Source organism: Corella eumyota, chromosome 6 (genome assembly GCF_963082875.1).
Source record: "Corella eumyota chromosome 6, kaCorEumy4.1, whole genome shotgun sequence".
NCBI lineage: Eukaryota > Metazoa > Chordata > Ascidiacea > Phlebobranchia > Corellidae > Corella > Corella eumyota.
The window spans coordinates 1,984,537-2,128,715 of record NC_137495.1 but is presented as its reverse complement, the minus strand read 5'-3'; the positions used below and the strand labels follow the sequence as shown (position 1 = coordinate 2,128,715).

At 29.4% G+C, this 144,179-nt stretch overlaps 11 protein-coding genes, 1 long non-coding RNA gene, 2 other non-coding genes and 1 pseudogene across 17 annotated transcripts; 6 read left to right on the top strand and 9 right to left on the bottom strand.

Moving 5' to 3' along the window:
- Window positions 1-25,033: 25,033 nt before the first annotated feature.
- On the bottom strand, window positions 25,034-35,050 carry LOC145754886 (trichoplein keratin filament-binding protein-like). Of its 2 annotated transcripts, none has more exons than XM_082571047.1 (12): window positions 34,822-35,050; window positions 34,174-34,341; window positions 33,889-33,931; window positions 33,465-33,590; window positions 32,924-33,073; window positions 32,480-32,619; window positions 31,867-32,041; window positions 29,992-30,135; window positions 29,605-29,768; window positions 29,079-29,244; window positions 28,423-28,465; window positions 25,034-25,512 (listed from the first exon to the last, which is right to left on the bottom strand). In XM_082571047.1, the coding sequence occupies exons 1-11, from the start codon at window positions 35,010-35,012 to the stop codon at window positions 28,430-28,432; spliced, it is 1,503 nt and encodes a 500-aa protein (XP_082427173.1). In that variant the 5' UTR covers window positions 35,013-35,050; the 3' UTR covers window positions 25,034-25,512; window positions 28,423-28,429. The 2 variants fall into 2 exon arrangements, with proteins under 2 accessions (XP_082427173.1, XP_082427174.1); XM_082571048.1 differs by lacking the exon at window positions 25,034-25,512 and adding an exon at window positions 27,815-27,919.
- A 551-nt stretch (window positions 35,051-35,601) lies between these two features.
- Window positions 35,602-37,147, top strand: LOC145754890 (uncharacterized). Its single transcript, XM_082571051.1, has 5 exons — window positions 35,602-35,786; window positions 35,877-35,987; window positions 36,202-36,333; window positions 36,493-36,631; window positions 37,006-37,147. Coding segments are annotated over exons 1-5 (480 nt in total). The 5' UTR covers window positions 35,602-35,689; the 3' UTR covers window positions 37,007-37,147.
- A 1,226-nt stretch (window positions 37,148-38,373) lies between these two features.
- Window positions 38,374-40,903, top strand: LOC145755349 (alpha-(1,6)-fucosyltransferase-like). Its single transcript, XM_082571573.1, has 6 exons — window positions 38,374-38,490; window positions 39,183-39,423; window positions 39,506-39,764; window positions 39,862-40,035; window positions 40,245-40,395; window positions 40,586-40,903. Exons 1-6 carry the CDS (start codon window positions 38,374-38,376, stop codon window positions 40,901-40,903), a joined length of 1,260 nt encoding a protein of 419 aa, XP_082427699.1.
- Window positions 40,904-41,119: 216 nt separating this feature from the next.
- LOC145754884 (twitchin-like) lies at window positions 41,120-62,553 on the bottom strand. Of its 2 annotated transcripts, XR_014284169.1 has the most exons (36): window positions 62,396-62,553; window positions 61,846-61,994; window positions 60,593-60,741; window positions 60,213-60,338; window positions 59,541-59,705; window positions 59,104-59,276; window positions 58,547-58,730; window positions 58,264-58,355; window positions 57,702-57,843; window positions 56,877-57,001; window positions 56,399-56,535; window positions 55,753-55,888; window positions 54,096-54,210; window positions 51,377-51,558; window positions 50,973-51,098; window positions 50,686-50,879; window positions 49,844-49,978; window positions 49,128-49,272; window positions 48,646-48,800; window positions 48,326-48,473; window positions 47,867-48,019; window positions 47,375-47,524; window positions 46,765-46,920; window positions 46,519-46,665; window positions 46,197-46,273; window positions 45,705-45,821; window positions 45,021-45,263; window positions 44,332-44,506; window positions 43,855-43,955; window positions 43,596-43,788; window positions 43,162-43,300; window positions 42,708-42,868; window positions 42,296-42,446; window positions 41,808-41,925; window positions 41,583-41,701; window positions 41,120-41,281 (listed from the first exon to the last, which is right to left on the bottom strand). XR_014284169.1 is itself a non-coding variant. In XM_082571045.1 (35 exons), exons 1-35 carry the CDS (start codon window positions 62,493-62,495, stop codon window positions 41,639-41,641), a joined length of 5,022 nt encoding a protein of 1,673 aa, XP_082427171.1. In that variant the 5' UTR covers window positions 62,496-62,553; the 3' UTR covers window positions 41,120-41,638. The 2 variants fall into 2 exon arrangements, 1 of the variants encoding a protein (XP_082427171.1); XM_082571045.1 differs by having other exon boundaries at window positions 41,120-41,701.
- Window positions 52,284-53,120, top strand: LOC145755202 (alpha-tocopherol transfer protein-like). The gene has a single exon (XM_082571430.1). The coding sequence runs from the start codon at window positions 52,284-52,286 to the stop codon at window positions 53,118-53,120; it is 837 nt and encodes a 278-aa protein (XP_082427556.1).
- Trnag-ucc (transfer RNA glycine (anticodon UCC)) lies at window positions 55,007-55,078 on the top strand. Its single transcript has one exon. It is a non-coding gene; the product is annotated as a tRNA-Gly (tRNA).
- Trnag-ucc (transfer RNA glycine (anticodon UCC)) lies at window positions 55,241-55,312 on the bottom strand. Its single transcript has one exon. It is a non-coding gene; the product is annotated as a tRNA-Gly (tRNA).
- A 1,293-nt stretch (window positions 62,554-63,846) lies between the features above and the next one.
- Window positions 63,847-70,025, bottom strand: LOC145755348 (uncharacterized). Its single transcript, XM_082571572.1, has 11 exons — window positions 70,003-70,025; window positions 69,874-69,917; window positions 69,672-69,750; window positions 69,386-69,484; window positions 68,960-69,141; window positions 68,609-68,761; window positions 68,148-68,379; window positions 67,705-67,888; window positions 64,732-64,832; window positions 64,383-64,542; window positions 63,847-64,059 (listed from the first exon to the last, which is right to left on the bottom strand). Exons 1-11 carry the CDS (start codon window positions 70,023-70,025, stop codon window positions 63,847-63,849), a joined length of 1,470 nt encoding a protein of 489 aa, XP_082427698.1.
- A 932-nt stretch (window positions 70,026-70,957) lies between these two features.
- Window positions 70,958-72,233, top strand: LOC145754889 (uncharacterized). The gene is made up of 3 exons (XM_082571049.1): window positions 70,958-71,294; window positions 71,632-71,870; window positions 72,100-72,233. Exons 1-3 carry the CDS (start codon window positions 71,100-71,102, stop codon window positions 72,146-72,148), a joined length of 483 nt encoding a protein of 160 aa, XP_082427175.1. The 5' UTR covers window positions 70,958-71,099; the 3' UTR covers window positions 72,149-72,233.
- A 130-nt stretch (window positions 72,234-72,363) lies between these two features.
- Window positions 72,364-78,796, bottom strand: LOC145754885 (E3 ubiquitin-protein ligase synoviolin-like). The gene is made up of 14 exons (XM_082571046.1): window positions 78,543-78,796; window positions 78,178-78,270; window positions 77,773-77,925; window positions 77,326-77,374; window positions 76,823-76,926; window positions 76,234-76,360; window positions 75,687-75,852; window positions 75,283-75,398; window positions 74,745-74,872; window positions 74,326-74,419; window positions 74,038-74,239; window positions 73,759-73,917; window positions 73,106-73,323; window positions 72,364-72,980 (listed from the first exon to the last, which is right to left on the bottom strand). Exons 1-14 carry the CDS (start codon window positions 78,675-78,677, stop codon window positions 72,883-72,885), a joined length of 1,842 nt encoding a protein of 613 aa, XP_082427172.1. The 5' UTR covers window positions 78,678-78,796; the 3' UTR covers window positions 72,364-72,882.
- On the bottom strand, window positions 78,753-80,683 carry LOC145754888 (beta-1,3-N-acetylglucosaminyltransferase lunatic fringe pseudogene; annotated as a pseudogene).
- A 404-nt stretch (window positions 80,684-81,087) lies between these two features.
- On the bottom strand, window positions 81,088-93,011 carry LOC145755346 (mucin-like protein). Its single transcript, XM_082571571.1, has 29 exons — window positions 92,939-93,011; window positions 92,447-92,611; window positions 92,036-92,155; window positions 91,689-91,828; window positions 91,336-91,474; window positions 91,026-91,073; window positions 90,821-90,937; window positions 90,146-90,289; window positions 89,775-89,932; window positions 89,336-89,533; window positions 88,815-88,997; window positions 88,200-88,445; window positions 87,864-88,122; window positions 87,247-87,471; window positions 86,953-87,087; window positions 86,713-86,895; window positions 86,333-86,506; window positions 85,962-86,156; window positions 85,517-85,676; window positions 85,162-85,389; window positions 84,470-84,765; window positions 83,987-84,096; window positions 83,459-83,603; window positions 83,044-83,207; window positions 82,745-82,844; window positions 82,570-82,649; window positions 81,935-82,349; window positions 81,371-81,539; window positions 81,088-81,199 (listed from the first exon to the last, which is right to left on the bottom strand). Exons 1-29 carry the CDS (start codon window positions 93,009-93,011, stop codon window positions 81,088-81,090), a joined length of 4,881 nt encoding a protein of 1,626 aa, XP_082427697.1.
- A 1,041-nt stretch (window positions 93,012-94,052) lies between these two features.
- Window positions 94,053-105,106, bottom strand: LOC145755345 (dipeptidyl peptidase 4-like). The gene is made up of 19 exons (XM_082571570.1): window positions 104,986-105,106; window positions 104,796-104,894; window positions 104,320-104,414; window positions 104,069-104,146; window positions 103,803-103,855; window positions 103,421-103,532; window positions 102,863-103,020; window positions 102,353-102,533; window positions 101,253-101,397; window positions 100,476-100,657; window positions 99,797-99,935; window positions 99,440-99,577; window positions 98,770-98,871; window positions 98,572-98,706; window positions 95,740-95,879; window positions 95,432-95,553; window positions 94,701-94,839; window positions 94,523-94,624; window positions 94,053-94,211 (listed from the first exon to the last, which is right to left on the bottom strand). Exons 1-19 carry the CDS (start codon window positions 105,104-105,106, stop codon window positions 94,053-94,055), a joined length of 2,400 nt encoding a protein of 799 aa, XP_082427696.1.
- Window positions 105,107-109,734: 4,628 nt separating this feature from the next.
- Window positions 109,735-123,167, top strand: LOC145756076 (homeobox protein SIX6-like). 2 transcript variants are annotated; one of them, XM_082572315.1, is made up of 4 exons: window positions 109,735-109,843; window positions 120,113-120,652; window positions 121,058-121,221; window positions 122,030-123,167. In XM_082572315.1, exons 2-4 carry the CDS (start codon window positions 120,203-120,205, stop codon window positions 122,565-122,567), a joined length of 1,152 nt encoding a protein of 383 aa, XP_082428441.1. In that variant the 5' UTR covers window positions 109,735-109,843; window positions 120,113-120,202; the 3' UTR covers window positions 122,568-123,167. The 2 variants fall into 2 exon arrangements, with proteins under 2 accessions (XP_082428441.1, XP_082428439.1); XM_082572313.1 differs by lacking the exon at window positions 109,735-109,843 and having other exon boundaries at window positions 119,361-120,652.
- Window positions 123,168-138,540: 15,373 nt separating this feature from the next.
- LOC145755532 (uncharacterized) lies at window positions 138,541-139,634 on the bottom strand. The gene is made up of 3 exons (XR_014284218.1): window positions 139,319-139,634; window positions 139,118-139,225; window positions 138,541-138,606 (listed from the first exon to the last, which is right to left on the bottom strand). It is a non-coding gene; the product is annotated as an uncharacterized LOC145755532 (long non-coding RNA).
- Window positions 139,635-144,179: the final 4,545 nt, after the last annotated feature.

Below are 144,179 nucleotides of genomic sequence, written 5' to 3'. Positions count from 1 at the left end.
TTTACGAAAATTCAGTAAATATGTCATAACTTTATTAATATTAAATATTTTTTCATAATTTTTTTGAAATAGGATATTTAGACCAGTGCGGTTCTATTGGTTTTGTTTAAATTCGATTTAAATTTTTCAATTTTTTGAAATTTTTATTGGCCCACTTTATATAGTACCAATTTATGGGGGGGTGGGCAAAAATTTTTTTGCCCTAACTTTTTTATTTTTGGATTTTTTTGCAAATTTCTTTATATCTTATGTTAGTTAGGGCAATGCGCACCAAATAAGATGTTCAATTTCGGGATTTGAAATTTTATGAAAATTTAGTAAATATGTCATAACTTTATTAATATTACATATTTTTTTATAGTTTTTTTGAAATAGGATATTTAGACCAGTGCGGTTCTATTGGTTTTGTTTAAATTCGATTTAAATTTATCAATTTTTTTGAAATTTTTATTGCCTCACTTTATATAGTACCAATTTATGGGGGGGGGGGCAAAAATATTTTTGCCCTAACTTTTTTATTTTTGGATTTTTTCGCAAATTTCTTTATCTCTTATGTTAATTAGGGCAATGCGCATCAAATAAGATGTTCAATTTCGGGATTTGAAATTTTACGAAAATTTAGTAAATATGTCATAACTTTATTAATATTAAATATTTTTTCATAATTTTTTTGAAATAGGATATTTAGACCAGTGCGGTTCTATTGGTTTTGTTTAAATTCGATTTAAATTTTTCAATTTTTTGAAATTTTTATTGGCCCACTTTATATAGTACCAATTTATGGGGGGGGGCAAAAATTTTTTGGCCTAACTTTTTTATTTTTGGATTTTTTTGCAAATTTCTTTATCTCTTATGTTAGTTAGGGCAATGCGCACCAAATAAGATGTTCAATTTCGGGATTTGAAATTTTACGAAAATTTAGTAAATATGTCATAACTTTATTAATATTACATATTTTTTTATAGTTTTTTTGAAATAGGATATTTAGACCAGTGCGGTTCTATTGGTTTTGTTTAAATTCGATTTAAATTTATCAATTTTTTTAAAATTTTTATTGGCCCACTTTATATAGTACCAATTTATGGGGGGGGGGGGCAAAAATTTTTTGCTCTAATTTTTTTATTTTTGGATTTTTTCGCAAATTTCTTTATCTCTTATGTTAGTTAGGGCAATGCGCATCAAATAAGATGTTTAATTTCGGGATTTGAAATTTTACGAAAATTTAGTAAATATGTCATAACTTTATTAATATTAAATATTTTTTCATAATTTTTTTGAAATAGGATATTTAGACCAGTGCGATTCTATTAATTTTGTTTAAATTCGATTTAAAATTTTTAATTTTTTTGGTAGGTTAGTACACGTCGAAAATTTTCGGCCCAAATTTCCAAAATTTATTTACCCAAAATTGGCCCAAACATTGGCAGAATGTGAAATAGGGTGCGCTGAATTGTATAAACATAGTCACATCGCTCTTTCTTATGTAGTTTTTAAGTAATTCAACAATTTGTGCAAAAAAATCGAAAAAATTTCCAAATTTGCCGATTTTTAGCGATTTCTGGCCATTTTTTCGAAATTTTCATAAAAATCGCGATTTTTGAAAATCGATTTTTAAAAAAGATTTTTTTTTGTATTTCTGATTTAATTTTTATATCTTTAGTGTTTCTGATATATCTGACTAACTAACTAATTTTACTTCGGCCCAGATTCGAACCTGACAATCACAAGACTACAACTACCGCAACATAACCACTCGGCCACTAGAGATCTTGGAAATATTCTGCGAAAACTTCAATGTAAGTGCGCAACTCGAAATACTTACAAAAAAAATTAAATTTTTTATTTTTTTAAATTTTTTTGCAAATTTCTTTATCTCTTATGTTAGTTAAGGCAATGCGCACCAAATAAGATGTTCAATTTCGGGATTTGAAATTTTACGAAAATTTAGTAAATATGTCATAACTTTATTAATATTACATATTTTTTCATAATTTTTTTGAAATAGGATATTTAGACCAGTGCGGTTCTATTGGTTTTGTTTAAATTCGATTTAAATTTTTCAATTTTTTGAAATTTTTATTGGCCCACTTTATGTAGTACCAATTTATGGGGGGGTGGGCAAAAATTTGTTTGCCCTAACTTTTTTATTTTTGGATTTTTTCGCAAATTTCTTTATATCGTATGTTAATTAGGGCAATGCGCACCAAATAAGATGTTCAATTTCGGGATTTGAAATTTTACGAAAATTTAGTAAATATGTCATAACTTTATTAATATTAAATATTTTTTCATAATTTTTTTGAAATAGGATATTTAGACCAGTGCGGTTCTATTGGTTTTGTTTAAATTCGATTTAAATTTTTCAATTTTTTGAAATTTTTATTGGCCCACTTTATATAGTACCAATTTATGGGGGGGGGCAAAAATTTTTTGGCCTAACTTTTTTATTTTTGGATTTTTTTGCAAATTTCTTTATCTCTTATGTTAGTTAGGGCAATGCGCACCAAATAAGATGTTCAATTTCGGGATTTGAAATTTTACGAAAATTTAGTAAATATGTCATAACTTTATTAATATTACATATTTTTTTATAGTTTTTTTGAAATAGGATATTTAGACCAGTGCGGTTCTATTGGTTTTGTTTAAATTCGATTTAAATTTATCAATTTTTTTAAAATTTTTATTGGCCCACTTTATATAGTACCAATTTATGGGGGGGGGGGGCAAAAATTTTTTGCTCTAATTTTTTTATTTTTGGATTTTTTCGCAAATTTCTTTATCTCTTATGTTAGTTAGGGCAATGCGCATCAAATAAGATGTTTAATTTCGGGATTTGAAATTTTACGAAAATTTAGTAAATATGTCATAACTTTATTAATATTAAATATTTTTTCATAATTTTTTTGAAATAGGATATTCAGACCAGTGCGGTTCTATTGGCTTGGTTTAAATTCGATTTAAATTTTTCAATTTTTTTGAAATTTTTATTGGCCCACTTTATATAGTACCAATTTATGGGGGGGGGAGGGCAAAAATATTTTTGCCCTAACTTTTTTATTTTTGGATTTTTTCGCAAATTTCTTTATCTCTTATGTTAATTAGGGCAATGCGCATCAAATAAGATGTTCAAATTCGGGATTTGAAATTTTACGAAAATTTAGTAAATATGTCATAACTTTATTAATATTAAATATTTTTTCATAATTTTTTTGAAATAGGATATTTAGACCAGTGCGGTTCTATTGGTTTGGTTTAAATTCGATTTAAATTTTTGAATTTTTTTGAAATTTTTATTGGCCCACTTTATATAGTACCTATTTATGGGGGGGGGGCAAAAATTTTTTGCTCTAACTTTTTTATTTTTGGATTTTTTCGCAAATTTCTTTATCTCTTATGTTAGTTAGGGCAATGCGCATCAAATAAGATATTTAATTTCGAGATTTGAAATTTTACGAAAATTTAGTAAATATGTCATAACTTTATTAATATTACATATTTTTTCATAATTTTTTTGAAATAGGATATTCAGACCAGTGCGGTTCTATTGGCTTGGTTTAAATTCGATTTAAATTTTTCAATTTTTTTGAAATTTTTATTGGCCCACTTTATATAGTACCAATTTATGGGGGGGGGGGGGCAAAAATTTTTTGCTCTAACTTTTTTATTTTTGGATTTTTTTGCAAATTTCTTTATCTCTTATGTTAGTTAGGGCAATGCGCATCAAATAAGATATTTAATTTCGGGATTTGAAATTTTACGAAAATTTAGTAAATATGTCATAACTTTATTAATATTAAATATTTTTTCATAATTTTTTTGAAATAGGATATTTAGACCAGTGCGGTTCTATTGGTTTTGTTTAAATTCGATTTAAATTTTTCAATTTTTTTGAAATTTTTATTGGCCCACTTTATATAGTACCAATTTATGGGGGGTGGGGGCAAAAATTTTTTGGCCTAACTTTTTTATTTTTGGATTTTTTTGCAAATTTCTTTATCTCTTATGTTAGTTAGGGCAATGCGCACCAAATAAGATGTTCAATTTCGGGATTTGAAATTTTACGAAAATTTAGTAAATATGTCATAACTTTATTAATATTACATATTTTTTTATAGTTTTTTTGAAATAGGATATTTAGACCAGTGCGGTTCTATTGGCTTGGTTTAAATTCGATTTAAATTTTTCAATTTTTTTGAAATTTTTATTGGCCCACTTTATATAGTACCAATTTATGGGGGGGGGGGGGCAAAAATTTTTTGCTCTAACTTTTTTATTTTTGGATTTTTTTGCAAATTTCTTTATCTCTTATGTTAGTTAGGGCAATGCGCATCAAATAAGATATTTAATTTCGGGATTTGAAATTTTACGAAAATTTAGTAAATATGTCATAACTTTATTAATATTAAATATTTTTTTATAATTTTTTTGAAAAAGAATATTTAAACCAGTGCGGTTCTATTGGTTTTGTTTAAATTTGATTTAAATTTTTCAATTTTTTTGAAATTTTTATTGCCTCACTTTATATAGTACCAATTTATGGGGGGGGGGGGCAAAAATATTTTTGCCCTAACTTTTTTATTTTTGGATTTTTTCGCAAATTTCTTTATCTCTTATGTTAATTAGGGCAATGCGCATCAAATAAGATGTTCAATTTCGGGATTTGAAATTTTACGAAAATTTAGTAAATATGTCATAACTTTATTAATATTAAATATTTTTTCATAATTTTTTTGAAATAGGATATTTAGACCAGTGCGGTTCTATTGGTTTTGTTTAAATTCGATTTAAATTTTTCAATTTTTTGAAATTTTTATTGGCCCACTTTATATAGTACCAATTTATGGGGGGGTGGGCAAAAATTTTTTTGCCCTAACTTTTTTATTTTTGGATTTTTTTGCAAATTTCTTTATATCTTATGTTAGTTAGGGCAATGCGCACCAAATAAGATGTTCAATTTCGGGATTTGAAATTTTATGAAAATTTAGTAAATATGTCATAACTTTATTAATATTACATATTTTTTTATAGTTTTTTTGAAATAGGATATTTAGACCAGTGCGGTTCTATTGGTTTTGTTTAAATTCGATTTAAATTTATCAATTTTTTTGAAATTTTTATTGCCTCACTTTATATAGTACCAATTTATGGGGGGGGGGGCAAAAATATTTTTGCCCTAACTTTTTTATTTTTGGATTTTTTCGCAAATTTCTTTATCTCTTATGTTAATTAGGGCAATGCGCATCAAATAAGATGTTCAATTTCGGGATTTGAAATTTTACGAAAATTCAGTAAATATGTCATAACTTTATTAATATTAAATATTTTTTCATAATTTTTTTGAAATAGGATATTTAGACCAGTGCGGTTCTATTGGTTTTGTTTAAATTCGATTTAAATTTTTCAATTTTTTGAAATTTTTATTGGCCCACTTTATATAGTACCAATTTATGGGGGGGTGGGCAAAAATTTTTTTGCCCTAACTTTTTTATTTTTGGATTTTTTTGCAAATTTCTTTATATCTTATGTTAGTTAGGGCAATGCGCACCAAATAAGATGTTCAATTTCGGGATTTGAAATTTTATGAAAATTTAGTAAATATGTCATAACTTTATTAATATTACATATTTTTTTATAGTTTTTTTGAAATAGGATATTTAGACCAGTGCGGTTCTATTGGTTTTGTTTAAATTCGATTTAAATTTATCAATTTTTTTGAAATTTTTATTGCCTCACTTTATATAGTACCAATTTATGGGGGGGGGGGCAAAAATATTTTTGCCCTAACTTTTTTATTTTTGGATTTTTTCGCAAATTTCTTTATCTCTTATGTTAATTAGGGCAATGCGCATCAAATAAGATGTTCAATTTCGGGATTTGAAATTTTACGAAAATTTAGTAAATATGTCATAACTTTATTAATATTAAATATTTTTTCATAATTTTTTTGAAATAGGATATTTAGACCAGTGCGGTTCTATTGGTTTTGTTTAAATTCGATTTAAATTTTTCAATTTTTTGAAATTTTTATTGGCCCACTTTATATAGTACCAATTTATGGGGGGGGGCAAAAATTTTTTGGCCTAACTTTTTTATTTTTGGATTTTTTTGCAAATTTCTTTATCTCTTATGTTAGTTAGGGCAATGCGCACCAAATAAGATGTTCAATTTCGGGATTTGAAATTTTACGAAAATTTAGTAAATATGTCATAACTTTATTAATATTACATATTTTTTTATAGTTTTTTTGAAATAGGATATTTAGACCAGTGCGGTTCTATTGGTTTTGTTTAAATTCGATTTAAATTTATCAATTTTTTTAAAATTTTTATTGGCCCACTTTATATAGTACCAATTTATGGGGGGGGGGGGCAAAAATTTTTTGCTCTAATTTTTTTATTTTTGGATTTTTTCGCAAATTTCTTTATCTCTTATGTTAGTTAGGGCAATGCGCATCAAATAAGATGTTTAATTTCGGGATTTGAAATTTTACGAAAATTTAGTAAATATGTCATAACTTTATTAATATTAAATATTTTTTCATAATTTTTTTGAAATAGGATATTCAGACCAGTGCGGTTCTATTGGCTTGGTTTAAATTCGATTTAAATTTTTCAATTTTTTTGAAATTTTTATTGGCCCACTTTATATAGTACCAATTTATGGGGGGGGGAGGGCAAAAATATTTTTGCCCTAACTTTTTTATTTTTGGATTTTTTCGCAAATTTCTTTATCTCTTATGTTAATTAGGGCAATGCGCATCAAATAAGATGTTCAAATTCGGGATTTGAAATTTTACGAAAATTTAGTAAATATGTCATAACTTTATTAATATTAAATATTTTTTCATAATTTTTTTGAAATAGGATATTTAGACCAGTGCGGTTCTATTGGTTTGGTTTAAATTCGATTTAAATTTTTGAATTTTTTTGAAATTTTTATTGGCCCACTTTATATAGTACCTATTTATGGGGGGGGGGCAAAAATTTTTTGCTCTAACTTTTTTATTTTTGGATTTTTTCGCAAATTTCTTTATCTCTTATGTTAGTTAGGGCAATGCGCATCAAATAAGATATTTAATTTCGAGATTTGAAATTTTACGAAAATTTAGTAAATATGTCATAACTTTATTAATATTACATATTTTTTCATAATTTTTTTGAAATAGGATATTCAGACCAGTGCGGTTCTATTGGCTTGGTTTAAATTCGATTTAAATTTTTCAATTTTTTTGAAATTTTTATTGGCCCACTTTATATAGTACCAATTTATGGGGGGGGGGGGGCAAAAATTTTTTGCTCTAACTTTTTTATTTTTGGATTTTTTTGCAAATTTCTTTATCTCTTATGTTAGTTAGGGCAATGCGCATCAAATAAGATATTTAATTTCGGGATTTGAAATTTTACGAAAATTTAGTAAATATGTCATAACTTTATTAATATTAAATATTTTTTCATAATTTTTTTGAAATAGGATATTTAGACCAGTGCGGTTCTATTGGTTTTGTTTAAATTCGATTTAAATTTTTCAATTTTTTTGAAATTTTTATTGGCCCACTTTATATAGTACCAATTTATGGGGGGTGGGGGCAAAAATTTTTTGGCCTAACTTTTTTATTTTTGGATTTTTTTGCAAATTTCTTTATCTCTTATGTTAGTTAGGGCAATGCGCACCAAATAAGATGTTCAATTTCGGGATTTGAAATTTTACGAAAATTTAGTAAATATGTCATAACTTTATTAATATTACATATTTTTTTATAGTTTTTTTGAAATAGGATATTTAGACCAGTGCGGTTCTATTGGTTTTGTTTAAATTCGATTTAAATTTATCAATTTTTTTAAAATTTTTATTGGCCCACTTTATATAGTACCAATTTATGGGGGGGTGGGCAAAAATATTTTTGCCCTAACTTTTTTATTTTTGGATTTTTTCGCAAATTTCTTTATCTCTTATGTTAATTAGGGCAATGCGCATCAAATAAGATGTTCAATTTCGGGATTCGAAATTTTACGAAAATTTAGTAAATATGTCATAACTTTATTAATATTAAATATTTTTTCATAATTTTTTTGAAATAGGATATTTAGACCAGTGCGGTTCTATTGGTTTTGTTTAAATTCGATTTAAATTTTTCAATTTTTTTGAAATTTTTATTGGCCCACTTTATATAGTACCAATTTATGGGGGGGGGAGGGCAAAAATATTTTTGCCCTAACTTTTTTATTTTTGGATTTTTTCGCAAATTTCTTTATCTCTTATGTTAATTAGGGCAATGCGCATCAAATAAGATGTTCAATTTCGGGATTTGAAATTTTACGAAAATTTAGTAAATATGTCATAACTTTATTAATATTAAATATTTTTTCATAATTTTTTTGAAATAGGATATTTAGACCAGTGCGGTTCTATTGGTTTGGTTTAAATTCGATTTAAATTTTTGAATTTTTTTGAAATTTTTATTGGCCCACTTTATATAGTACCTATTTATGGGGGGGGGCAAAAATTTTTTGCTCTAACTTTTTTATTTTTGGATTTTTTCGCAAATTTCTTTATCTCTTATGTTAGTTAGGGCAATGCGCATCAAATAAGATATTTAATTTCGAGATTTGAAATTTTACGAAAATTTAGTAAATATGTCATAACTTTATTAATATTACATATTTTTTCATAATTTTTTTGAAATAGGATATTCAGACCAGTGCGGTTCTATTGGCTTGGTTTAAATTCGATTTAAATTTTTCAATTTTTTTGAAATTTTTATTGGTCCACTTTATATAGTACCAATTTATGGGGGGGGGCGGGCAAAAATTTTTTGCTCTAACTTTTTTATTTTTGGATTTTTTTGCAAATTTCTTTATCTCTTATGTTAGTTAGGGCAATGCGCATCAAATAAGATATTTAATTTCGGGATTTGAAATTTTACGAAAATTTAGTAAATATGTCATAACTTTATTAATATTAAATATTTTTTCATAATTTTTTTGAAATAGGATATTTAGACCAGTGCGGTTCTATTGGTTTTGTTTAAATTCGATTTAAATTTTTCAATTTTTTTGAAATTTTTATTGGCCCACTTTATATAGTACCAATTTATGGGGGGTGGGGGCAAAAATTTTTTGGCCTAACTTTTTTATTTTTGGATTTTTTTGCAAATTTCTTTATCTCTTATGTTAGTTAGGGCAATGCGCACCAAATAAGATGTTCAATTTCGGGATTTGAAATTTTACGAAAATTTAGTAAATATGTCATAACTTTATTAATATTACATATTTTTTCATAGTTTTTTTGAAATAGGATATTAAGACCAGTGCGGTTCTATTGGTTTTGTTTAAATTCGATTTAAATTTTTTTAATTTTTTTAAAATTTTTATTGGCCCACTTTATATAGTACCAATTTATTGGGGGGGGGCAAAAATTTTTTGCTCTAATTTTTTTATTTTTGGATTTTTTCGCAAATTTCTTCATCTCTTATGTTAGTTAGGGCAATGCGCATCAAATAAGATATTTAATTTCGGGATTTGAAATTTTACGAAAATTTAGTAAATATGTCATAACTTTATTAATATTAAATATTTTTTCATAATTTTTTTGAAATAGGATATTCAGACCAGTGCGGTTCTATTGGTTTTGTTTAAATTCGATTTAAATTTTTCAATTTTTTTGAAATTTTTATTGGCCCACTTTATATAGTACCAATTTATGGGGGGTGGGGGCAAAAATTTTTTGGCCTAACTTTTTTATTTTTGGATTTTTTTGCAAATTTCTTCATCTCTTATGTTAGTTAGGGCAATGCGCACCAAATAAGATGTTCAATTTCGGGATTTGAAATTTTACGAAAATTTAGTAAATATGTCATAACTTTATTAATATTACATATTTTTTCATAATTTTTTTGAAATAGGATATTTAGACCAGTGCAGTTCTATTGGTTTTGTTTAAATTCGATTTAAATTTTTCAATTTTTTGAAATTTTTATTGGCCCACTTTATATAGTACTAATTTATGGGGGGGTGGGCAAAAATTTTTTTGCCCTAACTTTTTTATTTTTGGATTTTTTCGCAAATTTCTTTATATCGTATGTTAATTAGGGCAATGCGCACCAAATAAGATGTTCAATTTCGGGATTTGAAATTTTACGAAAATTTAGTAAATATGTCATAACTTTATTAATATTAAATATTTTTTCATAATTTTTTTGAAATAGGATATTCAGACCAGTGCGGTTCTATTGGCTTGGTTTAAATTCGATTTAAATTTTTCAATTTTTTTGAAATTTTTATTGGCCCACTTTATATAGTACCAATTTATGGGGGGGGGGGGGGCAAAATTTTTTTGCTCTAACTTTTTTATTTTTGAATTTTTTCGCAAATTTCTTTATCTCTTATGTTAGTTAGGGCAATGCGCATCAAATAAGATATTTAATTTCGGGAATTGAAATTTTACGAAAATTTAGTAAATATGTCATAACTTTATTAATATTAAATATTTTTTTATAATTTTTTTGAAAAAGAATATTTAAACCAGTGCGGTTCTATTGGTTTTGTTTAAATTTGATTTAAATTTTTCAATTTTTTTGAAATTTTTATTGCCTCACTTTATATAGTACCAATTTATGGGGGGGGGGGGCAAAAATATTTTTGCCCTAACTTTTTTATTTTTGGATTTTTTCGCAAATTTCTTTATCTCTTATGTTAATTAGGGCAATGCGCATCAAATAAGATGTTCAATTTCGGGATTTGAAATTTTACGAAAATTTAGTAAATATGTCATAACTTTATTAATATTAAATATTTTTTCATAATTTTTTTGAAATAGGATATTTAGACCAGTGCGGTTCTATTGGTTTTGTTTAAATTCGATTTAAATTTTTCAATTTTTTGAAATTTTTATTGGCCCACTTTATATAGTACCAATTTATGGGGGGGTGGGCAAAAATTTTTTTGCCCTAACTTTTTTATTTTTGGATTTTTTTGCAAATTTCTTTATATCTTATGTTAGTTAGGGCAATGCGCACCAAATAAGATGTTCAATTTCGGGATTTGAAATTTTATGAAAATTTAGTAAATATGTCATAACTTTATTAATATTACATATTTTTTTATAGTTTTTTTGAAATAGGATATTTAGACCAGTGCGGTTCTATTGGTTTTGTTTAAATTCGATTTAAATTTATCAATTTTTTTAAAATTTTTATTGGCCCACTTTATATAGTACCAATTTATGGGGGGGGTCAAAAATTTTTTACTCTAATTTTTTTATTTTTGGATTTTTTCGCAAATTTCTTTATCTCTTATGTTAGTTAGGGCAATGCGCATCAAATAAGATGTTTAATTTCGGGATTTGAAATTTTACGAAAATTTAGTAAATATGTCATAACTTTATTAATATTAAATATTTTTTCATAATTTTTTTGAAATAGGATATTCAGACCAGTGCGGTTCTATTGGCTTGGTTTAAATTCGATTTAAATTTTTCAATTTTTTTGAAATTTTTATTGGCCCACTTTATATAGTACCAATTTATGGGGGGGGGGGGGGGCAAAAATTTTTTGCCCTAACTTTTTTATTTTTGAATTTTTTCGCAAATTTCTTTATCTCTTATGTTAGTTAGGGCAATGCGCATCAAATAAGATATTTAATTTCGGGATTTGAAATTTTACGAAAATTTAGTAAATATGTCATAACTTTATTAATATTAAATATTTTTTTATAATTTTTTTGAAAAAGAATATTTAAATCAGTGCGGTTCTATTGGTTTTGTTTAAATTTGATTTAAATTTTTCAATTTTTTTGAAATTTTTATTGCCTCACTTTATATAGTACCAATTTATGGGGGGGGGAGGGCAAAAATATTTTTGCCCTAACTTTTTTATTTTTGGATTTTTTCGCAAATTTCTTTATCTCTTATGTTAATTAGGGCAATGCGCATCAAATAAGATGTTCAATTTCGGGATTTGAAATTTTACGAAAATTTAGTAAATATGTCATAACTTTATTAATATTAAATATTTTTTCATAATTTTTTTGAAATAGGATATTTAGACCAGTGCGGTTCTATTGGTTTTGTTTAAATTCGATTTAAATTTTTCAATTTTTTGAAATTTTTATTGGCCCACTTTATGTAGTACCAATTTATGGGGGGGTGGGCAAAAATTTGTTTGCCCTAACTTTTTTATTTTTGGATTTTTTCGCAAATTTCTTTATATCGTATGTTAATTAGGGCAATGCGCACCAAATAAGATGTTCAATTTCGGGATTTGAAATTTTACGAAAATTTAGTAAATATGTCATAACTTTATTAATATTAAATATTTTTTCATAATTTTTTTGAAATAGGATATTTAGACCAGTGCGATTCTATTAATTTTGTTTAAATTCGATTTAAAATTTTTAATTTTTTTGGTAGGTTAGTACACGTCGAAAATTTTCGGCCCAAATTTCCAAAATTTATTTACCCAAAATTGGCCCAAACATTGGCAGAATGTGAAATAGGGTGCGCTGAATTGTATAAACATAGTCACATCGCTCTTTCTTATGTAGTTTTTAAGTAATTCAACAATTTGTGCAAAAAAATCGAAAAAATTTCCAAATTTGCCGATTTTTAGCGATTTCTGGCCATTTTTTCGAAATTTTCATAAAAATCGCGATTTTTGAAAATCGATTTTTAAAAAAGATTTTTTTTTGTATTTCTGATTTAATTTTTATATCTTTAGTGTTTCTGATATATCTGACTAACTAACTAATTTTACTTCGGCCCAGATTCGAACCTGACAATCACAAGACTACAACTACCGCAACATAACCACTCGGCCACTAGAGATCTTGGAAATATTCTGCGAAAACTTCAATGTAAGTGCGCAACTCGAAATACTTACAAAAAAAATTAAATTTTTTATTTTTTTAAATTTTTTTGCAAATTTCTTTATCTCTTATGTTAGTTAAGGCAATGCGCACCAAATAAGATGTTCAATTTCGGGATTTGAAATTTTACGAAAATTTAGTAAATATGTCATAACTTTATTAATATTACATATTTTTTCATAATTTTTTTGAAATAGGATATTTAGACCAGTGCGGTTCTATTGGTTTTGTTTAAATTCGATTTAAATTTTTCAATTTTTTGAAATTTTTATTGGCCCACTTTATGTAGTACCAATTTATGGGGGGGTGGGCAAAAATTTGTTTGCCCTAACTTTTTTATTTTTGGATTTTTTCGCAAATTTCTTTATATCGTATGTTAATTAGGGCAATGCGCACCAAATAAGATGTTCAATTTCGGGATTTGAAATTTTACGAAAATTTAGTAAATATGTCATAACTTTATTAATATTAAATATTTTTTCATAATTTTTTTGAAATAGGATATTTAGACCAGTGCGGTTCTATTGGTTTTGTTTAAATTCGATTTAAATTTTTCAATTTTTTGAAATTTTTATTGGCCCACTTTATATAGTACCAATTTATGGGGGGGGGCAAAAATTTTTTGGCCTAACTTTTTTATTTTTGGATTTTTTTGCAAATTTCTTTATCTCTTATGTTAGTTAGGGCAATGCGCACCAAATAAGATGTTCAATTTCGGGATTTGAAATTTTACGAAAATTTAGTAAATATGTCATAACTTTATTAATATTACATATTTTTTTATAGTTTTTTTGAAATAGGATATTTAGACCAGTGCGGTTCTATTGGTTTTGTTTAAATTCGATTTAAATTTATCAATTTTTTTAAAATTTTTATTGGCCCACTTTATATAGTACCAATTTATGGGGGGGGGGGGGGCAAAAATTTTTTGCTCTAATTTTTTTATTTTTGGATTTTTTCGCAAATTTCTTTATCTCTTATGTTAGTTAGGGCAATGCGCATCAAATAAGATGTTTAATTTCGGGATTTGAAATTTTACGAAAATTTAGTAAATATGTCATAACTTTATTAATATTAAATATTTTTTCATAATTTTTTTGAAATAGGATATTCAGACCAGTGCGGTTCTATTGGCTTGGTTTAAATTCGATTTAAATTTTTCAATTTTTTTGAAATTTTTATTGGCCCACTTTATATAGTACCAATTTATGGGGGGGGGAGGGCAAAAATATTTTTGCCCTAACTTTTTTATTTTTGGATTTTTTCGCAAATTTCTTTATCTCTTATGTTAATTAGGGCAATGCGCATCAAATAAGATGTTCAAATTCGGGATTTGAAATTTTACGAAAATTTAGTAAATATGTCATAACTTTATTAATATTAAATATTTTTTCATAATTTTTTTGAAATAGGATATTTAGACCAGTGCGGTTCTATTGGTTTGGTTTAAATTCGATTTAAATTTTTGAATTTTTTTGAAATTTTTATTGGCCCACTTTATATAGTACCTATTTATGGGGGGGGGGCAAAAATTTTTTGCTCTAACTTTTTTATTTTTGGATTTTTTCGCAAATTTCTTTATCTCTTATGTTAGTTAGGGCAATGCGCATCAAATAAGATATTTAATTTCGAGATTTGAAATTTTACGAAAATTTAGTAAATATGTCATAACTTTATTAATATTACATATTTTTTCATAATTTTTTTGAAATAGGATATTCAGACCAGTGCGGTTCTATTGGCTTGGTTTAAATTCGATTTAAATTTTTCAATTTTTTTGAAATTTTTATTGGCCCACTTTATATAGTACCAATTTATGGGGGGGGGGGGGCAAAAATTTTTTGCTCTAACTTTTTTATTTTTGGATTTTTTTGCAAATTTCTTTATCTCTTATGTTAGTTAGGGCAATGCGCATCAAATAAGATATTTAATTTCGGGATTTGAAATTTTACGAAAATTTAGTAAATATGTCATAACTTTATTAATATTAAATATTTTTTCATAATTTTTTTGAAATAGGATATTTAGACCAGTGCGGTTCTATTGGTTTTGTTTAAATTCGATTTAAATTTTTCAATTTTTTTGAAATTTTTATTGGCCCACTTTATATAGTACCAATTTATGGGGGGTGGGGGCAAAAATTTTTTGGCCTAACTTTTTTATTTTTGGATTTTTTTGCAAATTTCTTTATCTCTTATGTTAGTTAGGGCAATGCGCACCAAATAAGATGTTCAATTTCGGGATTTGAAATTTTACGAAAATTTAGTAAATATGTCATAACTTTATTAATATTACATATTTTTTTATAGTTTTTTTGAAATAGGATATTTAGACCAGTGCGGTTCTATTGGCTTGGTTTAAATTCGATTTAAATTTTTCAATTTTTTTGAAATTTTTATTGGCCCACTTTATATAGTACCAATTTATGGGGGGGGGGGGGGCAAAAATTTTTTGCTCTAACTTTTTTATTTTTGGATTTTTTTGCAAATTTCTTTATCTCTTATGTTAGTTAGGGCAATGCGCATCAAATAAGATATTTAATTTCGGGATTTGAAATTTTACGAAAATTTAGTAAATATGTCATAACTTTATTAATATTAAATATTTTTTTATAATTTTTTTGAAAAAGAATATTTAAACCAGTGCGGTTCTATTGGTTTTGTTTAAATTTGATTTAAATTTTTCAATTTTTTTGAAATTTTTATTGCCTCACTTTATATAGTACCAATTTATGGGGGGGGGGGGCAAAAATATTTTTGCCCTAACTTTTTTATTTTTGGATTTTTTCGCAAATTTCTTTATCTCTTATGTTAATTAGGGCAATGCGCATCAAATAAGATGTTCAATTTCGGGATTTGAAATTTTACGAAAATTTAGTAAATATGTCATAACTTTATTAATATTAAATATTTTTTCATAATTTTTTTGAAATAGGATATTTAGACCAGTGCGGTTCTATTGGTTTTGTTTAAATTCGATTTAAATTTTTCAATTTTTTGAAATTTTTATTGGCCCACTTTATATAGTACCAATTTATGGGGGGGTGGGCAAAAATTTTTTTGCCCTAACTTTTTTATTTTTGGATTTTTTTGCAAATTTCTTTATATCTTATGTTAGTTAGGGCAATGCGCACCAAATAAGATGTTCAATTTCGGGATTTGAAATTTTATGAAAATTTAGTAAATATGTCATAACTTTATTAATATTACATATTTTTTTATAGTTTTTTTGAAATAGGATATTTAGACCAGTGCGGTTCTATTGGTTTTGTTTAAATTCGATTTAAATTTATCAATTTTTTTGAAATTTTTATTGCCTCACTTTATATAGTACCAATTTATGGGGGGGGGGGCAAAAATATTTTTGCCCTAACTTTTTTATTTTTGGATTTTTTCGCAAATTTCTTTATCTCTTATGTTAATTAGGGCAATGCGCATCAAATAAGATGTTCAATTTCGGGATTTGAAATTTTACGAAAATTCAGTAAATATGTCATAACTTTATTAATATTAAATATTTTTTCATAATTTTTTTGAAATAGGATATTTAGACCAGTGCGGTTCTATTGGTTTTGTTTAAATTCGATTTAAATTTTTCAATTTTTTGAAATTTTTATTGGCCCACTTTATATAGTACCAATTTATGGGGGGGTGGGCAAAAATTTTTTTGCCCTAACTTTTTTATTTTTGGATTTTTTTGCAAATTTCTTTATATCTTATGTTAGTTAGGGCAATGCGCACCAAATAAGATGTTCAATTTCGGGATTTGAAATTTTATGAAAATTTAGTAAATATGTCATAACTTTATTAATATTACATATTTTTTTATAGTTTTTTTGAAATAGGATATTTAGACCAGTGCGGTTCTATTGGTTTTGTTTAAATTCGATTTAAATTTATCAATTTTTTTGAAATTTTTATTGCCTCACTTTATATAGTACCAATTTATGGGGGGGGGGGCAAAAATATTTTTGCCCTAACTTTTTTATTTTTGGATTTTTTCGCAAATTTCTTTATCTCTTATGTTAATTAGGGCAATGCGCATCAAATAAGATGTTCAATTTCGGGATTTGAAATTTTACGAAAATTTAGTAAATATGTCATAACTTTATTAATATTAAATATTTTTTCATAATTTTTTTGAAATAGGATATTTAGACCAGTGCGGTTCTATTGGTTTTGTTTAAATTCGATTTAAATTTTTCAATTTTTTGAAATTTTTATTGGCCCACTTTATATAGTACCAATTTATGGGGGGGGGCAAAAATTTTTTGGCCTAACTTTTTTATTTTTGGATTTTTTTGCAAATTTCTTTATCTCTTATGTTAGTTAGGGCAATGCGCACCAAATAAGATGTTCAATTTCGGGATTTGAAATTTTACGAAAATTTAGTAAATATGTCATAACTTTATTAATATTACATATTTTTTTATAGTTTTTTTGAAATAGGATATTTAGACCAGTGCGGTTCTATTGGTTTTGTTTAAATTCGATTTAAATTTATCAATTTTTTTAAAATTTTTATTGGCCCACTTTATATAGTACCAATTTATGGGGGGGGGGGGGGCAAAAATTTTTTGCTCTAATTTTTTTATTTTTGGATTTTTTCGCAAATTTCTTTATCTCTTATGTTAGTTAGGGCAATGCGCATCAAATAAGATGTTTAATTTCGGGATTTGAAATTTTACGAAAATTTAGTAAATATGTCATAACTTTATTAATATTAAATATTTTTTCATAATTTTTTTGAAATAGGATATTCAGACCAGTGCGGTTCTATTGGCTTGGTTTAAATTCGATTTAAATTTTTCAATTTTTTTGAAATTTTTATTGGCCCACTTTATATAGTACCAATTTATGGGGGGGGGAGGGCAAAAATATTTTTGCCCTAACTTTTTTATTTTTGGATTTTTTCGCAAATTTCTTTATCTCTTATGTTAATTAGGGCAATGCGCATCAAATAAGATGTTCAAATTCGGGATTTGAAATTTTACGAAAATTTAGTAAATATGTCATAACTTTATTAATATTAAATATTTTTTCATAATTTTTTTGAAATAGGATATTTAGACCAGTGCGGTTCTATTGGTTTGGTTTAAATTCGATTTAAATTTTTGAATTTTTTTGAAATTTTTATTGGCCCACTTTATATAGTACCTATTTATGGGGGGGGGGCAAAAATTTTTTGCTCTAACTTTTTTATTTTTGGATTTTTTCGCAAATTTCTTTATCTCTTATGTTAGTTAGGGCAATGCGCATCAAATAAGATATTTAATTTCGAGATTTGAAATTTTACGAAAATTTAGTAAATATGTCATAACTTTATTAATATTACATATTTTTTCATAATTTTTTTGAAATAGGATATTCAGACCAGTGCGGTTCTATTGGCTTGGTTTAAATTCGATTTAAATTTTTCAATTTTTTTGAAATTTTTATTGGCCCACTTTATATAGTACCAATTTATGGGGGGGGGGGGGGCAAAAATTTTTTGCTCTAACTTTTTTATTTTTGGATTTTTTCGCAAATTTCTTTATCTCTTATGTTAGTTAGGGCAATGCGCATCAAATAAGATATTTAATTTCGGGATTTGAAATTTTACGAAAATTTAGTAAATATGTCATAACTTTATTAATATTAAATATTTTTTCATAATTTTTTTGAAATAGGATATTTAGACCAGTGCGGTTCTATTGGTTTTGTTTAAATTCGATTTAAATTTTTCAATTTTTTTGAAATTTTTATTGGCCCACTTTATATAGTACCAATTTATGGGGGGTGGGGGCAAAAATTTTTTGGCCTAACTTTTTTATTTTTGGATTTTTTTGCAAATTTCTTTATCTCTTATGTTAGTTAGGGCAATGCGCACCAAATAAGATGTTCAATTTCGGGATTTGAAATTTTACGAAAATTTAGTAAATATGTCATAACTTTATTAATATTACATATTTTTTTATAGTTTTTTTGAAATAGGATATTTAGACCAGTGCGGTTCTATTGGTTTTGTTTAAATTCGATTTAAATTTATCAATTTTTTTAAAATTTTTATTGGCCCACTTTATATAGTACCAATTTATGGGGGGGTGGGCAAAAATATTTTTGCCCTAACTTTTTTATTTTTGGATTTTTTCGCAAATTTCTTTATCTCTTATGTTAATTAGGGCAATGCGCATCAAATAAGATGTTCAATTTCGGGATTCGAAATTTTACGAAAATTTAGTAAATATGTCATAACTTTATTAATATTAAATATTTTTTCATAATTTTTTTGAAATAGGATATTTAGACCAGTGCGGTTCTATTGGTTTTGTTTAAATTCGATTTAAATTTTTCAATTTTTTTGAAATTTTTATTGGCCCACTTTATATAGTACCAATTTATGGGGGGGGGAGGGCAAAAATATTTTTGCCCTAACTTTTTTATTTTTGGATTTTTTCGCAAATTTCTTTATCTCTTATGTTAATTAGGGCAATGCGCATCAAATAAGATGTTCAATTTCGGGATTTGAAATTTTACGAAAATTTAGTAAATATGTCATAACTTTATTAATATTAAATATTTTTTCATAATTTTTTTGAAATAGGATATTTAGACCAGTGCGGTTCTATTGGTTTGGTTTAAATTCGATTTAAATTTTTGAATTTTTTTGAAATTTTTATTGGCCCACTTTATATAGTACCTATTTATGGGGGGGGGCAAAAATTTTTTGCTCTAACTTTTTTATTTTTGGATTTTTTCGCAAATTTCTTTATCTCTTATGTTAGTTAGGGCAATGCGCATCAAATAAGATATTTAATTTCGAGATTTGAAATTTTACGAAAATTTAGTAAATATGTCATAACTTTATTAATATTACATATTTTTTCATAATTTTTTTGAAATAGGATATTCAGACCAGTGCGGTTCTATTGGCTTGGTTTAAATTCGATTTAAATTTTTCAATTTTTTTGAAATTTTTATTGGTCCACTTTATATAGTACCAATTTATGGGGGGGGGCGGGCAAAAATTTTTTGCTCTAACTTTTTTATTTTTGGATTTTTTTGCAAATTTCTTTATCTCTTATGTTAGTTAGGGCAATGCGCATCAAATAAGATATTTAATTTCGGGATTTGAAATTTTACGAAAATTTAGTAAATATGTCATAACTTTATTAATATTAAATATTTTTTCATAATTTTTTTGAAATAGGATATTTAGACCAGTGCGGTTCTATTGGTTTTGTTTAAATTCGATTTAAATTTTTCAATTTTTTTGAAATTTTTATTGGCCCACTTTATATAGTACCAATTTATGGGGGGTGGGGGCAAAAATTTTTTGGCCTAACTTTTTTATTTTTGGATTTTTTTGCAAATTTCTTTATCTCTTATGTTAGTTAGGGCAATGCGCACCAAATAAGATGTTCAATTTCGGGATTTGAAATTTTACGAAAATTTAGTAAATATGTCATAACTTTATTAATATTACATATTTTTTCATAGTTTTTTTGAAATAGGATATTAAGACCAGTGCGGTTCTATTGGTTTTGTTTAAATTCGATTTAAATTTTTTTAATTTTTTTAAAATTTTTATTGGCCCACTTTATATAGTACCAATTTATTGGGGGGGGGCAAAAATTTTTTGCTCTAATTTTTTTATTTTTGGATTTTTTCGCAAATTTCTTCATCTCTTATGTTAGTTAGGGCAATGCGCATCAAATAAGATATTTAATTTCGGGATTTGAAATTTTACGAAAATTTAGTAAATATGTCATAACTTTATTAATATTAAATATTTTTTCATAATTTTTTTGAAATAGGATATTCAGACCAGTGCGGTTCTATTGGTTTTGTTTAAATTCGATTTAAATTTTTCAATTTTTTTGAAATTTTTATTGGCCCACTTTATATAGTACCAATTTATGGGGGGTGGGGGCAAAAATTTTTTGGCCTAACTTTTTTATTTTTGGATTTTTTTGCAAATTTCTTCATCTCTTATGTTAGTTAGGGCAATGCGCACCAAATAAGATGTTCAATTTCGGGATTTGAAATTTTACGAAAATTTAGTAAATATGTCATAACTTTATTAATATTACATATTTTTTCATAATTTTTTTGAAATAGGATATTTAGACCAGTGCAGTTCTATTGGTTTTGTTTAAATTCGATTTAAATTTTTCAATTTTTTGAAATTTTTATTGGCCCACTTTATATAGTACTAATTTATGGGGGGGTGGGCAAAAATTTTTTTGCCCTAACTTTTTTATTTTTGGATTTTTTCGCAAATTTCTTTATATCGTATGTTAATTAGGGCAATGCGCACCAAATAAGATGTTCAATTTCGGGATTTGAAATTTTACGAAAATTTAGTAAATATGTCATAACTTTATTAATATTAAATATTTTTTCATAATTTTTTTGAAATAGGATATTCAGACCAGTGCGGTTCTATTGGCTTGGTTTAAATTCGATTTAAATTTTTCAATTTTTTTGAAATTTTTATTGGCCCACTTTATATAGTACCAATTTATGGGGGGGGGGGGGGGCAAAATTTTTTTGCTCTAACTTTTTTATTTTTGAATTTTTTCGCAAATTTCTTTATCTCTTATGTTAGTTAGGGCAATGCGCATCAAATAAGATATTTAATTTCGGGAATTGAAATTTTACGAAAATTTAGTAAATATGTCATAACTTTATTAATATTAAATATTTTTTTATAATTTTTTTGAAAAAGAATATTTAAACCAGTGCGGTTCTATTGGTTTTGTTTAAATTTGATTTAAATTTTTCAATTTTTTTGAAATTTTTATTGCCTCACTTTATATAGTACCAATTTATGGGGGGGGGGGCAAAAATATTTTTGCCCTAACTTTTTTATTTTTGGATTTTTTCGCAAATTTCTTTATCTCTTATGTTAATTAGGGCAATGCGCATCAAATAAGATGTTCAATTTCGGGATTTGAAATTTTACGAAAATTTAGTAAATATGTCATAACTTTATTAATATTAAATATTTTTTCATAATTTTTTTGAAATAGGATATTTAGACCAGTGCGGTTCTATTGGTTTTGTTTAAATTCGATTTAAATTTTTCAATTTTTTGAAATTTTTATTGGCCCACTTTATATAGTACCAATTTATGGGGGGGTGGGCAAAAATTTTTTTGCCCTAACTTTTTTATTTTTGGATTTTTTTGCAAATTTCTTTATATCTTATGTTAGTTAGGGCAATGCGCACCAAATAAGATGTTCAATTTCGGGATTTGAAATTTTATGAAAATTTAGTAAATATGTCATAACTTTATTAATATTACATATTTTTTTATAGTTTTTTTGAAATAGGATATTTAGACCAGTGCGGTTCTATTGGTTTTGTTTAAATTCGATTTAAATTTATCAATTTTTTTAAAATTTTTATTGGCCCACTTTATATAGTACCAATTTATGGGGGGGGTCAAAAATTTTTTACTCTAATTTTTTTATTTTTGGATTTTTTCGCAAATTTCTTTATCTCTTATGTTAGTTAGGGCAATGCGCATCAAATAAGATGTTTAATTTCGGGATTTGAAATTTTACGAAAATTTAGTAAATATGTCATAACTTTATTAATATTAAATATTTTTTCATAATTTTTTTGAAATAGGATATTCAGACCAGTGCGGTTCTATTGGCTTGGTTTAAATTCGATTTAAATTTTTCAATTTTTTTGAAATTTTTATTGGCCCACTTTATATAGTACCAATTTATGGGGGGGGGGGGGGGCAAAAATTTTTTGCCCTAACTTTTTTATTTTTGAATTTTTTCGCAAATTTCTTTATCTCTTATGTTAGTTAGGGCAATGCGCATCAAATAAGATATTTAATTTCGGGATTTGAAATTTTACGAAAATTTAGTAAATATGTCATAACTTTATTAATATTAAATATTTTTTTATAATTTTTTTGAAAAAGAATATTTAAATCAGTGCGGTTCTATTGGTTTTGTTTAAATTTGATTTAAATTTTTCAATTTTTTTGAAATTTTTATTGCCTCACTTTATATAGTACCAATTTATGGGGGGGGGAGGGCAAAAATATTTTTGCCCTAACTTTTTTATTTTTGGATTTTTTCGCAAATTTCTTTATCTCTTATGTTAATTAGGGCAATGCGCATCAAATAAGATGTTCAATTTCGGGATTTGAAATTTTACGAAAATTTAGTAAATATGTCATAACTTTATTAATATTAAATATTTTTTCATAATTTTTTTGAAATAGGATATTTAGACCAGTGCGGTTCTATTGGTTTTGTTTAAATTCGATTTAAATTTTTCAATTTTTTGAAATTTTTATTGGCCCACTTTATGTAGTACCAATTTATGGGGGGGTGGGCAAAAATTTGTTTGCCCTAACTTTTTTATTTTTGGATTTTTTCGCAAATTTCTTTATATCGTATGTTAATTAGGGCAATGCGCACCAAATAAGATGTTCAATTTCGGGATTTGAAATTTTACGAAAATTTAGTAAATATGTCATAACTTTATTAATATTAAATATTTTTTCATAATTTTTTTGAAATAGGATATTTAGACCAGTGCGATTCTATTAATTTTGTTTAAATTCGATTTAAAATTTTTAATTTTTTTGGTAGGTTAGTACACGTCGAAAATTTTCGGCCCAAATTTCCAAAATTTATTTACCCAAAATTGGCCCAAACATTGGCAGAATGTGAAATAGGGTGCGCTGAATTGTATAAACATAGTCACATCGCTCTTTCTTATGTAGTTTTTAAGTAATTCAACAATTTGTGCAAAAAAATCGAAAAAATTTCCAAATTTGCCGATTTTTAGCGATTTCTGGCCATTTTTTCGAAATTTTCATAAAAATCGCGATTTTTGAAAATCGATTTTTAAAAAAGATTTTTTTTTGTATTTCTGATTTAATTTTTATATCTTTAGTGTTTCTGATATATCTGACTAACTAACTAATTTTACTTCGGCCCAGATTCGAACCTGACAATCACAAGACTACAACTACCGCAACATAACCACTCGGCCACTAGAGATCTTGGAAATATTCTGCGAAAACTTCAATGTAAGTGCGCAACTCGAAATACTTACAAAAAAAATTAAATTTTTTATTTTTTTAAATTTTTTTGCAAATTTCTTTATCTCTTATGTTAGTTAAGGCAATGCGCACCAAATAAGATGTTCAATTTCGGGATTTGAAATTTTACGAAAATTTAGTAAATATGTCATAACTTTATTAATATTACATATTTTTTCATAATTTTTTTGAAATAGGATATTTAGACCAGTGCGGTTCTATTGGTTTTGTTTAAATTCGATTTAAATTTATCAATTTTTTTAAAATTTTTATTGGCCCACTTTATATAGTACCAATTTATGGGGGGGGGGGGGCAAAAATTTTTTGCTCTAACTTTTTTATTTTGGGATTTTTTCGCAAATTTCTTTATCTCTTATGTTAGTTAGGGCAATGCGCATCAAATAAGATATTTAATTTCGGGATTTGAAATTTTACGAAAATTTAGTAAATATGTCATAACTTTATTAATATTAAATATTTTTTCATAATTTTTTTGAAATAGGATATTCAGACCAGTGCGGTTCTATTGGTTTTGTTTAAATTCGATTTAAATTTTTCAATTTTTTGAAATTTTTATTGACCCACTTTATATAGTACCAATTTATGGAGGGGGGCAAAAATTTTTTGCTCTAACTTTTTTATTTTTGGATTTTTTTGCAAACTTCTTTATCTCTAATGTTAGTTAGGGCAATGCGCATCAAATAAGATGTTCAATTTCGAGATTTGAAATTTTGCGAAAATTTAGTATATATGTCATAACTTTATTAATATTTAATATTTTTTTTGAAATAGGATATTCAGACCAGTGCGGTTCTATTGGTTTGGTTTAAATTCGATTTAAATTTTTCAATTTTTTTGAAATTTTTATTGGCCCACTTTATATAGTACCAATTTATGGAGGGGGGCAAAAATTTTTTGCTCTAACTTTTTTATTTTTGGATTTTTTTGCAAACTTCTTTATCTCTAATGTTAGTTAGGGCAATGCGCATCAAATAAGATGTTCAATTTCGAGATTTGAAATTTTGCGAAAATTTAGTATATATGTCATAACTTTATTAATATTTAATATTTTTTCATAATGTTTTTGAAATAGGATATTTAGACCAGTGCGGTTCTATTAGTACTTAATTATGTATTTTGGGGCAGTGTAATTTTGCCAGTCACGTGGCACTGTTGGTCTGCTTGGTTGTTGCTTGTTTTTCGGGGAGTTCTGACTAGAGTGCTTCGTATACTGACGTGTTTATTTTTGTCTCTGATTTGTAACTATTGTTGTATATTTTAAACCTTTTTAGCTTTGTTTTATCTTCTAATATTAAACCGTAATAGTTTTTATATATAGTGCACTCTTCTACTAGCGAGGTTACAACTGGTCTTTCGGTGGGCCGTTAATACAGGGTTCTGGACAAAAGCTGTACCTAATTTAGTTGTTAGCTTATTTAGATAGAAATAATTTGGTTACATAAACAAAACTTAAAAATAAATGTTTAAAAAAAATTCAGAGACGTAGTTTAAAAACAAAGCACAAAAAACAATAGATTTCATATCTTCTTTTATTTATTGACACTTTCATCTTCACACTTGATCTTTGTAGCTTCTGCAACAAAGTGATATTTTGTTATTTTGATAGTAGACTAGGTAAGGCAAGGGTGGATAGACAAAATCGTTATACAGGCAAACGAAAAATGTCTTTAATTTTGTTCCACTGATTTTATTGGCTAATAACTTTACATAGTATGTTAGTAAGGTCAATACGCATCTAACAAAATGATTTTTTTTTGGTTTTGGCGTTTAGCAAAAACTTTAGTAAAAGTGTCATAACTTTATCAATTATTAATATTTTTGGGTAATTTCTAAAATAATACGGTTCTACTAGTGAAATGAAAAGTTGATTTAAAAACTTTAACTTTTTCGGCCAATGGGATATGGTATCGATATTAGGTCAAGTCGAGTCAAATTAGACCAACGTAAAAAAGCTGTAATTTTTGTTCCACTTACAATTTCGGATAATTTCGTTATCTGGTATGTTAGTTAGTCCTATACGCATCTAACGAAATGTTTTATTTTGGGCTTATGGCGTTTAGCAAAAATTTAGTAAAAGTGTCATAACTTTATCAATTTTTAATATGTTTCGGTAATTTTTTTCAACTACGTTATTTAGACCAGTGGTTCTCAACCTTTTTAGCCAATGGACTATTTCTAAGCTGACCTAAATATACGCGGTGAAAATAAGGTAGTTTTATAGCTTTCTACCGAAAAAAAGAAAGCGCTGTTTATTCCTAAATAAGCAGTGTATTTCACAAAATAGGGGCATTAAATACAGTATTGACGAAAAAGAGTAAGCACTGTTTTTCACTAGGCACACAACTTAATGAGAGCCTTGTCCTTGAACTTGCATTGCAAGTTTATCGAATTCCGGGATTATGGTTGCCAATGCACATCTGATGTCATCTTCCGGTTAAAGTCTATTCCGATACTTCGTCTCTTTGTTGAAAAGCCAGATTAACGTAAGTAAATCGTTAAAAAGGGCAAAAGAGCCGTTGCAGATTGTTTGCAGAGATCGGAAAGACTAGGCTCCATCGACTGCACATTTGCCCAAAATTGAGTTAAAGAAAGTTTTTTAAATTGTTTCACATCTGTCGACTTTGCAATTCAAGCAACTGTTCTGCAATTCAGTTCATATCTGAATGGACTTCTAACGCTTGAGGTCTTAAAAGGATTTCAAACCCAATTAAAGATTTTGCAATAATCGTTAAAAGGAATGTAACAATCCAATTCAGAAACAATGTGTTAAGGTGCTCAAGAAAGATGGGAAGAATGACGTCAAAATGAATGAATTTCTCTTCCACAAACAAGTTCAGTAATTGAAAAGCAGCTAACCTCTTACTTATCATTCGATGCATCCACAGCTTTATTTTACCCTTGAATGCTTTAATATTTTCCAAAACATCAAAAAAAAAGATTTTTCTTTTCCTTGCATAGAACCATTCAGCTAGTTCATATGGCTGAAAAAATCAGACAAGAATAGCAACTTCGCAATCCATTCATCGTTACAAAAGCAATTAAAAGTTCATGATTTTGCTCTTAAAAAAAGAGTGGGTTTCATTTCTAAGGGTAGCCAATCTCTCAAGCACTTAACCCCGTGACAACCAACAAATATTGGAATGGAAGCCCACTATGTTCCGCTTCCATTTCGTCACACAAAGCACGAAACAAGCGAGTGTTCAAAAGACGGGATTTAATGTAATTTACCACAGATACAACCTCTTTAAAAACTATGGCAAGGTTTTCTTGTATTTCTTTTGTTGCAAGTTTCTCTCTGTGAAGAAGACAATGTACAATTGAAATGTTATTGCTTTTCTTTTTCACGAAACTCATAAAGCCTTTTTTTTACTTCCTATCATGGCTAGAGCACCATCAGCACAAACAGACATGCAATTAGACCACTCGAGCCCGTGTTCTTCAAAGACACGCATGCAACTGCAAAAGAAGCGCGCACTGAATGACTGTGAAAATATACTATTCCTTCCCAAGCAGTTGGGCGATCGATGCGACACCTGGTGCTCTTTTTCTTTGAATGCTTCAAGAGGTTTGTTAACAAAATTCCCATGGTTTGATTCTAGGTGTCGACGAAGTTTTGCTTCCTTTAAAGAGCTGTGAGCTAAGACTGTTAAGCACATCACACACTGCGGCCTCACTTTGCCATTTACCTCAATCGAAGTAAATCCAAGCTTCAAGTATTCATCATTATATGCAAACTCTTGCTTTATTTTAGCCATTTTTAAGTAACTACTGTAATTATATGCTGCCTAATCAACACAGACTGATAAGAAAGCATTAAAAGTCTTTATTATGACATCACAAAGGGAAAGGAAGATTTTAAAACACGGTATAATATAAAAAAATAAATACAGTAGATTTGGTTACAATGCATCCACGTTGGGGCCAGCAGATCTTGGCGGTAAAAAGCGGCAAGTGTAATAACAAACTTTCCTAAACTGCAACTAAAAATAGGATTTGGTATCTTTAATTTGTCACAATTGCCGTTTATTTGAACATAGTCAAGAACAATTTTCTTATCAAAACAGTATAAACCGGGTGAATTAAGCGGCGGCCGGATGTATTAACGGTTTTTTGTAATGACAAATATATCGGATGATTCCGTTCCAAGCAATTTGGAGTACCGGTAATAAGTGGCCGACTCTATTAACCGGAAATGTCGTAAGCGAGTTCGACTCTATTCCGCGTTTTATTTGTAATACAGTATGCACTGACTACTGATAATGGCTGAATAATAATTCCCTAAGCAACTATGCTCGCGGACTCATCCAGGCTCTTCCGCGGACTCGGGGTTGAGAAACACTGATCTAGTATGTTAGTTAAGTTAATGCGCATCTAATAGAATTATTAAATTCGGGCCGAGTTTTGGGCTATTTGTTTTGTCATATAACATTATTAATACTATGTCGAAGGGTGAGCAAAAAGTGAAAATCATGCATGTACTCACCATTTTCCTAATTCCAAGCTCTTCTACTTGATCTTGGTCTTCTCTAAAAAAATTTAAAAAAGGATTAAAAATTTAAAAAAGGCTAAATCGAATAAATAAAATTAAAAATAAAAGGTTAACTTGTTAACAGTACTTTGTAACCTATTTTTAGTGTAGCATAGGGCTGCCTACTTAAACAGTTTTTGTTATTATTTTTATCTGACCTTAATTACCCAATACGTTATCATTAATTGTTTAAGTTAATACCTAATGCCCAACTGATAACATTTGTATGTTACTTTGTTTCCGAATCATAATACAGTGTTTTGTACATTTTATTGTGACTTTAACTTTTTGATCCAATTGAATAAGGTAAAGGTATTTATATTACTAATAACCCATAAGTGACTGGAACTAAATTTATATCTGAAATACTTAAACTTGGACATATTTATTTAAATTACTTTTAAACTTGGTTTATAGAAGTTTTATTCATAAGCCTTGTTGTTTTATTGTATATACTTGTTGTAATGTATAGATTTCGTAAATTTAAAAAACAGTTGAAACAACGAATTATGCAAAAATTGGTGTGTTAAAAATATCCTCTTGTGTAAAATGTATTTCAAGTGTTAAATATAAGCCTACATTAAATTTCTAGATAATTTAATGTTATTTACCTTGGCTACAAATCCCATTTCTTTCATTCTGTTCGTCTCCTCCATCATGATCTCTTCATAGTCCTTTTCAAATTGCCTTTCTTTGTTAAACTCTTTCTTTTCATGGTATATTTCCATATTTTTTATTTGTTCCCGTTCTGTCATTTGATCTTGAAGTTCTTGATGTCTGTGATATAATTATATTTAAAAATGTATCAAGGCCTTAATCAAAAAAACTACAGCAGTTTTTTATGATGCTATAAAACGGTTAAAACTTTTGCTTAGCCAAAACTAATCAGCAGATTTAATTATCAGGCAAATGTAATCAATAATATCCCAAACTGCCAATAGCAACTTGAGACTTAGTCGGGGTAACTGATATTACTCGTTTAGGTCATGAAGTTGACCTTCTCACATCAAGGAAAAGTAAATAAAAAAGTGACCACAATTTTTTAAGTAATACAAATCAAAGAAAAAAAGTTTTAACCAAGTAGGCTCTATAGTTAAATTTATCAAATTAGTAAAAATAAGTTAAAATAAAACTAACCTTTCTTGTTTTTTTCTTTCTTCATTTTCTTGATCAAGTCTCGAAGTTTTTTGTTCTTCTTCTATTGCTTCAATAAGCTGTTCCCTCTCTCTCATAATATTTTCTTGCCTTCTTCTATTTTCATTTTTTCGTGCTGTTATCTGTTGCACTCTCTCACCCAGGACCTATAAACAGTTAATGGTAATCTTAGAATGTATGTGTTATTTTCTTTTTTCACAACAAAAAGTTGTGTTAAATTCACACTATATTACTATTCTTTACATGTTCTTTGTAAGTGATTGTTTATTTATAGCATCAACCCAAACCCTCCCTGAACATTGTTTAAAGGTTAGAAAAATTTATAAACGTAACTACATGTTTTTAAAACAAAAATTTAAATCTAGAAACCTCCTGCATAAGTCTCTCTCTTGCCCCCCTTTCTTTCTCCCACTCATTCTCTCTCTTTTCCCATTCTCTTCTCGCCTCCTCTCTGTATATAAGATCAAGCTCGGCTTCTCTTTGGCGCTCCAAATTAAGTTGCTCCTCCAAAACCTAAACAATAAAGTTTAAAAAATATTTGACAAACAATATTAAGGATGTTGTAGTAATCTAAGTCAAAAGATTTCACAATATCGTGCTTGAACAATAACAGTAAAATAAAATAAATGTTTGTATTAAATCTTCTTGGGTCTACCACGATCAATATGTTTGGTTACTTGGATTGGCTGTGTGTGATCAGCGTGCACCGGCTACAAACGATCCACCGAAACTATTTGTTTGTTGGCACCCATTCCAAATCAAAAAATTTCGGGCCACGTTTTAAAACAAAATACTGTCCTTGGCATGGTTCGGTTAGTGGTGGTCGAAAAGAATCCTTACGAACAAAAACATATTTGCAAGTCTTTAAATTGAAGGGAAAATTTGTTTTCAGAACAGCGTGGCGCGACATCGGCTGGGGATTAAAGTTATTCACTTTTTTTTTAAAAACTTTAGAGTCGTTTTTGCATCGATTAAACTTGGTTCATGATTTATTAAATCACCAGGAACGAAAAGTGGCGTGGCATAAACCAACTAAGCATACGATATCTTTAGATCTTCTTTTGGCGCTGTTTTAATACCTAAAAGTACCCATGGAAGTTGTTCAATCCAGTTTGGATCCTCGAGCCGTGTCATAAGTGAACTTTTCAGGTGTCGATAAAACCTTTCCACCAAACCGTTTGATTGTGGTCTGAAAGCACAAGTATGATGTATTGGTATGCCAAGCGTCTTGTTCATATTTTTTCAGATACTTAAAAGTAAATTGCGTTCTGCGATCACTGGACAAGTTAATTGGTATGCCAAAACGTGAAATCCAATGGTTTAAAAACATTTTTGCACAAGTTGCCGTTGTTGAATCTTTCATTGGGATAGCTTCTGGCCACCTAGTAAAACGGTCAACGATGGTAAGAAGATAAACATGGCCGTCGGAGGGCGGTAGTGCACAAAAACGATTCTGGGTTTCAGGATATTCAACAAGTTAAACATGTCTTTGTATCTTGGATTTCTGGTTACACTGTCTTGTCCATATTCCAAATATACACTGTCTTGTCCATATTCCAACGTCTTTATTAAGCCCATTCCAAACAAACTTGGAGCTTATTAACTTTCGCGTTGTTCGTATAAATAAAATTAAGTTTTTTACGTTTCTAAACGTCGGGGTCACTAATGTAGTAATCTAGGTCAAAAGATTTCACAATATCGTGCTTTTGTAACTTAACGTAATGATAAGAAAATGGAAGGAAGTGCACCAAAAGGCTACAAAAAAAAGGAAAAAGGCAAAACGCACTGATACGCGTGCAAAATAAAACACACAGGCTTCGATAATAATAACAATATTTACGTACAATATAATAAATGTTGTGGATTTCTTATAAATGTAAAATAAGCCAATTATGAAACTAATTTTATTTGGTTGTTTTGTTACCAACAATGGTTAACAAGTGCTATTTTGAATTTTAACCTAGACTAATAAGTCACGTGTTTTACTAGACTTCATTTACCAGATACCCAAAATATTAACCTGAATGGGCAATGTCACTTAAGACAAAATAAAGGTTTTAAAGTTATTTCATAATAATATCAACACTTAAACAATATCCCAAACTGGCGAAAACAACTTTAAATATAAATAAAATGTAAAAATTATCTGTCTAATACTATTATTAATGTTGTTAAGGCAATTTACCAAATTAAGGCAATTTACCAAATTAAGGCCTAAGAAATACGTTTAAAAATATCTCTTACTTGCTTCATCCATTCCACGTCTTCTTTTGCTTTCTCTCTTCGCTCAGATTGAAGATGTTGATCTTCGATTTCAGCCTGTTGCAGTTGATTTAAAATTTCCCGATCCAACTCAAGTTCTTCCTGGATTTGTTGAGCTCGTCTTCGCATTTGTGCTTTGTATTGGTGATGTAGAAACCTAGAAATTAAGCAAGATTTGTAACATTTTTTATATTAAATTAATCAAAGCATGAAAGATCTGTAGCCTGTGTTTGTAAATCAAGTAGCATGTTTACAAAAGGAAGTTTAAAATAATTTTAAAACCCAAATTACAAAGGCATAGTAATTTTAAATCCGTATATAAGCTTTGTTTACATGCTTTTTTAAACCATATTACAATTTTTTAGTAAGTAATTCAATAAAATGAAAAAAAATTCGTATAAGAGCTTGTTATATTGTTTTTAGAATAGCTTAGCAGTCATGTAAACAGACTTAAAGTTGTATTTCCATACGTAAATGTTAGAATTTTCTATATTAATTTAATCTATTGTTTCAATTAAATATAGACCAATTTTAAAGTTGTCTTAATTGTAGATCCGGATGTTTTAATAAATATTAATTTTTACATTTATCTTACCTCTGCAACTTCACCATCTTCCTCTGGTCCTCAATTTTGCTTCGCTCTTCTTTCAAGTGTTCCAACTTCCACTGTTCCTGGAGGATCTCTTCTTCCTCTTTTTTAAGCATCTGCGCTGCCTCCTCACGCTCCTTGAGGTCCTATGGAATATTTTTTAGTAAGATATTTCGAACATTTTTTTAAATTTAATAATAAAAAAATATATATAAATGTAAAACCTGAAAACTTGCATTTTTACACAATTTTCTAAATAAAACCAACATTTTATATATTTAACCAACATTTTCTATACATAACCCACATTTTCTATAAGAAGCCTACATTTTCCAAATAACACCAATATTTTATATAGGCGTTTAAAACCAGAAACTGACATTTTCTATATAAATCCAGAAATCGACATTTCATCAATTCATCAATTAAAAAATATATTTTAATTCTTACCTTTATTTGTTTTTGAAGAATTTCAGCTCTTTCCCTTTCTCTCATAATTCTCTCATTTTCTTTTTTCTTTATATTTTCGATTGCTTTTAATCTTTGTTCTTCATATTCATTCAGGTAAATCTTCTCTTCTTTTTCTTGGCGTGCAGAATCCTAAAATATAGAATAAATAGTTTTACTAAAAATTATGGTCGATTTTCATAAAACCCACTATTTCTACACAACACCGCATTTTTAAACAATACTTGCATGTACACACAATACCCACATTTTTCAGACAATATTTACGTATGTACATTTAATCTGGAAACTAACTTTTTTACATAAAACCCCTTATTTTATATTTAAAACCCACATTTTCTAAATAATACTCAAAACCACACTTATTACATAAAACTTACATTTTTTTAAATTTTTTACACAAAACCCCCATTTTCATTATAAAACCAATGATTTTCACACAAAACACCATTCTTAACACAAACTAGCATTTTCAGTACAAAACTCTCATTTTTTACCTAAAAACCATCATTTTTTAACCCACCATTTTCTTTCTGTCGGTTTGTTCCTCCCAAACTTGTTTAACATGATCCTGGTGCAGCTTCGATTCAACTAATCTTAACTCAGGGTTGTTTGCTTTCCAATGTTCATACAATTTTTCCTCAGCTAACTGTAAATTAATTTGGATGTTATTAAAAAATTTAACGGAAAACTGTTATATTAACAAAAAAACATTTTACTATAAAAAAATTTGACAGAAAATACCATTTTGTTGCCAATATAGCATATTTATTACTCCAACCTTACAAAATTAGTTTAATCTATTATTAAGTTTTTTAGTTTAATCTATTATTAAGTTTATCTTTTATAATAATATTAATTAAGTTGCATAATTAAAATACAATCTTATTTTTAGGGAAAAACTCCGACATATAAATGGTATTAATCTAATAAATTATTGCACAAACCTGTTTTCTTTTTTCCTCCCTAGCTGATTTTAAATTTTCAGTTCTAAAAAAAGGTAAATAAATGTGGTTTAAATTATTATGGGGGAAATTTTGAGCCATTTTTTGATTTAGTAACATAACCATTAAAGAAACTAGTCAATACCCCACTTAATAGTTAGGATTTTATTTGTTTTAATATGGTTACAACTCGCAACTTATATTAGTCAAAAATAATTATCCTATGCTTCAATGAATATAGATTGTAAATTAAGCAAATTTAAAACAATGAAGAACTTTAAAAGATACTTGTCTTTCATTTCTTTGAGTCTTGAATAATTCCCGAGCGAGAGTTTTCGTAATTCTGCCTCGTATGAATCTCGTTCTTGTTGGAGCAGGACTCTTAACTTTTCCCTGCGTCGATGAACCGAAGCAGCTTTCCTGTTTTTCTCTTCTCGGCAAGAGTAAGCACTCATGCTACATAAAAATCATATAAAATATTAACTTTAATAAAACAGTTAGTTTTTAGAACTATTTGTACAAAATCTTATTCAGTGCTACAGTAGATAAAATATTTTAAATAAATCTTCTTCCAAGCTTGTACAGTATGTATGTAGAATTTATTACATATATGCAAAGCTTCTAAATTCATAGGCCTATAATTAAATAAAAATTTTCGTCTACGTCACTACCACCTTTAGTTTTGCCGCCATTTTTAAGCCAGTTAAATAAGTTTAGCTTTAGATATATGTTGGTTATTCTCAGATAATAATATTATTGCAACTATTTGTTTTTTGTGTATATTAATGTGAGATTCTATTTGAGTAAGATCATTAGTCGTTAATTAAATTGTATAAATTGAAAAAAGTGTGTTTATTAAATATAAAATTCACTACAGTATAACATTATTAAATTTTGCATTAATTTTAGGTTTTAAAAATAAAATTTTGAAATTACCTTTTTTTAAAAGACTGCTCAGAAGTTAAACTGTTTCCCATATTAGTATTAAGATGTTGTTTCTTATAGTAATTTGCATGGGAATTCCACTGATCACAGTAGCGCTGATGTTGCTCGTGAATTTTTGACATTTGGCGTTCAATATGTTCGTGCTTTCGGCTCCAACTTGATGGGAGGGTAGGTAGTGCCATTTTTATTTATTTCTTACTTTTGTTTACTTTTCAACTTAAAATCTAAAAAAATAAAAATAAAGTTAGTTTGTTAAATGCTTAATTTCTACAGCCTTTAGCCTAGAGTATTTATTTTTAAATTAAATAAAAAATATAAAATATTTAAAGTAAATCCAGGTAGCATAATGTTATGTTAAAAAAGTTAAAATTTAGGGGGTTACTGCCTTTTAAAAATGATTACATTTTATATATATTTTTGTTCCTGATAAATGGGATTTTTTTGTTATTATATTCTCAGATTGCAGTGTTACAGGTTACTTGCCATGTTTTTGCAATATTGTCAGAATAATAAAGTTTTGAGAAACTTTCTAAACTGAATGTTTCCTGTTGTTTTTTCCTTACTTTACCAAAAAAGGAAACAGTTCCATATGCTGTGAAGATTAATTAAACAAACTTGAAATGCGTCAGCAAAGAACGGAACCAATACTTTGCTAACAAAGTCTTAAAACCCGCTGATTAATTAAAACAAACAACAATTGCAAAAAACAGATTTTGCTGTAAAAACACTTTCAGTTGCAAAATTTTACCATTTAACAGTCTAGAACCTAGGCAGTAGGCAAATAGCAGTTAAAACAAAAATTTAATTTAAATAACTTTTAAATTATTTAATTTAGATTAATAACAAAGTAAGCTACAAAATGGGTATCGGACGGGCTTTAACTTTGAGTGTATTTATTTTGTTTTTCTACAAGATCTCAGCAAGTATTTTCATTAGAGGACCTCAAGGATTACCAAGTAAGTATAAAATATTTACTCAACTTTATCAGACATTAGTAATCATCTAAACCTATATTGTCAGTGATTAAAATAAAATTTATTTTTTAGAGTGTACAGGTTTCAAAAATGAGAACATACCATGTGGAACCCACATCACAAAAAATGTTTGTGATACCAGACAATGCTGTTACGATGAGGGTGAATGCCTACAACCACAAAGTAATTCTGCTTATAAACAACGAACTCAAAAAATCAAAAACCTGATTTCACATTTTTAACATACTTAGTCAATCCAACCACACAATACTCAAAACATTTAATATTTTATATTTTTAACCATATAGCAATTCCAGTTAAACAATCCTACAATTCTAAACAAAAACAAACTGGTATTACAGACCAATTTACCGTTTTTTTAATTTACTTTTAATAGCTTGTAATGGCGCAAACAAAACTTTAAGAACGGATTGTGGATATATTGGAATATCTCGACAACTATGTCTCAACAGGGGTTGTTGCTTTGATGACACAACCCATGGAGTAAACTGGTGTTACCAAGGATCTCGTAAATTTTTTTTAAATTTTTATATAAAAATCTTTTGTAGTTTATAACTTAAGGATCAGAAGGGTGTTGGAAATAAAATTTTTAAAATTTATAGAATATGAAATTATTTTTGTGCAAATTTGACATTTTCAAGTTACTTAAGTTATTTAAAATATTTAGAGTGTGAAGACATTGAACCCACCAAGAGAACAGACTGTGGCTTTTTTGGGATAAGTCGTAGTCATTGTATTAGCAAAGGGTGTTGTTATGATGCAACAAGGAATGGGGTATTTTGGTGTTTTTATCCGCATCACGGATGGTAAGAATTAAAAATGATTTATTCCTAACATTTATTAGGATTAATATTATCCAAACTTAATCTTATATTTAAACCTTTACTTATAATAGTATGTTTATATTTAAATGACACAAAATACATTGATCTTCAGTAAAAAATTACAGCAATAAAACTATTTTATTTACTTTATTAAAATGTAAGGATAAACTTTAATAAACCAAAATAGGCAATAGTAAATAAAAAACAAGGCATTTTATGCTTTGTATGTTTTTACTACAGATCCAATTGACCTATATAAAACCACATCAATCCTTTATATTTAAATCAAATAAAGTGGTTTAAATCTGTATCCACTTGTTTATTAAAAAAAATTAATTTTTATACAAATTATTCAGAGTCAAAGGATTCAGAATAACAAACAGACAAGGGAATCTACATTATACTCAAGCTATTTACTTATAATAAACTATACTTATATATGTAAAACTTATAAACGCCAATCAGCCAATAATCATAAAAAATAAAATTATAACTGGAAAAGCGCTTGTTGATTTTTTGCGCCTAAACAACAGACTGACAGACTGACAGACAAAGCTCAAATTTATAAGATTTAAAACCAATTAAAGCAGTAACACATACAACACTTAATCCAAATCATATTCTGACCATAACCAACTATAAACTTACAAACTGTAATTCATTAACTTATTAGCTTTACCATTTTTATTTATTAGTTTAAATTAAAATATTTAAACGTTAATTTAGAATTATTCGTTGTAGCAACAAAAACAAAACCCCCTATCGTAGTACGCGACCATTGACAACATATAATATATTTTAGGTGCTGAATAAACGGTCAAGTGTTTAAAAGTTCAGGACTTTTGCCTTAATCAAACAATTAAGAACTTTAAATTGTTTTGTTTATTGGGTTAGAAATTTAAATAATTGAACTATAGGTTTTTATAAAGTTTTAATAACAGTATTCTAACGTAAGTAATTCGTAAACGGCAAGTAAGGGTGAACAGTATTCCCATACAAATTGTACCTGTATATGGTAGAACATTGACATAATTTAACTTTAAGATTTTTGAACTATTATCTGTAATAATACGACTAGTGACAAAAGACGGTTAAAGAGTTTAAACCGCATATTAGTACAGGGTGCGAGAAATATTGAAGTTGTACTATGTAAACGTAACAAAAAATCGCTAAATGCGGAAAAGGACGGAATTTTTATACCTTTTCCTAATCGCTTTATTGCGGATTTCGCATCATCCTCTCACCTTTAAAGTTTATCCCGCATTATCCCCCAGTCCTTCAAGTAAATACCGCGATTATCCCACAGCAAAATACAAAAATGCCGTTTCGTTTCGCATTCCGCGAATTTTTGAACGTTTACATCAAATTATGGTTCCGCACTACGCCGCATCCTGTGGTTTAGTTTTGTGCCGATTTAGTGTTAAATTAAAGAGCATATCCCGTAATTATAAAATTAAACATTGGCCTAAACTATTAGCTCAATCAAGTCCATAATAAATGCCTTAAGGCACATTTATGTATTCCAGAAGACTACTTCTGAGTATAACCTGGTGAACCTATAGGTTAAAAAGAATTAAATTTTGTAGAAAAAAATGAAAAATATATTTCGGTTTATGAGTATTTCAGTATTTCTTTTTATCCTGATGTTATATAACTTTAAGAGCGTTCAAAAGTAAGTGTAAATTTAATCAAGAAGTTAAAATTTATTTTAATAAGTCATTTTTATGTCGCTAAGACCTATTTTAGAAAAAAATTGGAAAATAAAACACTGGAGTTCAAGTTTTGAAGACAAATACAATCAATTTCAAAACAACATTCAGGGTCAAATTTACAAAACGCAGGTAAATTATAACTTTTATTTTAATTATTAAAAACCATTGTAAGTTATCATAGTTTGTAACTTAAATATGTTTTTATGTTAAACTAATTCTTATAAACTAGTTTGTAACTTAAAGCATATGTTTTTATGTTAAACTAATTCTTATAAACTAAACGTTAAAATTATAACATATTTTGCTCTATTATTAAATGAGATGATTGCCCGACAGTTAAGAACGTGTTTTTTTTAAATTTAATTAAACTCGCGGTATCACGCCAGATTACCTGTTTATGTACAATTTCTTTTACGTGTTTTTTGGTAAGTGCACGCATGTTTTTTATGAATGCTTATTTCTACATAAAAACAATGGAGCTGTTTTTTGCAAGTAAAACGCGAGTTGTTTATATCTATTTTTCGTATAAGCTTTTTTGTGTTGTTTAACCATGTTGGATGTGTTTGAGCTATCCGTAAACGTCTCGGCTCGTAGTTAGATGCCATGTGTTATAGGGTGTGCTAAAGAGTTTAGAAACTCGCCATATAAATGAAAATTCATTACATTTTGCACCATGTGACAACAATTTTTATGGCAAGAGACCAAGGCCGATAACTGCTTATTTTGTTTTCGGACAAATAACCAGCCGCTGGTCCAGCAATAACGACCCTACTAACACTTTCACAAATTCTTGACAAACATTACGATTTGTTGAATTTTAGAATCCTGAAGACTGTAACAAAGCTAAAATTCTGATCTGCGATTTCAAACTTAGTTGCGGAATCGGATGTTTTCTACATCACATTACCGCGTGCATGTTCATTGCATTAGGTACAGATCGAGTCCTTGTTTTAAACATGACAAAAATCGAGGAAAATCGTGAAGAAAATTATTACAGAATATTTAAACCGCCAAGCGAAGCTTGTCAGGATTTAGATTTCCAAAGTGCAGTAGAATGGAAAGGTAAGTAAATTCAGTATGGTTTGATATTTCATGTACTTGCATCTACAACCGCACGCGTTACTAATACCTAACCTTACTTAAGGTAATGGTACTACTGAACTAACTACGGTTAGGGTCGCAAAAAGAACAATTGTATTACCCGAAATAGACATGGGACAACATTTATACCGACCTGGTGTTGTACCCTCTCAAATACACAAAGAAATAAAATACTTTTCATCTAACCCAGCATTATGGTGGCTGGGACAAGTTCTGTTATATATAACAAGAAAGCAAATCGGGTTTATAAACAAGAAAGTCGAATTTGAAAGGAAAATGAACCTTACACATCCAATAGTTGGGTAGGTGAACTTTTGTTACCAACATAAGCTATTCTATTCAAACTGACATTGCCCGCAAAGAATACTACTAACATATAACCATAAAAATTGTTTTAAGACTTCATATACGAAGAACAGATAAACATCCAACTAAAGTATTTCCAATAAACCATTACATGCCTTATGTGGTGAATTGGTTCAACGAATACGAAAACAAAGAAAGGAAAATTGTGGAACGGAAAGTTTATGTTGCCACAGACGGGGTTGATGTTATGCAAGAACTAAGAGAAAAGTAAATAATTTGTTGTTATCATTAGGAAAGCCTCAAAAACAACAAAATATTTAAAAATATTGGCAAAATCTATTTTTTTAACTAAAATTAAATTACTTTATTTTTAAACAAACCCCATATGACAATTTTTTTAAAGATATCTAACAAGACGAACACAAATGAACAAAAAGTTATTATTTTTAACATTATTTAATTCTTAAACTGTTCAGTTATCCTGGTTATACTTTTATGCATGACGAAAGCTTAACTGAAACGGCGCAAATGGATCAACGGGAAAGTTATGAAGGCTTTTCTGGAATTCTTCTAGATATCCAAGCGTTAAAAAAGTGTGATTATATTGTCGGTACACTTTCATCGAATGTAAGTCTAATATGCTGCTATTTTATTACAAAGTCTATTAACAAGGGGTTAAATAGTAAAAAAGCAGCTATAAGGTAAACTGGTCACACAATTTGGTAACACGCAAAAAAACCTGGGTTAAATATGCAACTACCATTTAAACATTAAAAATTACCCAAAAACGCAAATTTAAAAAAATCGATGTTTTTAGATTGGCCGACTACTGTATGCTTATTTACACACACGTCCGAACCATAACCACGTGGTTCCTATGACGTCACTAGACGTTGGTTACAACCTTCACAACAGTTTAGAGTTTCCGCAAATAGCGACGAGCAATTATTTGAAACAAAAAGACGACGAAATAAACTTAAAAGTTGGTGATTTGATTATCAAAGAAGGAAGGTTAATGAAGGGGCCAGAGCGATATTATGGGAAGAATACTAACTCTGGACTTGGTGGATTTTATCCAACTGATAAAGTTAAATGTAGTTATATAACAGCTCCATTTAAATTATTAATAACTTAACATTTTAAGCAGTTTTAGATAAGACTAGACAATTTATGCTGTGTATACCTTATATGCACACTAAATATATTATTTTTAACTAACATTTTATCTATTTTATTATTTATATAAGTTATAAACATTATAAATGTTATAAAATCTTGCCACTTTTTTCTGTTTATATTATTTTTAAACTTTACTTCACTTGCAAATAAAACCAAAAACAACCAATTTATATTCGTTATAATATTTCACATTAACTTACTTTTTATACGATGTGCAAAATCATCATGTCTACGGTGTAGTGATGACGTCATAAAAAGATGACAGATGATGACGTCACGGGTATATATTGATGAAAATGGGGTGATAACAATATGCTCATGAACGATGAAATATCTACAGAAATGGATTTAAAATTTTATTTTAATTTTGAAAATTGCAAAAAAGGGATAACATGTTTAATTCATATCTTATTTACAACATAATACTATAGTGGTAAAGTAAGTAAAAGGTACCTATATAAAGCATTAATCCATATATATTCACATGCAAAACAAGGGCCATTCAAATTAAAAATAAAATTATTAAAAATAAAAACATAAACTCGATTGTATTCAACACCAAATTCTAACTACTTTTTATATAATTTTACACTAATACGCTGTTATCACAATATATACATGAAAGCGTCAAGCACCTTTCGCATCTGATCACGTGTTTAAACTGATGACGTCATATAGATTGGTGACGTTATTAATTGGAAACGTGGAGTGAGGCTTCGGAGAAAGCAGTTCCGACTGAATTTTCGGCCTCAACCTTCATAATAAAATAAGTAAACAAGTTTCAAATAAAGTAAATTTTTGGCTTTTGCTTGCTAAAAGTTCCTTAAAATTTGCCATATAAGAATCTTAGTTTAACTTACCTTATAAGTCCCCGAGTCGGAGACTTTAACATTAGCAATCACCAACCTACAAAGACCGATGACATTTTCTTTGAAGAAGTAAGGATCTTCAGTGATGTCCTTGTTGTCTTTAAACCATCTAAAAATATATTAAAGACATGGTTAATAATAAATTAGTGCATAGTTTAAAGTTATAAAACAATGCTCGTGGGATGAAAAAAAATCTTAATAGAAGTGATCCTAAAATATAACCGCTGTTCTTTTAATATTTTTTTATTTATATTTCTTTAAGGTTATTGTTTTCTTGTTTTTTATTGGGAATGAGGTTTGCTTTTTGCTATGTGCTAAGCTTTGCGTAAACGCTGGGCTTAAGGGCGAATAGTATGGCATTGGTGCAGTTCGAACCTGAAACTTTCGGCCCTTAGTCTGATGCCATGAAGTCTATACCAAACCACAGCACTAAACCTGCCACTATACAAAGGGGAATAAAAAAAATTAAATAAACCCACCTGGTGTTGGGATAGGGCTTTCCAGAGATGGAGCAACTTAGAGTGACTTTCACTCCATCAGGAACGTTTCTGGGACGAAGAGGAACGGTCACTAACGGAGGTTTACGCAAATCCTTTTCATCATATTGCATGTCTTCAATGTGAACTTTTTCTGTAAATCATTAAAATGTTAAAAAAAAATATATTTAGATCACGTTTAGATCACTAGCACAAAAGTGGAAAAAACCTTAGGTATTTTACATTAAATTGTAGGTTCGATTCCCACTGCTTTTTCATCGTAGCGCTATCCAGTAAGGGGTGACCAATACTTATATTTACTGATTTAAAAACAGTCAACGAATAAATGATCTGGCATTTTTATTAAGTGATACCATCAAGTCATTAAGACTAAATTTTAACCAGTTTAACATACCGACAGCTTGTTTAATATAGACCATGTCTTTAGTCTGTAGAGGTTCAGATTTTCCGATGTTATTTTCAGCCTGTACTCTCAAATAATAAGATCGTTGTTTATGTAAATCTGTGATCGTATATTCCGTCGCTTTCACGTTCTGGGATATTGTTTGCCAATCTCTATAAGATGTTATACGCATTTTAGAAAACATTATATCATAACATTTCTTAAGTAAGGGTTAATAGTTGTTACATCAACTCAGAAGCTATAAGTTAATCAAAAGGTTTATGATTAGACCAATACTATTTAAAATATACTATTTAAAAGTAACCTACATTTTGGCTGTAAATTTAGATTTTTAAACGAAAAAAGTTGGTATTTATGAATATTTTTCAAAAATCAATTATAACTAGGACCAAGTTTCATTGACAAATTACTTTTTTTTATGGAATCTATAACATGATATTTTTACCTTCCCCTTGCTTCACGTTTTTGAATAGAATAACCCAAAAAATCTCCGTTAATTCCACTTTTTGAATGCCTCCACTTCAGAGTAATATTTTCGTTGGTTGTTATTACTTCGAGGGGGCCACTTGGAGCAGAAGGAACATCTTAACATTGTAATTATATTTATAACATTAAATTCTATTGATACGTTAAACCAGATATAATGTACTGCTTATAATTTAGTTTCTATATCTTTATGCAGAGACCAGACTGCTATGTATATTAGGCTGTAGATCTTATTACGCTGTAGGCTATATTGGGTGGTAGGCCCAATTATGTAACTTAAAACCAAACGTAAAAAACTTAGATCAAATTTTAGCTTTGAAAAAAGATTAATTTTAAAACTGTAAATATTTTTTTTTATTTTTTTGTTAGTGGGCAACAGAAGTTGTGACTTACCACTGACTTTAATCTTAATGCACAGGGATTGTGAACCCGATGCGTTTTTGAGGGTGACTTTGTACGCCCCCGAGTGAATACCACGTGCGTTCCGGATCATTAATTGTGACACACCGTCTACGTCATGAATGTTCACTGTGTCGTCAACTTCCGATCCATCTTTCGTCCAATGAATTTCTGGTCTTGGGCGACCCTGTTAAAGTTAAAAAATAATTAAACAAAAAACATAATTTGAGATCACAATGACGTCATTACTCACGTGATATGGGATGTAAATACGAATGGTTCCACCAGCGTTGATGAGGAATCCCTCACGAACCATTATTTCCAGTTCTGACGTCAATTTAAAACCAGGCATAGCTAAAACAAATATTTAATAAAATATTATTAGAAAAAATTTTTTTATATTGATTTATATGTTTTTATCTTCAATGTGAGAAGGTCAAATGCGCGACCTAAAAAAAATGCGCGACCTAAACATAGAGCAACATCAGTTAGCCTGATCCAGTCTCGAGTTGCCTTTGCCAGTTTAAAATATTATGGAATAAATTTACATGATAATTATAAGCTGTTGATTAAGTGCTGGCTCAGCAAAAGTTCTTACTTTTTATACCGCCTTACTCAAGAGCACTACAGCATGAGAGCAGTTGGAATTGGACCCCAAATTTGCCTTTTTACATAAAAAAATCCAAACAAAAATTTATCATTTAAACAATAAATATATTATAACCCCCACCGTGCATTTCTTCTGCTGTAAAGATGCCCCTGTATCTGTAGTAAGAACTGTAGGATCCAACATTTACAGATCTCATTCTAACATGATAGTTACAACCTTGCTCCAATCCTCGTACAGTATATCGTGTACCAGTGATATGAGTGTCGTTGTACTTGACCCACTCCTCTGTTCCTTCCTATATAAAAACAAATTTGATTTGGACATTGTATAAAGTCTTAAATTTGAACCAGTTTTTAAAATGTTTGTTGACTTGGCATTTGGCATATCAGTGACTTATATGTTTCTTATAATGGATATGTATTTAATTTGGAGAATGTTAAGAGCCTTGTAAGATTGAGTTAGTACTAAAAGGGATTTTTCACTTGGATATTGGCATATAAGTGACTTTAATATTTTAAAAGTGTAAAAATAAAACACAAGATAAATAAAGTTTATGTGGCAAGAGTATTTAACTATTACCATTAAATTTAAAATAGAAGGCAAATGTAAATAATATTATTGAAAAATTCAATTACGTTAAACTAAGTAGTAAAAGGTGTTTTGAACACAAACGTTATAAGTAGGAGATAAAGGTTATAGTTAGGTTAAGGATAGGAGGAAGAATTAAGTTCTGTGTAAGGCTTAAGGTTAAGAAAGAAGAGTTGTTAAGTTTAAATTTTTTTTATAACTTAAAGTCTATAATTAATTACCTTTTTAAGTTCAATGTCGTAGCCCAAAAGTTCAGATCCTCCTTGTTCGTTTGTTCCTTTCCATGAAAAACTGAGCGAACTGTTCGTGGAGTCTATCATCTCAAGATCACTTGGTTCCCCGGGTGGAGCAACAGGAACGGCGGCAGTTATCGGCCTCGAAGCCCGCGAAGGGTCACCCTCGCCCGCGGCGTTCACGGCAATCACTCGGAACTCGTATTCCTGGTCTTGTCTCAGATTCGTTGACTGTAAGTTAATAATAAAGCGTTATAGAATAGGTTAGGTTAAATATTTAGTTTAAATACTGGTATGTAAAGGTATTTAACTCACAAGTATAAGCGTATTTATAAAATTGGGTATAGGCATATTTATAAAAATGTGTTATAATATACGTTTTTGTGTTTAAAAAATTACATGTAACTGCAATTTGTTTTATATAAAAGTAAACAAAAAATATACAATACATACTACAATAATGCGACGGGGAAAAATGGCAAAGTAATTTAAAACATGGCAAAATAATTTAAAAATAAATTTAATAATTTAAAACATGCCATAAATATTATTGTTTACACAAAGTCTTTAAGTATGTTATGGCAGGGTCACCAAACCCTGAATACTTTGGTGACCCTGCCATAAAAGCAATAGCTATCAACAACCACCATATCTAAGCTAATATTTATTTACCTTATATTGATGATCTTTGCATGGCTTGTCAGGATTACATCTCGACCATGTTGAAGTTCCCTTCTTACGTTTTTCAATATAATATCCTTTAAGCGGACTTCCGCCATCGTTTGTAACCTTTCAAATAAACAACAAGTCGTTTGTAGAAATTAAACCAGTTTAAAATACTCATAAGTTTTAGCTTTAAACAATAAAATTAATGCTAGCTTGCTAAACTGTCACAAATCCGCCATGTTTATGTTAACTTTAACTTGTAATCTGTCCTTAGTCACGTGCTTACACCTTTATTCAAGTGAGCACAGCTTATCTCGGTGAACTGTATCACGTGACTTAGTGAACAACTTGATGGACGGTAACTTAATTTTAATTTTGCAATATCAAAAAATTTAATAACATAGCACAAAAAGTTAATAAATCCACTTTATTTCAAAAACAATGTTGTTAAACTACCTCATGTAATACAAAAAAATATTACAGTAATGTTAAACTTACCTTGTCCCATGAAATGGTGATCGAATCGTTTGTAGATTCAACTAATTCAATATTCCCAGTAACAGCAGATGGGGCATCTGAACAACGAAACTTTTAATTATATACCAACTCATTTATTAACAAAATATTATTAATTTAGAAATCTAAGTTTTTTAACATTTAAAAACTACATTTAGAAAAAAAACATTCATAAACCTATGGCAATAAATAAAGGTTATCATTACGTTACAATATAAGTTACAGTTGGGTAACAATGACACTTATTTAACCTAATTTATGACGTACTAATCTGTAAAATAACTGCCACAAAAACTGTTTTTACCAAATGGATCTTTTACAGTGACTGCTTCAGATTCCTTGGCTTCGCCCTCCCCTACTTCGGTTACAGCTTTAATTCGGAACTTGTAAGTTTTCCCGGCAGGTACACCAGCTCTAAAACTAGTTAAGTCCCCGCCGCTGGTTTTGCCAACTAAAAATAAACAAAAATAATTAAATAACAGAATTTTTAAAAAATCTACAAAAAAAGTTATTTTTTTACGAACTTTTTACTAAAAACGTTTAAAAATACCTGAACTCCAGACTTTTCTGCCTTCTTCCTTTTTCTCGATGACGTAGTGAGTAACCTTTGACCCTCCGTCGTTTTCGATCGCCTTCCAGTTAATAGTCACCCCCTTAGACGATATATCACTGAACTCGATAGGAGAGGTGATTTTAGAAGGTATGTCTGTATATAGAAAGTTAAGTGTTTTATTATAACAAAATACCAAAAATGTATATTTATATTTTTTTGTACAAATTGATCTATGATGTGGAAAGGTGGAATGCGCGACTTAAACATAGAGTAACATCAGTTACTCCGACCCAGTCTCGAGTTGCCTTTAGCAGTTTTAGATATTATAGAGATTATAATTGGCTGGTAATTATGCTGCTGATTAAGTAAGAGTTCATACCGTTTATAGCGCCTTACTCAAGGGCGCTACGGCATGAGAACAGTGGGAATTGAACCCACGACCTCATGGTGTTGTAGCAAGTGTTCTCACTAATACACTACGCTGCCGTTTTTAAAAACTTATTCTCAATAATTTAAAGAAATTAATATAAATGTCAATTTTAGTAACAAAAAACAAGTTATTCTACATATAGTTATATTTTAAACAAGTACTAAGGTTTAACTTTACCTAAAACGTTGACATCAATAGGTATAATAACCTCACCAGCTTCGTTCTTAAGCTTACAAACATATCGACCACTATCCTGACCCGAGCATTTATGGATACAAGTTTGTGCGTTCTTTGAATCACTGCTGCATATAAGTCGATTGCCTTCGTCTGTGAATTAGAAAAATCAATTTAAAGTTTGAGGAACCAGTAATACTAGGAAGTGGTACACGAGATCTTGTGTTTGATTCCAACTGTTACCATGTCGGAGCAACGTAAAATGTATTCCTAACGGCACAACTATAAAAACACCAGTGTAACTTTAATAATACCAGTCTAGCTACAAAATTGCCGGTCTATAAAAATACAAGTCTAACTAAATAAATACCAGTGTACAATGATAAAACATTTCAACTATAAAAATACCAGTGCAGTGTACAATCCCCATATAAAATACTAGTGTACAATAATATTATGGTTCATACAAATAATTAAAGCTATATATTATGTTACCTTTTAGTGGGACCCCATCCTTTTCCCAGGTGATAGTGGGAGGAGGTTGACCTCCGGAATAAGGCACCTTCAACCTACAAGTTTGTCCCGCTTTTACGGTCATTGGTTTCTGGGTGAGAGCCTTGATCGTTTCAGCGCTCACAGTTGGTGGAACTAAAACAAATCAAAAAGTTTAAATTGGTGTTTAATGAACTCTTGTTTGGAAATAATAAAATAAAATCAACAAGATAGTAAGCATGTTTAAATGCATTAATTACACTGTCAAGTTTACAAGTATGATTAATTTTAAGCCAGGCCCAAAAGTATTTAAGGCATATACAATAAAGGTTTTAAATATCTGCCTAAAAATCGAAGAAATAAACTCAAAAATATAACTAAATCAACATTCAAACAGCTTTTTAAATCCTACTTATCCTGGCAGACATTTATCATTAAGTATTTACTAATTCGTGTACTTACTGACTGCAATTCCACAAGTAATAGGCTTAGAGGTTGCTGGTTCACTTTTGCCTTGTTTATTAACAGCACGAACTCGGAAAACATATTCCACCCCTGCCTCACAGTTTGTACATTTGTAATTTGTACTTCCAGCTTTTGTTTCACCGATCTAAGTATAATAAGCTTAGTGTAAATAAGCAATAAATAGTAAAATTAACAATTATAATGAAGTAGTATTACAAAACCTGATAAATTTGCTAAAACGTAGTATATAAGTTATTTACAATTTTTTAACGTAGCCTACACAAAAAAATTAAAATTATTTTTTTTAATTTGTTTACCTTTTCAAATTTGTCACTTCCCGAAAAAGCTCTTTCTATGATGTAAGAATCCACGGGACTTCCCCCGTCTTGTTCAGGAGCATCCCAGGACATACTTACTTCTTTGGGGGTAACTTTGTCGAATTTAATATTCGCTTTCGAAAAGTCAGGAACATCTAAAATATAATCGTTGGTGAGAATGTAAACCGGCAGTGTGGTGTAGCGGTTAAAACACTTGGCTTTACTACACGAGAACCTAGGTTCGATCCACAGTCCTTTTATACTGTAGCGCTTTTAAATAAAGCGCCATAAACGGTATAAACTCTTGCTGAGTCAATACATAATTAGCATCTTTATTATTGGGCAGCTATAATTATAACCAAACTGCCAAATGCAACTCGAGACTGGGTCAGGGTAACGAATGTTACTTTATGTTTAGATCGTAAAAATAGGATTGTCACATAGAAAATAAATGTAAAAAGTTTCTTTTTAAAAGTACTTACCTAGCACCACTATTTTCGTCTTTAAAGTCACCCCACCAACGTCGTTAAATATCCTGGCCTCATAAACTCCACTGTCTGAAGCTTGACACTTGGTTATTCTCAGTGTTACATCGTTCATAGACGACGATTTAGTAGCTCGGTGATGCTGTATAAAATTAAAATAATAAGTCATACACATATAACAATATAATACAGAGTACTGTAACGCTTTTACCGAATTTTTTTATATAGGTCGTACTAATGATTTATAGTTTATCATTGGGAGGAATGCAAGCACAGCCGTTTACTAACTCGCATCACGAATAATTACATACAATTGATTTTAAAACAATTAAACCAACAAGATACTTAACAAAGTTACTTAATATATAGGCTAAAAGCTTGCACTAATAAGGGTCCAGACAGCTAGGTATAAGGGTATAACACGATAACATATTCAAAGTAAACAATAAAATGGGGGATTCGCTAAAGTAAAGACATGTTAAATCATTTGGTAGAATTAAATGTAGTCACAAGGCCTTAAAACTGTATTATTTATATTTAATTGTATTAAAGTATAGCTAAAACAACCACCAAAATATGCCCCCAAATTTAAACAATTTTTAAGACACTAAAGCTATATATCTTTACAAAACTGCTCTTCGACAAAACAACAATAAAGTTATAACATTGAACAACCCTTGCTACGTCCAAAAACTAGATAAAACCAACATTACCTTGACTGGTAATATTTCTTCACCGTTATGTCTCCAACTCGAACTAGGAGGGGAGTTCCCCGTACATGGTACTTTTATGGTGGCAGTTTCACCAGCTTTGACGAAGATTGGATTTTTTTCAAGTTGTTCAATAACCTAATGTAATAGAATTTAATACTTATCGATGTAGTGAATAAAATAAAAGCGTTAAGCAATTGGTCTCATAATTCAATATTTAAACCTTAATTTTATTTTTGTCCGAAGTTCTGGGTTTAATTTTTACTATATTTTAACTTAAATAGCACCCACCTAAACAGATAACATTGCCAAGTTAGTAACATTTTATTTGTTAAGACATCCTAAGATTATAAACAGGTAAATAATTAACTTAAGCTGCTTAGTTGACATTTTTACATTATGATTGTGTGACTTTTTTAATCCAATTTTATTTAAATAACCCAATAAATTTATTTAAGACATCCTGAAATTGTAAAAAAGAATAAAATGGTAAATTAAAGCTAATTAGACCTTTTTATACTACTACCCTTGCAAGTTCGACCCTTACAACCTATCTCCTTCAAATATAAACCGTTTTATTGAAAAAGCCCAACTAAAATCGCTATTAAAAATATTTATAAAAACAAAATATTTTTTTCCATATCACCTTAAGGTAATAGGTTTTATATTTTTTATTGGGGAAAGGTGTGCTGTTATGACGTGATTGAGCTATCCGTAAACGCCTGGCTCAAGGTCGAATAGTGTGACGTTAGTGCGGCTCGAACCCAAAACCTTTCGGCTCGTAGTCCGACGCCATGACCGGTTCGCCACACTACCGGAAAAACAAAACATTTTTTTGTGATTACCTTTGGATCAATTTGAGGCGCGACATCCAACGCTGTCGGGGTGACTTGCTTTGACTCCAGGGGATCACTTAACCCCTCCTGATTGGACGACTTCACCCTGAATGTGTACGGGGTTCCCTCTTTTAACCCTGTTACTTTATGCTGGGTCTTATCCCCAGATACCCTACCAACAGGTTTCCATCTTCCCGATGCATCTGCGTAGCATTGTGACGTCATTATTATTTTATTATTACGTCATAAGCATAAAAAGCTGCCGTGTTTATTGGTGATGTCATAATCAATATTACCTTTTGCTTCGATGATGTAATCGTCTACGCAAGCATTTTCATCAATTGGTGGATTCCATGACAACGTCACAGAGTCAGCTATGACGTCTGAGAATGCAATTTCGCCAGAAGGTGGCGGTGGTTTGTCTAAAAATATTGTAAAAAAATTAAGTAGTTGGATAGAGTGGTTAAGCGGTCATGGCATAAAACTACAGGTTAAAAGGTTTCGGGTTAAAGCCTTTTAAATGCTACGCAATCTGTCTTTAAGCCCGGCGTTTACAAATAACTTAAAACCCTTCACAACAAGCACATTGTATCCCAACAAAAAAACATGTTAAGGTAGTACGGATAAAAAATAGTTAAATTTAGTTAAAAATGCTTCAACTTGTGATTAAGAAATTTTTAATTTTTAGCTCCGGACTTACCCACAATTTTGACCGGGATTTCGATCACCGCGTCCCCGCTTTCGTTGAAGATCGACACGGCGTACGTACCAGAGTCGGTTACTTTACACTCCTTAACTTCTAAGGTGACAGTTCCTCTTCCATTTTCCATGTGGAAGCGACCTCTCTCGGTCAAGGTGACCCTTCCGTTCGTCCAAGATGCACTGAAAGTAAATGTTCAAATATTAAAAAATAACTTTCCAAAATTAAAAAATTAAAGTAAAATAAATATATTGTAGCAACCCCTTAGAAACACGTGATTTTGCCTGGTAAGACATCTAGGCTACAGTCTTATCTTTTGCCTTTTTTGTATGATGTTGTGTTTTGTTGCTGATTACCAATTCATTACTAACTTAACGGTTTTTGCTTAAAACTATAATAGCTAAAAATTTTATTACTATATCAACTTTAAAGAGTGTTCATGAAATAACAGGTTTGTGTAAATGCAGCTTTTATAAAGCCGTCATTTCATTTACATGTTAACGATAATGTCGTCATAAATTTTCAGACAAATTATATGTGTTACTTTTTGATGACGTCACGCGATAATTATTTGTTGATTTAGGGGAACAATAAAGTCGCTTGTTTTTTATTTTAATCTATTGTCTGTATTTGTAAACCCACCTTCTAATTTTTATTGATAAAAAAGGCAGAAAAGGGAAAAATGAATTTGAATAATGTAATTTTTTTATAAATGAAATCTAGTATTTATTAAAAAGTTACAGTTTAATTCTACGAGGTTGTACATTTAGATACATTTTTAGGCTTATAAATTAATAATTTTAACGGGTTGTTAGGTAGAAGAAAATTTGTTTCGCCTCAGAGCTTTTTTTAATCTTTTTTTGCTTTGCAGAACCTTATTTTATTAGTAATCTAATAAAATTTAAAGATGAGCCAACGGTATGTATGTACACTCAGCAAAGAACTTCAACAGAAAGCAACCAAAGAGTTAAATGAACCCACAACCGACCAAGAACGATGGGAAGCCATTGACCAACTTAAAGCTAAATATATAGAGAATAATTTTACCCCTTTATTTCAAACTGATGATGCGTTTATTTTACGATTTCTGCGAGCGAGGAATTTCGATCAAAAATCGGCGTTAAAGTTGTTAAGAAAATATCACGAATGTCGGAAGAAATTTCCAGAAGTATTCGAGAAAGTTGGGGATTTAAAAGCACTAGAAAGGGTTGTAAACAGCGGGGTGATGTATTGCTTAGACGAATCAGCTAAAAACGGTGAAAATGTTTGCATCTATCGTCCCGAGAAATGTGATAGTGACGTCACACTATATGAAGTTTTCGCGTACGGGGTGACGTCAGCGGAAGTGATGTTGAAAGACGAGAGTTTTCAAATAAATGGTTTGATTTTAATCGACGATATCGAGCATTTTCCAATGGCATCCCTGCGAAATTATCCACGAAAATCAATCAGAGGTTTGACTAAATTGTGGCAAGATTGGATGCCGGTAAGAATTAAATCAATTGAATTTTTTAACGAAATGCAAACTCTGAGCGCCATTCTATTCGTTTCAAAACCTTTCATGAAAAAGCGGTTTCGAAATTTGCTGAAATGTCATGGTGGAAAATATTCGTCGATTTACGATAAAATTGGAAAGACAATCCTACCACCTTATATGGGAGGCTTGGGAAGAGAACCAGATATATTAGCTAAAGAGTTGGCACAAAAAATTACAAATCATTTTGAGGAGAAACAAGCTAGTTAGATTCAAAATAACTGCACTAAGTAATGTCTTTAAAATGTTGATATTTGACAAGTGTAGACGACTTAATTTGAGCACCCATTGTTGTTAAAAATTAACTGTTATTGCTTTAAGTTTGTGGGTGAATCATTTTTTCTTTGCCTTATTTTGGTGTGTATTTTATATTTTATAGTAGGGGTCGGCAACCCTTTTTTAACCGCAGACCGATTTAAAACTGTTTTTTATTTGCGGACCAGCCTTTAAAAAAACACAAATGCTCACCTATATATATATTAAGTTTAAAGCAATTCATTCTTACATTAACCCGATGATTAACATTTTTAAATTTTTTTAAGACAAAATAAGCTAACAAATCAAAAAATAAACGCATTTCTGCCGCAAAGCAATTAACCTGGAAAAGCATGTGGCCTGGTAACGTACTTCTAACAGAGCGGCACTGTTTTATAGCGATTGCCGACCACTGTATTACAACGGTTGAAAAAATAAAAGCTTAACCAATGCATATTTTTCAAAACTCCCTATTTATATATATATATATTTTTTTTTGTATATGTCTTTATCCTCGATGTGGAAAAGTCGAATGCGCAACTTAAACATAGAGTAACATCAGTTACTCCAACCCAGTCTCGAGTTGCCTGTGGCAATTTGGGATATTATATGGATTACAATTGCCCGATAATTATGGTGCTGATTTAGTGCTGGCTCAGCAGGAGTTCACACCGTTTATAGCGCCTTACCCAAGGGTGCTACAGCATGAGAGCAGTGGGGATTGAACCCACGACCTCATTAGTGGTGTAGCAAGTGTTCTTACCACTACACCACGCTGCCGGTATATATATTAATATTAGCTGTATATTTATAAACATTCATGTTAAAAATAATCGAAGCCTGGGCAATCATAAAGTCATAAAATACAATGACATGTTAAAATAAACTTACAACAAAAATATTTTAATAAAAAGTTTAAAGTGTACGTACCTGGTAGCAGCTTTTCCACTGAACGGAACCACTATTTTTGCTGTTGATCCAGCTTTAAACTTTAGTGGATTCTTTCTTAATTTCTCCAAGAATGATTTATCCACAACAGGAGGGTCTAGAAACAATTACAAAAATAAAAATTTAAATAAATTTAATAAAAACATGTCTAGCACATTAGTTAGTTTTATAGGCAGGGTCGTTGTTTGCAATGTAACCAAATTGTTTCTATCTAAATAAGCTAACAACTAAATTAGGTACAGCTTTTGTCCAGAACCCTGTATTAAAGGCCCATCGGAAGACCAGTTGTAACCTTGCTAGTAGTAGAGTGCACTATATATTACGGTTTAATATTAGAAGATAAAACAAAGCTATAAAGGTCTAAAATATACAACAATAGTTACAAATCAGAGACAAAAATAAACACGTCAGTATACGAAGCACTCTAGTCAGAACTCCCCGAAAAACAAGCAACAACCAAGCAGACCAACAGTGCCACGTGACTGGCAAAATTACACTGCCCCAAAATACATAATTAAGTACTAAGGAATTTAATCAAGGTCTGCACCTCAAAAGGCGCGTCGGGCAACCCGTACTAGAACGTTAATTACAAACGCTTCAAAACGTTACAGCAACATAAGCATTGTTAGGTTTAAACTCCTTAAATCATCATACAAGGTTCAAGGTTCAATCCCCACTGCTTCTATGCCTAAACGCCTTAGAGTTAGGTACTAAGAGTACTGACTAGGGGTGACCAAAAATCCTCCAAAAATTTAAATATTTTTTAAATTTAAAATAATACAAAATAGTTAAATAATTGGTTGAGTGCCCAATTAAAGTGAAGTACACCAGGCACTTATTAAATCAAACACTAATTCGGCTTGGAACGCATTGTAAGCGGTGTTACAACATGGGCGTCGATGGTGTAACGGTTAGCATTGGTGCCTTCCAAGCACTAGTTCCGGGTTCGACTCCCGGTCGACGCATTTTTATATTTTTTAAAAATTTATTTTAAATGTTTACATTTAATTTTAATCGAGAAAATTATTTAAAAAAATTAGCATGTTTTTTTGTAGTTTATTTCTTTATACAGTAGTGGCTATTAATAAAATAATAAAACATTTACCAAATAAAAAAAAATTAACAAATGCGTCGACCGGGAGTCGAACCCGGAACTAGTGCTTGGAAGGCACCAATGCTAACCGTTACACCATCGACGCGCACGACAAAACTATCGATTACGTCACCGTAGCCGTAGAACATACCCATAAGTCAATACCCGTAAAAAATAATGTAGTTAGTAAGTACAAAGTATTTTGATAAGATTTGCATATTTAAATGATTGTTTTTACTATTTTATTATTGTTTTGAGTTTAATTCTTCGTCAGCGTATGGCGCTTACCTACATCTTTCTTTATATTTCACTAATTGATGTCCTGGGTTCAATCCACCCTGCACTTATCATGTATTGCCCTTGAGTAAGGGTGCTATAAACAGTATGAACTTTTGCTGAAATAATACTTAACCAGAAGCTTACTTATCGAGCGATTATAATCTATTGTATCCCAAACTGGCAAAAGCAACTCGAAACTGGGTCGGGGTAACAGTAGTTACACTATGTTTAGGTTTTAACACATCGAGAACAAAAAAATCGACTTACCATTACAAGTCAAATGAGCTTCAGAACGAACCCCTCTTATCTGGAACTGATAAAGTCCCTCGTCAGCTTCACTTACTCCGTTTAATTTCAAGAAATATTTTCCCCTTCGTTTCGTCATCTCAAATTTCTTGGACGGCTGAATATAAATTTAATTAGTTGAGAAAAATATAAATAAAGAAGTAGATTGTTCTATATTGTCGCCAAAAAAACACAAAGGTTATAATTAGAGCCTAGTGCTTGCTAGCCTATCTGCAATATTAAACCCAGGCCTAAATGCAACTCTAATTTATGTAAAAGTAAATTGACAACCCTCGAAGTAAGAATGTCTGTCAACTTGATGACCTAAACGTAATAACACTTACCCCGACCTAGTCTCGAGTTACTTTTGACAGTTTGAAATATTATAGAATATAATTGCCCGACATTTAGGTTGCTGATTAAGTATAAGCTCAGCAGAAGTTTATACCGTTTATAGCGCTCTACTCAAAGGCACTGCAGCACAAGAGCAGTAGGAATCGACCCCGAGACATGTAGTGAAGCCAAGTGTTTTGACCCCTACACCATGCTGACGGTTAAAATTATTTAATTATATACTTTAAATATAGCTTTAATTTAACAAAAACTTAAAGTATTCTATAATCTTTACCTTTAAAAGTTGGTCATCCTTAAACCACTGGACTTGTGCATCTGCATCCACATCATCGATCTCACAGGAGAACTCAGCTGATCCTCCAGCTTTACATTTTGTATCCTGCATCCTATGCAAGACCTTAATCGGTTTGGCTGTAAAGAAAATAATTTAAAAGACTTTAAAACTGTTATACTATAGAGATTTAGTTTACTTATAGTAAATGTATAAATGTTGTAATAATAAAATAAATAGGTTGTTGATTGAGATAGTATATCAAATTTTTAACAAGTTTTTCTCTATATATTGCCTTGTTACTACATAAAAAAGTATATTTTTAGTATATTTTTAAACAATAAACATCAAAAAAGGCAATAATACAGACCAGTTACAGCAAATATATTACATTTCACTATAGCTACGGTTCGTAGGTAATATCTATTGTTACAGGAAGCCTACATGTTTAAGAAAAAATTGATCAAATCATGTTAATCACCGTTAACTTGAAGTTCAGCTTTTGAAACAACATCACCGAAAGAAACTTTAATCTCAGCATTGTGGTCCGATAACATCACTTTCTTGATAGTTAGTTTATGCACATCTCCCGTCTTTATAGTGTACCTAAAAATATAAAAAACCAAGATATTAAACAAACATGCAAAAAACTAGTACAAAAAAGGCAATTTTTGCCCCACTGGTGCTATGACGTCATAGGACAATGCATTGATGATGTCATGTATTGTACTTAATGTTAAACAAATTTAAAAAAAATAAATTGATAAACGCTTTTGACTCTTTTTTTATTAATTAAAAAGAGAAATGCAAAATTCACCGCTTCGGCAGCTGCGTTACTTATCAATAAAATAATTAACGTTAGAAGGTTGGCAATACATCCATTCTATTGCTCTTTAAAGTTGGCCTCCTTCGAGAATTATGACTTAATGCCTCAAACCAATTAAAAGCATATGCGCGCATGAATACCTGGCGTTATGATATCATGACAGGCGGAGTGATACATTTTATGTGGTTGATTGTGATGTAAATTAACCTTAACAACCTAATTAATAGATTTTTAATTATGCTTTGGTGTTATAATTAAAGTTTTTGACAAACATAATTCTTTATTTAAATTCTCATTGAAAAAAGCCTAACTTTACAGGCTAATTAATGACTTAAATTTTAAGTTGTTACCTTTGGCAGATTCTAATATAATTGACCAGATATAATACCAGATTATTAGTTAATGTTTTGGTCAGTTTTATAGGTAATCTAATATAGTTATTAACTAACTAGTAAAAATATGCATAATCAATATGACTACCTTGAATCAGATGTTATTTCCTTTCCATTAATCGTCCAAACCGGTTTAATTTCCTTAGTACTGACCGAGCATTCAAATGTTGCTGTCGCCTTTTCTTTAACCTCAGTATTAGTGAGACGTTGTCGAAATCTTACTGGGGCAGCTGAAACATAATTTACAAAAATGACTTGTCAAAAAAAATCTAAAATATTTTTTTGTATGTATTTATTCTTGATGTAAAATGGTCGACTTCACGACCTAAACATAGGATATCTCAGTTACCCCGACCCAGTCTGGAGTTGACTTTGGTAGTTTATGATATTACAGAATTAAACTGCTGATTTTTTTTTAAGTTAGCAGGAGTTCATACGGTTTATATCACCTGATAAATAAACAGATTAAAAACAGCTAGAAAAGTTTGCGAATCTTTGTATATTTACTTTAAAAAATTAAAGTCACCGCTTTTTAAAATGGCAAATGTCAATTTTTTACTAGGTCTTGTCTTATATTAAAAATTACAGTACAGAAAATTAAGCATATCAACGTGTTTACAATAAGACCTTATAACAACACATATACTTACCACTAACATTAAGTTCAGCTGACGATTCCAAATCCCCCAACTTGGCTGAATATTTACCAGCATCTTGCATCGCTATCTCCGATATAATAAGCCTAAAAAATTCAATTAAACAAAATTACGGGTATGTACAAATTAATGACGGCTAAAAAAACAAATATATAGCAAATAATAAAACTAAATAATATGTTAAGTGGTCTAATTCACACCTTATACTTATACAACAGAAGTAATTGTAAGCCAAAAATCTAGTTCAAAATTTTGTAACAAAAAAAATGTTATAAACCTATGAACTTTTGCCTCTGACACGGCTTGGATCCGTCCGGTACTTCCCCTAAGTCGAATCTCCTCACCATTCTTCATCCAGGTAACTCTCTGGCTCCTCCTTGTGACCACGCATTCGAACACGCAACGTCCGTGAACTCTGGCTGTTTGAGCTTTTAAACCACTTGAGAACTCCAACGGTTGCTCTAATTAACAGTAACAAAAAAAATTTAACTCTGCTTCCGAAAAGCATTTAAAAACAATTGTAAAGTCTCTAAGGTTAAGTGCATATATTTAATAAAACAATTTTATATAAATTATCGTCAATGTACAATATTTAATAATTTTTTTAGAATAATAATATAACACCAGGTAAATATACCATGCAAACTAACTAATATACCTTGATTTGTACAGGTTTTAAAAGCAAAACGGACCATTCTCACATAAGATCTAGTGTTCAAATTTTACTGTTTTTATACAGATAAAAAAAAGAACAAAAGCTAAATCATGTTCAGGCTGTAAGGTCAGCTTTCTTAAATTAAAAATAAATATAATCATCAAGTAACATAATTGTACCTTTAATAGTTAACACAGCATCGAATTTCTCTCCACCAATATCCAGTGTATAAGTCCCCGCATCTTCAGCCTTTACATTTCTTATAATAAGTTGGTAAACATTTCCAACACAACGAAGTTCGTGACGTTTCTCAATGCCCGGGATGTTAACAACTTCGCCATCTTTGTACCACCTAATATAGAAGGTAAAAGTTTAACTAATTTGTGAATTCAAGAAAAAAAACATTGCTGTTAAATATATTTTAAATGGTGTGTAAAAAGTATTGACTATTTAATAAGAGCGGTGAAAAAGTATTTACTACACATTTCGCGGGAATATAATATTAAAATTAAATTAAGTTGCCAACATAGTTACAAAATTAGTAAGCTTAATCGACCGATCAAAAAATTGTAAAAATAAAATGAATTTATTTAACAACTAAAAATAAATAATTTACATCATGTGACGTTGTGAGTTTGCGTTCTCCAGATGGATCTCGAACACGGCAGTACCTTCGTCATTCACTGTCACGTGACGTAGAGCTTTCAATACTTTGACAGCTTCAGGCTCAGGAGCAGGAATGTCGACTTTTTTGAACGCTTGCAACTTGTGCAAAATCATTCTAAAAAACAAGGATTATAATAAGAACATTTATACTTGTACAAGCCTAATATTATTTAAATGTATGCAACGAATTAAGTGAGCTATATGTGGTTATAAATATGCCAATCTTAAGGCACTTTTAAAGCTTATATTATTGTATTTTAAAAGCAAACTGTATATTAATATAATTGCACGATAGAAATGACATGTGACGTATCTTTACGTCACGTAGGGGTGTAAGTTTTGTAGCCTTGCTTTTTACTCGTGTTTTATAATTAAGTGGTTCACCCTCTCCTTTTATTTTAGTTAAGTACTTGATTTGACTGTTTAGTTTTGGACCGAATTAATATTCATTTCGTTGTTTAATCTTTATACTATTTATGTAATGTGATTCTATTTAAATAAGGTTACAACGTTATTAAAACTGATTAAACAAAACTCTGAGTATATTTTTGTAACAGTACAAAAACTTCATTTTGAAAATGTAAAAATGAATGTATTTACCCAAATAAATAAAAGTGCTTACCTGAAATCGAAGAAGCCATACTCGATACAAATCTTCTCATAATCTTTCGGATCAGCCGTTTTCAAAATTTCCAAAACTTCTTTTTCTCGCTCTTCTGCAGTCTTCTTCTTTATTTGTTTCACTTCTCTGTGGAAATAAATATTATTTTAACAACAGCTTCTTTTTCTAAATTTTAGGCACTGATAGTATGAATGTTAGCAACATTTTAAAGGTAATTTTGTTATATCACATTTAAAATAGACCTACCTTTAATTATAATATATCTTATAAACTATGGTGTGTATAAACTTGAAAGATGTCTTAAATTACCTCTAAACTTCCAAAATGGCACGTGAAAATATATAAAACTAAATCATAACAATATTTAAAGTCACCCTAACCTGTGCTTTAGTTGTTGTTTAAAGTTCTTCACATTTTCGGCACTTTTCTTTCTTTCTTGCTCGATCTTAGCAGTAAACGGAAATGTTACTTCACCAAAATCGTTTACAATCACCACCTTGTACTTCCCAGAGTCCGAGAAACGACTTTGCTGTTTACAAATGCGGTTATTAAAATCATGTGTTAAAGCAATTAAAAAAATTAAACGAGGAATTACAAAGAAACGGCAGCGTGGTTTGGTGGTCAGAATACTTGGCTTTATTACATGAGGCCTTGGGTTGTTATATCCCCACTTTTCTCATGCTGTAGTGACCTTAAGTATAGCGCTATAAATGGTGTCAACTGCTGCTGAGCCAGCACTTTATTAGCAGCTTAATTATCAGACAATTATAATCTATAATATCCAAACTTGCCAAAAGCAACTCGTGACTAGGTCGGGATAACAAATGTTACTTAATGTTTAGGCTGTAAAGTCGACCTTCTTACATAAAAAATAAATCAACTAAAAGCCTTACTCTAAGAATAAAAGCATATTCTTGTTAAACGTTTCTACAAAATCTTAATCAAATTAAAAAATTAATTGATAAACAGCTGAACTATGGTCACTTTTTTAACATACAGTTGTACTAAACTAATAAAACTAGCCCAAGAAATGCTTGAAACAAGGACTACTAGTAGTTCAGTATAACGGTTAGTTTTGTTGCATGTTTGGTTGTTATCTTTCTTGTGAAACGTACAGTGTTTTGTTATTAGGTTTATTGTGTTATTCTTTTTATTATTTTGGTTTAAAGCCCTTTTCGTCTACCTTACTACTGCCTTTAGTTTTAAGTTGCATCAAATTGTATAAACTATAGTAAGTGTAACAAATAATTATAAAGTAGGCTCCATTTTTTATGACTAAGGTTTGATTGACTTTAAAAAATACGTTTTAAAGATTAAGGCCCATTCACACGGCGTACGCAACGTAACGTAGTGCAAGATTGCGCAACCATTTAAAATGAACAGAGTCGTTCACACGTACAAAAGTTAGCGAAAGTTACGTAAGATTTCGTAAAGTTTTGTGGCTGAAGCGATATTTACGCACGATTTCGTAAGCGGTATACTTTTATTAGATATTTTTTATTAAAATTTTTAAAAAAATCTCTTGAACTCGTGAAGTTATGTAACGTAACGCAACGCAGCGCAACGCAACGTTACCCTGTCGTGTGAACAGGCTTTAAGGCAGCAAATTTATTTTTTAAAAGTTCTCTCTTACCTTAATCGCCATTGTACAAACTCCAGTCTCATTATTCCTTCTGACGTCATAACGACCCCCGTCATCAATTTGAAGCCATTGACCTTTCCTCCATAAAATCTTCGGTGGCGGATTTCCCTCAATTACACATTTAAACTCGATCCGTTCTCCTATAAACAGTAGGCATTGTTGTTTGTTTATTATGTATTATAAATACTCGATATAAATGCCCGTCTAAATAGCAATATAGCTATAGGTTCGATTCCCACTGCTTTGGTATTGTAGCGTTTATAAGTAAGTTACTAAATGCCTTTTTAGGTTCAAAAACTATTATACAGGTTGATTATACAGCAAAATACGTAGTCAATATTATTCTATATAAGCAAAGGCAATTTAAGATAGGTTTTGGGTTACAAAAAGTTATTTTTGGGGGCAGGTAAACGCCTATTAACATTAAAGGGTAAATGAATATTTGTTAAAAGTTGTTCCTACAAAAGTTTTTTTTGGTGCTTTTAAACGCTCGCTTACACTAAAGGTAAAACGATATCTAGTAAGAAAAGATTTAATTTACCTTCTTTCCCAGTTTTGTCTTGCGGAGTTGTGGAAAAAATAGGAAAAGTTTCCCCTTCCGCTTCGTTGGGAACCTTAAATTCTTTCAACTGGCCAACCATTATACATTTGCCTGCAAGAAAGTAAAAAAAAATTATATTGCCAATTACATGATGTTAGGAATAGAATCCTTTTTTTAATTAACAATTTCTAGGACACTTCTTTTAGCTAATTTTAGTCTCAAAGTTTTTTGAAATATATTAAAACAAAAAAATGACCCTAAGCTAGTCCTATTTTTTAGCTAAAAAATAATTAGAAATTGCCTATTTATCAAAAACTAGATCATAAAACTGGCCGCTAACCTCAACAGACAATTTGCTCATTTAAGTAATGTTACGTCATCATTAGCTAACAGTCTATCGTATCATTCTAATTACCCTAACCCTTGGGGGGAAAACCATGTGACCATAAAAGGCTGGGTATGAGCAAACAGCAGTGTGATTACGCGCCCCACCCCGCGGTAGCAAAATTTTACCCGGAGCTTGGATTTATACAGTTACTAAAAGTCCATTTATTTTAAAACCGTCGCGTAAAAAATGCCATTTTTTACTTTTTTTGTTAATTTTGATTTAAAAGCTAATTAGAATCTACTTTTTTGATCACCTTATTCAATTCGTTAAAAAAACATTCTTAAACATTTTAATGCAATATAAATTGGGTCAAAAAAGCATAAAAACTACTTCTCTAAACAGTCTAGCTTTTTTACTAAACATTTTACAAAAATATATGTTAGACTGCATAGTGCATTTTCAAAGTACCGGCATCTATAAAGCATTCTGCTGACTGTCGGCTGTTCTTAACCAAATTGCTTTTAACCCAGCTTGCTCTACAGGGAGTTAGGCTAAAAATAAACTACGTATACGTGCCTATTAGCTTGCATATAATACAAGCAGTAAGTAAACGTCATTAAATTATTAGAAGTATAACTATGCCACGTCAAATATGACGTCATTATTAATTCTATGACGTGCTGTTTATCGAGAATCGGTATTTTGAATTCATCAACAAAATTGTTTTCAAAATTTTGAATTTTTTTTAATAGTTTTAGTAGAGATAATATTCCAAAATAATTTTAAATTTAGCAAAACAAAATAATAAACCAAACAAAAAAAAACGCCACAGATACAAAACTACAACAAAAAATAAGTTTTCTATGAAATTTTATGCAGCTATGTGCTCACATTAATCTATTATGGGCGACTGGGTTGGTGCTAGATTGAAAAAAACAAATTTTTATTCCAATTATCAACAGAATGATCAACCAAGTTGTGAATATAACGATTGCTATGATCAGAACGTTAAATTCAACTGTGCCTGTGTTAAAATAAAAGTAAAAAGTGCTTTAAAATCGAGTTATCTGCATAAAGAAAAAAGAAATCAAAAATAAACTAATATAAATAAACATTAAAATTACTAACCGTTAAAAGATCGACTTGTTTTGTTTCGTTTTCTTTCAATCGTCACTCGGTGTCGCTCGTCAGCCATAATTGTGACGTCATCACGTCCTTGTTGAGGTTGTAGAATCGTCAGAGGGCCGATGACGTTGTAGCCTACGCCATGCGTTGTTATAGAACGTTTAGAGGTCGACTTAGAACAATACGAAACAGAAGAATGGCCGCTACATACCTGAAAAATTTAACAAAAATTATTACACTTTGTTTAGGAACAAATGCTATAACTAGAGTGATTTAGAGTTTATCTTATACCACTTATTTAAACTAGTTTTTGCTTGTTTAACGTACTATAGCGTTTTTTTAGCTAGCTACTGTACCAATACTACTACCTGGATTAAAATAACAGTGAGTCAATCTACCTGACTAAAAATAATTTAAACCGCTAACGAAAACGCAAGATTGGGCCCAGAGTACTAAAAGTTATTAAACTGTACAGTTGGTCTTCCACATCAAGAAATACTCGAATTTAAAATAAAAATAATCATTATTTCTAACCACTACGTTCTCAGTTGAACAGATCTGAATTTTGGCGTGGATGTAAATATGTTTAGCACAGAAAGGAGCCCGTGGTAGCTGAAAGGCAACGTGTGAGGATAACAATGAGTTAGACGATCCAGATGTAACCTCGAGTTCAAATCCCGGCTCAGTAGGACATCTAAAAATATTTAATTTTTAAATTTGAAATAAAATTTAGATAAACGATTTTTTGGACAGATTTGGTGAATTACTTATAATAAACTTTGCAGCAATTACATTTTTTATGATTTACACAGTGTCTATTCTTTACAATTTAGTGTCCTGAATACAGTGTATTAAGTAGGTGAAATACTATTTCAATAATTACCCATTTTCGACCAGTTGTACTACAATCAATGAGTCTTTGATATGGGAGCAGGATAAATACATTCTTTCTATTGAAATGGCTAGATGCGAAGCTGACGTTGTCTAAAAATCGTAAAATTTTACTTTTCTTATTAATAGTGTAACAAAATTGGACTGCCGTTATCTACTTTTCAGTCACGTGCTTACACCTTTTAGTTCTTCTAGTCACGTGTTTACGCCTACTGTTATCTTTAGTTGTGTTTTTTGTATGTAAGCTTTTATAGACTAGTTCTTTGTTAGTGTTGCACGTTCTAATATTTTGTTTTTTATTTCGATTCTATTTGAATAAGCTTAAATAAGATTGTTATTGTATAAATAAAGATGAAACCTGAAATTTAATACAATACAACTGGAGGCCCTGTCAAGATATCATGGAATTCCTTAATGAAAATATTTTGGAAGAAACATCTAACAAGCTATTTGAGTTCATGGAATTTGAAGCGTTTTTTAACACACGTTGATGGTTGTAATAAAAATTGAAATGAATAAAGTCATGCAGCAGAAGATTTTTTGATTTGCACATCGAAGTAAATAAAACCATCAGTGACGCTGTTACGGATATGAACGACAAATATAACAAGCTAGAGGCCGAAGTTAAATTTTTTAGCATGGATACCGTTTTTTCTATTAACGCACTGAAAAAGGAACTACAAACCAAAACCAAAAATGATACACAGTTGAAATTGAAAGCCCTAAAAAATAAAATAGAAAAAAAGACTGAGCCTGAAAAATTGGAAGAATTAAAAACCAATTGTTTCGTTAACTCTCTTAAGCCAAACTGGGATATGTCTTCGAGGATAAACCGCCAAAAAAAGTATTTGAAGCTTTAGAAATTGACACAGGCACAAGCGCTGAAATATCTAATATGTTAAAGGTCATCGAAGATCTGACAAACGCAGTGCTAGCTTGTCCCGACAACTCTTGGAAATCGAATTATTACAACCGAAGAAATAATGGAAAATATAGAAACCACGAAAATGGCCGTTCTCAGCTCCAGCACGTTTAAACGACTTCTGGACCATGTTCTAGGTCGTTTGCCTACTTCTACATGTTTGGTTTACTTGGAATGATATTATGGTCTATGCTTCATCATTTCAACAGTTGTGTAAAAACCTTATACAAGTTTTTGATCATCTTCTGGTGGCAAATTTAACATCAAACCCAAAAAAATGCAAATTGTTCTGCCGCGAGGTGGAGTGCTTAGGGGCATGTTATTTTAGAAAAAGGAATCTCAGCTTCACCGTATAAGTCACAACAGTGGAAAATTGGCCAAGTTCAAAAAGTATTAAAAATATCCAAAGTTGGCGATTTTATCATCGATGCTGATGCGAGTGACAATGGCAAAGGAACTGTTTTAAGTCAAGGAATACGAGACAGAAGCAGTAATCGAGGACTTTGCCAAAACATTTACCAAAGCTAAATTAAAATGTTGCACAACTCGAAAGGAACTTCTCGCTATTGTAAGAACATTAAAAATTTTTATGTTTATATTTGTGGAAGGAAGGTCAAGGTTCGTACTGATCATTGTTCTTTACGTTGGTTGACGAACTTCAAAAATTTAGAAGGCCAGCTTGTACGGTGGTTAGGATCGAACAATATTAAGTAGAGATCTGCTACCGGCCAGGTCTTAAGCATAATAATACCGATGCGCTATTTCGTCGCCCGTGTAATTTAAACTGTCACCACTGTAGTCGAGTTTAAAAAAACAGCACGCATCGATCAACGTAATAAATGCAAAATTGTCGAATTTTGTGGAACCAGTTGACAAAATTGACATAAGAGAAACCCGATATAAAACAAATATTAACTTGCAAAGAGAAAAACGCCATGCGCCCAAAATGGCAAGATATTTCGCCATTAGGCCCTGCTGCAAAATCATATTTTTACAGTGGGATTCAATGATATTAAAGGACGGAATAATGTACCGAAAATGGAAAAGTAACGACAGTAAAACGCTAATGTTACAATTGTTAGACCCAAAATCTTATCACCAATTGGTGTTAGCATCTATGCATGGACACCCCACTTCTGTGCACTTCGGAATAAAAAAACGCATGAACGGTTAAGAAGAAAATTTTATTGGTTTAGTTGTCCTTCGGATGTTGCAAATTATTGTAGGACTGTCCAGTAAGGGGCCAATGAAAAAAACGAAGTCTTCAATGAAACTATATTTGATTGGTTTTCCACTAGAAAGGGTGGCATTGGATGTACTTGGCCCCTTACCGACCTCAACAGAAGAGAATAAATACATTATCAATATTATGGATTACTTCACCAAATGGCCCAAAGCCTATCCGGTCGCAAACCAAGAAGCAGAGATCATATCATCAGTCCCAATTAATCAATCTTTTTGCACGATTTGGGGTTGGTTCCCTCAGTAATTTAAACCGACCAGAGCTCGAATTTTGAATCAAATTTATTCAAAGAAATGTTCAAGTCATTTAAGATTATTAAAACGCGGACAACACCTAATTGGCCACAGGTTGACGGCATGGTAGAACGTTTTAATTGCACCTTAGAAATTGGCTATGTACGTGGAGTTGCATCAACGCGATTGGGATTTTCATTTGATTTATATTTTGATGACATACAGAACGGCGGTACATGAGAGTACTGGTTACACGCTAGCTAAATTAATGTTTAGCCGGGAAATGAATTGGCTAACTGACATTATGTTCGAAATACCAGAGGTTACGTCATATTCCCCAAGAAATTACGTTAAAGGCATTCAAACAAAACTTGACAACGCCTTTGGATTTGCACGCAAAAAACTGAACACTTACTTGACAGGTAAATATTTAAGTGATATACTGCGTAATTAATATCGAAAAACTGACCAAGGCAACTTAAAACTGAGTCACAATTGCAAATTTAATAACTGTGATACAAAGAATGGATATTCCAAACTAAAAATTACTTTACATCTTTTACTTACCATATTATTATCAGAATCAGCAAATATGATCACATGTATGGATTGTCCTATGGTGTAAACAGCACCAGACTCAACACGGTCAACCTCTGGACATCGTAACAGCATAGTTGGTTGTTTACATAACTCTAGATTGACTTCAAATGTCGTATTTCCCCCATGCACAATGAATACCTTGTTTTCTAAACTAAAATTAATAAGTTTAGGGGTAACCTTTGAAATATACTGCAGTTCAAAATCAATAAAATATACTGCAGTTCAAAATCAATATGAATTTACTTTGCATACCTAAAGGTTAGTTACAAGTAAACTACAAAATTTACAACCATTATTTTTTGGCCTTCGTTGAGTCTATTTATAGAATATAATGCAACGCCGAATCAATATAAATTTACGTTAACTACAGATGTGCTACAAATCAACCTTTGTTTGTAACATTTACTTACATTGGTTGTAAAGATGACACCAGCACATATTCTTTTGCATAAACACAACTGAAGTCCATAACAGCAATCGGCATATCATAAAGACCATTCAAGCTTTTTATATTGCTCCATAATCTGTTGCTAAACGTGATGTTGTCGGAGTCTTGGGTTTGATTCCCGGTGACAAGAGTTCCACAATCAGAAAATGGTAAAGGAATTTGGATGGTATAAGTGTCGTTGTTTATTATTGCAGCTATAAACAAAATAAAAAATAATTAATCCCAGCTAGTACTTAGCATAGTTTTTTATACGTCAAATGGCAAGTAGCTAATAAGCGAATAGCAATAAAATAAACAGACATTTATGCAGATAAAAAATTAGCCTTTATTTCGTTAATTGTGTCTGGGTTAATAACTAATTTACTTAGTTTCATATTAAATTTTTAAATTAACGAAAAAAGTTGATTACAATATGCTTTTTACCTTCACATTGCTTGGAATGCATCACTTCAGCATACATTTCGGGCGACAAGAACATGAAGTTATCCAGAATATTATTAGAACTATATTCGTTGAAAAACTCGCTTGATATTGATATGATAATTTCACTGGATCCACAACTTACTGAGGGGGTTTCTGTAATATATGAAAATACAATGTCTTAAAAAAGGACCCTATACTATATATACATAGCAAGAAAAATGCGCATTTAAATACCTAAAAACCATTGCCTATATTATTAAGATACAACGTGTAGTTTTTTAGTGTACGTAAGCACAAAAAGTAGAAAAGATATCTAATAGAAAGTGAAAAGCATATAAAATATATACCCACCTATCGTGCAGTTTTCACCGACGTACCCTCTCTTACTAATACATTGAAATCTTTGTTCATGTGCAGTGGAAGGAACACAATTACAATCCCCTTTACATTTGTTCATATCACAAACCCCTTCACTCGTGGTAGTTAATTCAATGTCACATGTAAACCCAGTCTGGCCTTCTTCACAAACACAACTTAGAAACAAAATAGGTTTTATTAAACCACAATTCAATTTACAGATAGATTTAAATTATGCAAAGACCATGTAAATGCTAAATTTTCAATAAAAATTATATCTGTAAAGATTAGCCTGATTTTATTCCTATGAAAAGTCGCAAGATAACACATTTATAGTGGCATTAAAATGGCGGATTCGTTACAATAATCCCTTTTATTTCTACACACCATTTCATCAACAAAATGTATAAGGTAACTTACACGAATCCGCCCTCCGCTTTATCCACACAAGTTGATCCGCTTGAACAAGGTACATCCGAACACGTGGTATGAGGTACAAGGACACACAATGGTCGTCCACTAAAAAAATAAAATTTCTAATATTTAAACCTATATATTTATATTCGCGTTTAAAAAAATAGTTATAAGAAGCAATTGTATTGGCAAATTATATATATTACATATTGTATATCTTTGAATTTTTTTAGGGCAATCATATTTTTTTGCCGACATTTATGTTTTAAAACCAGTTATTAAACTAACTTACTTCATCATCGCGCAATATTCAATGTTGACGTCACACGATACGTCACCACAATCGTAAGTTGAACCATCTTCGACAATATCTAAATAATTTTCAATAATTTAAAATATTAAAAAAGCTACTTTTTTAACTCTTAAAATACTCAAAAAAAAATTTCAACGCTTAATACACTTTTATTTAGGCAGTGTATAATCCTTCCACTTACCTTCAGTATGAACATATTGAACCAAAAATAAAGAAACAAAAAACCTGTGGAAAAACAAACATTTAGTAATATATATTAATTCTGAAACATTACTTGTAATAGAACTAGAAATATTATCAACATACTTACCAATAAAAATAAAAAAACGTCATTTAACAAAAAAACAGAACGAACTTAAAACAAACAAAAACTACTATTAACTAAAACTTTTAGAGTTAAGCTAAAACTTAAGCCATTCTTGCATTCCATTGCCCCCAAGTCGCGATGCGAAACAATTAAAAAGCGCCAAATTTATGACGTAACGATTACTGAGGGAGTGTAGTAAGAAAGCAGAACTGTTTATGCCTAAAAAAAGAAGAAAATGTTATTTTTTGGCTTAGGTTAAGGCTTTATAGTGTTATGAATATATTGTGATACTAGCTTTAAATAACAAAAATCACATTAGATTTAAAATATAACATTTGTTAAAAAATTTTAATATGACAAATTTTTTAAATCGGTAGGAAAAAATTAAACAACCCAACGCAAACAATGTTTCAATATCTTTAATACACGCGACCTTTAATTTGATTTTCCAACGCGTTTAACCCTCTTTATTCACTTCAACAACTATTGTGTGGCTTGGTGTTTAAAGCTTTTGTCTGGCTTGAAATCTATTGATCATTCCTCGCTCTGTATTGGTTTTTGTTACAAGCTACACACATAAGGTTGTCCTTAATTTGTTAAGACTGAAATCAGATATGGTTTCGCTAAAAAAATTAATATTATTTTTGTATGAGATATTATTGCCATAACGAGAGACAGGGTATTTAAAGAAGCAGTTTGTATGGCTAGCAAGTAGGGTTTTATTAAAATCTATTTAGTAAGACAATGTTTTTATCTCTAAAAAAGTTATATATATAGTCTATTAAATGTATTGAAACATTAACATAAGATAAATGTATGTAAACATAGACATTACGTGACTTGTGGTGCAAAGGAAATCTTAGCCCAGTTGTTGATTTAATCGCATTTGTTTAAGCTTTATCAATAGTACAGGCGGATATATATTTCAAGTGTTAATAAACACCTATTATGGCAGTTACTTAGTACTAGATTATTATACGTGCGAGCTAGGATAAACTGCTTAAAGCAAAGCCTAAATTTGACCGTTTTTTTACAATAATATATCAGCATTTATGTTTATACAGTAGATTCTGTAACATAAGTTACCTTAAACACCAGTAATGGCGTCTGCTTGTCTCGGTACATTCGGTGACTTTAAGTATTTAAACAGCAGAGGTGGGAATAGAATCAAGCCTGCTGAAACAGTCTGGGTATCAAGACCATACGACCCTCTTGATTGTAGAGATTCAGCACCTGTGCCAATCCATAAAACCATTGATACCCCGAGGTCGCATAATGATTTACCTCCAGAATGGGTAGGTCTAAAGTTTTTCTTGATATTTCTAAGTACTTTAAACATGTTTAAGTTGCATAATTATGTTTTTAATGTAAGCCTACATCTGCCAAATGTTATATAAATACTTCAGCTTCACTAATTATATTCTTAAGTCAAAAAAACTGCAACATACCTGCATATTACTAAAGCTACAGCACTACCACATCTCCGCACTTTACAAAAATGCGTAACAGATTCAGCAGATGACATTTACCTGTTCGCGGGTATTGGCTTAGCCAATCAAAAGACGTAGCGCGGTTATGTGTATTGACGTAACAATGCCATAATTATGCTAACGTTTTATATGGCGTATTTAGCTACCGCAGCGCCAACAAAGTTTACGCGAGATTAACCGACGTAAGGAGGAATTAAATACTTATCCCTCGCTACGAACGACCAGATGTGAAGAATGGTCAACATTGAGGGAGATGTTACCGTCCCGGGGTAGTCCTACTAGAATTGAGCACCCAAGATGGGGAACAGGGTTGGGACCAGCTCCTGAAATGAAACGTAGCCAGCCTACAAGGCAGCCTATAATCACAAGCGCTATGTCGAGGTAAGAACGATTTTTGAACTGGTTTTTAACTAAATCCATATCTACAATGCTTACAATTACCAGGCTACCCACAAAGGGGCCTCTTGCTAGACTGTACATTGCACATAGATTTTTTAAAGGCCTTATGTCCACACTGCCAAATTTTGTTTTTTAATAAGGCATATAACGTATAGCAATGTACGTAAATTTATGTATATATTAACTAATAACTTGTTTATTGTTGTTTCAGATACGTTGATGAGATGCACTTAACGCACCGCCAGTTTAAAATGTATTAGTTTACCTAAAATGTATTAGTTTAACTGTTTTTGTTATTGCACTTCGCGCTGTTTAGTTTAAATATGCTTAATAAAAAACCTTAAAAAAATGCCTTTTAAAACATACAAAATTACAAAAAATGGCTGGGTATATATACCTGGACAAAAAACCCTCATAAGAAATGAATAGCCTGATTTAAACCCTTTAAAAAATAAAATTAAAATGTAGATTTTCTGTGTTTTGTTTTTATTATTACTTTCAACATAAAGCAAATGGCCTTCACCAGAACGTACACCATTTATTCTTTGTTGTATACTATATTAAACTACTAAACTATGCATATCACACAAATGTTATACAAAAGAATTGCACAAAAATACTATTTTAATTTATATTCTTGACAGGGTCATGCAGCTGTTATGTGAATAAAAATAAAACTACTTTTCCTTTTTAAAAGCACTCCAAAAACTGAACCAAAAGAAGCAAAAATGGAAGCAAAAAACTATAAGTGAAATAATTAGCCGTTTTAAACATAAAAAGGCATCCAAAAATGCTGAAAAAGAAATGCCATAAAGATTCTTAAATTGTCCAATTTCTTTCGATTTTAAAATCAAAATTTTGACAGAGTGTTAAAGTAATTGCCCAAAAACTAATACCAAAGACATAAATTTTAAACCAAAGTATAGGAAACAAAAGTTAATAAGCATTTGAAAAGAACTTTAACAATTATCACAACACACCATTTTATTGAAGATTATTGTTCTGAAGTATTCTGTTGTAATCTGGCAAGTCTTCGTCGTCTTAATTCACTTGTATTTGGCTCATTTGCGTCTTCGTCAGAGTTATTTGAACCTTAAAAAACCAAGATTACCGAGTTCTGATAAAAACTAAAACTAATTAAATTTACTTTTCATGTAAATATTGAAAACAAGTTTTAAATCGAAGAGAAAAAACTTCACAAAAAATTAAGTTTTTACCATTTTCATTATTAGTTAAAGATGGTTCTCTTGCTATAGTTAATTCCTCAATAATTTGTGAGTTTTCAGTAGATTGTGGCAAAGTTTCTGCTGAATAAGAACTTGCGGATGTTTGTGGTAAGTCTGCTGAACCTGCAGAAGTTTGTGGTGCATCTGAAGAAATGTTGTTTGATTGCGGAGGGGATGTAGATAGATTTGGAAACACTGGGATTTGAAAACTGCAAAATATATAAATATTAACATAAAGCTAATTTTATAAACCGAAAAACAAGCTTTTAGTTGCCAATCGTCTCTTTATAGACCAATTTCCCAAAGCTGAACGGGCAATCAAATAAAAACATCATATTTTTCTCAATCTAAAATCATTTTTTGTAAATTAAAATAAACTAGTATGCCAGCAGCATGGTGTAGTTGTCAAAATATTTGGCTTTACCATATGAGGTTCTGGGTTTGATTTCTACTGCTCTAATGCTGTAGTGCCTTCACGGAAGGCGCTATAAACTCCTGCTAAGCCGGCACTTATTCGCCAGCTTAAAATTAATAAGCAATCATATCCCAAACTGCCAAATTCAACTCGAGACTGGTCAGGGTAACTTATGTTACTTTATGTTTAGGTCATCAAATCGTTCTTAACAAAAATCCAAATTTTTTACCCCTGCCCCCCTTGACTTTGCACCACTGTACAATATTGTTGGACATGATTGACAGCTGCATCAAGGAGAAGAGAGATGTTGCGAAGACACTCAATCCTTGCTTCAACTCCTCTTCTTTCAGTTGATTCCATTGCTCTTAACTGCTCCTCGCTCATAGCACTAGAAATATTAAAGATTTTAAACATCAAATGTTAAAATATTAATATTATTTTGTGAATTTTTAATATTTACACAAATAACCCATTAATAAAATAAATTTTCGATAAAACTTTTTTTTACCTTAAATTAGCTGGTGGTATAGGAGGTGGTGTCATAAAAGGCATCATATTGGGCATAAACCCAGGGAAACTCCCTGTTGGAGGGGGTACGGACCCTTGTGGTGATGATGTTGATGTGGAAGGTTGTGGATTGGGAGGCCGTTGCCCTGGAAACATGTTGGGGGGAGGGGGAAACATGTGTGGGGGTGGAAACATACCCCCAACTAAGAATATAACAAAATTTAAAAAACAGGAAAAACTTTCAAAATTAAAAAAAAAGAAAAATGAATTTAAAAAAGTTTAAACTTACATGGGGGATGACCCGGCAGATTAGGAGGAATATTCGGAGGTTGGGGAGCTTGGTTTCCTCCAGCTCCAGCTTGTGGTGGTTGTTGTGGCGGGGTCTGAAGATAAAAAAAAAGGTTAAAGACCGATTCATTAAAACTTTAAAAACTTTTGAGCTTAAAACTATATGTATGTATGTCCAACTTAAAGGGTTAAAAAATTAATAGTTAGCCATTTGTGGTGCATAGGTAAATTATTGCGAGCAAATATTAGTTGAGATTTGCAACCATATTATGACAATTAAACTCTGACTAGGATGGGCTATTGACTGGTAAAATCTAGTACGATATACAGATAATACAAGCAAATACAAAAAAAATTCTAAACCAACAAATATGAATTTAAGCAGTTTAAATATTTAGTTATGATTTGTGGGTTACTTACTGGAGCTGCAGGTTGTTGGGCTTGTAGTACGTCTAATCTACAAGTTGGACAAGTTTGCTGGCGTTGAAACCAGGATCTTAGACAAGAAGAATGGAAGATGTGACCACAAGGCAGTTTCTTGTTAATACCTGGAAAAATATTTTTATGTTAATTTAGATATAATAAAAGCACAACTTAAGCCTTTTAAACTTTAGTTGTTTTATAACAACTATAAATATTATGCAACAATTTACTACATCGTCATCTTATAAACTTTAATATGATTCAAATTGTAGTAATTTTTTTAAATCTTTTTATATAAAATGGATAAGTTTAGCTTTTATACTATAGTTTTTATAACAACTACATGCTGCCCCTAATACATTTTAATATGTTATACATTGTCAAATTGAACTTGCATTTTTAGTAATGATAACAATTTTACTGACTTAACAATTTTTCTTTTAATTTTATGTCTTAATTTTTCATTCATTGAAGCAACATAAAAGATTAAAATGTTCTTTTAAAATTTTAATATGATAAACATAACTAAACTAACCTGTGTCATTAAGTCTACCAGGTTGTGGAGGTTCAGTGTTAGCATGCATGTCCTCTCTGCATATAATACAAGTTTGATCCGTATTGGCCAGTTCCTCTGCTGTGGCATCAGGGTAACTAAAAACAAATATTTTGTTAAGTTTCGATCAAAATACTTGCTCAGCAACAATTTTAATCTGGGTTGTCTTTTTAAATAAAGTTTTAAAACACAATTTTCTTCAAATTTTGCTTATGAATGCTGTTTATGAAAAACAGAAGAGTCTGAGGAAGTGCTTTTTTAACATAATAAAGAATGCAGCTAGACTTTAATTATACAAAATATGAAGTAATAAATGATAATATTTCAGACCATACCATACCTAAAATGAAATAAACTCATATTAAAATAAAGCTACATTAACTTACAGTGTGCTCATATTTCTGATTGCTCTTCTTGACAAAATAATATCTGAAAGTGATTTTTTGAACTGCCTCATGGTCAGGTACATGGGACGAACTGAGAATAATGGGAAAGTGTGAACCTTGGCCATTATAACAGTGAAGCAAATGTACAAGATCACTCTCAAAAACCCTGAAAAAGCCACATTTGGTTATTATAACATTGAAGTATTAGAGTTGTTTTTAAAAAAATATAAAATTCGGGATCACTTGTACATTATGGTCATAAGACTGCAAAGTACAAGAAGGAATCATAAAGAAGTATAAAGTACAAGAGATTTTTGAAGAAGACTGTTAAATACAAGTGATCCGGTACTTTTGTTAATTCTGTATATATATAATTATAAGGTGGTTTAAAACATATTTCAATTTTTAGTATGTTAGTAGCTCAAGCAGTCTGTAGTTTTTTATTAAAATTAATTTGGTAGTTTTTTTTTGTAAACCACTTTTCTTATTGTTGTTTGTCACATTTATTTTTTAATTTTTTAGTTACAATTTACAGCATTATATTTACCTGTTACCACCTCAGCATATAACATGTAAGCTGTCTTGTTTTCCCAAGGGTTCTCACTCTGAAGGTCAACCACATGAAGTAGATACTTTAAAAACACAGTTAGTACTATGGTGGCCAGGATAGCATACTAAAAAAAAGTATCGACTTTTAGATAGAGTAGTTTAAAAAAGTTAGGTGCATTTTAGAAATATGAAATATAAAAACTTAAGCAGTTCTGATTTATTTAAAAATTCACTTTTACAATATATATAATTTAAAATCGGTAGTATAGAATTACAATAATAATAAATAGTCAAAATAAAAACTTAAAAATAAGGTACTGTAATATAATAGAGTGGTAATTTAATATTATTGTTCTGAATAGGTAGGGGTTATATTTATAGTTTTAAGGGATTTTAAACAATAACAGTAACAGAACAACTTTGAAAGTAAGGACTAATTTAAAAAATATAATATCAAAAAGGGACTCCATTCTAAAAAGGAAAAAATATAATCTCAAAAGGTTCCAAAAACGTTAACTTTAAAATAGTGGCATTAAAATTAATGGAAAATGATTTAAAATTTAATGGAAAATGATTCATTTTCTTACCTCAAACCCAAATACTAGTTGTACTGAAGCTCCTTTAGTAAAGGTTACATGATATGAAGCAGTCACAAATAATATATCACATATAAAAAGGATCGCAAGCAATGCTGTAAACATAAATATGTACGTTAAGAAAATAAAATCATCATGATACCGATAAATGTATTATGTGAAAGCCCAAAAGTTATACTTATTAAATATATTGTACAAATTGGTATGCATGTACACTTTTTATACATAGTTATAAGTTAGGGTTGGGCATACAAAAAGTACATCCTACATAATTGTGTACAATATTTTGTTTAGACGATAGCCCACCCTACAGTCAGCATATTAATTTTCATAATATGTTACAACTCTTAACTTATATTCGCCCGCGAATTTACCCCTAGACCACAAATGGCAGTTTTTCTATTTTGCAGGAATATAAATTGGATATGGCAAATATACATGTATATATATATAAATTTGTTGACTAAGCTCTATTATATATAAAGTTTACTTACATAAGACACGAATTTTGAAGAGTAAAGTAATAACAGGACTTCTCTCCATCTAAAAACAATAAATAATTAATTAAGATTTCAAATATACTAAACAAATGACATGAAAAACAATAACACTTTAAAAATAGCGCATAACATAAGGTCATAGAGGTAGATTTAAATTAATTTTAAAAACAGGAAATTTGAACAGGAAGTTATAATTGAAAACACATATTTATTTTTTTTTTTTTTTAAATACATTTTTATAAATAAGAACCAAGGTTTAATATTATAATGCAAAATTATTATTATTTAAAAACTTTAACGTAATACAATTGTATCATAATTCAGACATTTATTAATTAAGAAAAAGATAATTTTAATGCATTAATCTTATGCTGATTACATATACTTCTATAGTAATGAGTTGTTGAAAAATGAAAAAAAAAAAAAATTAATTTAACTTACAAAATCAACCCTGTCTTCGAGCAACCAATGAAAACATTTTAGAAATAAAAGTAAAGTAAAAGAAGCCACAAACAGGGGGCTGAAGTCATCTCTAAATAAGGTGAAAGCAAGGCAAGTATCTGTTACCGCATACCATGACCTTTCGATTAAATGCTGGAAAAAATATAAAATGTTACAAGTAAAGCCTTGATAGAGTTGCTTTTAAATTGAAAGGTTAAATAAGTGCATTGAAAAATGCAAAAAAAATTATTTTACAGAACTACCAAACAAAATTTAATTTATTTTTAAATTTCTGTATAGAAGGCATTATTAAATTTCACAAAGATTGCCATCTTAAGTATTACAATAAAAAATGAATGGAACTATATTAATTTTCTATAAAGGAAATAAAAACATTTTTTTTACCTCTGTTTCTGCAGGTCTCAGTTGTCCGAAAAATAATTTTCTCATTAGTTTTCCTAATAACAAAACAAACACAAAAGCCTGGGCATACAAAACCTAAAATAAAAACATCCAATTACAACACAAATTTAACCTTATCAGACACAAAATATATAAGATATTTTATATAATTAATTATAGTACATTTTCTAGTTAAGTAAACAATATATTGAGTTTTCAAAAAATAATTTGAGTCATATCTTTTGTAATACTCTGGCATATGTAAACATAAGTAAAAATGTATAAAAGTAGATAAGTTCAAATTACGAATGTACTCTAATATTAGTGTAACTATCAACATGTATATACAAAAATATGACAATACTTACAGCCATACAGGCACTTGACTTAGTTAAATAAACGACTGTTGGATAAAACTGTTTCTTTTGCATCCATGCATTACTGATAACAGCAGTTGTAACTGCAAACGTTGCCCCTGTTAAAAATAAACCTCTCATCTTCATTTTATGTTTGGCAACACTGGAGAATTAATTTTTTTTCACGACAGCACTCTTAAATTTTTTATAACATTGTTCAACCTAAAAAGAAATACGTTTTTATCTAAGTAACATGGTAAAAACAGGATTGAAGAATGAAGTAACACTTAACAATATAAAATACAGAACAGTACAAGTTAAAAAATAAATACTAAGGTTAATATACTGGCACACTAAAAATACAGCACTCTTGAAGTTCTAAGTATGGGCAATATTGTAAAAATTGGTAAGGCAAGCTTATGGCTTAAATTATTTAAGCTGTTTATTTTAAAAATCAGGGCAATATTGTCATGCAAAATAAATAAACTAAAGTCTACAGTTTCATAAATAAGCTACAAAATAATGTTTTTCAAACAAAAAAAAACAAACTTTAAAAACTAACACAATGAACTAAAACACAAAATAACACAGCTTTAAAACAAGTTAATAAATATTAAATACACAATGAGAATATGGCTGGGTAACTATCTACAATGTTGCATACAAGCTTTGCTCTACAGAAGCACAGTGCAAATTTTCTCAAGAGTATTAGACTTAAAACAAGTAACTTAACGTTTAGAACAAAATAAGTATTAGTTTACTAATATAAATACATTACACTAAGCAATAGGCTATATATTTCAATGTCCAGTACACTGAAGTAGGTATATAAAGCAATAGAATTACTTTATAAAAAAAGACTAAGACAATGCTGCTAGCTTTTTTAATCTGTGCTCAGCACAAAATTTTGTATCGGGGTAGAGAAAGCAATGGATAGAAAGAAATCTTGTTGGGTCTTCAGTGTTTGTAAAGGGTGAGTTGTTAATATCTATTCCAACTACGTTGAATTCAAAATAACTGAAGCTTATCTGACTCTTGATTTTCTTTTCATCAAGCTTTACCAAACCTTCTAAGTGGGAATGAAATAATGGAGATTCAGTTAAAACAATTTTCAGGTGATACGAAATAATAAAACCTAGTGTGCAATCATCAGGTAGTCTCAAATCAGTCGACGTTTTCTCAAATTTGCCATCGGCAGTCCATGGTGCTAATTTTTTTGCCAAAGTTTTTGAAATACAGACGCCAGCGCCTCCTGTTGCAAATTTAAACTCAATTTTCTCTCCTTTGTAAAAATACGGAAATGGTTTTAAAATGCTTGTTTTTCCTAAATAAATATCATCATTGTGATTATAATTTTGTAAGATTTTAACCAAATTTTCAATGTTCACATAATTATCATCATCGAAATGGCACCACCAATTTTTATTGGACTTAATGTACAGGTCATATTCTAATCCCATTTTACAGCTAAGATCAGTTCTCCAATGCTGATCATGACAGTTCGAATCATAAAGGTGCCCATTTGTTTTATTTTCAAACTCTAAATCCTTTTTATCCGAAATAAAATATGTTTGATTCCTTGCTTTTGTAAACCATGTTTTTATAACAAAATCAAGCCGAGATTTATGAAATTTTTTAGCTGTTTTTACAGTAATAAAAATATCATCCAAACTTGTGATATTTTGTTCTATATTTATTAAGCTCAAGTTGTTTTCCTTAGGTTGAATATTTTTACTTTGTTTTTTTGTCGTTACTTGATCAAATCCATTGTATAACTCCTGATAACTGGTTTTGTTTAAAACAAAACAACAAAGTATAACCCAGAAGAAAATAACAATAAACAGCAGAGTTCTTATCCAGTATTTCGGCACCCTTTTGTACACACCATACATTCCAACTCAGAAATAACTGGAAAAAAATAATCAACCTGTTTTTGATTCTACCTAAAAAGATTAAAACGAATAATTCAATAATTTTATTACTGTCTGACTGAAACACCTTTAAAATCATTGAACTGATTTCAACAATCTAATAATTAAATTTCTAGACGGTCAGTCTGTTAGTAGCTACATTGGTAATATTAATTAAAATATAGCAGATAATATTTCGTAGAAAAATATAGCTAAGCTAACCACTTTTGACTTTTTATACATTTTCTGGCCCATATTAACTGCGTTAATGTATCAGTTACACGATAAGCGTAATGTAAACGTCATGTAGGCTACTTAGAAATGTTTATTTCTCTAAAAATAACAACATAACTCTTGTTTTTAACATTTGAATAACAGATGTACACGTCTAGTTAAAATGCTGTCGAGCGTGAAATGTTTATGTAGTCACATGACCTTTAGACCTAACCGAAGCATAAAAATACTTTTTATATATTTACGGTTATCCTTAAACAAAATATCAGTATATATTTAAATAGCTTAAAAATAAAAGAAAATTACAACTTTTCCTGTGGCAAACATAAGTAAAACACGCAATTTAGATTGCAATACAAAATTGAAAGTTTATTAATATATTTACAATATAATATAATAAATACAAAAATAGATCAACTTCTGCCTTTCAGATTAATCTTTTGTTGAATTTTATTAGACCTGGTGTCATATTTTGTACCAGTTCCTGAATAGATGACGACTTTTGGCCATTGCTCCATCATCCTTCTACAATGACAACAAAAAAGTATTAGGCTACGAGTTGACACGGTTAATTTATCAATTAATATATAAGAGTTGCAAAAAATTATTTCGTTGGATTACCAATTCACTGATTTCCCCCCTCCCCACTCCCCCTCAAAAAATAAATAAATAAAAAAATTTAAAATAGTAACAAACCTTTTTTTGATCCTGTTTTCTTGACTTCTTTTTTTCTCTTTTTCTTTATTCCACGAGAGGCAAATCCTTGTTCCGATAACAAGGATAATGAATAGAAGAAGAGCTGAGATCACTGATAAAGAGAGTACCCAAACCAACATCAGTGGAGTTTCCATTTTATAAGGATTCTCTGTCAAACAACATTAAAATCAGCTAAAATTAATTTGTATAAAAAGCAATTAATCAAACCGACATTTTTTTAATTTTTAGCCTTTTATTTAAGTGTTACATAAGTAAATGATATTTAAGTGCACCAAAAGTAATATTTTAGACCTGCAAGGTTTAGTAATTAGAACGCTTTGTCCTTACTACATGAGGTCCTGGTTTGAAACCTCACTGCTTTAGGCTGAAGTGCTTAAAAAGGATACAAAGGCAACTGTAAATTAATTGGGAGTAATAAAAGTTACTTGCTGTAAAACCACTCTTTGCTGTAAAAACTAATTGCAAAACCAGTCCCAACATATCACACATAAATATAAAAGTAAAACAAATGTTTAAATTAAATAAAACACTATTAAAGCATACCAGTAGTAGGATCAGTTGATGATACTTGAGGCGTGGTTTCAACAATTTTAACTTTCCAAATTTCCAAACACAATTTTAAGAGCTCAACATCAAAAAGAATTTGTTGCACAGAAACTTGACTTAATGAGAATGGTAACATACCAATGTTTCTATCTTGTATTAACTCATTCAAATCAATTTCAAAACTTAAAAGTTTTCTGTTGTCATTTATTAACATAAGCTCTTCTATTACATTCAGTGGTAAGTTAATATTATCAGTGGATACACCTTGCTTTCTTAAAACAGATTTAAGTAGGTCACATTTCTGGTTTAAACTTCCAAAAAGGTTATTTCTTCTTAAAATCACCACAAGTTTTAGAATATTTTGATTAGATAAGAAATCCATCAATCTCATAAAATCTTTATTGTTTAGAAACTGTAAAAAAATGTGGAAAATTGTAAAAAGTTGTTAAAATATAAACATCAGTACTTTTCAAATTCCTAGGTCTTTAAAGTACATAAATAACTAAGACTATTTTAAGATACACGACATTGAAAGACAATTTGTACTTTACATATTTGTTTAAAATCAAGGTAAACAACAATAAAATCTGGGAAGAAACAGAACTTGGTTTAAATATCTATAAAACAGTTACCTCATGCCCTTCTGAAGCAGTGGTTTTCTTATTAGTTGTTGTTGGAGCCATTTCTTTAGTTGTTTTAACTAATCTTTTGGCTGAAAAAGTAAATACACAATTTCAATAAATGCTTACTAACCAGTTTAACAAACTTATTAATAGAAACATATAGTTTAGTGAATTGTTATCAAACTTGTTTTGTATGCTTCTTTTGTGGTGACCGGAATTGTTTTAAGTGCAGTTGTTTCTTCAGATGTAGTTAAGAGTTGACTAGTTATTGCTGTGGTGGAATCCTATTATAAAAGAAATCATATAACCTTAAAATTAATTGCTAAAAAAATAAATTGACATAAATTTGTGTTAAGCTTTAAAATAGAAACAAAATAACCTATTTTTTAAATTAAGCCAATACTATGTAAAAAAATGCCTTGAAACAATTTTAACATAAGGTATTCCGGATCATATTAATTTATCACAGGGTGATTTACCTACCATAGTACTGGGTACAACTGTAGTAAACAAGGGAATACAAGTGGCATAATCATCAGCTAGTTTGTATCTATCATGACATAAACATTGGAATGGTTTTCCCACTCTACTATCATCACAAATTTGGTCACAATGTTTTCTAGCTTTATCATTACATTCATTTATTTCTAAAAGGATTTATAATAACCTATGTTAACACTTTGTCATTCTTTAATACTTACCATAAATGTAAAGAAATTGTACAGAAAATTAAAATCATATTATAGTCAGATATGAATGTATGAAAAAGGGGCAATTATTTAAAGTGTAATAGTACATAATTTTCTCTATTAAAACTTTTGTGCAACAATAAAAACTGAACTATAAGTCTACATTTAAAAATTAAAGATTACTGTGTCATTAGTGTACCTAAGTTTACCTTTGCATGTTTTCTGATCTTCATTTAGAATATACCCAACCTCACAAATACAAAAATAACTTCCAACAGTGTTATTACATCTTCGTTGGCAACCTCCATTATTTGTTAAACATTCATTTTGGTCAATACAACTTGTACTGTCCTTCTGTTAAAAGATATGTAGATTTTTAAAAAATAGATTTTTATTATTTAAATTTTTTTTATATCTATTTATTATTGATGTAGGAGGCTGACTTTACAACCTAAACATGGAGTAATACCTATAAGTCTAACCCAGTCTTGAGTTGCTATGGCAGTTTTGGATATTATAGATTATAATTGCCTGATAATTAAGCTGCTGATTAAGTATTGGCTCAGCAGATGTTTATACTGTTTAAAGCGCTATACCAAAGGGTGCTACAGCATAGGAAAAGTCTTACCCAGCACCTAATGTAAAGCCATCTGTTCTGACCACTACACCACGCTGCTGGTATAACTAAATATTAATGTAAAAATATGTATTTTGGTTGCATTAAGCTTTATAATTACCTCTAGTTCATATCCATTTGAACATGAGCATTCAAAATCACCAGGTTTGTTTAAACAAAGACCTTTGTCAGGATCACAATCATGTGTTTGTTCATCACATTCATTTATATCTAAAACACACAATCATATATTTTGTCTCTAACTAAAACATGTTTTAAATGTTGTATTTGTTGCATCTATATATAATGGAGTTTAGTGGATAGTATATAAACATATGAACAGTGTATAGGCTTACAAAATAAATAAAACTGCCATTTGTAAAGCTTGGGTAAACTATTGCTAGCAAACATTAGTTGTGAGTTGCGACCACATTTCCATAATTAAAATACCAACCGTAGGGCGAACCATCCACTAATGTTTAACAATAGCATTGGTTTTGTCAATTTTGATGCATCTTTTTATTATCTGCTACGTAGTTTAATTGTAGCCACCACTTTTGTGAAAACAAACTAAATAAAATATAATTTTTGTAATTCTACAAACCATCACAAATAAGAAGATTTCCTTCTTTCTTCCTATAACCTTCCCAACACTCACAAGTATAATCTCCTGGTTGGTTCACACACTTTGCATTCTCACACTGGTGCGCCGCTGGTTGGCCAAACTTTAACAAACATGGGTTGTCATGGTAACATGTCTCACCGTTGCCCGAGGTCAAGGTGTCCGGACAGGAGCCACACTTGTAAGGTCTGACATCAGAGTCGACGATGTCATGGTCTGATGATGTCATAACAGTTAAGTTTTCTATGCACTCTACCCCAACAAAACAAGGATTTTCGCTAAAAATAATAAAAAATATCTAATTTTAAAATCTTACCCTAGCATATAGTCAGAATTTTTGAACTTAACCTCTTTTTATTTGGATGTAAGAAGGTCGAATGCGCAACCTAAACATAGAGTAACATCAGTTACTGCAACCCAGTCTCAAGTTGCCTGCGGCAGTTTGGGATATTATAGATTATAATTGCCCAATAACTAACTGCTGATTAAGTGCTGGCTCAGCAGGAGTTTATACTATTGAGAAAGGACAACACAGCTTTTCTAAGGGCACTACAACATGAGAGCAGTAGGGATCGAACCCAGGATCTAGTATAGTAAGTGTTTAACTACTAAACCATGCAGTTGATTATTGTTGGTTCTTGTTTTAATTAAAGCAAACTTTTAACTGTAAATACCTGCATGGACTTAATTTTTCTTCACATTTTTCCCCGATATAGCCAGCCATACAATGACATGCTGCCTCAGTCATAAATGGTCCATCATGATTGGTTGGATCAGTGACACAAGAGCTTATTGTTGGGTCACAATCACATGTAACAATGGTGGGAAATATAAGTGAATTTGCACCAGCAGGGTTGTCAATTAAAATTGATATTTCATTTAAAGATTCAATCCCTTCAGTTCTAAAAATCATAAATCACTTAGTTAATAAAACTTTTTTAATCAATATCATTGTAAGGAATATACTGAAGCATAATGGTAACTTGTAATAAGTTAATATTTGAATTATATAATTTTAAAGTGTCTAACCTAAATTTGTAAGTGCCATCTTTACTTTTTGTAACTTCTCCTTGATTTAATATTGTTACAACATTATTGGTTCCTGTGACATTAACTGTTACATCATAATTGTTTTCACCAACAAGTTGAGCAAATACATTTGCTTTTAGATCCTTTTCTGGCATTTTTGCTTAAATTAAAATAATATAAAGTGTTAAAAAGAAGGACTACTAGATTTTAGGTTGTTAAAAAATGGCCCAAAACCACTTGATTTAGAGTTTGCATTTTAAATATAATAAAGCTTGGTAGAGGATAATATGTTCAAATAATAGGCCTACAAAATAAATAAAACTGCTGTTTGTGGTGTATGGGTAAATTATCGCAGGCAAATATTAGTTTAGCCCATAATTACAAGATTTTAAAATGCTGATCATATGGTGGGCTATCACTGGTTGTAATAATAGTAAACACTTACAAATTAAATTAATATTTTCGAATAGTTTTGCAATGGAATCAGTTTTTTCGGCTTCACTTTTTTCAATGTTTGAAAGCTGAAAGCTCATTGGTTGATCAAAGTATGATGTCACAGAGATGTCATCAGGATATTGTGTAAAAAAAGAAACTTGTTCGGGTGGAAGTTTAAACGCATCTGAAATTGTTTTTAAATCACCTAAAAAAAAACATGTTTATAAAAATAATTTAGTCAAAATTTTATTCTATTCTACATCAGAATATCAGTAAAACTAAAGTGCAATTGCTAAGAATTAAAAATGTTTACTTATACCTAGTTTATAAATACAACAGTAAAGCTGTTTTTAAACTACTTTAAATTTCCAGATGACTTACATGAAAGAGTTGCCAATTGTTTTGTAACACTATCAAACTCCTTGGAGAAACATTTTCCGCTTAAAGTCAACAATCCTGAAGTTGTGAGAGAAGGGTTAGTGATGATGTCATCAGGTAGTGATGTCATAAAAGTTAAACCTTTATCTGATTGGTTAGTTACATTTATAAAAACACCTAAAAAGTAAAAAAAAGAAAATTAACAGCTTTAAAATTTTATTTTAAAGACATCACATAGGAAATTAACATAAACATCCGGCTATCTAATATATTCTTTAAATTGTACTAAGTTTTAAAAAGTAATTAAAAATATTTTCGCGTCCATTATTAGCTAGATTTGGGGTTTTCTGGTCGAGTTCCCAATTAAAACAATTTTTACTTACCATCTCTACTGCCAAAAGCTGCCCAATTATTATCCACAATAAACTTAAAATCTTTGTTTCTATTACTGTCACATGATTGGCCATCAATTAAACATGTGACTGCTTCGGAGCTTTCTGATTGGCCAGAATTAAACTGTACTGTTGCATTGTTTAAATGTAGACCAAGTGCTGTAATTTTAGTATCTAAAAAATTTAAAATCTGTAAAAAAATTTAACGAAAGTTTTTTTTCAAACTCTTACCATCAACCCTAGCAATAATGTTGATTAAGTCCTTGTTTTTGTTTTCAATTTTTAACAACCTAATTTCTCCTTTTCCCTGCAGGTTGATCACATGACCTGCTGTGGTCACCATAGCAACACCATTTTCTCCAAAACCTGAATATAATTACATTTGGTTAAACTTAAATTAAGCTAAGATAATTAAATCTGAATAAGAATAAACCTTTTTATGTTATGTGTAAAACAAAATAAATATAAACTTATTATTCTTGATTAATTAGTTAAAAATTAAATTAAGTTAATAATATTTTTTACCAAATTTTTTAGGTTTGTATTTTTCATAAGTAGTGGGCGGTCGTTTTCGAGTAAAGAATGAACAAAAATAATTTGATTTAGTTTCACTACAACAAGTTTTCATCATTGTGACATCATCAGTTTGATTGACATAATAGAACCCTGCCCCTTTATCAAAACCGTTCACACCATGAAGTAAAGGAGAACTGAGTTTGTTGTTAAGATAACAACAATCAAAACTACCACCTAAAATTTAAGTTTAATAATTTTATATATATATTTTATCCTCAATATAAAAAGGTCGACTTTACGACTTAAACATAGGGTAAAATAAGTTACCCGAACCCAGCTTCGAATTGCCGTTGTCAGTTTGAAATATTATTACGTATAATTGAACTGCTATTTAAGTTTTGGCTCAGCAAGAGTTTAAACTGTTTATAGCACCTTATTCAAAGGCACTACAGTATGAGAGCATTGAGGTTCAAAGCCAGGACCTCTAGTAGTGAAGCTAAGTGTTTAAACCACTACACCAAGCAGGGTCATAAGAAGATACAAGTAGTTGAACTTGTACTTAACCTTAAAGTCTATTATATAACTAGACTAAATAATTAATATCTTAATAATTTTTATAAACTTACCATTTTCAAAATCGAACAACCATTTATAGCAAGTTTTTTCATCGTTACCAGGCAACTGCATCCATGTGACCTCTAATTCAAGCTGTATTTGTTGCTCACTAGGTGGACATGAGTTGATGACCTCCAGATAATGTTGTTTAATATCTTGTTGTGTATTAAACCATTGATAGCATGAGCTTATAGGGCCAGTGTTAAATGAAACATTAGGTGTTAAGTTATATGTGTCTTTGCCATTTGATCTGGTACTGTTAAAGTATATCTAAAAATACAAAATCTTATATTTTTAAAACAAGATATTTTTCAAAAAATAAGACTAATTATTTAAAACAAACATACATCGTTTAATCTATAAACATTCGATGGATTCTCTATGACATCACTATCCTCCCAATGTCCTGATGCATTATGTTGCCATCTACGAGGTGTTTCCCCCATTATGACATACCCGGACATAGCTTGGTAACTATTTATATCGGTTGGAACCTCGTATACTGGTCTCCAGTTCATCAAACCATCTTCATAAAGGTTAGAGACAAAGGTTCGAATCCCGTCGGTGGCAACCACACTTTGAAATGTCATTTCCTAAAAAATTTTGGTATATTGCAAAAAGATTTTAAATCAAAATAAAAGAAAGCAAAAACGATAAAACTGGCAATTTAGCTGTAGTACTAAAAACAATCGGGTTCACCACAAAAGGTCCTGGATTTAATTTACACTACTTTCACGCTGCAGTGCTCTTGAGCATAATGCTACTAATGGTTTAAACTTTTTCTGAGCCAACACCTAATCAGTAGTTTAATTATTGGGCAATTATATTCTATATTATCCCAAACTTACAAAGTCAATTAATGACTAGATCAGGTAACTGGTGTTAACTCTGTGATGAGGTTGTAAAGTCAACGTTTAATTTAAAGGACTTACTGAGTCTTTTATTAAAAAATCAAGTTTTACCTCATTTTTAGATGGCCATGGTGGGACCATATTCTCCCAGGTCACAACCATTACAAAACTGGGTTGAAAATTTGATGGAAATAATTGTTGAATGTATTCAGATAAAATATATTCCCCCCTTTTTCTCTTTGCTTTTGATTCCTTCTCTTTTAACTCAAACATGTCATAAGTGTGATACCAGAGCTAGAATAAAAGATTTTAAAATAATATTAGCTTGGAAACCGCTCTTAAAAGTTAAAATGTTAATTAATGATTAGAAGCTTTAATTAGCGTTTAATAAACTTAGTTTAATAAAATTAGCGTTTAATAAACTAAGCTTTAAATAAACTTAGAAACTTTAATTAGCAAATCTAAGCCTTAACTAGCAAAAAAAAGTAAGCCTTAACTAGCAACTTTTTGGACTTTAAAAAAACAATAAAAAAGTCTAAATTTTGTTAAATTTTTATTGATAAACTAAGTGCTATCTTTATTTTAAGACAAAAAAACTAATCAAGTAAAATAATTCCATAAATCAAACCCACTTTGCTGTTTTCACCAAACTTAGAGTCAGTCCACAATGGGGCGATTAATGCACACACATTTTCTCCTGGGACAAACCCTTCTGATGTCATAACATCTTGTGATGTCATAATAGGTCGAGAGTTACGATAAGTAGGAATCCAATCGATATTAGATGATGATGAAAGGTTGCTGATGATTATAACTCCATTTTCTGTAGCCTTAAAATTATGCAACATTTATATTATACGACACATTTAAATACAATATCATAACAATAAGTTTAGGTAACTTGTTTAAAGTAAACAAAATCTATAAGTACTGAAGTTTAGTAAACAATGTTTATGTATGCCTAATTAAAGGGCCTACAAATTTTTTAAAAATGACATTTTTGGTCTGCATGTAAATCATAGTGGGCAAATATTAGTTGAGAGTTGCAACCACAGTGAAATTAAAACTTACATAAACTGATTTACATTTCATCTCATTATTTTTAGCATCTTGTAGGGGAATAAGTGATGGAATTTCAACAATATTTGTAACCATCTCTCCTGTTCCTTTTGACCAAACTTTAGCTTGGTTATCACCAGTTGAAAGACCATGCTCAATTAAACGAGACTCTAAACAATAAAAACTTATTTTAATATTTGTCCCAGTAATTTTGTATATTTGTACAGTATTGCCTCTGTTAAATTTGTATACTTATTATATTACTTTTCTTAAACACACAATCTTATTGGCAAAGTTAAAATGAGGTTTTTATAACAAAATGTTTAACTTATTCTACTTTAAAACATTTTTTGTAACGTAAGTATTTAAAAAAGGCAAGAGACCTTTACAATCTCCAACAAAACCAGTCCCATTTAAAGCCAAACTTCTGAATCCAGGTTTGCAAACACAATTATAACCTGGTTGTCTGTTATAACATCTTGCATTCTCATCACAAGTATGTAAGTTTCTTCCACATTCATTTATATCTAAAAATTACGATGATATATTAAAACAGAAATTTGATTACAATTTAATACTATTCTGAATAAAAACTGATAAATTTTAAGCAATATATTTAAATTTTTTTTTGTATATATCTTTATCCTAGGTGTGAGAAAGTTGAATGCGCGACTTAAACATAGAGTAACATCAGTTACTCCGACCCAGTCTCGAGTTGCCTGTGGCAGTTTGGGATATTATAGATTATATTTGCCCAGTAATTATGCTGCTAATTAAGTGTTGGCTCAGCAGGAGTTTGTTCCGTTTACATCGCCTTACTCAAGGGTGCTACAGCATGACATCAGTGGGGATTAAACCCACAACCTCATGTGTGGTGTAGCAAGTGTTCTTACCACTACACCACGCTGCCAGTAAATATTTTAATATTGTCACAATTAAGTTATATTACAAGTTTTACAATAAACAATACATTAATGTAATAATAAAAAATAAGATTAAGTAATGTTAAAGTGTAGTTCATAAAATTAAAGTTGATGCAACTATATTTCATGATTTACCTTCACAGTATCTTCCATCACCCTCAAACCCTTGGTCACAAACACATTCATAAGTTCCATAAGTGTTTATACATTGCCCATTACATGAGTTTTCCCCACTTGAACATTCATCTATATCTGCAAGAAAGTATAGGATAATATTATATATATAGGAATGTAAGTAGCCAGTAAAATAAACATGTAATTTATATTATCTTTAACCTACCTTTGCATTGAACAAAATTGTCATTTTTATCCCTTTCTTCAATAACACCTAAACATTTTGTAATTGTTTCATAATAAAAAAGCAAATGTTACAAATAAAAAGGCAAATGTTACAAATGTTTAACCTAAGAATGCATTTTAAGTCTAATTGTTTGACCCAACATATAGCCAAAATTATCAAATTATGTCATACCAGTGAGGAATAAAATTACATTAATTTCTGAGTAGGTTAGCTTAAGTAAGCCAATGTTTAACCATGATGCACTTATAATTCATTTGTTGGTGTTAACATATCATATTATTAAACAAACCTTCTAAGCAAGTACATCTGTAAGTTCCTGATGTAATTGAGCAGAAAGCCTTACCAGATTGTTGACCACATCTGTCTGTTTCATTTCCACACCATTTCCATAAACCATCAGGACATTCAGCCGGATTACAGTACTCACTCTTAATTTATGAAATAATGTTGTTACATTTAAAACTATAAAGCTGTTTCAACAGGCATTAAGCAGTTAAATATAACATCAGTCCCAGACTTATTGTCCTTTGACCTCACCAGCATTTCTTTACCAAATGTCTTGACAACCAGAAACATTTAAACTTTAACAGCATCAACAAGTACTTTGTGTATGTTTTTTGTTGGAAAAAAATTTAAGCCTACCTGAAAGCCAGACCCCTCACACATTTTCCCCTTGGGAGTTGGTTTTGGATCATCACAAACTCTTGTCCTTATTTCTAACCCTGCATCACAAGTTGATGTACAGTTACTCCAAGCCATCCAGCCACCCCAGTTCCCATTTGCTGTAAAATAATTAAAGCTTTGTGTTACTTTAAACCCTGCAATAATATGTTAAATAGATGGAACAGACAAAAAGATAAAAAATAGACAAATCACAGGATCTTTATAACTATATATACAGTCCAGTTCTTTAGGCCTTAGATTAGCCATTTAGAATGCCCTATGAGCAAGTAGTGTAAGTCCTACAAATATTAAATTTGCTAAGTCACCTTCAGCACAGGTTTGTCCATAGTAAGGATCAAAACATCGGCAATTCAGCCCAAAATCTGACTCTATACATTTCCCACTATTTATACAAGGTTCATCATTCTTACCACAATTAATTTTATCTAAAAAAATTAGATGATTTTTATTTTAAACTTGTAAATTTAAAACTGATTTTTAAACAGAGATTACTTACAGTAATAGTTAGGTAAGGCGCTATAAACAGTATAAACTCCTGCTGAGCCAACACTTAATCAACAGCCTAATTATCGGGCAACTATAATCTATAATATCCCAAACTGCCAAAAGCAACTCCAGACTGGGTCAGGGGTACTGATGTTACTCCATGTTAAGGTTGTGAAGTCAACTTTCCCACATTGAAAATAAATAAATATAAAATTAAGTAAGATAAATACCTTTACACATCATTTTGTTTCCAACCCAAGTATTATTGGGTAGACACTTTAACTGATCATCTCCACTTTCAAACATAAAATCAGGTCTGCAAATATAAGTTGCTACTTCCCAAGTTACATTATAAACTGAGTTCTTACCATCAGGGGGTAAACCACATGGACTTTCTAAATTTAATAGAAAAAAGGCAAGTTTTTTAAATTAAATAAACCCACAACAAAAAACTGTTAACAATTATAGAAATTGTCAAAACAAAAAAAACACAGATAGACAACATAAAAATTAAACGTACTAATTATTTTAGTACATGTAGCTTAATTTTAAACATAAACTGTTAATTAATTTTAAATTTTTTCAGAAAATATAAGGCCTTTTTATAAATGCCAAAGGTGACATGAAACTTTAAAGAAATTTCATCAAGTAATGATTTTTAATAAATACATCTAGCTTAACTTTAAATATAAAATTTTAAATGAACTTAATAGCTTACTTACCTATAGTCACAACATTGCAATTAACACCATTTAATAAACATAAAATCCAAAATAAAATAATTCCAACCCACATTATTCTTGATTTTTAACTGAACTTAAATAAACTAAAGTATATGCAAAGCATTCGCAACTTAAACTTTGTTAATAATCTCATGAAATTTACAATATACTCGCTTAATTTGACTATCACAACAACTTAGATCTTAAAGAAAAATGTTTTAAAACTTGTTCTACTTTAGATGCCATCTTACACTGGCTCATATTTAATTTATATTGTCGCGTACATCATACTTAAGAACACTAAGATCTTACTTAATTGGATGGATCTCAATGTTATTGCATTAAATATTAATTTTATATTTATATATAGACTACTTATGTTAGATGTGAGAATTTACTGATGTTGAAAAAACATCAAAGTTTAATTTAAAAAATTTTGTATCGTTAAATTTTTAAGATTTTTTAAAAGTTGTTTAACTTACAGTTAAAAATTTTACAGCTTAAACATTACTTTATTTGGCTTATTATTTTTTTCCAATATAAGTTATACATTTTAATTATTAGATAATCATAATATCTTGTACCCAATTATATAGTCTTACTATTTGTTTTATGTATTTCATTAAATTAAAATATTCTTTGTATTATAACGGTTTTATATTTAATTAAACTGTCTAAAACTAAAAGAAAATAAAACTAAATTAAATATTAATAACCTAAACAATATGATTACTGTAACATAATGAAATTTTCATTTAAATTTAATACTTTTTATAAATTGAATTTAATTTCAATTTAACATATAAATTAAATGGTGTTTATTGGTCTACAATCTAAAACTAAATTTAATTGTTACTTGTTTAAATTGGTTAATTTTTAATTGTAAATTGGTCTACTTTTTGTCCCAATAATAATTTTAATTATTAATTATTTAATATAACCCCTTTTGATTTTCCAAGAATTTTAAACCATATTTAGCTTAATTAGCAATATTTTAATTAAATTTTTATCTATTTAAAAATACAAATATGAATGTTAGAAATTATTCCCCCCCCCCCCCCACTAATTTTAAAATTAAACAACAATTAATTCAAATTTTGATTCTTTTAGGTAATTAAATACCAAAGCATATTTTAAGGTGATGGGTTAGTAGTTTATAATGATGCCCGTAACTTTTTGGGAACCTATTAAAACCATGAAATTCATCCGCCGCAAAGTAGTTCCCAAAATTAACATTATTTTCAATTAAGTAATTTGACAAGTGTGCCGAATTCTGAATATTAGATAAAATTTTTTTTTTTAAATTTAAGTTACAAATATATATATTTATTTTATTTGTTTAAACTGAAAAAATATTTTAAATGCCATTTAATGTACAAGCAAAATAAATATCTAATAAAGTTTAGTTGACAATATGTGTATGTATTAGTTAAGAGTTGCAACCATATTACAACAATTAAAATGCCGTCAGTTAGCCTATCAAAAAGTCATATTAAAAATTATAATCTACTTTTTTCATTTAAAAAATAAATTGTTTAAATTTTAATTAGTTGTATATTTAACCTAAAGGCATGTAAAACTTACCTGAATATGAACGTTTTCATCACTTGTTCCATGCACTATGACAAAATAATGTTTGGCATAATTCTCCCAATTTTGCATGGCTGATGATAAAGTATACCCATCCTATTTAAAACACAATTTAAGTTTACACATTTATCAAAAATTAATGTTATGTATTTTTTGTATCTGATAAGCTTACTGGATTAGTGGTAGGGACATCCATATACTTTTCAGTGTAAAGAGTATGGTAATAGTGCCAATCTGTAACTGGGGCAACTGACAAACCACATTTAAATATTGAATCACTGTCTTCTCCAATAGTGCGGGCTGTAGCATAACTTAAAATAAAAAAAAGTGACATTATCAATTATGTGGCTAATGGCAATATTTGATTTTAAAACACACAAGGTTGTGGGTTCAATACCCACAGCTTTTATGCTGTAGCACCCTTGAGTAAGGTGCTATAAACGGTATGAATTCCTGCTAAGCCACACTTAATCAGCAGCCTAATTATCTGGCAATTATAATCTATAACATCCCAAACTGCCACAGGCAACTCAAGACTGGGTCGGAGTAACTGATGTAACTCTATGTTTAGGTTGTGCATTCGACCTTCTCACATCGAGGATAAATATATATACAAAAAACGGTATGAACTCCTGCTGAGCCAGCACTAAATCAACATCCTAATTATCTGGCAATTATAATATCGCTAATTGACAAAAGCAACTCGAAACTGAGTCAAATAGCTGCTAATGCTACTTTATGTTTAGGTCGTGCACTCGACCTTTCCACATCGACAACAAAGATATATAAATAAAAACTAAATAATCAGTTTTAGTAATTCTTTGGCAGGAAACAAAAACCAAGTTTAAAATCTGCATTTAAAATTACTTTATTTCAGACATTTAGTTTTTTTTAAGTACCTACCCTCCGTAGGATCTTCCCCAGATTGCAATCCTGTCATCATCAATATAATCAAACATCCTTGAGACTTGCCTGGTTGCCTCTATTTGATCAATAGGTTCATACTGACCAAGCTTGTTGTAAACCTAAGGAAAAAGGTATCTACTTCAACCAAGTAAAAAAAGTTTTTAAATGGGCCAGTTAAGACCCTGACAAAAAAAAGTATCTCTAACTCGCTATACTATTCGCAACTAATTTTTACAAAAAATTACAAATTTCTACATAAAAAAATTTTAGTTTATAATCTTAGTTTTTGTTAGAGTCCAACTCACCATATGCATGATATCATCGCCTCTGAACCCAGTTCCTCTTCCATCAAAGGTCATCACTATCACATCCAGGTTGCTACTAGCAACGTAGCCTCTAGCCCAGTCAATCTGGTAGTAATCCGCAGCATGTTGGTAACCAGGACCTTGAATACAAAAACTGTTTATTGTTTTTTTAAACAATATGTAACAAATAAAAGATGGTTTTTGGCTACATGTACGTACAAATAACACACTACTGTTTAACCTAATTTGAAAAATAAACAACTAAACTAATTACTTCTAATTTTTTCTAAAACTGTATTTGTCTAAGAATACAAGCTACATTAAAATTGCATTGTTTATTGCATTAAAATTAAAAATAAAATACTTTACAGCTAGTAAAAACAACAAATTAAGTGCAAAATAATTAAAAAAATCTAGCACAAAATATCCTACATATGTATCAAGTTAAAATAAAACATGATCTATACATAAATTATGACAAAACATTAGATTATATCCCAAAACATTGCTTCATCTTTTTGTTCAACATTCTGTAAAGTGATTGGTATCTGTTTTGGATTAAACCCATGTTATGGTCGTCGTCAGCAGCAAAATAGAAACCAAAATCAACCTAAAACAAAAATTCTGTTTACTATGCTCTGCATTATATTAAAGCTAAACAAAAGTATTTTGTAATTTTAAAGATGTACAGATTTTTTTTTTAATAAATTAAAAGTTTAAGTGTACTCAAGTTTCTATCTTTATATAAGAAGCTTTGGTGGAAAATTATATATATATTTATGCAAGTCCAATTTATAGATCTACATAATGTTGTTTTTGGTGCTTAATTTAATTATCACAGGCAAATATTTGTGAGGTGTGGGTAAATTATCGCCGGCAAATTTAATTTGACAGTTGCGACAATATTACAACAGTTAAAATACAACTGCATAGCAGGCTATTCCCTAGTTATAAGTTAACAAGAGTAATGGAAGCATGTCTTTTTTCTATTTTAGTAACAGTACAGTGCTTTACTTACATTATTTGAGATCAAATATTTAGAGAGAAGAGCTGAGTTTTGGATATGGACATTTTCATCCCTAGTTCCATGAAATATTGAAAACTTGTGAGTTTTAAAGTTTTCCATATTCTGCATTGCTGTAGCTTTGTCATAACCATCCTATAAAACAAAAAGTTAAAAGTTCTAACAAAAAGTATAATAAGTTTGGTAATCCTTATATAATGGAGCTTGGTGGATGATATATTTATATATATATATGTGTATATGTATGTCCAATTTATAGGCCTACATGATATAAAAACCTGCTGTTTGGTAAAGTGTTAAGAGTAAATATAAGTTGAGAATTTTGAACATAGTACAACACTTAAAATATCAACCATAGGGCAGGCTATTGACTAGTTTACTACAATAAAAATGTTTAAAAAATCATTTAAATTTAATTCTTAGTTTAAAAAATTATTTAAATATAACAAAATTATCACAGTTTTAGTATCAAAATATGACAAATATTAACATACCCTATTATGTTGTGGTTTAAGCATGTATTTCTCAGTATACAGTGTATGGTAAAGCTCCCACTTTGTCACTGGTGCAACTGCAAATCCACATTTAAAAACATTTCCTGAATCTTCACCAATGGTTCGAGAAGTAGCATATCTAGAAGAATAAAATTTACATAAAAAAAACCTGGTATAATCTATACATGATGAAGCTTAGTAGACTATATACATATGTATGTGTATATATCCAATTAGTAGGCTCACAAAATACATTAAACTGTCGTTTGTTGTGCAGGGTAAATTATTGCCAGCAAATATCAGTTGAAAGTTGTAGCCAAATTACAACAATTAAAAAGCTAATTGTACTTTGGGCTATCAACTAGAATCAATCAAATATCAAAGAGATCAAATTTTCCTACCATTATTAACTGCATTATTAAAATTTACAAAGCTTTACCTTCTTTTAATGTAAAATAATTTGTACAGTAAACGAAATTTCGCATCTAATATATTTATAATTTAAATTAGGATAATAAAAAAGTGCCTACCCTCCATAAGACCACCCCCAAATTGCAGTCCTAGTTGAATCAATAAATGAGTTTTGCTCAGCAAGAATTCTGGCAGCATTAGCTTGATCTATTGGTTCATATTGACCCAGTTTCTTGTATACCTGAAAAATAATATTAAACAAATAGAAAATAATTGAATTGAACATTTTGCAAATGATGAAATTATTTATTGATTAAACAAATTGAATGATGAATTAAGCTATATTAAATTATAATTAAAATGCCAACTTACCATATGCATGATATCATCTCCTCTGAACCCAGTTCCCCTCCCATCAAAACTTAAAACCAAAACATCAAGAGAACTTGAAATATAATCTTTCCAGGAAACTGAAAACCTCTCTGTCACTTCCTGGTAACCTGGACCTTAAGAATAAATAAAACTTTAACTTGGCAATCTAGACACTAAACTTCAGTTTCCTTACCTTTAGAATAGTTTTTTTAGTTATTTTAGCCCTATCTAACTTGGTCTATGCTTTGTTAAAGTAACTAAATCTTAACTAAATACATATGAATAGCAACTATTTTGTATACATACAATACTATGTAAAATTAAGGTAGTTTAAAATTTTAAAGAGTAAGAACTAATATTAATATAATCAGTACAATACAAATCTAGTACCATAAGATAACTGCATAAAAAAACATGTATGAGCGTAAATTATATCTTGAAAAATACCTCTTATTTATATTGTGATATAAACTTACTAATTCTTAAAAAATAAACGAAAATTTTACTAGTTACTTAAAGTTTTCAACTTACCGGAGTAAACTTGAACAAGCATCGGATATTTCTTATTTGGATCAAAATTGGGAGGTTTGTGTAAAGTGTAAAACCAATCCTGCTCGTAACCTGGTAACTTGATTGTCCCATAACCTCTATCACGAAAATAGTACTCTAAAAATTCAGAAATAAATTTAAAAATAAAGAGAATAAAATGTAATTGACATTTAAATTTACCATTTAATGTAGCTTGTAGATCTGTGTTATTTTCTGCAACTCTTGAAAATTCAAAATCTCCAGTTCCAACATTCTTTTTTAATAGTAAAGAAACAGGAGGGCCTAAAATTAATAAATGTTTTTTATTACACCTTAACAAAAGGTAGACAACTAAATTTAATGCTTTAAACTTAAAATATACAGTGCCAACACCCAGTCTTAGTATAAAGCATAACTAAATAAATAAAAATGTGAAAAAAATATTGACTAGATATAAAGAATATTATTAACTAAATAAAACATTTCTATCTTTTTACATTTTGTGCGTAAAAAATTTTACTAAATTAATAAAAAAAAACAACTGTTAATAAACCGGCAGCGTGGTGTAGCGGTAAGAACACTTGCTACACCACACATGAGGTCATGGGTTCAATCCCCACTGCTCTCATGCTGTAGCGCCGTTGAGTAAGGCGCTATAAACGGTATGAACTCCTGGTGAGCCAGCACTTAATCCGCAGCATAATTACCGGGCAATTATAGTCTCTATAATATCCCAAACTGCCACAGGGAACTCGAGACTGGGTCGGAGTAACTGATGTTACTCTATGTTTAAGTCGTGCATTCAACTTTCCCACATCGAGGATAAAGATATATACAAAAAAAAAAAATAAAAAAAAAATAAAGTGCTTACCATTAGCAGTTCCGCCACAGTTAATCACCACAAAACTTCCATCTTTACTGAAGCTCGGTGTCACCCAATTACATCTGTCTGGATATTCAGTGTTATATTTGCAAGATATACATTTCCTTTCTTTGTCGTCACCCCTAGCTAAAGAGTTTTTATTAGATACAAAAATTAGATACAAAAAAGTATTTAAATCAATAAATACAACAAATAAATTCATGTATTACCTTAATACTAAGACTAAAACATAGTGAATTTACTTAAAACAATTGAAAAAACAAGTCTAATGTATAAAGATTTTAATAAACATTTCAAGATTAAAAAAATTAAAAGTGACAAAAAATAGATAATGTCACAATTAACCTTTTGTTCTCCACAAGTGTCGGATGCGGGGAAGTCCCATACCAGGCTCTGCTATATTTTCAGTACTTGTAAAATATAAGAAATCAAAGTCAGGATCATAAAAAGAAATTGCTTTATAACCACTGCTTGTGTCTGTAACCTGTAAAATAAATTAATTAATATACAGATGACATATAAGGTTACATACAGTGTATATCAGCACAACTTAAGACTGTGTCAAGGTAATAATTCCCAACTGCTCTTATGCTGAAGCGCCCTAGTTTAAGGCGCTATAAACAGTATAAACTCCTGCTAAGCTAAAACCAACCAGCAGCTCAATAATAGGGCAATCGTAATCTATAATATCCCAAAATGCTAAAGGCAACTCGAGACTGGGTTGGGGTAACTGATGTTACTTTATGTTAAAGTCACGCATTCGACCATACCACATCAAGAATAAATATATGTACAAAAAAAATATAAGGCAAATTATACACTGAATTTGTAATGCCTGGGACAAAAAAAAACTTAAAAATAGTCTATACAATAATTTTTATAATATATTTATGTACTTTATGATAAATAGTCTCCAAAATGGTCCATTATACAAAACTTACTTTTTTTTCCTAACAAATGTTGATCATATAACAATTTTACCAAATATTTATTTATGTTGTTTCAGCAAAGTATAATTACTTACCTCAAATTGGCCTGAAGTTCTGTAATCCACATTTTGGGTAAGAATATTAAATCTAGCCAAGTGTGGAAAACCATCATGAGATTGAGTGTTGAAGAATTCAGTGTTGTTTGATACTGGGAAGATGTGGGAAGGTTTGTAATGACCAACCCAGCCTGTTGTACTCTCATAACTTAATATTGGAACTAAAAAGACAAAAATTTTAAGATTTGAACTTGTTTTTAAAACAAGAAATATATACCAGAGTTGTGTAGTTGTTAGCACTTAATTACTTGGCGTCCTGGGTTACCTATGTTTATGTTTAGACTCTACACCAAGTAAAATAAAACAAATAAATGATCTATAAGTATAACTGTAGTGTTAAATTAATTGCCCTACTAGTAATTTTTTTATTTTTAAAACTATTTCGAAAACTATTACAAATTTTAATTAGCAAGCAAAAAGATTGTGAATTTTAAAATTTTTAAATATATAAAACAAGCTGCGTGGTGTAGTGGTAAGAACACTTGCTACACCACCATGAGGTCGCGGGTTTAATCCCCACTGCTCTTATGCTGTAGCACCCTTGAGTAAGGCGCTATAAACGGTACGAACTCCTGCTTAGCCAGCACTTAATCAGCAGCATAATTACCAGGCAATTATAATCTATAATATCCCAAACTGCCACAGGCAACTCGAGACTGGGTCGGAGTAACAGTTGTTACTCTATGTTTAAGTCGCGCATTCGACTTTCCCTCATTGAGGATAAAGATATATACAAAAAAAAAAAAAAAAGCTTACAAGTTGTGCAAACAAAATTGTTTTCAATTGTGCACAGATCAGTGATAATTTTATTTGCAATCCTGTTCTTCCATGTTGGTACAAACGTGGTGTCACCAATCCATTCTGCTGAGTTTAAATAATATTCACCCCAAGCAATAATATCCTGAAATAATAAAGTTTAAGCTCGGATTGTTGCATTTTTTTAGTGTATTTCTTAACGTAAAAGAACTAGTCATGCACTGCTTTAAAGTTGGAAGTTTAATGGTTAAAATATGGAAGCAACTTTGAACTAATATTTGTTTGCGATAATTTTCCCACGCACCACAAGCAGCAGTTTTATTTAATTTGTAGGCCTATAAATTGAACATACACATAAATATTGTCCACTAAGCCCCATGATGTTGAGATATAGATACTAATTATAGTTTAAACTTCCAAATGTAAATAAATGAAATCTTGTGATAGTAGTGACAACACTAATTCAAAATAGGCCTTGTGACAGTTTGTATGCATTTAGTCATTTTTGACATTATTAATATCTTTTAAAAATTTTAAAAGCTGCTTTTAATTGTAATTAAAGTCCACAAGTATTGTTATTTTCGTAGTGTTATGTAACAGTAGCATAGGCATATTATTAATTAAATAAATATTAATATTCCACTTTAAGTTTACTTAATATGATCAATATTTAAACCAGGACAACATAAAGTTTAAATTGTTTGTTATTTACTTTCTGTTGGCATGTAAATATTGACATAAACATATATTGTGCAATTATATTGTTGCCAGCTAAAATTTGAACATAACTATTAAATTGAAGTCTAATAACCATTAACAAACTATATATAATTGAGCTTATTGGACAATATATATGTATGTTCAATTTATAGGCCTACAAAATAAACAAAACTGTTGTTAGTGATGCCCAAGTAAATGATCAAAACAAATTTTAGTCAAGAGTTGTGACTAAATTAATACAATCAAAATCTTGACCAAAGGGCTAGCTATTGACTAGTAAACAATAAATTATTTGTCTTTCTTTTTAATTTGTGTTATTTTAAATATGCATACCTCTTATATATATTTCGTTATAATTAAATTCATTAATTTATATTTACTGCTGTTGATTTGACATCTTGTTGAACCGGATCTGTTGTTGCATTGAAAACTGAAGCAACTTTAATAGAAGTATGAGGAATTGGGGTGTCAGGTTTGGGGTAAGGGTAAGTGAATATTTGGGGGTACTGGGTGTCCCCATAAACAGCCAAGTCATACTGTATCACATTTGTTTCATTAATTCTGTGTTAAAACAAAAAAAGTTAATTTTTAAGGTTAGAAATTGTTTAATCGATAAATACTAGAGCTTAGGCTATATATGTGTGGTACACTTGGCTTCGCTACATGAGGTCCTGATTTTGATTCCTACTGCGTTCATGCTGTAACACACTTGAGTAAGAAGCTAAATACAGTATAAAATTCTGCTGAACCAATACTTAATCAGCAGCTTAATTATCGGGCAATTATAATTTATAATATTTCAAACTGCCACAGGCAACTCGAGACTGGGCAGACTGTGAAGTCGACCTTTCCACATCAAGGATAAATAAATGTAAAAAAATAAAACATACGAAGCATAAACAAGATATTGGCCATCAGGTGACCACCACATAAGAGAATCATCATCTGTGATCTCAATCCAATGCAACCAATCAGTGATTCCATTATACATCATTTGTTCATTCCCGTTGCTTGTTAGTCGGTAGGACTTCCAAGTTGTGTTAAAATCCTGGTAGAAAGAGAAAAAAAAACAGTTAAATATATCACAGTAAAAAAAAAAATTTTTAAGTCTATTTTAAATTGAAGAATTAAACCAGTAGCATGGTGTAGTGGTCAGAACAGTTTTTACTCTATAATGGGTCCTGGGTTCGATCCCCGGTGATTTTATGCTGTACCTTAATTAAGGCGCTATAAAGATATAAACTCTTGCTGAGCCAGCACTTAATCAGCAGCACAATTATCAGGCAAATATAATCTATAATATCCAAATTGTGCATTCAACCTTTTCACCTCAAGGATAGGATATATAAAAAAAATAAAAATATAAAAATTACAAATCAATTAAATAGTTTTAATTTAAGATAGTTGAATCTTTAAACAAGTTCAAAAGTGAAATACTAGTTTTCTACCTTAACCATGTAGACATCAAAGCCATAAACATAAGCAAAATCATGGCCAACTGTTGACCACTTGAATTTCTGAATTCCCTCAGTATGATTAGTTTTAGGAAATATCTTCAAGCTAATATAAAGTTTTAAAACAATAAATATTACCGATATAGTTTCTTACCAAGCAAACATGTGGCATAAGTTTGTATGTCCTAACATAAGCATTTTTAAGTAAACAGTTAACAATAATAATTCTTTAAGTATGAACACAATCAAAAGGTTAACAATTCGGTAATTTCCTTAGGTCAACAATCTTTAAATGCACTGCCTTATATTTTATCTATACATTTTGTTTCTTATTTGAGTACATAAATATTAAATAAATACAGAACTGTATAATTACCCAGTTTTATCAAAAATCTCCATAGAATAAGTTCGTACATAATGAGCATATCCCTAAAACAATTTATCAAATTTAAATTGTGATATGCTACAAAAATATATTTTTTTTAAACTAAGCCAAAGAATGCAAGGTAACAAAAGTTACTTTAGGTTTAGGATTATAAAGTCGACCTTCTCACACCATAGATAAATAAATTAAAAAAAACACAGTGTAGGAAACTTATCAGAATAATATTCCGAAATATAGAATGAAAGATTTATACTTACATCAGTTAAATTTGAAGTAATGGCAATGAATTTTTGATCAGCAGATACTGACCACGAATATGGATTTATGACATTGTTCTGAAACAACATAAAAGTAGTTGGTGTAAAAAAACAAATAAAAATGAATAACAAAAATTAAACAAATTACAGTTAAAAATGCCCGTATTCTGAAAAGAAATAGTTTTACACAATTCGTACCACAAATGTTAGAAATAAATAAAGCAATGTTAATATTCAGTAAGTGTAAATACCCAGATTTTGGATGGAAATAATTCCGTTATAACTCCAGTTTCAATATGTTTTGTTTCAATAGCACCACTGCTGTTTCTTTGTGCATAAGAATCACCTAAACAAAAACATATTTAATCATCACCAATTTAAAAATGATGAAAAAGTTAAAAATAATTGATATATAAATATAAAATGTATCTAAAAAATATTATTTTAGTACTCTAATCTTAAATAAATATGCTTGACGCAATATTGTATTAATTAAACATGCTTTTTACTTTTAAATTTGCCTTTTTCTAGCGTCCATTTGTTAAATTGTTATTTTTTATTAAAGGGTTTATGCAATGTTTTTAAAAACACGTGTGACGTAAGGGAAAGCCCCATTAACGTAAATACGTAACTCTTGTTTATTTCAAAAAAATTCTGTAGACTTAAAATTAATTTTACCCAAATATTTAAGAAAATATACATTTAATTTAATAAAAAAGGTTCTTACCAGATATCCAGTTTGGATAAAAAGATTTGGATCTGAATTTCCCGTTTAGAAAATCGTCGAATTCCATGTACTTCTTATCAGCTTTTGTCGACGGTATATCTGGTAAACAAAAGTCATTTGTATATTAAAAGTAATTCAGAAAGTTGGCTTTTTGCATAACAAAACTACATACGTTAAAACTTTTAGGTACCTCGCTTTTCCCGTGAATTTAAATCTTTATTTCGCGAGGTCATCATTCCCCAAAATGCGAGTACTAAAACTGAAGCAATTATAAGAGAGCCAAGAATTGCCTTGACTTTCCGACCCAACATATTTCTTGTTTTAAATGTGCGCCCTTAAACTAAAATTCAAAAAAACGTAAAAGTATAATTAATGACAATTTACTGTTTTGAACTTAATATAAAATTAGAAAAGTTACTATAACAGTAGGCTAGGCTACATTGGTTACTAATCTGAAATTATTGACAACAGTTATTAAAACATTGTTTTCTAGCCTAAGCAGCTCGTTAAAAATGGCCTAAAACAAGACCAGTTTTGTAAGTTTAACTGGCAAAGTGAAATTTAAAACGCCATACTACCAAACAACTTGCAAATAATTAACCATAATGCAAAGAAACAAAATCGCATTTTTTAAACTCTGCAAATAAAAATATGTTTGCTTATTATGTGAAACTGTTTGTACAAGCAGACAGGTAAACAGTATAAGGCAATTAATCACGAGTTTACTGCTGCTTTTGCATTTGTTTTCTCGAATTAAACAAGCAAGTGTTATAGATTAGTATAGCCTGTTGTAGCCCCAAACTTGAACCATATTACACAAATATTGTGTTTAAACATTAAATAAACACCATTATTTATGTAAAAATAAGTTAGTGTACACATACTAGAACACATATCCAGGAGAAAGAAATGCAATATGTTGCATAATAAGTGTTTAATTTTTGTTATATTATTAGCAAACAAACGGGTCATCAAGCAAACTAAAAGTGCATATCAACTTATTTAGTAATGCAAAATAACCACATACTTACTTGAACAATGATAGACGTACAATTTGCGCATTAGATCATCAAATAAAAAGTGATATTGCTTGGGTGCAAGTCAATGTCAAGTATAACTGTCATGCCATATTTAATTCGCGCCGCCCCTGCAGCTTAGCATAAGAGCGCCCACCGCAACGACTGATGGTCATGGGAAAATGCAATCAGGTTCTTCACACATTGTTGGATTTACGAAACTTTGTTTTGATGGCTTGGCATGTTTTAAAGAGGGTTTAGCTGCTTAAGTTTAAAATTAATTGCCACCTTGACGATTTGTAATTCGTCTTTTAAAGAAACCTTCTTTTAAAGTCAATTTTTAAGCTAAAAATCTTCTAGTTTTGGACAAGTATTCCGCATTTAAATAAGTAATAAATAACACCATGTTTACTTTGATATATATATCGTTTTTAATAAAACTTTTTTCATTTAAACAGCTTTAAAAACTTTTAATGAAAGAAACAAAAACCTAACGTTAAAAGCGTTGAAGCCATTAGTAAAAATACTTCCCCCACCGGTAGAAAACAATGACCACCCCTGAACTCATCTCGAGTATTTACCTTGTGCACGTCGTACAGGAATGCTTCGACAGTTAACCAAACCTTTAACAAACTAGTTAACTCTTCTCGTGTGAAAATGAAACCACGACCATTTTAAGATCAATTTGTGGGCAAGAGTTTAGGTTTTTTTATGCTGTTACCCCGAGTTTTAAGTCAGGTAATTAGCTGGGAAAACGTGTCTAGTAAAACATGGAGGAAAATTACTCGGTTACGGGTCAACCGAGCGTTTATATTTTGACATGGGTACTTTAAAAATATTTTTATTGCAAGTGAAACTAAAACAAGGAGATTTATAATCCATAAATTATGTAACTTGATCCTTAAGTTTAGGATGTGAACCATGAAAAGTAAATACACACCAAAATAAATCATATTCTTTGTTAATTTAAACAAAACAAACATACAAAAGTTCTTTCTTTGAACTTATATAAGTTTTGGATTTTTAGACCTAAAAACACAAACTAAAAAGTTTTATATTTACAATAATAACACACTATTTTAAATTGTTTTTATAAAAACAAACTGTAAAATAGTTAGCAATTTAAGATGATTGGAACACAAAGAAGTAGATATTATATAACACAAGCAATTTCTCATTCCCCTTTTTCTTTTAAACACCAACAAAGTTACTCCGACCATGCCACCATGAAAAATGTTCAAGCAATAAATAAACGAGACTTAACGTTGTTAAAATGCCACAATTGGCTTTGCTCAGCTAAGGTTAGAAACCTGATACTTATGCATGAGTGCATGCGCTTAGCTTTTGTTATTAGACAACATCCAAAAGAGCATGGGAAATAAAACCCGCTAATTACGATGCAGGTCCCCACAAAACAAGTCTAACTTAGGCTAAATTATTCATTCAGTAGCACTTGATTTTAATTGTTTATTTCTTGTAAATAAAAATAGTTTTTTTGACTGGAATCAAACGAGAAATATACTAGTATTATATAACAAACATGCAAATTACAACATGATAAATTACAAATTTTTTATTTTGATATTTGCACTATAAATATTAGGTTTAAAAAATATATATTTTCTAGTAAGCTAGGCCAACAAAAATATAATATACTAAAAAGGTTACTCATACATTATCTTTGACCCTGTTTTTTTTAAATTTGGTTTTAAGTAAATTAATTTATCCTTATGTAAATAGTAGGGTCTTGAGGTAAAAAGAGCAGTTTCTTAAATTAACATTCCGCCCTGTTATAAGCCGGAACAGCAAGGTGACATGTTGGAAAGATAGCAGCACTGATAAATCAACTGACCAATCACCTAAAAGTTCTTCAAACCAAAATAAAAACTTTAACAACTGCTCTCAAGTTACCCCAGCCTCAGAACAGACTGAGAATTAAGCAGGTAATGTAGCGATAAATTAGGCTACTGTTTGTGCGCGTCTAATTAATATTTGCAAACGGCTTAGTGGGTGTTCTTTTCTCTTAAAACTAAGGCCAATTTTTGAGCTGATTTCGGATAGGAAACCGAGCGGTTATTTCTGTTGTTTGTTCTCGCACATATAAGGTTACAGTTTCTGTTTAAGTTAAGTACGTCTTAAAATATTCGGCCAAGTACTTTTGCCTCGACAATGGGGGTAACAAAAATGTCTGCATTTTTTGGGTTGCCTTAATCCCCTGATTGATGAGTTGTTATAGAGTATGCTCAATTTAATTAACACTAAGTACATTCAACAATAACAGAATACTATTATTTTTAGCTAAAAAAACAAAATAAAAAACTCAGAATAATTTAAACCAGTCGTTTTTTTATTAAAATTTTGTGTATTCAAATAGATGAGTACTTCGTTAAGTTATTGTATTTTTTTGCAAGTTTCTTTTTCATCAATTTATTCAACTTCGTTAAGTTATCGTATTTTCTGCAAGTTTAAGGTCACAAAATATGTAAAATTTCCAGTACAAAAAATATAGTTAAACTAATTAATAAACAAACCAGTAAAATATAAAAACAAACCCAATACAAATATTTAAACGATACAATCACATTACAGATACAACCCTACTTGATATTCAATCTAAGTAACTCAAACAAACACTCAGAGTTCAAGTGTCACTTGAGTGTGGAACATCTGGACATATATTAACCACATATGGGTGGTAGGTAATGGGTAATATTTGTGGGTAGGTGGGATTTAAAAAATTAATGAGAAAAAAATAAAAAGGGCGCCCCTTTCCCTTTCATAAAGATACCTCTTTTTTTTCTATTTCGATATGGGGGGTCAAAAATTTATTTTTTTGCAATAATTTCAAACAAATTTAACAATTCAGAAATCTAAAAAACGTTTTAAAAACAAGTAAAACATCAATTTTAACATAAACAGGACTTTGGATAAGTGTTGCTTAACCGTAAAACAATGTGTTTACATTGTGGTAATGTACTGTATGTACGTTGTTAAAATTACAATTCTTAAACAAAATTATCATTTTAACTCGGCTTTGTACAAATCGCTATAAGCAGTAGAGAGTCAAGTTATGAAGTAGTGTTATATGCAAAATATTCCAGGAAAAATTATATGTTGTTATTAGCAATCATAATAATAGTAAAGTAAAAATACAACCAAGTTATTTATATTTTAACATAGTTTTAAATAAATACTTTTTTTAAATTTTAGCCGCCATATATTGCCGACGTTTGGTAACACTAAAATTTAAATTAGCTTTAAAACATTTCTAATAAATCATGATTTATTTCTTTTCAAATCACCCTCTCTAAAAATGTGATTTCAGTCGGGGTAATATAACAACTAATCGCCAGCAATATCAAGTTAAAGGCTATCTTCAACCTAATACTTCCCTGTAATTGCAGGTGCTAGTATACACACATCTCTTCCCTTCAAGAATATTTAAAGGCAATGCCTGAAGCTACCTATACACCCAATTACACATATCATATAACCTTGGCCTAGTACGGGTGGTAATGCAAGGCAAGGCTTATTCGAAAACGCTTTCAAGCCTTATTAAGGGATGAATGTAGGTAGATAATGCTACTAATATATCGTAAGCACGATGGTAGGATTATATGAAAATTCAGTGTGGTTTAATTTGATAACTGATATGTTTAAAATTGATATCGTCTCAAAGGTATAGGGATAAAACACACGATTTTAATATTTTAAGGGATTAGGAGCTGGAGTAAACGTTAAGGTTGTAGCATGCGCAATTAACATATAGAAATGTAGCTTAAAAGAATTTAGGAATATTTTTCAGGTCTAAAAAATATTTTAAGAAAAAGATTTTTTTGAAGAATTATTTTTACCAATATTTGTGATAATAAATTATTTATTTCCTTATGCATTAAATCTTTAAATTGTTATGTAACAGGCAATTGCAGGTATTTAGCATTGGATAAATTAATCGACTTAGCCTCTTCTTTACGCTGTTGGATTTCACGATTTGGCAGAAAAACGACGAAACCGAGAACCGAAAAATTTAAGGTAGGTTTGTTATTACATTGTTCAGGTTAACATATGTGTGTGAATGTAAAAACTTTAATATTAAAGGTATAAAATATAGACAGTATTAGGTATGAGTAATAAAGATAGTTAGAATTTAAATACGATTTTATACAATAGTCAGATGCAACGAATGCTAAACGCAAAGTCGTACAAAACAAAATTATTTTATAAATCTATTGATAAGCTTAAAGTTAACGTAATTTAATTAAATTTATGTCTTGAAACTAGTTAGTTAAATGCAAAAGCTTACAAGAAGCCGCGCATAATTATATGTCGGTCTAAATACAATATGGCCGCCCACTGCATATATGCATAACTAATATGCAGTCATATATTGACGTTTATTTTAAAGTTAGATTTAATTTTAGAGCTTAACCAGAAAAAGGTTTTGATTTTTGGGATGATTTTTATTCTAAAAAGTTGTTTATTTAATTTAAAAATTGCAAAATTCGACAATAAACAAAAATGTGTTGATTGCAAAATATGCAAAATAAAAATGGCGGCAATTTATAAAAAGAATTAAGACAAAAGTTTTAGCCAATGACAGAGTTCCAATTAGCAGCAAAATTAGATTAAACTTTATGAATATGACGTCATCAAAAGAATCGAGATCATTTTAAAAGTTTTAATAAAATCAAATTCCCAGATTCCAAATCCCCACCTGAATATTAACCACTTAGGAATAAGATACATTATCTCTCCATTGTGACGTCATATACCGCTTTTATGACGAAATAATAACAGATCATTGATGTTGAAATAACAATTGATTCGTCAAAATTGAGAGTTGTTTGAAAAAATGTTACAAATTTAGGAGAAAAAATATTTTAAATATTTTTTTTAGTCTATTATTTGTAGTTTGTTGGTTTTTAGATTGTTTATATTTTACCTATAATGTAATAAAGATTTTTCAATTTAGTTTATTTAATAAATAAAGGAAATAAACGCTTATTCAATTACCCTTGCCAAACTTACATGATTTATAAACTAAGTTTTCGGGCAGACGCGATCTAAAGACGGGTAAAAGTTCAACGATTTAACTTTGTAAGATTATACAGATAATTATTCGAATTAAGCCTTGAAAAAAGATTCGATTTCCCTTTAATTCGTCGACATTTCGAATAAATTTAAAGTTTTCGCTAAACCCAAAATCAAGACCTTAGATTTAGGCATCAAAGGGACCGTCATTTACACCCAAAACGTTCTTAATATCTTGTCGATTTCGCTTTGAAGATTGCCGCGCATCAAAAGATTTATTTTCTATTTATTTACATTGAAAATCGAACACCTTTGAAAAATTGGCGACCGCAAAAAATTGGGAATTTGATATTTGCGACACGTCGAAAATAGATTAACTCCCGTCCAAACTAAATTACCACCGAAATTAAACCCCAATTTGTTCGCTTATGATGTCATAATAACATTAACGAATAAGCGCTTCGAAAACGCTGTTTATTTCTAACAAAAACGCTTTAAATGTTCTTTTCACTACTGTAATAACGTTAAAATTTAGTTGCGTATTGTGTCCATTGTTATTAACAATTAACGCATTGTTAAGTTTAACAATTGTTGTGGCATTGTCGTCATTGTTTAAAAAATAAACAACAATCACAATTGAAAATTGCAAAAAAAAAAAATTTTTAGTTATTTTTATAAAATAAAATGTTTGAATTTTATTTAAACAACTACAAACTAAATATTTTTGACATTGTGTTGTTGTTTTTCCTACACAATTACAACTATAGACGACATAAAAATGTGTTTGTTATTTTAATTTTAAAGAATTGTTTTATTTTTGTTTTGGTTCAATAAAAATGAATTGAAAATAGATGCAAAAAATTGGGATAATTTTTCACTTGTGATTTGTTTTGTTTAACTTGAAACAATTACTAAACTTAACCCGAAAATCGCTGTTGTGATGTCATAAAGGTGACATTCTTTCGTCATCAATATAAACAATAGAAATGTCGCGGAACGCGTTAAACGGGGTCTTTACCCCCCATATCGAACTCTAGGAGTTTAAAAAGTTAAAAAATTTAGGGTTAAAATCGATTTCCGGGGTTCTAAAGGTTCTAGAATATTTTAAAATCGAAAATGAAGTTTTAAGCGCGGATTTACGGATTGTGACGTTGTTTTGATTCGCTTTGTTGAAACAATGAACATTATGATGAGGGAATTGCACGCGTTTTAAGCCATTAAAACTTAGAGTAACAGGATCGAAATTTGGGGAATTTGGACGTTGGTAAGTGCCCGTTACTAAAGCGACAAATTTCAACTAAAACTCGTTGCCATTTAACCTTTGTTTTAAACACACAAATACAAAACTGCATGCAATTATTTTTAAGAACTGTAATGTACTAAGTAACAGTTATATAACAAATAGTATAAAAAATTGACAAAGCCCATCTTATAGATTAAACTAAGCCAATAAATCTTACAGATAAACCCCCGTTGCCATTTAACCTTTGTTTTAAACACACAAACAAAAAACTGCATGCAATTATTTTTAAGAACTTTTTAGTGCACTAAGTAACAGTTATATAACAAACACTATAAAAAAAATAAAAACACCATTTTTATAGATTAAACTATGCAATTAAATCTTATACATTAAATCCCCATTGCTATTTAACTTTGTTTTAAACACTCTTAAGTTTTTTATGCACTAAGTGACAGTAACAGGTATATAACAAACAGTACAAAAAATGACAAAACCATTCCTATAGTTTAAAGTATTCCACAGTCTTAAGACTTTTACACATAACTCCATTGTATATCAGGTTATGCTAGTTTCTATAAATTTGCAAAAACACTGTCAAAAATACTTTAAAGTTAAAAATATACGCAAATCCGACTTTTACATGTATATCAACACACTATTGAATAAACTTTACTAGTAAAAACATGGTAAATTATCAAACAATTCAAGGGGACAATTTGTAAGTGTATATAAACACACATTAAATAAACTTAGTAAGTAAACATGACAAATTATTCAACAACTAAAGTTACACCTAACATACATTGTTAGGCATGAAACGATAATTAAATTGTATATATAAACACAAAAGTAAATCAACATTGCATGTTAAATTATACTTACAAATTACTAAACAACCCTAGGTCATCTAACGCCTTGATAAAATGTTAAACCGAACGTTAGATTAACTTTAATCGTGTATCGGATGCCATCAAAATTGCCGCCTTACTACCGGCCAATTGGTAACCTAAACTCTTAATCTAACATTAATGTTGGAGATAGTACTAGTGAGTGGGTGGAGCTTATTTCCGTCTTAACCAATCAGAGATTACGATTTAGTTTGGCGAATTATAAAACCGAAAAAATGTTAATAGCAACCATATTTTAAGAAACCAAATAAAATGATGTTTCTGTAATGTTTTTCGCTTATTTTTCTTTAAATATTTAAATTAAAAATAGTTAATATTTTTTTTTAAGAAAAATTAATTTGTAAATTAAAATATTAAGATTATTTAAACATTTCATTTTAGTGCATAGCATTTAAAAAGAATTCTTAAATAAATTAATTTAGAAATCGAAGCAGATTTTTGTGACGTCATTAAATTATTTGTGACGTCAGCAACCGTTTCGCGCTTTTAAAAAGTCAACCACACGTAAAAACCAACTCCAGCGACGATGTAAAAGTTAAACAAACGAACCCAAAACTAAAATTTTGTTTAAAAACAAACAAGAAAAAATATTAAAAAATTGAATGAATGAAGAAATGCGTTTAATAAATAAATTACTACAGAATAAAATCAAAATTTGGTTAATAAATTACAAATTTACCCTTATTTAAGTTTAATTTAAAGCCGAAATCATAGGTTTTGTTAAACCACATCAAAGAAACAAGAACCTATACTTTTACTATGTGTTATTACTATTCAAAATCCTTTAAAAATCTTTTATATGTTTATCGTATTACTTGAACCAATAATTTTATTGTCAAAAAGGGATAAGTTAAATAAGAACATACACTTTACCATGGGTTAGATAATGATGGGTTCCCTAGTATACAGTGTATATTATATTCAATTAAATCTAGTTTAACTTTTGAAATTCTAATCCATTGGATTTATATCAAAGCAAAATAAATTTTCAAAGTTATTTTTGGAGGCAATTTGGGCAAAATTATTTTATTTTTATCATTTTTTTTGTTTTTTTGAAGGAGATTTATTTTTAAATAGTAAAATTTCGAAATAGTATATCAATTGCACAACTATAAATTTTAGGAATTATAAACATATGTGCAATTAAAAATAATTGTTAAAATTTTGGATTTTTTTTAAAACGACAAACAATTTATAATATGTAAACCAATTAACAAAATTACAGTCGTTTATTTTCGTACAAAACTTGCCATATTTTGTTACGACCTAACAAAAAACACGTTTTCTAATCTAAGATTAACCATATTTAAAACAATACCAAAACCCTGGAATAATTATGACTTAGCCCCGGGAAAATTGGCCTCGTGTCTCCGTGGTTTTATATTTCAAGTCCCGGTCTCGAGTAATATAACACGGGGTATAAGAATATCAAAGCGATGTAATTTTATATTGTTTATCTTAAAGGTGTATGGTTATTTGTTTATCTTGTATAAAAGTAAAAATAAAGTGTATTTACAATAGTGTAAAACAGGGTTTCTATAATATGTTAGAGCGATGTGTATTCGTAAACGCTGGGCTAAAGAGTGAATATATAAAGCATTGGTGCGGCTTGAACGCGAAGCCTTAAGCGCAGTAATTAAATGTCATTGCCAGCATACCATACTACTACGAACTTATTTAAAAGAACACTTTTAATTACACACATTTAAAGCGAATGGAATTATTTTTGCTGGGTTAAAAAATATTATTTGTTAATTTTTGAAACAAAACTTTTTTGCGTGATATGGAAAAAAATAAAAAAAAACACTTCAAAAAGATCTTTGACTGACAGCTTTTTTGGGTAAAAACATGACTAATGTTACCCTAACACGTTTCCCTACTTTAGGACTCAATAAAATACAAGAAAACGATATCATTGTACCAATGCCCGGGTAGTATAATCGTTAGTAAAAGATTAAAGACGATTCTGTTACTAAAATAATGTTAAACTATTAGATCAAAGCAACTTAGCGTTAAATTAAGTGTCTGTGATGTCATAGACACCTTTTGTAAAGTCATGTATTCGTGATGTCATAGGTGCTTTCCCTTTTCAAAAGGTGTGAATAATGAAGTTTTTATTTATAGTCAAAACCAATTTATTTTAAAATGATGGAAATGAGAAATTTGTTTAAGTCAATTCTCGCGGGTTTTTAGTGTTTTGTAAATAAGAAAACTTCTACTTTTGTTAGACGCATAATTGAGTCACTTTACCAAAAAATTAATCTAATTTTTAACGTTTTCCTATCGCCAATTTTAATTTATTTAAAAACTCTAAAATTCTATATTACGCAAATAATTACCCAGTGAGATTTAAATATTTATATCTAGACTTATAGTGAAATATTTATATCTAGACTTATACTAGACTTATACATTGCTTATACAAAACAAACAAAAAAGTGAATGTGCCACCATTTTAAACAACTGTTAAATGCGAGTACGCTACTCAATAAATTTTAACGTCGCGAATTTAATTTAAAAGCAATCATGCAGATGAAGCAACGACAAAAGTAACTCGTCACCATTTTAAGCAAGTGTGAGAAAATAAATCTGATACAATACATTTAAATACACATTTACTTCTTCAACAATTCCCTTTTTAACGCCAGATTTTCAGCCAAAAGTTAACCAGCCATTGTGATTGTTATTATAAGCGCATAGGTGGGATTAGTTTATTTTCTGACACTAATACGTCACACTCGGATGCATCTTAACAGTCCCGATGACATATGATAGGTCACGTGCTTGGACATGGGTCAATGACCACGAAATAGTGCCACTTAAAAATAATAAATTTACGAAATGTCATAGTTTTTTAGATGACTCATATCATGGTATTAAAGCTATAAGTAGAAAGTAAATAATAAAATAATTAAAACAACTTGGTCAAATTTTTACATTGTCCTAACACTGTTTTAATTTAATTTATAAAACAATTTAATAATTTTCCAGGGTTATACTATACATAAATTTTAAAATAAATAATTCAAATAAAAGTTTTCAAAAAAATTATAAAAATACAAAATATAAAAAAAAATTTAAATAAAAAAAAATTACTCAAAACTTTAAAAAAAATTTTTTACCTTAAAAAAATTTAACAACCCCCTAAAATTGATCGATTAAATCACGTGACTAAAATAGTCGTCACTCAAATTAATCCTAGTTAAAAAATGATCCAATATGACGTCATAACCTACATCAAAGCTTTAGCGCGCGGCCCAAAACAAATTACCCGAACCCAAATAAAAGATAATTTATAATTAAGTGTTTATAGTCAGTATATTGAAATGGAGAAAGTGGTTTCATAAGAAATGAATCCTATTTACTCTCGTGTGAATTTTAATCCAATTTTTAGGGATTTTTTCACTTTTTCTAATATAATAACTCTATTTTTATATTAAGATTTTTTGCACGCCAATTCAATAATAAAAAGGTATACAAAAAATATTACATTGTTGCGACTGGAAAAAATGACAATGAAGTACTTATGTTAACATTAAGATTTTAAAAAAATAGTATGGCATGGTCACCTAACCCATTATAAAACTTAAATCGTTATAGCATTTTTTTCTCGGGACAAAAAATCAAGTCAATTTTTAACATTCTTATTAATCAAATCGTATAACACATACCACAACAGCATTATGCAAGTTAAAAGTTATATAAAATAATTATTAAAAACGTCAATATATTTCCCAAAACTTTACATTAAAAAATCCAAAATAAATAACTTAAAACTAAAGATTTTTTTTTCCAAAATGGATTAACTCGCTGACAGTTTGGTAAACAATAACGCCCCCAAGTTGAAGTTTGTATTTAATATTATACTGTGTTGACTATACACATGAAACTGCTTATATATACGGCGTTCTAATTTAATTAAGTATTTCCTTAGCTGTCAGGGGGAGTAGGAATAGTTTAGGTTGCAATTCTCACTAAAAATTAAAAGTTTTTGTACTAATTTTAAACTTAATTTTAGAAAATTTTTGTTTTTAAATTAGAAATTTTTGCGCGCCGCCTTAACTTGCAAAGATATTTTAACGTCATCAGGGCCAAGTTATGATATACCAACGGTATAAAAATGTACTAACTATGACATTATTAATTATATAGATATTTCTGTAAAAAAAACTATCAAAATTATGACATAAAATATTCACTTTGTTATTTAAATTCCGGCGTATAATTTTGCTTAACAAAAATAAGTAAAAAAAGTAAAGTTTTTGATTTTCAACAGTTAATATTTATACTTAAAAAGGTGTGTAGTTCTCCATAGCATTTAAAACACGTCTAAAACAAACAAACGTTCACAAAAAAGCGTAGTAAAGCATAATTGATGGCATTATACAATGATGAATCAGTCCAATTAGTTCTAACATGGGAACTTCGGACGCGCGGGGGCCTGGGAAACTAAGTTCGGTCACGCTTCGGGTCCCCTGATTAGACTGACAACAGTAAAGACGATTCCTCAAAACAATAGAAACGGAGATTAGCGCCATTCTAGCAAAAAACGGCTCGTTTTAAGCGTTTTCGCGTATTTGCACACCAGTTGACGCGTGTTGATTGTTAGTTTATATCGAGAACGACACGGGTACGAGTGAATTGGAACCGAAAGTTTGGTAGTAACACTTTATACCAGGATTTCAATCAACGCTGTATTACTTATTGTTGGTTTAAATGGTAAACAAGGAAATGTACGTTACCATAACTAAGTGTTTATCATTAAAATTTGTTTAATAAAAAAATAAAAGTAATATATATAAATGATAGAGTTTTGTTTAAAAAATAGCGGGGTCTACTTACAAATAAATATGTGTAAAATGTTATACTAATCCATGTGTTAATTTATAAAAGATCATTTACAATCCCGCTTATATTAATTTTAAAATTATATCTATTAATGAATATACCCCGAAAAATATTTAAAAAATGACAGTTAATATTAAATGAAAATCGGAATTTCAACTTCTTTGATCTCTTATTATTTTGCCGGCTTGTGGTTTAAAACAACATTTAAATTCGACAAATAAAATCAATTAATAATAGTAAACTAAACACGATTAAATCTGCATTCAAATCGCCGCTAATCAGTGGGGATTAATTACTTATAAGTTCCCCTAAAACACAATAGAACACAATCTTTTACTTTTGATGTTATACCTAATACAAATTAATAGAGAATAGGATTTTAACAGATTATTAAAGTTTTTTTTGAAGTTTTTTTCGCGTATGGATTTAATTCTGTTTTCTTTGTCATTTTTAATCGGAATTCAGCCATATTATTAAACGTCATGGGAACAAATTTATAAACTACTTTAAATAAAATTTTACTAATTTAAATACTGCAAACAAATATAATAAACTTTAAGAAAGGTTATCACTATTTATGAAAATATAACTTAAAAATACAATTTTTTATTTTTTGCGAATATTATAGGCAAAACAAAATGGTTAAAGCGAATAAAAATGGCGGAAATCGAATCCACATTTTGCAGCAATCATGATCATGTATAATGCATAACCCACCAATCGCTCGACCTGCTCTAAATTAATTTTCCAGTTAAGAAAAACGTGGAATTAGAATTTAACTAAGACCCATAAAAAATTGGGTCAATTAGAAAACAAATGAAAAAATAAATAAACATTTAACGTTTAGAAAACATAGTTGTTACTAAATGTGCTGCAAGGATAAAAAAAAATTATGCAACTTTGCAAAAAATTAAGGCTAATAAAAATATTTGAAAAGTAAAGTACAAAAATTTTATCAAATATTAGGCTATATTTATAATACAGAGCTATTAAATTTTAAATAGCCGTAGAAGCGTTTAACCTAAAGGGATTCAAATCTTTGCTCAATACAAATACCCGGGGGTGATGCGATGTAATTTTACTCGAATATAAACCAGATTAAATTCCGTTCCCAGGAGATTAAATTGAGGAAAATAAAAATAAAAAATCGCGGTGTTTATTCCGCCTTAATAAGGTATAGCTTAAATGTGAAAGCGCTTGTAAATAGGCCAATTTACGGTTTGATTTATAGCGGGATTTGGTATTTTATAAATAAAATAAGCGACCGCTAGATGATGCTACATACGCGGAAAAGTTGCGAAGAGTTTTCGTAAACTGATTTTTAAGAAAAAAATACGCAAAATTTGCCATTTTAAAAATAAACATTTAAAAAATAAAAGGTTTATAAAACGCATAGGTAAGATATTTAAATATTTCAAAAATAAATAAAGAAAAAAATCGCTAAAAAACATCGAAAACAAGAATTTTTCAACAACAGTGTTAATACACATAAAATTAACAAATCGATTAGAAAAAAATTCCCAAAAAATGAATAATTCAAAATCCAAACCAAACCTATTAAAATTTCGCACATTTAATTTAACGAGACGGCGTTTAGATTGTGACGTCATCAGACAATTGCGTTTGTTCGGCGATAAGAGAAAGGCGATCGCCATTTTAAAAAGATTGATGAAAGAGAGAACAGGTACTAAAACAATTGCAACTTTTTTCTCCGTATTTTACTGAGTCGAGGAAAGGTTTTAATGTAAGGTAATGTTGAGATTGTTATTAGTATTGGTGGGTAACTATCTTATCAGTTCAAAAATACTTTAAAATATTTTAAACTTTTAGCGAAGTTTAGTAAAGTTTTGTAACTTAAGTTTAAAACTTTATAATTTACGTAAAGGTCTTAAAATTTACACTAACAAGACAGGTGTACAAATTAAAGAAATTTAAGCGCAAAGTTATAGGCAAAGTTTCCTTAAATATTATTTTAAAATAAAAAATTGTTTTTTAAATTTTGAGTTGGTCTAAAATAATTGATAATTTTAAGTTGTTTGCTTGGGCTTAGTTTGATTGATTAATTTCGATTTTATCGCGTAACGATTTCAATTACTTAACACTTATTCTGTTCCGTTGTAAACAGGTGCAACACTAAGTTTAACTTTCCAAATTTCAAATACATTTTGTGAATTGTTTTTGTGGCTCTAAACCACGGAAAATAAATACTTAGAAAAGCCAGAAATGGCAGCTACCCTTGCACTAAACCCTTACCCTAGCATGCTTCCTCAGGTCGTACAACATCCATCTGCAGTTGCCGCTGCCGCTGCTGCTCATTTTTCATCAGTATCCGCCGGACCAAGCGGTCATATTAACCCCGCGATGATGACTTCGTACAGCGGGGTTCCGGGGCCGATTCCCCCGTCAACTTCGCAGCCACCGCCCGGGCTTTCCTTCGGTTTCACGCAGGAGCAAGTAGCATGTGTCTGCGAGGTTCTACAACAAGGGGGAAATATCGAAAGACTTGCAAGATTTTTATGGAGCCTTCCAGGTTGCGAACATTTACATAAGAACGAAAGTGTTTTAAAGGCAAAAGCGGTCGTTGCTTTCCACCGCGGAAACTTCAGAGAGTTGTACAAAATTATCGAAAACAATCAATTTGCCGAGCATAACCACCCTAAACTGCAACAACTCTGGCTTAAGTCGCACTACATCGAAGCCGAGAAGTTAAGGGGGCGACCACTGGGCGCTGTGGGGAAGTACAGGGTGCGTCGAAAGTTCCCCCTTCCGAGGTCGATATGGGACGGAGAAGAAACAAGTTACTGCTTCAAGGTAAGATACTTCAAAACGTTTTTAAACAAAAAAAACAAATTAATAACTACAAAAAGTATTATTTTAAAGAAAATTCTGAATAATTTTTAATAAAATCTACTTAAGCTTTAATAAAAAAACAACACATCTAAACGAATAACCACTTGAAATAAAACAAAAATCCCAGTACAAACACACGATTTCCTACCATCTAAATAAACAATTTTACGCAATCTGCCACAATTTTAACTAAAACTTTTAAATGTAATAAACTCTCACAAATATATTTACATAAACGCATTCAATAATTTAATAATTAAACCCTTTTTTGAACTTAATTTTAGAAAAATACGCCAACAAATATATTTGGATTAAAATTTATACAATACTTCGACAAAAAATCTTTAACACAATATTTTATTTTAGGAAAAATCTCGGGCAGTATTAAGAGATTGGTACACCCACAACCCTTACCCCTCACCCAGGGAAAAACGGGAGTTAGCAGAAGGAACAGGGTTAACTGTGACCCAGGTCAGCAACTGGTTTAAGAATCGACGACAACGGGATAGAGCAGCCGAAGCGAAAGAAAGGTAAAACAATTATTTTTATAGATAATAAATATATAAATTTATAATATTTCATATAGAAAACACATGCAAGTATATGGGTATTATATATAAGGGCTATTTGCTTAAAAATAAAGTATGAAGTTGTGTAAAAACCTGAGATGCCTACGAAAAAATTTAATACTTTAAAAAACATCGCTGTTAAATAAATTTAAGATTATAAAGGCAAAAATTGACAAATCTTTAAAAATTCGACACCCCTAAAAACCTAAAAAAAAAATTGAATCAAACGCTTAATTTAAGAATGGTTTATATTACAAAAAATACAAGTAATTTAAACCGTTAAAAAAATATAAATAAAACTTTTTAGACAAAATTGCCACGTCTCGTTCCTTTATTTAAACCACGAAAAACCGTTTAAAAATTAGCAAATAATAACAACTTTAAAACCAAATTTTCACTAAACTAATTCACCCAATATTGAGTAGTAGCGAAGTTTTATTATTAGTAATTTAATGCCCTTACAGTAACGCACCAACGCCAACTTAATTTAACTGACGTCAAATTCAAAACACAGCCGCCATTTTGTTTTTTTCCAAATTTTTAAAACTCGACTAAAATCTTAATATTTTAAACAACCCAAAATAGTTAAAAGTCAATTAATAACAGTTAGTTTACCATATTTCCAATCACAAGTTGTAATAACTATTTTTTTTTTAAATTAAATCAATATTTAAATAAAAATGTTAATTTCTACGTTGAAATTTAACAAAGAATTTATTATTATACTCAGCGTTGGTCAAATTTTTAAAATCTTAAATCTTAATTACAGAGATGGAAGCGATTTATCACAAAGTGGAATGTCGATGCCTTCTACTGGAATGGGAACACCGCCCCACCAGACCCCGGGGATCGACGGAATGTCGGCGGGGCATGGAAACCAAATTCCCGGCGACGCGATGGACCCAAAACCGGGGTTAGACGTGATGTCACAACAGCTTTTACCCCAACAAGTAATGGGGCACCCTCACCCCGATATGTTACATCATCATTCGCATACTCCACCCCATCACCCAATGGGGCTACATCACCCCCAGCCCCCTATTTTACCCCCGCATAGTATGATTATGAGTACGATGCAGGACCCACACGCAATGGCGCCCCATCATCGATCCGGGGTCCTTCCAGGACAATATACAATGGCCGGGACACCAAACGGGGACCCGATGGCTCATCACCCCGAAATGCAGTACTCCCAACATCATTTACCCCACCACATGACGGGAGTTCCCCAAAATGCCCCAGTCACCATGCACGACCCTATGTTACACCACAGAATCGGGGGAAATCCCGTAGAAATGGGGTCCTAATTCACAACTTTTCGATCAATAACAAAGCTGAAAGTGTTAAAACAAATGAACAAGATTCTTTTATCTTTAATTGTAGTTTTTAACTAAACAAATCAGAAAACAAGCCATTAATTTATCACTGTATTCAAACCCGCGTTTTAACAAATATTCCAATTTTACAAACATACAAAAACACCCATTCCATACTATTTTAATACGACCAAATTATAGACCAAAATTGACCAATAAAAAATGCAAAAAATGATTTTAAATCAACAATTTTCCATGACCAAATTTAATCATTAAAATTCCAATTTTTAAGTATAGTAAATGACAATTAAAGTTAACGTGTTAAGAAGCCACCATGACTTACCGAGTAGAAATAGTTGAACTTAGTATTTATGCTTTTCCAGTGCTTTACAAAACATGACCAAATCACATTTATTTGTGATATTTAATGCTTACCAAACTAATAATTTATATTCCATTTATACCGAAAATGAATTTGTTTTTTTGATTGTTGACTTTGTTATTTTAACTGTTTTTATATTTTTGCGTTTTTTTATGATTTTGTTTTTTTCTTATTTTTATCGCAGCAGTTTTAATACAACAATTAATAGTTGTCAATTTTTAGTTTTTAATTTTTATTTAAAGCATAAAAAAAGTTAAACATTTTTAAAATCAAGTTAAAGCAAACTTTATTAAGATTAAATCATTTCTTAAAAAGATTTAAAGACCAAGTTAAAAACTTTTATATAAAAAATAACAAAGAATTTAAAAATTAAATCTAAGTAGTTAAAAAAATTATATTCTGCCAAAAGTAAGTTCTTGTTAGAAAGCGTTTGCCAAAAAATATGTTTAAAAAATTCTAAATTAGTCAAAATTTGCAAGTTTTAAACTTTAAAATTTTTGAAACAAAATTTTGGCCAAAGCAACCTCCATGGTCGAGGTTAAAGTTTCAGATTCTAACGTGGTGTTAAATTTCCCGAGACAGACGAGGTTATGGGAACGGAAGAATACAAAGACAGAAATTTAAACTATGACCCCACCTTAACCTCTGACGTCACAAGGTCAAGAATAATACCCTTAACTGTCAGCGAGGTAATTTTTAATTAATTAAAATAAAACTTGAAACAAAAATAAAAGATTGAGAATTTTTTTTAAATTCGATATTCAAGTTTTAAAATTTAAAATCTTGATTTTTTTTAGAATAAAATCTTTTCAAAAAAGATAAAATGACAGAATTGAAATAAATAATCCATGCTTTATTTATTGAATTACTGACAAAAAATCCACAGATTAAGTTTGAATAATATCAAGATTTTAAAGTTATACCAAGGTGTTATTTTATACCACAAAAAAATCCTTCAAAAAATTAATTTTTTATCACTTTTTTCCTTATAGAAACAACTTTGAAATAAATTTCAATTAGTTAAAAAATAAACAAAAATATTTTGACAAAAAAAATAAATTTAACACAAAAATTATTATATTTTAATACAGCCAAAAACATCAAAAATAAAATATATTTAATGGTATTAACTGGGTCCGTGTTTTAAATTTTAATAGCTTATTACATGTAATATCGATGCCCATCTAATATTACAATTAAATATTTATTCTCAGTTCGATTAATTTTACGGTATAGGATCAATGTGTAATAATATGAGACCAACATACGTGCCTATACATTATTTAACTTCTACGTATGGACTAATTTTTCAAGTTATTTTTGTTTAAAAATTTTTTTAGGTGAATGACGCAATATGGTTGTGACGTCATTGGTATTATGTGTTTATTAATTTGACATCTTATGTTTTAAATTTAAAAGATTTAAAATAATTAAAATACTTTTAATTTTTAAGTTATAAGAGGCTTGAGAAATGACAGTGATTTGTTTAAAGCTTCAACTCAGCAGGTTATGACATCACAATGCATTTGGCACGTGTCAATAATTACTCGTATTGTTACGTCATAATAAAAAGAACCTTAATACGCTTTCATCTTAAATAAGCACATTAGGTGATTAAAACTTATTAACTTTTTGTGTTAAAAATGATTGCGATTATGCGATTATTGTTATTGAATATTAGTAATATTTTTAAACGATTTTATTATTTTTAATTTACTTAGATTGCGAAAAAAATAGTAAAAGTTATATTTAACTAAGTTTTCTTAAATTTGTGATATACCACCTGTTAGGCGACCAAAAAAGTTGTTTATTTTTCAAAACAAACACAATAACAGATCAAAAGATATTAGCAGCAGACGTCTAACCAAAGTTAATATATCATTTGTCTTTACAACGACTGATCCATCAATTTGGTGAAAACTTTAAAAACGGTTCCGCTTGTTAAAGTCGGTTTAAAGCAGCGTTGGAGGCCAATTATTCGCGATTTTTGTTTTGTTTTAAAATGATATTTTTAACGAATTAATATAACATTGTTGAATAAAGATTATATTGTAATAAAAATTCGTTTTAAGTATCACAAAAATACTGGCAGCCTGGTGTAGCGGTCAGAAAAAAACAGTACGAACCCCTATTGAGCCAACACTTAACCAGCAGCTCAATTATCAGGTAATTATAATCAATAATATCCCAAACTACCGAAGTCAACTTGAGACTGGGACAGGGTATCTGATGTTACTCTATGTTTAGGTCGTGAATTCAACTTTCTTACAATGAGGATGATTAAATCAAATTTTTGATAAACACAACCTATTTTTTTACGAATATCAGATAATTTAAATCGTTAAACTAAACAATAACAAAACATTAAGTTACCAGCAAAGATTTGTATTATTTACAGGAAAACTAGAAATCACAACTTCTTCGTTACAACACACCTGTTATATTCAATCCTACATGGAAGTAATTAACATCAAGATTTCCTACCACGATCTACTATTGCGAAACAATTGATATCAACACGCAACAATAACAAACAACTTTGTATCAAATTCGATTGATTAAGATGAATAGGATCTATGACGTCATAATATTGAACAATAGAGAACAAAAGACATCGATACATCGAGAAATTCACATCCGAAAATGTGAAAATAATTCGAAACATGCAAGTTTAATTAAAATTAAAAAAGTTACGTAAAGTGTTTTGTAATTGTATATAAGAAATAACTATTGTGTCCCATATAGAAAGAAAATCAATTTTATACCAAAACAAAACAGGTTTAGAAGAGAAAATCAGTTTAAAATTTGCATATAACAATTTAAAAATAATTTATATCATTGACACTATTTTTTAAATAACATTTTTAAACCAAATTTTTCTCAATACTAACCAAGAAATGACATAAAAATAGTATTGTAAAAATGACACCCCATTTAAAATTTGCTTATAACCATTATGTTAATTGTTATTTAAGGGGACAGGTATTACCACTTTTTAAGAAACAATATAAACCCAATTTAAAGTAGTAACATGAATATAAGAAGATAACCATTTTAAATTAACATACTACTGTAAAGAAGTAATAATGACAATGTCCTTTTTAAGACATTGTCATTATTACTAAAATTATTAACTTTGTACAAAAATATTAACTTTGTGGAATTTACAAAACACTATAGGCTTCACCATTTTTAAGCCACGATATCAGACCAAATACTATTACAAGTCCAGACATAAAAGTCAACTTTTTTCACGATTTTAATAATAACGAACCGGTAAACGTCAATTAAATTGAGACAGGCGACGAATTTTTGCGGTATGTTGAATAATGTGTTTAATAAAAGGTCGCACGTGCGCAATTTCGCGCTCATTTCATGCCTCATATTTACCAGCAACTAATACACAGTTGCAATAAAGATTTTAAAGCAATTTGTCTGAAAATTTAAAGCCTAATTTTGCTGCTAAAATTCTTATTTGTACAAAGCTTCTATTATATGTTCATTTAAACAATAAAAACAAAGTTAAATTAAAATAAAAGCAATTTAAAAATGTATAACAAGGTTTTAAAAAATTTCAATAATTTAATAAAAAAAAATAACTTATTTTATTTTTTATAAATAACTTATTTTATTTTTTATTTACGTTAATATATTCTTGTATATTTTAAGACCACGTTTCGAATGTCATAGTTACGAAATTTAAGAATTTATGACCTCATAATGACCTAAACAAAGAGAAGGATACAGATTATAAACAACAATAAAGGAACAAAGAGAGAAAGTTAACAGATCTATTAACAAACTAAAAAGTGTTATATCCCGATGTATAAACTATGGTTAATTAGCGAATAATTGAAATGTATTCAATCTTATTGATGTTAAAATATACAAAACTTTAAAAAAAAAATAAAAACTTAAATTTAAAATTAAAATTAGACAATTTTTTTATTTGAAAGAAATATTAAGAAAAAAAATTAAACAATAAAATTTAAAAGTTTAAAAAAAAGTTAAACAAAATAAAAAATAAAAATAAATTATTTAAAAGTAGTTTTTTCAGAAAAAAAATTAAAAACAGTAATTTATTTTTTTTTTCTGAAAAACAATGCAATATTTTGCATTTAATTACTGCATATCAATCACCCACAAATACGTAACCTTAAACCACGTGACCTTGTACTATCACGTGACATCAAGGCGAATATGACACTTTCGAGACAACAGGACCACGCCACCGGCAATGTCACAACACTGCCTCGCCACAATCAAAAGAACAAAAAAGTTATTTTAGTAATTTTAGATTCTTTGATGTTTTTTGACACGAGCGTCCTTGACCTTTCGGGGTAGAATGGCGACTCGTGGTCACCGCGCGACATTCCTTTTATGACGTCATAGTGAAATATTAAAATTATGACGTAACGCTGCACAGTTACGGCGACCCACACACTTTAAACGCTCAACTTTTCTCCCTTATTTTATTTTTATTTCCGGGATATTTTGTAAAAATGATTTTTTAAATATTTTGCCGCTGATTTGTTAGGTTGTGATATTCGAGAATAAATTGTTTTATTTTTAGAGTAGTTGAAAAAAAATTAAAACTATATAAAAAAATAAATAAAAAAAATTAAAACAAAAAATAAATAAAATTGAAAACTGTAAAATTAAATAAAATTTATGTTTGAGTTCAAGTTTAAATAAAGTGTTTTACAAGTATGCACTTAACTAAAAAATCAAAATTAATTTAAAATTACAATTTTTCCCCTTACACCGGATTCATTACAAACATGACGTCAAAGCAAAATATTCGGGTGTCATATGACGTCACAATAATATCATTTTATTAAGAAAAATGCAGACGACGGAGACTAGTAAAAAAAAATTCGATTTTTTTAAGGTAAAATAAAAACCATTTTGTGTCGCTTTCGCTAATTGACTCGTATTGATGTCGAGTTAAATGGGTGTGTGTGGTGTTGGTTACTATTTTCACACTGCTTCAAACAAGGTTTGCAGTCATGGGAATCTTAACTTAAGATATTGATACTCGGAATTTTAAAGAAAAACGATTTTGATTTGAAATTTAATCAAGTTTTTAAGGAGTTTAAGTATTATTGGGAACATTTTCCACATCATTTCATTTCCCCAACAATTTTAAACATTTTTATTTGATCCTATTTTTAGTTAAACCCAAAAAAAATTACAAATATTTTATTTTTGTTGTTTAAATGTTAAATTAATCTCTAAAATTCTTTAAAAAATCGTTAAAAAAATTACAATTTTTTAGCTTAAAATTACAAACAAAATATTAGCTAACATTTTTTCATATTTTATAAACTAAACAAATACAAAATGGCGACAAAAACACATCAGATAAATAAACACCACTCAGATCTTAATCATCTTGGATGTAATTTTCAGATTTACTTACTTAATCTAACATTAGAACCAAAAATTGTTATGTGACGTCATATTTGAAATATGAAAATTGTTCAGATTTTGAAACGGTAATGCGAATAATTTTAATACAAAAATTTAAATAAAACCGAAATCTAGAACAAATTGTCCTTATCTGTAGACTCCAGTTACAATTTACAAATGCCATAAAGTTTACGTAGAAATATTTGATCTGATAACCATGAATTATCTAATAAATAAAACTTTAAAATTGAGTAAATGTTGCATTAAAAAAATCAAGTTAATTCTACATTTAGTATACAGAACTGTGAGTATATATCATTTAAATGCCTATATTTAATAAGTATTTACAATTTGTTTATACATTTTACATGCTATAACTATAGAAAATTTATAAAATTTAATTTAATTTTAAGGTTTTTACATTTTTTGACTTTAAAAAAATTGTTTAATTTTGATGCCCCCACCGCATATAAAACTTGACTTATTGAAATTGAGATTTTATCTTTAAAATTGTTGGTAATTACATTTGTGAAACTAGTTGCCATAACAACTTTATCAGATCGTGAACTTTATTATTGATGTTTATATTTTATAAAAATGGAAATTTAAAATATTTCAAAATAATTGTTTTTTCTATAAAGAATAGTTGTTTTAATTTGCCAAAAAAAATAGTTTAAAGTAATACTGAATCATATAAATTTAACTGATTCATTCTTATTTGAAATTACTTTATTAAATTTGACAAATAAAACATTTTTTACCGATTTTAAATCACTTTCTTTCTATCGCGACAATTACGCGACCGAATCACACATCATCGAAATTGTCAAACACCGCGCAAAAACTTAATCGTTTCCAATTTAAAAAAACGTAAAAACAAAATTACAGCTAATTTCAAATCATCGAAAAACTAGTTAAAAATTACCGGTGCGCCGACGTACAACTAAATGTCCAATTAGAATATATTTTGAACCTCTATATAAATTAGTATAGCGGTCAGAGCTATCTTAAGATAAAAATCGAAAAAAGATAATTCGAATCGCGGTTTGAAATTCAACGATATTGATCCCCTGATGTTATCTTAGTTGTACAATGTATAATATTGCGAATAACATCACTTATTAAATGCAAACGTGTGTACGGAATAATGTCTTAGTATCAGATGTCATTTGATTGCAATGTGTGTAAATTGAAAATGCTGTCACTTCAATTAAAATTTAGGTTAAAAATTTAATAAAACAAATTTAATAAACATAAAAATAAAAAAAAATTTATTATAAAAACTTTAACCAATTTATATTAAATATTTTAACTAACTATAAACGATATTTAAACGCTTTTGATTAGCTACAATTTAAACCAATCAGCGTCATTTAAAAGCGGACAAAATAGCGTTTCATAATTGTCACCAAACTGATTCATTGTTACGTCATAATAAAAGACAATGAAAGCGAGCGACGCGCTTCGAGAGCGACAAATGAAGTCAAAATCGAAACCGGGTTTTGATTAATAACTTCCTCGCGACAAATAGAAGCGACGGCGACGAAAAGCGACAGGTGCCTTGTGACGTCACAAACAAAATGCGGCGATCAATGCTTTTAACGCAATATATACAATCAACAAACGACTTCATTATGATGTCACCGCTCGATCGAAGACCGCTGGCATACGTCACACTCAGGTCACGCGTGTGTGACGTCACAAATTATTTAAAAATAGTATTTTATCTGGATAAAATAGAGACTTATGGTCATCGCGCGACTTTTTTTCTTTGACGTCATAGTAAAATAAAAAAAATTATGACGTCACGCGCTGCAAAATGAAATTTATTGTATTTATATTAATTGGTAAAAAAATGTGGTCAATTTAACATAAAAACAAACCAAAAACAGCAATGTAACAAACACCAGGGTTCCGTTACCTTAAGCTTAAAACGTTACAGTATAAAAGTCCAACTAAAACTCTAATGTAAGCTGATATTTTAAGTTTTTGACCGGTTAAAGCAGCGGCGTTAATGCCGGATTTACTTAAGGATAGGCCGCTGCTAATTTTTCATAATTACACAGACAAGGTAAAGTCGATTTTACTTCGTTTCCCATTTTATGCATGAAGTCAAGATAAGCGTCGACGTCTGTCTTAATTAAGCCGGAAAAATGCGTGGGAAAAAAACACAGCCAAAAGGCGGAAGTAAACTTTAAGAAGATAATCAGTGATTTTTGCAAGGCTGTGGATTAAGATTTTCTTTGAAATGCCGATGATTTAACATACCCCAGACCCCATAGGTTAAAGGTTATAATGCTTAAGGTAACTCTGATTGGCGAAGTTATATTTGAACTAATTAAGGAAATAGATCTTGCGAAAAATCGACATGGTTCCGGTCCATGTGAAAATAAGCCGATTTTAAACATGGATCATTTGAAATCGATACCGAAACGATGTGAAAATAACAAATAGTGAATGCCTCATTTGTAATTGGCGATATTTGTAATTGGCGATAAAAAAAAAGTTATTTAAATTTACATTTTTACGAATTTAAAATAAAACAAAATATAATATAAAACTAAGAATTAAAGCCAAATTTGCTATTTTTTACTACACACACTAATAAAGTCCTTATTTAAATTTAAGGATGTAAAATACGAAAATCAGTTGCCACAATTTCTCATTTCTTGACACATTACCACTTTAACTTTTCAACCCATGCATAAACACTAAAATTCAAACACTTGTGATGCAATAAACCAACCGATTTAGCCAAAATAAAACATTGCATTTTAAGAAAATAAACTCCAAAAGTGACAATGCTGTCTTTGTGTTTAGACAAACGTAAACAAACCTTTTAAAATCATGATAAACAAAATCTCAACCACAATATGCATGATTTGAAACGTCTGGCGCCTTATCCAGATAAATTGCAGCAGAGGTCAACTACGGGTGAATGAAATAATAAACCATGCCAGGATTGTTTACTTTAAAAAGAACAACACTCATTTGAAATCAGGCGTAAAGTCGTTATTTTTCTAAGTTTAAACATTTTTTATGGATCGTATTTGAGCTTGTTAAAATAAACGTTGTTTTTTCTTTGATGTGTTTAAAATTCTTAAAATTTCAAAGTGTATTATCTCTTTTTAAACGCTCTTAAAATCTATGTTTTTGCTATTAATCTTTATTGTTATACAGCAAGATTTTCAAAAAACATTTTTTTCTTTGAAATACCACCAAAAATGGTAATCAATCAAATTCTAAAAAAGTTTAAAAACGTAAATTTTTTTTTGCCCAAAATGTCACAAATTTTATTTAAAAGTCGTTGCTGTCAAATGTCAAAGGTTAAACCGTAAACTTTCTATTTAAATAACAAACTTGTTTTTGTTTTGTTTAGAAAAAAATTATTTTTAATTCAAAATTTACTGTAAACAGTCGAAAAAGTAAATTGATATCGAAAGACGTGACTTTGTAGAAATTAAGCGACAACACGATTTTAAAGACCATTTGATACGTCACAAACAACCAATTTGAAAACAATTCTAGATATTTAACTAATATTTATCTAAAAAAATAATATGTCAAAATTTAAGCCGAAAAAATCCAGTGATAAAAACCAAAATATTTAAATTTTCGCAAAACTTTTGACAATATTACAATTATAACCATATAAAAACAAACTCAGTAACCCCAAATTTTTAAAAAATAATGACATAATGTCATAATACTGCTACAACAGCAATAATAATAACACACCCCACCTTGTATACCAATATCATGTTTACCCAATAACAAAAAGTGAATGGAAGTTTGCAAGTTTGTAACAGTATCTTACCACGCCCGTGGTCGTTGGATCGAATCTCAACGAAGGGGGGTCAAATTTCAACTGGTTTGTGATCGTATTTATTTGACCTTTGACCCGACACGTTCACCCTTAACCGCAAACATGACGTAATTAGTTTAGGCCGGTTACGTCATCAAAATTAATTTTTTGTGTTTTTTGATAGAAAAAAATGTTTTAAAATAAAATCAATTTAAAAAAAAAATGCAACAATTAAATTACAAATATGTTTTTAAAATAACTGACAATACAATTTTAGTCAATAACAAAATAATTAAGTAAAAATATAAATAAACTTGCATTTAAATTTTGTAAAAAAAAAACACAAAAAAAGTGAAATCTTGGCGAAAGTATCGATGAAAAAAACAAGATTTTATTTCATTTTTGACGCGACAAATATAAACAAATCTTTATAGAATTTCAACAAGAATTCAACACTTTTTAAAAACTTGAATTTCACTCAAAAAAATATTCGAAAAAGGCAAAAAATGTCGTAAACAGGATTCGAACACAGTTTCGATTTAATTTTAACAATATAACAATAGAAAAGAATTGCGACAATAGATCTTATGACGTCACTATCATGAAATCACGATGGAACGGTGAATAAACGTGAAAAGGTAACCTTAGAGTGCCAGGTGATTTTTAGTTTAAAATTTCAAAGATTCGTTTCCGAAAAGTTTAATGGAGAATTTGTAGAAAAATAAAATCAAGTTTTTCTCACAAAAGTAACCCAAGTATCATCTCTTTAAAAAGTAATTACTTTAAGGCAACAACTTTTAAACCGAGATAAAAGTTAAGAAAAAAATAAAATGGCAACCATAGCATGTAAACAATTTTTTAACTAAAATATTTTTTTTAATATTTTGAAACATTTTTTTTTAAATCCACAAAAAGTAAATCGTATAATCCCATAACTAACTTAATAATACCACACAAAATATTACTAACTTTAAGAGTATCAAATTGTGTCATAAAAAATATTACGCACAAGCAGTTTATCATTTTTTTAAGGTAATTCTATCGCTATAAACTAGCTATTATATCCCGAATTAAATTGAGTTTTCTTTGATTTTGAAGCCTCGTATAAAAGTAAAATCTGGAAATAGAAAAAGTTTGAATTATGAGACATAAAAGAAGACGAGGTTTAATAAGTTGTGATACTGGAAATTATTTACTAAAATTATCCAAAATATCAAAAGATTTTTGTTTTAACAACTTCCTATATAAAGTAATTTAATAAAAAAAAAGTAAATTATGTTATTTTTATTTTTTATTAAAAAAAATATCTAAATTTTAAAAATATAAAACATTATTAAACATCTTTAAAAAAACATTAATTTATCAAAATTCGTATTTTACAACCTGTCTACGTCACAACGGAACTAACCTACGTAACAAAGAGGATAATTATTTACAGAAGGCGTAAAATGGGCGAAAATTTGAAACAGTAACTCGAAAATTACAACCATTAGCTGTCTCGGTATTAGATAATTAAACCACGAGATAAGACATATCAACAACTTATCCTGTTTCCATGCCTACTAGAGCTTGTAGCGCAAAAAATTGCCCAATTTTGCCCCCATTCAGGGTTGTTTAAACTTGTAACCTTCATAAGATTACCCAAGGATTTCGTTTGTGTGGTTTAATAGGTTTGATTAAGACGGATAAGCGGGTGTAGAAGCGTGTTAAAATTAAGCACTTAGGCAGAGATGATGAAACTTAATGAAAAATAAGATCCCAAGTAACTGTATTAAGAGCTTAAAAGTCAATTCTATTTTTAAAATACTTTTATCTACAGCAGATGGCGAATCAATTTGTTAGTTTAAAGAAATAATTCAACAAAAAATACATCAAATCTACTGCAAACGTAAAGCCAACAAAAAATATTAAATTATTTTTTTTAAATGTCAACAACCAAAATCTGTGACGTTATCAATCTTATTCGACGAGTAAAAATAGAAACACTACACAGAATATGACGTCACAAACAAGACTGTGACGTAATACACGCAAAACACTCGAAGAAACAATCTCGGTTTTGACATTTGATATTTCAATTTGAAATCGATCGACCAATCAGTGAGTGACACATCACAAATGATCAATTCCTACTGTGACGTCACAACATGATATTTTATCTTCTCCCGAACGTGACTTTATATCGAAATATTTTTAGAATCAAATTTTAAAAATATATTTTAAAGAAAAAGGCTTAAATTTATTTTTTTAACACTGACCTAATACTGATAAATTTAGATTAAAAAAACCTCAAAAAATAATTTTAAAATAAACTATAAATCACAAAAAAAGATTTGCAACCTGCTTTATATACACAACGCTAGTCTACTGCTTAAAACTTACAATATTAACTACATGTTTACCATTTAGAATCTAAGTTTTTTATGTATTCCACTTTTAAAATGTGTCGACAACTGCTTTACAGCTGTTATCTACGCGGGCTATTTTTAATTAAAGTGTTAAAATACTAAAACTTGTTTTAAATAAAAAGACATTGGCAAGAACTTGTTGAAATATTTTTAATATTACATGTAATATGTAAAATTATGATTTAAAAAATAAAATTAATAGAATTTAAATAACATTTGATCAAATTAGCTCCTAAGATTGGCGCTAACCCGGTAAAATAAAATTTTGTTAAACCATTTTTCTGCCCCTTTAAACTGTGTTTTTTTTCCTTCTTTAACTACTGGAAAAAAGTTCAAGTTAACGGAGCGCAAAAAAAAGCAACAAAGTTTACAAAACAACATCTTCAAATTTTCGTAAAAATAAATTGTTTTCAACCAAAATTTACCCATTCACCATCACATACTTTCTCACACTAATTAGAACGGGGTAATTGAAGGTAATTTGTAGCAAAAATAAGAAAAATAAATTGAAATTTGTGTAAACATCGGACCAATGAAATAATTACAAACAAAGTGTAGTAAAAATAACGAAAAAACTTTACAAAAATCGGCAAAAGTAATTCAAAAAATAGGTAAATTTTCTACAACAAAACTTCACAACATTTTTTCTTGTTTTAATTGAATAAAAAAAACTAAAACTAGTTAAGAATAAAGTCCTAAGCGACCAATATAGAACAAGGTCTTATAAGCTTGTTTTAACTAATAATATTTGGTAGCCAATAGACCTGAAAAAAAGCCCGAAGAACTTGTGAACTTTATGATATATTACAACGAAACCAGTAAGTTGGCCAAAGGTATAAGTTTGGGTTTCTTTGTGTTGGTTTAACGGACAAATGACTAGTTTAAAATGAATATATGTACAACCATAACACATTAACTTAGGGAAAATCTATTAAGAAAGGTGATATTTGTACATAGGATTTTTGGGTCTTAAAAATTATCTGGCAACCCTGTTGTTTTGGTGTGGAAATAAATGGCAACACTGAAACTTCAGAGCGTGGGAACAAAATAAATGCAGGTGAAGTTTCGGGTTAACTTTCCAGGCAAAAAAATTCGAAAATCCTAAACTCAAAACCTTTTTCAAACTCTTTTAAAACCGAACCACCAAACGTATAAATCACTTATTTGTTGGCGTATCAAAACCCAACTACTAAAAAAATTTAAAACATCTACAATGTATAAATATAAATATTTTACATAAAACATATTTAATACAAGACTTACAATATTTAATATAAAGTTTTTTTACTTTTTTTTAGAAATCTAAAATAATAAAAAATCCACTTGACATTATCCGGTTATTACGTCACAAAACTTGACAATGTGGAAACTACGTCACGGTGACTTCCCCTTCAAAGAGAACATCAACAAAAATATTGTGGGAAAAGTTGAAACTTTAGAAAAAACTAAAAAATATTTTTATTAAGAAATTAAAATACTTTAAGAATTTTGAAAAGTGTTATTACAATTTGGTGGTACAAAAAATAAACGTAAATTAAATAATTCGAATCTTTAAACTATAAAAATTAAAGATTTTGTTAAAAATAAATGCAGTAGTTTTTGGACCTACACCATCGAGTAATGAACCGGTACTTGAACGTTAAAGTGATTAAATCTTGAAATTGTAAAAATGTTGTTTAATTATCCGCCAATAAATCCGCTTAAAAAAAAACAATAAAATAATTGAACTTATTTTTCGTTGCCTTTTTTTAAAACATTTTACGACAAAAAAATATTAAAATTTTTTTTTTTTTTTAACTTTTTACGTTTATTGTTATGATAAAAAAATAATCCGAGAACGTGACTTTGGCTTGTGACATAAATCAGTTACTTTGTTTGTTTTAAAACTGCATTTCTATGCAGAGCCTGTGCAAACAAAAACACAAAAGACCCAAAAACAAAAAGTTTTCCAAATCCGGAACTGGAGGTAACTTAACACGACCAAAGGATTAATTTAAAGTGATAAAAGATGAACTGAAAAGACTTTTTTACCAACTCATTTTTATCTCACGATATTTTTTGCTTTAAAATAGTTTTACCAAATTAAATTACATTTTTCTTTCGAAAGCTTATAGTAACATTTTTTATAGTTTAAAACATGTCATAAGTATAACATTTTCATACATGGTTCTATAACTTAATAGGACATTTGTCCAAAAACCTCATAGCGTTAATTTTTATTTTTTTGCAAACAGTTTATTAAAAATTTTCTATATAATTTTTTTAACAAAACTTGTTTGTTTATAGTTTCACAAAAAGTACCGAAAAAATTAATTTAATGACGTCATTTGTGTAAAAAACTACTTAGCAAACCTTATACCGACGAAGTCAAACTATAGGTACGCCAAACACACAATAAAATCGGTACAAAATAGTTAAAAAGTTAGTCAAACAGTAACTGGATAGGATAGTTAAAGCTGGACAATGAAAACGCTAGATTTTGCTGTTAAACAAGATATAACATTACTCTGGGAAAAGTTAACATGAAATTGGAAACTATTACAACTTAGGCCGCAACAAAAACAATATATCGTCCTCAACTATTTTGATTACTTTAAGAAAGTGACAAAACGGGAAATTTTATGTTGTAATTTATTTCTTATTTAAAGAAACAAACCAAAAATGCTATTACAAAATAAAAAATACCCCTTTTTACTTTTTCCACTTTAAAAAACAAACAATTTTAAGCCTATTTTTTGTATTAGACAAGTGCCAGTTAAAACTTATATTAGTAAAGAAATATTAATCTAATAAAAATATATAGAAATTACACAACAGAACTTTTATATTCAATTTCGTGCCATGTTAAAACTCTTGTACCGTGAAATCAAAAATGTTATATGTTTTCTGGAATTTACATATGATCAAAAAAGGTAAAAGTGTTTTTGTCAGACATTAAAAATGATATTGCCTACCACTACTACATGCCTATGTTTGGCGAGTAACGAAATGTCTAATTCCTATCTAAAGAAATAAGATCAAATTACGAAGAGTCCTCCTTTGTCCCTGGATTCGTAATCAGTAACGGTTGTGTCGACGAGGTACACAACAAAACAATAACAGGAATTCTTACCCGATAACATTTCAACTAACTAAAAGTTGGCCATCCAATACTCTTGTGTTTGTTACTGAGCACTCTGGGGCACAAAAGAACAATTACCAAAGTGTTACGGACGCCGAGAAACCCAATCCAGGCTTGGATTTCTGAAAGGCGGGTAAAAGCGAGATAACAAAGACCAAATCGTTGATTTGAGTCCATAATTAGGGCCGATATAGTCGCCTAATTCCATTACAAACAAGGAAGTAAACGAAATTCTGCTACGCGATACGATCCCGCGAATTAGGACCAAAAACAATTGCATTAAAATTGGGAGGTTGTGATATCTTAGTTACAAAATGTTTTGTTCAAACGTCGATTGGGAAAAACAAAATTGTTCCGTTATAAAAACCACGCTAATTATTGGCTAAAGTTTCAGACCCTTTTGTAAGTTAGTTACAAATTAAAGAGAAGTCCTTTTACCAGGAAAAATATAATGTTTCTAAGCAGAAATCAACAATTTTTGAGCATGAGTTCGCTTATTAATATGTGTCAAATTCGTGCGTTACAACAAAATTTAAATATTTTATAATATCCTTATAATTAAACTTAGTTTAGATCTCTAATATAGATAATAAAGGTAAAATGTACATAGAACGCGATAAGAAACGCTTGAGTTTACAAATCTATATTACTCGCCACTGCCATCTAGCGGGAAGAAAAACTGATAAATTTTAGTGACTAAAATCCATTAATTCGTTTTATTTGAACACATCAGAAACAGTTAGACTAAAACAGCAAAAAGTTGTATTAAATATATTCAAAAGGCAAATTTAAATTACAAAATGACAAAACCAATTTTAAAACATGTAACAAAGTCCCAGTTTTTGGCACAATGGGGTTTTGCTTTACAATTTGTTACTTTTGAACTTTTGAACCCCAACAACCTACAACAAAAAATAAAAACAAAAATAAATAAAAGATAACTAAAATAAAGAAATTATAATATAAACAAAAAACAAATAAATAATAAAGAGGTTAAACAAAGTAATCATGCCATGATACTTAATACATACAAATGTAAAAATTAGTACCCTTAGCATTTTTAAATCTTAAATATGCTGTTGTGTATTTAAAAAGATATCTACAGACTAAACGACTACCTTTAAAACTACACAAAAGTTAAATTTGATTATCCAGTTTTGTAAAACCATTTTTTTTATGTTATACTTAGTACGACATGTTTCACAATTTTTAAAACTATTATTATAATCATATTTACACAGCTTATTAAATGGCCCTTTTTAAATTTAAACACATTTTGTTAAACATAATAACACACCCTGTTAATAATGAAAAAACAATCCTATTTTTTGTTAATTGATGATTTGCAAACCATTATGTCGATAAATACAAATAAAGCTTTATTATACCATTAGAAATTTCAAATATACTTACTTATAATTGAGATGAAAAATATTTGTGTCAACCCTGGTCCCTTAGCACAGAAAAAAATTCAAGATTTACATTTTCTTTAAATGCTTTTAGGTTTTAATTTGTAGAGTTCTACAAAAACAAAAAAAAAAAATATAAAACAAAGTAGTTTACACACACAGTAACATAAAACTTGTGGTCGCTATATTATAAACCATAACTTACCTTTTAACTAGTAGAGGGTTGGAGTAGAGTTTATCAAAACTTAACATTTCTTTCATCTTTGCTTGGTCACATAATAGTCACCAGCACAATTTATAGCTACCTGTATATTTAACAAAACATTTGTTTAAATAAATATTTGGCTTATTTTAGCAATAAAAATTTGTTTCATTTACCATCTGACCATGGATTTAACACAAAAACTCCTCGTTTCACTACTAAAGAAATAACGTTTAGATCTCTTCAGTTTACTAACCATAGTTTTATAAGTCATAAAAATATATTTAAGGGTTATATTAAGATATAATTTAAGTAACAATGTGTTTACATTGTATTTCTATTAATGGTTATTCAAAAACCTCATGATCATTGAGCCGTGCACTTTTTCGTTTTTCCTCAATATTTAATTTTTATAGAAATTTATAAAAACTTGCATACAATAAAATAATTAACAAAAAAAACATCTAATGTTATAAACAAAAAGTAAATGATAAAATAATTTTAATAAAATGTTGTTTAATGACTTAAAAAGTTATTTAAAATTTACGCAAAATATCGTGACGTCACGAATCTCGCTTTTCATTTTGAAATCGCATAAGCTAGGGCTTGAGCTCGATTAGGGTTAGGAAAACCAGGGTTAGGCTTTCCAACAAAATTAAATCGAGAATACAAAAATTTAAATTTGGTACAAAAAGTTATGGAAACGCTATTTTAAATATTGTCCCAGAACATAAATACAATGCTAACACATTGTTACCTGAATTATATCTCAAAATAACCCTTAAATATACAGTTAATAAACTGTGGGGCTCTTAACATCATTTCTTTAGTCTTTTTTAAAATGATGCTGTTTAATTTTTCTAAACACATTCCTTATTTAACTTATTAAATATCAAAATATATTGTTTTATTTTGACCTGGCCTCGAGTTTAATGTATTAATTTATGCATGGGAAAAACTTGTTAATTAAATGTAATTTCTGATGTATATAACTATATTAAGAAGTTATATTTAGCATGGTTTTGATGACAAATTTAACCTAGTTTTTTCGTTAAGTTATTTTGATGTTAATTAAACCAATTTCAAGTTATTTTTCATGTTATTGACAAAGTTAAAAAGTGATTTTCCATGTTAATTGTACCAATTTTAATTTATTTTTTATGTTTTAGGACAAAGTTAAGTTATTTTCAATTTGATTTCACAAATTTTAAGTTTTTTTCTATGTTAATTGGACCAGTTTTAAATTATTTTCCATTTTAATTGGACTAATTTGTTTTTTATGTTAATTGGACAAAGTTTTAAGTTATTTTTCATTTTAATTGGACTAATTTTGAGTTAATTGTCAGGTAATCGGACCTTTTTTAAATAACTTATATGTTATGGGACAAAGTTTAAGTTATTTTTCATTTTAATTGGAATAATTTAAGTTATTTTTCAGGTTATGGGACAAAGTTAAGTTATTTCGATTTTAATTGCTAATTTATTTCCCATGGTTTGTGGCAAAGTTTTAAGTTATTTTCATGTTAATTGGACAAAGTTTTAAGTTATTTTCATGTTAATTGGACAAAGTTTTAAGTTATTTGCCATGTTAATTGGACAAAGTTTTAAGTTATTTTCATGTTAATTGGACAAAGTTTTAAGTTATTTGCCATGTTAATTGGACAAAGTTTTAAGTTATTTTCATGTTAATTGGACAAAGTTTTAAGTTATTTGCCATGTTAATTGGACAAATTTCAAGTTACTTTCATGTTAATTGGACAAAGTTTTAAGTTATTTTCATGTTAATTGGACAAAGTTTTAAGTTATTTTCATGTTAATTGGACAAAGTTTTAAGTTATTTTCATGTTAATTGGACAAAGTTTTAAGTTATTTTCATGTTAATTGGACAAAGTTTTAAGTTATTTGCCATGTTATTTGGACAAATTTCAAGTTACTTTCATGTTAATTGGACAAAGTTTTAAGTTATTTTCATGTTAATTGGACAAAGTTTTAAGTTATTTGCCATGTTAATTGGACAAAGTTTTAAGTTATTTTCATGTTAATTGGACAAAGTTTTAAGTTATTTGCCATGTTACTTGGACAAATTTCAAGTTACTTTCATGTTAATTGGACAAAGTTTTAAGTTATTTTCATGTTAATTGGACAAAGTTTTAAGTTATTTTCATGTTAATTGGACAAAGTTTTAAGTTATTTGCCATGTTAATTGGACAAAGTTTTAAGTTATTTTCATGTTAATTGGACAAAGTTTTAAGTTATTTGCCATGTTAATTGGACAAATTTCAAGTTACTTTCATGTTAATTGGACAAAGTTTTAAGTTATTTTCATGTTAATTGGACAAAGTTTTAAGTTATTTTCATGTTAATTGGACAAAGTTTTAAATTATTTTCATGTTAATTGGACAAAGTTTCAAGTTATTTTCATGTTAATTGGACAAAGTTTTAAGTTATTTGCCATGTTATTTGGACAAATTTCAAGTTACTTTCATGTTAATTGGACAAAGTTTTAAGTTATTTTCATGTTAATTGGACAAAGTTTTAAGTTATTTGCCATGTTAATTGGACAAAGTTTTAAGTTATTTTCATGTTAATTGGACAAAGTTTTAAGTTATTTGCCATGTTACTTGGACAAATTTCAAGTTACTTTCATGTTAATTGGACAAAGTTTTAAGTTATTTGCCATGTTAATTGGACAAAGTTTTAAGTTATTTTCATGTTAATTGGACAAAGTTTTAAGTTATTTTCATGTTAATTGGACAAAGTTTTAAGTTATTTGCCATGTTAATTGGACAAAGTTTTAAGTTATTTTCATGTTAATTGGACAAAGTTTTAAGTTATTTGCCATGTTAATTGGACAAAGTTTAAAGTTATTTTCATGTTAATTGGACAAAGTTTTAAGTTATTTGCCATGTTATTTGGACAAATTTCAAGTTACTTTCATGTTAATTGGACATGGTTTTAAGTTATTTGCCATGTTATTTGGACAAATTTCAAGTTACTTTCATGTTAATTGGACATGGTTTTAAGTTATTTGCCATGTTGTTTGGACAAATTTTTAAGTTATTCTTATGTTAATTGGACAAAGTTTTAAGTTATTTGCCATGTTATTTGGACAAATTTTAAGTTATTTTTATGTTAATTGGACAAAGTTTATTTTTTTATTATTTTCGAAGTTATTTTTCAGGTCATTGGACAAATTTTTTTAATGGTATACATAGCAGAATAGGAGCCCGAGGTATAAAAATAATAACTCTTTATCTATTTTTATTTAGACATTGTTAAGTTGAAAAACTACAAAATAAAACACAGTTACGATACACAAAGAGTAAAAACATTTTTAATTTACATTGAAAAAATGATGAAGGTTACTACTAAAGAATAAAAATGACAATACGATAAACATGTAAAAAGGCACGGTAACTACAAGAAAAAAAAAAAAATGCAAAAATACATTACACTTATAAAATAATTAAACATATAATACAGTTTACTAATCGAAGTAACGAAATAAATTACATAAAAAGAACAAAAAATATTGCAATTCAGTATACATGGTCTTTCGTACAAAACTTATAGATTGAAAATGTTTTATGGATAAAAAAATCTGATAAATTGGCAAACAAAATTTGTAGAAAAATAAATAACATGACAGCATGCGAAAAATTACTGTTTTTTTAAATTTATGTCCAGTTTTATGGAAGTGTTTATGTAAATTTAACTTCTATACAGTTAATGTCTTTGTTTGTACAGTTTATTTGGATCTGTACATTAGATTGTCACAAAATCTCGGCAAAATGGTTATTGGACCCTTCACAAAAGGCTTGCCCTCCGGAAAACAAGAACTGGTCCCTTAAGAATGGGTGATTGGATGGCCCACAGAAAAAGCGGAGTAGCGGGTTTTTTAGCAAAGTGTGCTCTGATCTTTTTTCCTGTAAAATATTAAAGATTAGAATTCTGCTTATAAATATTTAAGTGTGGTTGTAATTATTTGATTGTGTTAAAGTTAAATGTATCATTTAAATTAAGATAAAGCATTTACTTGTTTTGTGTTAGTGACTTTTTGCATTAAAAAGATTTCATACAAACTCTATTTTTGCTCGTCAAATAGAAACTAAAAATAAAGAACAGAGTTAGGATTTGTTTATGGTAATCTACCCTACGGGGAAAAAATAAAAAGGTTAGATTGAAGTTTTCTTTAAACAGGATCTCTAAAAATAAAAAACAAATTAAAATTGGCCAAAAACAAATCGACGAGCTCTTCGAAATAGTCAACCAGCATCTAAAAATAAAAAAAAGCATGTTTAAATTTGTTTTTGGTATTCTAACCTGAAAAAAAAGCCTGTAAAAAAGGGTTAGTTGGTTTTAGTTTTTTAAGGCCCCTGAAAAGAAAAAATTATGGTTTTAGTTTTTTAAGGCCCCTGAAAAAAAATTAGAATTTGATTAGTAATGCCCCTGTAAGGAAATAAAATAAACGGTTTAGGAGGCCCCTGTGAAGGTAAATAAAAAGTTTTAAAGGTAGAAGGAAATAAGAATGGCCTGCAAAAAATAAAAGAGAGAGAAATTGGAAATTTTTGTGTTTTTTCTGCATGGTTAAGGTAGTGTTTACTGTGTATGCTATTTTGGACTCCGTCCACGAAATTTATAATTTTAGTTTGGATTTCCATCCACGAAATTAAATACTGCTTTATGTCGGGCTCCGCCCACGAAATTAAATAATTTATGTTGGGTTCCAACCCACTCACACACTTAGGTTTAGTACATAAATATAACAAGGCGAATAAAATACAGTGAATTTACACACATAAATATTATAAACCACACATAGGCCTAGTTTTCTAAAATCTAGTCTCCTAAATTTTTTATATAT

Excerpts from the sequence above, each read along its gene's own strand:
- LOC145754886 (XM_082571047.1), bottom strand. The coding sequence starts at position 35,012 with ATGGCACTACCTACCCTCCCATCAAGTTGGAGCCGAAAGCACGAACAT. Across the intron at positions 33,932-34,173 it reads CTCAAAGAAATGAAAGACAA|AACTGAAAATTTAAAATCAG; the intron begins GTATCTTTTAAA and ends ACCTTTTTTTAG. Across the intron at positions 33,074-33,464 it reads AAACCGACAGAAAGAAAATG|GATTCTGCACGCCAAGAAAA; the intron begins GTGGGTTAAAAA and ends TCTATATTTTAG.
- LOC145754890 (XM_082571051.1), top strand. The coding sequence starts at position 35,690 with ATGGGTATCGGACGGGCTTTAACTTTGAGTGTATTTATTTTGTTTTTC. Across the intron at positions 35,787-35,876 it reads AGGACCTCAAGGATTACCAA|AGTGTACAGGTTTCAAAAAT; the intron begins GTAAGTATAAAA and ends TTTATTTTTTAG. Across the intron at positions 36,334-36,492 it reads CTGGTGTTACCAAGGATCTC|AGTGTGAAGACATTGAACCC; the intron begins GTAAATTTTTTT and ends TAAAATATTTAG.
- LOC145755349 (XM_082571573.1), top strand. The coding sequence starts at position 38,374 with ATGTCGCTAAGACCTATTTTAGAAAAAAATTGGAAAATAAAACACTGG. Across the intron at positions 38,491-39,182 it reads GTCAAATTTACAAAACGCAG|AATCCTGAAGACTGTAACAA; the intron begins GTAAATTATAAC and ends GTTGAATTTTAG. Across the intron at positions 39,765-39,861 it reads CTTACACATCCAATAGTTGG|ACTTCATATACGAAGAACAG; the intron begins GTAGGTGAACTT and ends AATTGTTTTAAG.
- LOC145755202 (XM_082571430.1), top strand. The coding sequence starts at position 52,284 with ATGAGCCAACGGTATGTATGTACACTCAGCAAAGAACTTCAACAGAAA.
- LOC145754884 (XM_082571045.1), bottom strand. The coding sequence starts at position 62,495 with ATGGTTGGCCAGTTGAAAGAATTTAAGGTTCCCAACGAAGCGGAAGGG. Across the intron at positions 48,474-48,645 it reads GAAGTGACAAATTTGAAAAG|ATCGGTGAAACAAAAGCTGG; the intron begins GTAAACAAATTA and ends TATTATACTTAG. Across the intron at positions 48,020-48,325 it reads TACTTGTGGAATTGCAGTCA|TTCCACCAACTGTGAGCGCT; the intron begins GTAAGTACACGA and ends GATTTGTTTTAG.
- LOC145755348 (XM_082571572.1), bottom strand. The coding sequence starts at position 70,025 with ATGACGTTTTTTTATTTTTATTG. Across the intron at positions 69,751-69,873 it reads TCAATATGTTCATACTGAAG|ATATTGTCGAAGATGGTTCA; the intron begins GTAAGTGGAAGG and ends AAAATTATTTAG. Across the intron at positions 67,889-68,147 it reads GTGTCATCTTTACAACCAAT|TTTAGAAAACAAGGTATTCA; the intron begins GTAAGTAAATGT and ends TATTAATTTTAG.
- LOC145754889 (XM_082571049.1), top strand. The coding sequence starts at position 71,100 with ATGGCGTCTGCTTGTCTCGGTACATTCGGTGACTTTAAGTATTTAAAC. Across the intron at positions 71,295-71,631 it reads ATGATTTACCTCCAGAATGG|CTACCGCAGCGCCAACAAAG; the intron begins GTAGGTCTAAAG and ends TGGCGTATTTAG. Across the intron at positions 71,871-72,099 it reads ATCACAAGCGCTATGTCGAG|ATACGTTGATGAGATGCACT; the intron begins GTAAGAACGATT and ends TTGTTGTTTCAG.
- LOC145754885 (XM_082571046.1), bottom strand. The coding sequence starts at position 78,677 with ATGAAGATGAGAGGTTTATTTTTAACAGGGGCAACGTTTGCAGTTACA. Across the intron at positions 74,420-74,744 it reads CCCAACAACCTGCAGCTCCA|ACCCCGCCACAACAACCACC; the intron begins GTAAGTAACCCA and ends TTTTATCTTCAG. Across the intron at positions 73,324-73,758 it reads CAAAGTCAAGGGGGGCAGGG|TTTTCAAATCCCAGTGTTTC; the intron begins GTAAAAAATTTG and ends TATATTTTGCAG.
- LOC145755346 (XM_082571571.1), bottom strand. The coding sequence starts at position 93,011 with ATGTGGGTTGGAATTATTTTATTTTGGATTTTATGTTTATTAAATGGT. Across the intron at positions 87,088-87,246 it reads ATACAAACCTAAAAAATTTG|GTTTTGGAGAAAATGGTGTT; the intron begins GTAAAAAATATT and ends AATTATATTCAG. Across the intron at positions 84,097-84,469 it reads AAATCTTCTTATTTGTGATG|ATATAAATGAATGTGATGAA; the intron begins GTTTGTAGAATT and ends TGTGTGTTTTAG.
- LOC145755345 (XM_082571570.1), bottom strand. The coding sequence starts at position 105,106 with ATGTTGGGTCGGAAAGTCAAGGCAATTCTTGGCTCTCTTATAATTGCT. Across the intron at positions 95,554-95,739 it reads GCGATGATATCATGCATATG|GTTTACAACAAGCTTGGTCA; the intron begins GTGAGTTGGACT and ends CTTTTTCCTTAG. Across the intron at positions 94,625-94,700 it reads ATGTCCCTACCACTAATCCA|GATGGGTATACTTTATCATC; the intron begins GTAAGCTTATCA and ends TGTTTTAAATAG.
- LOC145756076 (XM_082572313.1), top strand. The coding sequence starts at position 120,065 with ATGGCAGCTACCCTTGCACTAAACCCTTACCCTAGCATGCTTCCTCAG. Across the intron at positions 120,653-121,057 it reads AAACAAGTTACTGCTTCAAG|GAAAAATCTCGGGCAGTATT; the intron begins GTAAGATACTTC and ends ATTTTATTTTAG. Across the intron at positions 121,222-122,029 it reads GCAGCCGAAGCGAAAGAAAG|AGATGGAAGCGATTTATCAC; the intron begins GTAAAACAATTA and ends TCTTAATTACAG.